A 111,532-nucleotide genomic window follows, 5' to 3' on the forward strand; every position below is an offset into this window, starting at 1 on the left:
AGATAGCCCGGGCGCTGGGGATGGCTCCTTGGCCTCTTGCCCCAGGCGCTAGAGTGGCTCTGGTCGCAACAGAGCGACACCCTGGAGGGGCAGAGCATCGCTCCCTGGTGGGCGTGCCGGGTGGATCCCGGTCGGGCGCATGCGGGAGTCTATCTGACTATCTCTCCCTGTTTCCAGCTTTGGAAAAAAAAGAAAGAAAGAAAGAAAGAAAATTAACAAAGAAAGCAGAATTAAGGGACATACTAGATCAACTGGATTTAATACATATCTTCAGAACCTTTCACCCTAAGGTAGCAGAATATACACTCTTTTCAAGTGCACATGGTACATTCTCTAGGATAGACCACATATTAGGGCACAAAACAAGTCTCCACAAATTTAAGAAGATTGAAACCATATCAAGCATCTTCTCTGACCACAATAGCATGAACCTAGAAATCAACTACAATAGGAAAGCTGAAAAACACTCAAACACTTGAAAACTAAACAGCATGTTATTAAATAATGAACGAATCAATAATGAGATCAAGGAAGAAATAAAAAATTTCCTTGAAACAAATGAAAATGAGCATATAACAACTCAAAATCTGTGGGACACAGCAAAAGCAGTCCTGAGAGGGAAGTTCATAGCATTACAGGCAAACCTTAAGAAGCTAGAAAAAGCTCAGATAAACAAATTAATCCTGCAACTAAGAGAACTAGAAAAAGAACAGCAAGTAAAGCCCAGAGGAAGTAGAAGGAAGGAAATAATAAAGATCAGAGCAGAAATAAATGACGTAGAGAGACTAAAAAAACAATATAGAGGATCAATGAAACCAAGAGCTGGTTCTTTGAAAAAGTAAACAAGATCGATGAACCCTTAGCCAGGCTCACCAAGAAAAAAAAAAGAGAAAGGACTCAAATAAATAAAATTAGAAATGAGGGTGGAGAAGTAACAACGAACACAACAGAAATACAAAGGATTGTAAGAAAATACTATGAAGAACTGTATGCCAAAAAAATTAGACAACCTGGGTGAAATGGACAAATTCCTTGAAAAATGTAATATTTCAAAAATCAGTCTGGAAGAATCAGAAAACCTAAATAGACCGATTACAACAAATGAGATAGAAACAATTATCAAAAAACTCCCAACATACAAAAGCCCTAGGCCAGATGGCTTCACAGGTGAATTCTACCAAACATTCAAAGAAGAACTAACTCCTATCCTTCTCAAACTATTTCAAAAAATTCAAGAGGAGGGAAAACTTCCAAGCTCCTTTTATGAGGCAAACATAATTCTGATTCCAAAACCAGTCAAAGACAACACATAGAAAGAAAACTATATTGCCTGACCTGTGGTGGCGCAGTGGATAAAGCGTCAACCTGGAAATGCTGAGGTTGCCGGTTCAAAACCCTGGGCTTGCCTGGTCAAGGCACATATGGTAGTTGATGCTTCTTGCTCCTCCCCTTTCTCTCTCTCTCTCCCCTCTCTATAATGAATAAATAAAAAAAAAATCTTAAAAGAAAGAAAACTATAGGCCAATATCCCTGATGAATTTAAATGCTAAAATTCTCAACAAAATATTAGCAAACCAAATCCAGCAATACATGAGAAAAAATCATACATCATGATCAAGTGGGATTTATTCTGGGGAGGCAAGGCTGGTACAATATTCATAAATCAATCAATGTGATTCATCACATAAACAAAAGAAAGGACAAAACCACATAAAAATATCAATAGATGCAGAAAAAAGCATTCAATTAAACCCAGCACCCATATATGATCAAAACTCTCAGCAAAGTGGAAATATAGGGAACATACCTCAACATGATAAAGGCTATCTACGACAGGCCCACAGCCAACATCATACTCAATGGGCCAAAGTTAAAAGCAACCCCCTGCCTGACCTGTGGTGGCACAGTGGGATAAAGCGTCGACCTGGAACACTGAGGTTGCCGGTTCGAAACCTTGGGCTTGCCTGGTCAAGGCACATATGGGAGTTGATGCTTCCTGCTCCTCCCCTTTCTCTCTCTCTCTCTCTCTCTCTCTCTCTCTCTCTCTCCCTCTCTCTCTCCCCCTAAGAAAAATCAATAAATAAAATTTAAAAAAAAGCAATCCCCTTAAGATCAGGAACAAAGCAGGGGTGCCTCCTTTCACCACTCTTATTCAATATGGTTCTGGAAGTCCTAGCCACAGCAATCAGACAAAAAGAAGAAATAAAAGGCATCCAAATTGGAAAAGAAGAAGTAAAACTATCATTATTTGCTGATGATATGATACTGTACATAGAAAACCCTAAAGTCGCAGTTAAAAAACTACTGGACCTGATATATAAATTCAGCAAGGTGTCAGGATATAAAATTAATACTCAGAAATTAGAGGCATTTTATACATCAACAATGATCTGTCTGAAAGTGAAATTAAGGAAACAATCCCCATCACTATTGCAACAACAACAACAAAAATACCTAGGAGTAAACTTAACCAAGGAGGTTAAAGACTTGTACTCAGAAAATTATAAAACATTGATAAAAGAAATCAAGGAAGATACAAACAAGTGGAAGCATATACTGTGTTCATGGCTAGGAAGAATAAACATCATTAAAATGTCCATATAACCCAAAGCAATTTATAAATTCAATGCAATTCCTATGAAAATACCAAGGACATACTTCAAAGATATAGAACACATATTCCAAAAATTCATATGGAACCAAAAAAGAACATGAATAGCCTCAGCAATCTTGAAAAAGAATAAAGTGGGTAGTATCACACTTCCTGATATCAAGTTATACTACAAGGCCATTGTACTCAAAACAGCTTGGTACTGGCATAAGAACAGACATATAGATCAATGGAACGAACAGAGAACCCAGAAATAAACCCACAGCTTTATGAACAATTGATATTTGACAAGGGTGGTAACAGCATACAATGGAGTAAAGACAGTCTCTTTAACAAATGGTGTTGGGAAAAATGGTCAGCTACCTGCAAAAAAATGAAACTAGACCACCAACTTACACCATTCACAAAAATAAACTCAAAATGGATAAAAGACTTAAATGTAAGTCATGGAACCATAAGCATCCTAGAGGAAAACATAGGCAGTAAGCTCTCCAATATCACTCGCAGCAATATATTTGCCGATTTATCTCCACGCACAAGGGAAATAAAGGACAGGATAAACAAATGGGACTATATCAAACTAAAAAGCTTTTGCACAGCTAAAGACAATATGAACAAAATAAAAAGGCAAACCACACAATGGGAGAACATATTTGACAATACGTACAATACGTCTGATAAGGGGTTAATAACCAAAATTTATGAAGAACTTGTAAAACTTAACACCAGGAAGATAAACAATCCAATGAAAAAATGGGCAAAAGAAAAAAAAATAGGCAAAAGAAATGAATAGGCACTTCTCCAAAGAGGACATACAGATGGCCAATAGACATATGAAATAATGCTCAACATCACCAATCATTAGAGAAATGCAAATTAAAACCACAATGAGATATCACCTCACACCAGTCAGAATGGTGCTCATCAACAAAACAACACAGAATAAGTGCTGGCGAGGATGTGGAGAAAAGGGAACCCTCCTGCACTGCTGGTGGGAATGCAGACTGGTGCAGCCTCTGTGGAAAACAGTATGGAGATTCCTCAAAAAATTAAAAATCAAAATGCCTTTTGACCCAGCTATCCCACTTTTAGGAATATACCCCAAGAACACCACATCAACAATTCAAAAGGAGAAATGCACCCCCATGTTTATGGCAGCATTGTTTACAATAGTCAAGATCTGGAAACAGCCCAAGTGTCCATCAGTGGACGAGTGGATTAAAAAGCAGTGGTACATATACACAATGGAATACTATGGGGCATGAAAAAGAAGGAAATATTACTTTTTGCGACAACATGGATGGACCTGGAAACTATTATGTTAAGTGAAATAAGCCAGGCAGAGAAAGAAAAATATCATATGACCTCATTGAGGAATCCGACAAACAATATGAACTGAGGAGCGGAATAGAAACAGAGGCCGGATCAAAGGATCCAGAAGGAAAGCGGACAGAGGGAAAGGGATGATAGGGTGGTAGGATGGGATGAGAGCAGAAAAGCAAATCCTGGAGGGAAGGGGGGAGGGCGTTATGGGGAGGGGGACAGGGGGGATGTACTGGGGAACATGGGGGAGGGGAGGATGTATTCGGGGGGGGGGGACACTAGACTCTATGTAAACACAATAAATTATTTTAAAAAATTTTTAAAGATTAAAAAAAGAAAAATAGAATTGGTATTAAAAAACTAAATTAAAAAAAGTTTCAAGGGGAAGTTGGTGAAGGAAAGAAGGAAAGGTGAGAGAATTTTGGATTTCCTAAAGTACGAGGTGTTGAAGCCCACATGTTTATATTAGCTCTTAATCTCTCCTTTGTACCAGTTAGCTACAGCTGCATAATGAACCCTCTTGAAACATAGTGGCTTAAAAAGAACAACCATTTATTTTATCTCACATGTATTTGGGTCATCCTGGACAACTGTTGCTTATCTGGGCCAGGCTCAGCTGGCCTTGGCTGGACTCGAATATGAACCTACCATCCGCTGGTCCATTAGCTGGAGGCTGGCTAGTTTAGAATAACTTCAGCTGGGACGACTCAGTTCTCTACCTTTCTCTCAGCTCCTTCCAGCAAGCTAGCCTAGGCATGTTGCCATGGTGAAGGCAGAGGTGCAAGACGGAGAAGAGAAATAATCAGAGCCTCTCAAGGCTTAGTCTTTATTTTTTGGTCTTAAAATTTTTTCTTTTTTTAATTTTTCAAGGCTTAGTCTTGGAACTTGTACATTGTCATTTCTGCTATGTTCTACTGGCCAAAGCAAGTTCCAGTTTAGGGGTGGGAGAAGAGATTCCATTTCTTAATGGGAGGAGTTACAAAGCCATAAGGCCACGGGTCTGCATACAGGAAGGGGTGGAGAAGGTTGGGTTGAGGCAGGTAAGACTGATGCTCACCATATCTGCTCTCTTTCCTGTGAGCTGGCAAAAGCTGAGCTGATGACCATAGGATCATGCTGATCAGAGGCGGATTTAACAGGCTCACCAGGCACACGCCCTGGGCCCCGATTTGTGAAGGACCCCGCAAAACCCCAACTTTACATTTTTTTCTAATGACGCCAAGTTTGGTTTTATATGTGCAATTTTTAACATTAACAGTATATAATATTTTTTGTTTATTTAAAAATATGGTTAACATGTATTTTTATTTTCCCTGTCTCTCTCTTTTTTTTAAGGGGCCCAATATTTTCTTCAGCACCCGGGGCCTCAACCGACCTTAATCTGCCTCTGATGCTGATGATCCCAAGCTCAAGCTGTCGAGCCTGCGCTCAAGCTGGTAAACTGCGCTCAAGCCGAATGAGCCTGCGCTCAAGCTGGTGACCTCATGGTTTCGAACCTGGGACCTCAGCATCCCAGGTTGATGTACTATCCACTGTTCCACCACAGGTCAAGCTCTCTGTCTCTTTATTCCTTCCATCTCCTGCAAGAAAGTGTTTCTTCTAAAGTGCTAGTGAGGGGTTCCACCTGGACTTCTGCCATTTTCTCATACTAGCTAGTCACCATTCTCTCTCCCTGTGGGTCGTTCCTCTAGTTTCCATCCCCACATGTCCACAGGCTCCAGACCTCACCTGGAGATGATCTCTTGACTAGACTAACAATAAGAATCATAAATAAAGGCAGAGAGATGGGGACCTAGGTTTTAATCCTGGCTCTGCCCTGGACTAGCTAGGTGGCCTCAGGAGAGTGACTTTACCTCTCTGTGCCTCAGTGTCTCCTGCTATAGACTAAATGTTTGTGTCTCCCCCAAATTCATATATTGAAACCTAATTTCCAATGTGATGGTAGGAAGTAGGGCCTTAGGGAGCTGATTAGGTCATTATGGTGGCGTCCTCATGAATGGCATTAGTACCCTTATAAAAGAAAGCCAAACCTGTCCAGGTAACTCAGTTGGTTAGAGCATTGTTCCAAATATGCCAAGGTTGTGGGTTCAATCCCCAGTCAGGGAACATACAAGAATCAACCAATGAATGCATAAATAAGTGGAGCAACAGATCCATGCTTCTTTCTCTCTCTCTCTCTCTCTGAAATCAGTAATTTAAAAAAAAAGAAAAGAGGCTGGCCTGTGGTGGTTCAATGGGTAGAGCATCGATCTGAAATGCTGAGGTCGCCATTTTGAAACCCCGGGCTTGCCCAGCCAAGACATGTAAAAGAAGCAACTACTGCTATGAGTTGATGCTTTCTGCTCTCCCCCTTCTCTCTCTCCCCCCTTTCTCTAAAATCAATAAATAAAATCTTTAAAAAATAATAATAAAAAAAAAGAGAGAAAAGAAATCCCAGGGAGCTCCCTCTCCCCTTCCACCATGTGGAAGACACAGCAAGAACCAGAAATAGTTCTCACTAGACACCGAATCTACTGGCCTCTTGATCTTGGACTTCCAGCCTCCAGAACCATAGGAAGTAAATTTCTGTTGTTTATAAGCACCTGGTCTGTGGTCTCATAACAGCCAGAATGGATTAAGATGCCTCCTCTTATCAGTGGGGATGATAACACCTGCTTATAAGATTGTTTGTTGAAAGAATCAGAAAAACAACCACATCCGAAGACTCAAAGCACTTGGGACTGTTCTGGGTCCTGGCGCTGATAGGAACAATGCCGATGATAGGATGGGGGGAAACTGATGCCACCCGATGTGCCAGGTCTGTGTTCAGCACATCACGAGTCCTCACAGAGACCCTTCGGATTTAGTCCCATTTTTCTTATGAAACAGCTAAGGCTCAGAGAGATTCAGTCACTTGCCCAAGGCCACAGTTACTAAATAAATGGGTCATGATTTGAACCAAGATCCAGCTAATTCCTAAATTCCTTTTTCTGACTGTGAGCACCAGCTTCTCCCTGGTCTCTCCACTTCCCCTCTTCTCCCCCTCCAATTTCTTCTCCCCACGTCTGTCAAAGGGAAGCAAGGAAGGGGTAGAACTGATTCAGTCTTCAGGGACATGACTCAGTACAATGCCTGATCTGGAATTAGACAGTGGTGACGGTTGCAAGGCATTGAGAATATACAAAAAACCAATGAATTATATGCTTTAAAGATTTTATTTATTGCCTGACCAGGCGGTGGCGCAGTGGATAGAGCGTCGGACTGAGATGAAGAGGACCCAGGTTCAAGACCCTGAGGTCGCCAGCATGAGCGCGGGCTCATCTGGCTTGAGCAAAAAGCTCACCAGCTTGGATCCAAGGTCGCTGGCTCGGGCAAGGGGTCACTCGGTTTGCTGAAGGCCCATGGTCAAGGCACATATGAGAAAGCAATCAATGAACAACTAAAGTGTCACAACGAAAAACTGATGATTGATGCTTCTCATCTCTCTTCATTCCTGTCTGTCTGTCCCTATCTATCCCTCTCTCTGACTCTCTCTCTGTCCCTGTAAAAAATAAAAAATATATATAAAAAAATAAAAACAAGGTTACTTTAAAAAAAAGAAATAAAGATTTTATTTATTGATTTTATAGAGAGAGAGGGGTAGGGGAGAGAGAAGTATCAACTCATAGTTGCTTCACTTTAATTGTTCATTGATTGTTTGTCATATGGGCCCTGACCAGGCAAGTCCAGGGCTTTGAACCAGTCACCTCAGCATTCCAGGTAGATGCGTTATCCACTGCACCACCACAGGCCAGGCTGTATTATACACTTCAAATTAATATGATGTGTGTGGTTCGCATAGTAATTAGAAGTAACAACAACGATATCAACAAACTTTCAAATGACAGTGTATCACCTTTGGGATCAACGCTCAAATTCCAGGTGTACTTGTAAGGCCGCCCATACCCTCAGCCTCTCGGGTTCTCTCACCACTCCCAGCCAAGCTCCTGACACTCAGCACCTGACATGCCTTCTTCCCCAAAAGCCACTGCCTCTGGGCCTTTGCACCTGCTCTTCCTCTCCACCCTTGTCTGACTAACTATTCTTCTTGCAAGTCTTAGCTTATAATTGATTTCCATCTGGAACTAGAGTTGAGGGCACATGTTCCCAAAGTAGCACTTGAGATCATTTCCAAGTGACTTTAAAAAATGGTCCAGGCAGGCCTGACCTGTGGTGGCACAGTGGATCAAGCGTCAACCTGGAATGCTGAGGTCCCCGGTTCAAAACCCTGGGCTTGTCCAGTCAAGGCACATATGGGAGTTGATGCTTCCTGCTCCTTCCCCCCTTCTTTCTCTCTCTCTCTCTCTCTCTCTCTCTCTTTCTCTGTCTCTCTTCTCTAAAATGAATAGATAAATAAAAATAATTAAAAAATGATCGGTCATTTATATAAAAAAAATGGTCATGCATTTATTTTCATACGATAAGGGAAAAAACAGTATGTTGTCCAACACACCTGTGATTTCATGACTATTTTTGTTTAGGTGAACCTAAGGGAGTACTCTGGGAACTCATGTAAGGAAAAAAAAATTTTTTTTTTGGTTGTGAGAACTAATTAAAGGTACAGAACAGTAGAGGAGTAAATTTGTCAAATAGTCCCTTAGGAATTAGAGGAGTTAGAAAGCCCCTGGTGGCTGGGTCAACTCTGCCTGACCTCCCACAGGATACCTGTCACACCACGGGAAATGCTTTGCTTTATGTCTGTCTCTTGCACTGTGGTGCGGCATTGCCCCGTGAGGGCAGGGCTGGGTCTGTCTCATCACCCTTGTGACCCCTGCAATATGTGGGGCACAGAGCAGGTGCACAGGGAGTGTGTGTGGACTGAAGTGATGTCAAACTATAGAAAGGGGACTTTATCCCAAGGGCACTAGGGAGTCATAGGAGGGTTTCCACTGGGAAGTGTCAAGGTTGATCTGTGCTATAGAAACTCTAGGCTGTCTCTCTACTCTAGGCCCAGAATATCAACACCTATCAAATGCCTCTTATTTCCTCCTCCTCCTCCTCTTCCTCCTCCTCCTCCTCCTCCAAGAAGCCTTCCTGAACCTCAGGCTGGGTCAGATGCCTGCTCAGGGCTCCCACAATCCCCTGGATCCCCCACTCCAGCCCTGGGAGATGGGCTGGGCATGTATCCCCTATAGATCTCTGAAAACTCAAGGAGATCACCCGGGGCTCTCAGACCCCTCCAGAGCAGGTGCATTGACTAGAACCCACTTGACTGCCATCTCCCCCCACCTCCCCATTCTCTCCCTCCACCAGCCTGCCCCTCCCAGCTATTTTCTGCTCCTCTCCTTGTATATGTTGCCATATGTATTATTTGTAAGTCGTGTGTAATCAACACCTCTGCTTTCTTACAGCCTTTTTAAAATTAAAATTACAGCCTTTTATATCATAAAATTTACCATTTTAACCATTTCAAAGTGTACAATTTAGTGGCATTAGGGTGTTCTAATTCCAGAACTTTTCCATCACCCGGAAAAGAAACCCTGTGCCCAGTCAGCACTCCCATTCCTCCCTCCTCCCCCCCCCCCCCCCGCAACCACTAATCTGCTTCTTTTTATTTTTTAATTTTTTATTTTTTTCCAAATGAGAGGAGAGGAGACAGAGAGACAGACTCCTGCATGTGCCCTGACTAGGATCCACCTGGCAACCCCCATCTGAGGTGATGCTCTGCCCGTCTGGGTCTATGCTCATAACTGAGCTATTGTTAGCACCTGAGGCAGAGGCTCCACTGAGCCATCCTCAGTGCCAATTGAGCCATGGCTGCGGGCGAGGAAGAGAGAGAGAGAGAAAGAGAGAGAGAAAAGGGAGGGGAAGGGGTGGAGAAGTAGATGGTCGCTTCTCCTGTGTGTGCCGACCAGCAATTGAACCTGGGACTTCCACACGCCCAGCCAACCCTTTACCATTGAGCCAACTGGCCAGGGCCACCACTAATCTGCTTTCTGTCTCTGGAATTTGCCTATTGGAGACATTTTATATAAATGGAATCATACAGTATGTGGCCTTATTTAAGTCTGCTTCTTACACTTAGCATGTTTTTTTTTTTTTAATTTTGTTTATTTACTTATTTTTTACAGAGACAGAGAGTGAGTCAGAGAGAGGGATAGACAGGGACGGAGAGAGATGAGAAGCATCAATCATTAGTTTTTCATTGCACATTGCAACATCTTAGTTGTTCATTGATTGCTTTCTCATACATGCCTTGACCACGGGCCTTCAGCAGACTGAGTAACCCCTTGCTGGAGTCTTGAACCTGGATCCTCTGCATCGCAGTCCGACGCTCTATCCACTGCGCCACCACCTGGTCAGGCTACACTTAGCATGTTTTTAAGATTTCTATAGCATGGGGCAATACTGTTCTTTTATGGCTAATATTTCATTGTATGGATCTACCACATTTTGTTTATTCAATCATTCACTAATAGATATTGTGATTGTTTCCACCTTTTGCTTCTCATAAATAGTGCTGCTATGAACATTCGCGTACAAGTTATTGTTTCAATACCTGGTTTCAATTATTTTGGCTATATCACCAAGGGTATTTCTATGTGCAACTTATTGAGGAAACACAACACTGTGTTCCATATCAGCTGCCCCAGTTTACCTGCCAGCGGTGTGGAGTCTGACTTCTCCACATCCTCCCAACACTTGTCATTTCCCCCATTTTTGGATTATGGCCACTACAGTAAGTGGGAAGAAGTCTCTCATTATGGTTTTGATTTGCATTTCCCTAAAGACTGATGAACTGATTTAAGCACTGCCCAACCATTGTCTCACGCTCACCAGCCCAGTGGTTTAGCTTAATTCCCATTCTCTCTCTTTCAACTTTGGACACCTTTCTCCCTCTCCTGCCATGACCTGCCCATTCTTGGTTTTCCTCTTCTTTTTTGCAAAGAGATGTGGGACCTTGGACCAATTATTTAACTTCTGTGTGCTGCAGTTTCTTCATCTGTGACATGGGAATGACCATTTTGACTTCAGAGTTGTTGTAATGATTCAATGACCTCATGTATATGGAAGACTGAGAACGCCTGGCACACAGTTAGCAGCAGACCAGTGTTTCATAGTGAGAGGGGTAGGGGGGCCAAGAGCAAAAACTTTTCCTCTGTGAATAGTACTTCAAAAAATTAAATTTGCCCTGGTATAGAATTTTAGGAGAAACAAGCAGAACTTATTTTATTTTTTTAAAAAAAAGGGCCCTGGCCGGTTAGCTCAGTGCTAGAGCATCAGCCCAGCAATGTGGAAGTCCCGGGTTTCATTCCCAGCCAGGAAACACAGGAGAAGCACCCATCTGCTTTTCCACCCTTCCCCCTCTCCTTCCTCTATCTCTCTCTTCCCCTCCCGCAGCCAAGGCTCCATTGGAGCAAAGTTGGCCGGGGCTGCTGAGGATGGCTCCAAGGCCTCCGCCTCAGGCACTAGAATGGCTCCGGCTACAACGGAGCATTGCTCCCTGGTGGGCATACTGGGTGGATCTTGGTCAGGTGCATGCAGGAGTCTGTCTGACTGCCTCCCCATTTCTAACTTCTGAAAAATACAGAAACTAAACTAAACAAGCAAACAAAAAAAACCTGGCCTTGGCCTAACTGGGCGTTGGCGCAATGGATAGAGCATCGGACTGGGATGCAGAGGACCCAGGTTCGAGACCTTGAGGTCGCCAGCTTGAGTGCGGGCTTATCTGGTTTGAGCAAAAGCTTACCAGCTTGAGGCCCTGGCTGGTTTGCTCAGTGGTAGAGCATTGGCCTGGCGTGCAGGAGTCCTGGGTTCGATTCCTGGCCAGGGCATACAGGAGAAGCGCCGCCCATCTGCTTCTCCACCCCTCCCACTCTCCTTCCTCTCTGTCTCTCTCTTCCCCTCCTGCAGCCAAGGCTCCATTGGAGCAAAGTTTGCCCGGGTGCTGAGGATGGCTCTGTGGCCTCTGCCTCAGGAGCTAGAATGGCTCTGATTGCGGCAGAGCAACGCCCCAAGATGAGCAGAGCATCGCCCCCTGGTGGGCATGCCAGGTGGATCCCGGTCGGGCGCATGCGGGAGTCTGTCTGACTGCCTCCCCGTTTCCAACTTCAGAAAAATACAACAACAACAAAAAAAGCTCACCAGCTTGGACCCAAGGTCACTGGCTTGAGCAAGGGGTTACTTGGTCTGCTGTTGCCCCACGGTCAAGGCACATATGAGAAAGCAATCAAAGACCAACTAAGGTGTCACAACGAAAAACTAATGATTGATGCTTCTCATCTCTCTCCATTCCTGTCTGTCTGTCTCTATCTATCCCTCTCTCTGATTCTCTCTCTGTCTCTGTAAAAACAACAACAACAACAACAAAAACAACAACAACAACAAAAAAACCTGGCCCTGGCTAGGTAGCTCAGTGGGTTGGCCCACCCCAACTGCCAAGGTTACAGGTTTGATCCTCAGTCAGGGCACATGCAGGAATCAACCAGTGATGGCATGAATGGATCAGCAGATCAATGTTTCTGTCTCTTTCTCTATCAATAAACTAGGAATATTAAAAAAAAAAACCTATGGGGTAAAGATAGTCAATTCACTAAATAGTGTTAGGAAAATCGGACAGATATGTACAAAAAAATAAAAATAAACAGGACCATTTCTTACACCATACACAAGAACAAACTCAAAATGGATTAAAGATTTAAATGTTAGACTCAAAACCATAAAAATTCTAGAAGAAAATATAGGCAATAAAATTGCAGACATGTCTTACTGCAATGTTTTTTTTTTTTTGATATATTACCTTAGGCAAGGGAAATAAAGGGAAAAATAAACAAATAGGACTAAATCAAACTAAAAAGTTTTGCACAGCAAAGAAACAATGAACAAAATGAAAAGACAACCCACTGAATGGGAGAATGTATTTGCTGATATATCTGATAAGGGCTTAATATCCAAAATTTACAAGGAACTTAAAAACTCAACACTAAAAAACAAAACAAAACAAAACAAAACAAAAATCCCCCCAAACAATCCAATTAAGATACAGGCAAAGGACCTGAATAGACACATCTCCAAAAAAGACAGAGAGATGGCCAACAGACATATGAAAAGATGTTTAATATCACTAATCATCAGAGAAATGCAAATTAAACCACAAGGAAGCCCTGGCCGGTTGGCTCAATGGATAGAGCATTGGCCTAGTATATGGATTCCCTGGGTTTGATTCCCAGTCAGAGCACACAGGAGAAGCAAACACCTGCTTCTCCACCTCTTCCCCTATCCCTTTTCTCTATCTTTCTCTCCCACAGCCATGACACAGTAGCAGCAAGTTGGCCCCAGGGCACTGAGGATTGCTCTGTGGCCTCATGTCAGGCACTAAAATAGCTCAGTTGCTGAGCAACAGAGCAACGGCCTCAGATGGGCAGAGCATAGCCCCAGTAGAAGGCTTGTCTGGTGGATCCAGGTTGGGCACATACAAGAGTCTCTCTCTCTGCTTCCTCACTTCTCATTTAAGAAAAAAAAATTAAAAAAATTAAAAATGGAGCTGCAATTATGACCCAGCAATTCCACTTCTGGGACTATCGTCAAAGAAAATGGAAACACTAATTCAAAAAAATATATGTTCATTGCAGTTTTTACAATAGTCAAGGATTTGGAAGCAGCTCAAGTGCCCATCAGTAGATGAGTGGATGAAAAAGCTGTGGTTGGCCTGACCTGTGGTGGCGCAGTGGATAAAGCGTCGACCTGGAATGCTGAGGTCGCCAGTTCAAAACCCTGGGCTTGCCTGGTCAAGGCACATATGGGAGTTGATGCTTCCTGCTCCTCCCCCTGTTCTCTCTCTAACTCTCCCTCTCTCTCTCTCCCCTCTCTCTCTAATAAAAATGAATAAATAAAATCTAAAAAAGTAAATAAATAAAAAAATTAAAAAAAAAAAAAAAAGAAAAAGCTGTGGTACATTTATACAATGGAATACTATGCAGTCACAAAAAAAAAACACAAAACAAATAAAGCTTACTTTTTGCAACAGCATGGATGAACCTGGAGGTTATTATGGTAAGTGAAATAAGCCAGAGTAAGACAAGTATCATATGATTTCACTTATATATGAAATCTAATGAACAAAATAAACTTAGAACAAAATAGAAACAGACTCATAGATACAGACTGACAGCTGTCAAAGGGATCTGGGTGAAAAAGGTGAAGGGATTAAGCAAAGAAAAAAAACCCTCATAGACACAGACAACAGCATGGGGATTGCAGGGGGCAAAGGAGGTGGGGTGGTAGAAGGTGGTAGATGGGGGATAAATAGTGATGGAGGGAGACTTGAGATGGTGAACACACAATATACGGATGATATCTGAAACCTGTATCATTTTATTAACCAAGGTCACCTCAAAATATTCAATACAATTTTTTTAAAACCTCTGCTGTAGAAAGTAGAAAATTACTTAACTTCATTAAGAATCTGCATCAAGCCTGACCAGGTGATAGCGCAGTGGATAGAGCGTTGGATTGGGATGTGGAGGACCCAGGTTCGAGACCCCGAGGTTGCCAGCTTGAGCGTGGGCTCATCTGGTTTGAGCAAAGCTCACCAGCTTGAATCCAAGGTTGCTGGCTCGAGTGAGGGGTCATTTGGTCTGCTATAGCCCCCCCCCCCGTCAAGGCATATATGAGAAATCAATCAATGGACAACTATGGAACCACAACAAAGAATTGATGTTTCTCATCTCTCTCCCTTCCTGTCTGTCTGTCCCTCTCTCTGACTCTCTCTGTCTCTGCCAAAAAAAAAAAAAGAAAAAGAAAAAGAATCTGCATCAAGCTTCATATTTATTAATTAATTTTAATTCATTAACTAATTAATGTTCATTTATGTATTTTATTGATCAGAGAGAGAAAGACAGGAAGAGAGAGAGGGGGAGGAGAAATATGGGAAGCATCAACTCATGGGGGTGGCTCCAGCAGAGCCAGTGACTTGCTCAAACCACAGACCTTGGGCTCAAGCTAGTGACTTTTGGGCTCAAGCCAGGGACTCCATGCTTAAGCTGGTGGCCTCGGGGTTTTGAACCTAGGATCTCAGCATCCCAGGTCAAAGCTCTATCCACTGTGCCTCCATTGGTCAGGCTTTATTGAATTTATTGGGGTGACATTAATTAATAAAGCTATATAGGTTTCAGGTGTACAAAGCTTTATGTAGTTTTTAAAACAATGCAACAAAAGTCAGAAACTTTTTAGGGGCAAGTGTAATATGGTGGTTAAAAGGATGAATTTTGGAGCAGGGTTGCCCAAATCCTTATGGCTCCTGATTTTGGCAATTCTGTAACCTCTCTGCGACTTAAATTTCCTCAACAATCCAGGGATGATATTAGAACCTCCTACCTGCTAGGATCTTTGGGGCATTCATTGAGTTTATCCATGCACCTAGGCCAGCAGCGCTAGCTCGGTTAAGCATTACTTATAACTCCATCATCTGGTAGCCTAGAATATTTGTACTCTAAGCATGCGTGGTTTCCACAGCCATCTAAACCATGCTTCACAAACCCTGTGGTGCACTTTGCAGAGAAAGTCTTTACAAGTAATTTCCGCAACAGGTCAAAATTCATTAGCTGCAGGAAGTCTTTCATATCCTCTTCTCCAGATCTCCTTGAACAGGGAGTAATAATAAACTGTTAAAACCGGACAGTGCTCTCCTCTGCCCATCAGTTCCTCCAGCCTGACATTGTTTCCCCCAGGAGGCTGTCTTCCATTCTTAGTGTCCTGTCCTCCTCGTTCTCCCCCTCCCCCAGGCATAGCCCAGGAAGTGTCCCCTCCCGCGCAGCTGGGATGTTAAATCCGCTGATTACCAAATCGCTTAAAGCAACAAATAAAGCCACTCTCTGGATCTGAGTCTGGGTATCTGGTGGTGCATGAATGAATGATGCAGAAATTCATTCCCGTCAAGTCCTCACCGCGCCCCCCCCCCCCATGCCATTGCAGGGTACCGGGAGCGCAAGTCGCTTATCTCCATACCTAAGTCAATACATTTCTTAGAATGTATTGGTTCAAGGTATGGATACAAAGGGAGTTTTCAGAACATATTTTTGTTTACCCCGGTTTGTTTTGCCTTATGCGTTTTTATGAAAACAAAAACAATGCTTCCCACATCTTGGTTAGCGTTTATCAAGTAACGAGAGGAAGCCTCAGCCTGCCAGCTCCCGCTGCTCGCATCTGCCGAGGGTACCCCTTTCTTTAAGGACCCGTCCTAGAGCTTTGGTGGAGCGAGTTGCGGTGGGTGGCACCTGCCTCCCCGAAGCTGTCAAGCGCGGGCCTGGGCTCTCTGGAGTCCCGCCCCGCGACCCGGGCCGATTCAAATCCAACCAATAGCAAAGTGTAAACAAACCCGGGCCCCGCCTTCCGATGAATAATACGTACTTCGGGTGGGCGCGAGGTTTATTTAACCCTGCGGGATTAGGGGCGGGTTGGAGCGGTAGCCCCACCCCTAGGTTTGGGCCAATGGACAGCCAGACCCCGCCCCGCGTACTTGCCGCGCTGAGGACCCGAGGCTGGGCTGGGCTCACAGCTGCCTGATTTGGTCGCCGCGCGGGGTGTAGGTTCTCCCTGCGGGTCTGCAGGGCTGGGAGCCGGGGCTGCGCACACTCGCTGTACCAGCCATGTTTAAAGGGAGCGGTCAAAGGGCAGAGGTCGCCCCGGAATCGATGCCCTCTGAGTCTCCTTTTCTTCCCCGGCCCGGCGCTAAAACCGGGATCCTGGAAAAGTCTGACGAGAACTTTCTCCTCTCATGCCCCGTTGAACGAAACCTGGAAGGGCTGCAGGGGTATTTTAGGATTGGGCAAGGCTTTTTCTTGTTTTGTTCGTCCTTGTTACTGAAATGTTACATACTTGAGGAGTTATACGCCTGAAGCCTATATAGTTGTGTTGATTGTCACTCCAATTAAAAAGAAATGTTACGTACATACAGAAAAATGCAGGGATCATAAGTGTGCTGCTTGACTGAAAACTAAAAACACCCATGGCACCAGCACCCTCCTAGATCAAGAAGAGAGAAACTGGGTTGACCGTTTTCAACTTTCTGCGAGGGAGGACCGCGATGGGCGTGGTTTAGACTTTCAGAGACCCAAACCATTTATTTTAAAAGGAAGGAAGGAAGGGAGGGAGGGAGGACGGAAGGAAAGGAAGGAAGGAAGGAAGGAAAGGAAGGAAGGAAGGAAAGGAAGGAAGGAGAGAAAGAAAAGAGCTCTGGCGGGGTAGTTCAGTTGGTTAGAAGATGGTGCCAACATGCTGAGGTTGCGGGTTCGATTGTGATCAGGGCACATACAGGAATCAACCGGTGATGGCATGAATAAGTGGAACAACAAATTGATGTTTCTCGTCCTTTCTTCCTCTCTAAAAATCAATATAAAGTAAAACGACTGCTCTTTGTAGAGCGAGGGCGATCGGGCTACACATTGACTAGGGTCCTGCAGGGAAGGAGCCGGGCTGCTGGGCAGGAAAGAGGTGCAAGAGGCAGTTAAAAGTAGAGGGAATCCGGTTGAGAGAGCTGGTGGTGGAGTGCAGGGTGCGGAAGGACTAGAAGTGAGAGCGGACAGGATAGAAAATGCTGCGGCACATGGGGGGAGGGTACCGGGGCGCTCCTAGCTGGAGTGTTCGGAGGGTAAGAGGGACTTGCAGCAAGTGCGCTGGATATGGAAAAAGGAATCAGGCCCCAGGGAAACCACACGTTAGTTGTCCAATGTACTGGACCTTTCTACAGTACATAGGGGTTTTTCTGACATTCCTTTTTAGCTGTACAGTTATAGTTAAAACAATCCATTCAGTGATTTTCAACCTTTTTTTTTTTTCATGGCACAAACACACACTAATTACTAAGGTCAGTGCCCCTGACTAAATACAACCATTTTCATCTCATGGCACAAATAAATTAGTTACTAAGGAAGAAGAGGTCAGGGCCCCTTTTTCTTTAGTAATTAGTTTATGAGCGCGTGAGAAACAAAGGTTGAAAATCACTGCAAGGTCATGTAGACATCATGGGGTTTTCATAACCCCAAGGCCAATGTCTAGCTAGGGCTATGCTTGTTGAGTGGCTGCAAAGGCTTATAGAAGAAGCCATTTGCCTCACAGCAAAATGTTTTTTGAGCCCTTTATTGAATCAGCAAACATTTGTGAGATGTCCATTACCTGTCCAGCCTAATGTTAGGGAATATTGTGACTCATATGGGATTAAGTCCCAAACTGGCAGGCAAGGACCCTGTGCCAGAGGCCAGAGGTCACAACATAATTGTTGGTCAAGGAAGGTGGATGGATGCATCTTCTCCGGTCCTAATATATTACCTCCATATGCTGCTTTGTCCCTGTCCCAAAGGAGCTTCCATGTCCATTGTCCCATTTCATCCTTTTCTGTAATCCTCAAAGTCTGAACTTTGAGGACTGACAGAGCTGGGTTTGAATCCCTAGCTGCGTGACTTTGATATGGTTTTTTACCCTCTCTGAACCTGTTTCTCTTTCACAAAAAAGGTGGAATTCAGATTTAAATGAAAGTCAGAACTTTCCCAAGGGGTTGTTATTACAGTTCTCAGAGTTTATCAGAGGAGGGAATTAGTTAGGATTACCTGGTTAATATGTATTAATGGGGAGGTAAACATATGTCTTCCAGTTTTAAGGCATCAAAAAAAAAAAAAATCACCTGCTCTGTGGTGGCACAGTGGATAGAGCATTGACCTAAAACACTGAGGTCGTCGGTTCGAAATTCTGGGCTTTCCTGGTCAAGGCACATATAATCAATTATGAGTTGATGGTTCTTGCTACACCTGCCCCCCCTGTAATATCAATAAAATAAAATAAGATGGTGGACATGCCTGACCTGTGGTGGCGCAGTGGATAAAGCATCGACCTGGAAATGCTGAGGTCGCCGGTTCGAAACCCTGGGCTTGCCTGGTCAAGGCACATATGGGAGTTGATGCTTCCAGCTCCTCCCCCCCTTCTCTCTCTCTGTCTCTCCCTCTCCTCTCTAAAATGAATAAATAAGTAAAAAAAAACTACAGAAAATAAGATGGTGGACAAATATACGGTGGTGGAAAATTATTTGACTTTGGGTAATGGGCACACAATACAATGAACAGTTCAAATGCTATTGAGATGTTTCCTTGAAACCATTGATCAATGTCACCCCATTAAATTTAATTTCTAAATTAAAATATGGATTTGACCAACGGATAGATGCACAGATGTGGTAAAGCAAGCAGTGTAACAGGCAAATCAAGGATGTGGGTATTTAGGTTTCACTGTATTTCTTCCACTATTCCATGTTTAAAATTTTTCATAATAAAATGTTTGGGGACAGATTATGATGTCTGACTATACATTCCCATTGGACAGATGAGAAATTGGAGAAGCTGAAGTGACCTGCCCCAGATTCATTTGGTGACTCAGAGACAAAGTTGTGACACCACCTAGGCATACTGGATTAGTCTCCACCCTGGCTAGGTAGCCCTGTGGTAAGTAGATTAACCTGTCTCACTGCCAACTCAGTTAATGTGAAACTCACAACTTGCATGATTCTCCAAGGGAAGGGGTGTGTCACCCCTAAAGGACAGCAGTCTTTTCCACTTGAACCCCTGCTGATCCTACACTAGCCTTGGACATTTGATCTCCCAGGGCTTTTGACAGCCAAGGTTTGGGGCTATTTGTTGGCTTCCTTCACACCCAACCCGGCCCATTCCAAGTGGTATATGGCTGCACGGGCCATTTCCCCAAGAGATCAGGTGTGCCTCTGGGAGGGTGGGTATTGTTTATGTCATTAGTTAGCAAACCTAAACCTTTCTTGAACACTGAGTATAGGCACCAGGGTGAGGGATACCATAAGGCAACAAGAAACTTGGGACCTGTGGTGGAGGCTGGGGAGAAACCAAGGCTAAGTGACCTATTCTATTTGCTTACTTGCCCCTAATAGACTGTGTGTTGGCTGGGGGGGGGGGGGGGAGGGCAGGAACCAAGGTGCTCTTGGTCACCACTATATCACTGGGGCACACTAGATACTTAAACAATGTTTCCTTTATAAATAAATAAACTTGGACAGTCACACTCCAATGCCTGAAGTTTGCCAACTTTGAGCAAGCCAGTCCCCAAGTTCAGAGTATCCCAGGGGCTGGTAGCTGTGAGGCAGTGCCATCCAGCTTCGATCAGGTCCCACTTCCTGGTTGTGTGCTTTGGGCAAAGCATTTCCCTTGTTTTGTACATTGTAAGGTGGCAGTAACTAAAAGCCTCCAGATGAGGGGTTATCAGAGGTCTCTTCCCAGGAGGCAGTGCTAATGCCTGGAAACATCATTGTACTTGGCACTAGTTAATGAATACTCCAAATGTAGTTCAATCATAGCCAATGGAAGGGCAAGCTACAGAAAAATAAAATTTCAGTGTATCTATTGCTGTTCCCAGAAGGGTCACTTACCTCCAGTGCATGACCACTGCTAGATTTACCCCTCTCTTATGTTTGGGGCAACCCATGTGTCTCCTTTTGAAAGTGAGTTTCTTTTTTATATAATAATAATAATCTGTCAGCACTTATCTGATACTTCCTACTAGGTGCTGCTCTCCTTGACAGCTCATTTCCTCCTAATGACCCTATTATTTAAAGATGAGGAAATGGAGGGACAGAGAGGTGATGTAATTTGCTCAAGGTCACAGAACAAGGAAGTGGCAGAGGCAGGATGTGAACCAGGGGTTCACTGGCTTGAGTGAGGGCCCTTAACCACTGTGGTTTCTTTAACAACAACAACAACAAAAGGTTGTTTTAAGGAAGAAAAATGTTTAAATAACATGAAAGTATCACAAAGATACTATTATACATGCTAAAGCTTAAAAAAAATAGAGATATGTCTGTCACTCATTTATTCAACGCACATTTACTGATCAGTGTCTGTGTGCATAGAGCTTTTTCTAGGCTCTGGGGAGACAGAAGGTACTTAGAAAATATAAGTTCCTTTGGTCTGTGCGTCCCGGGAGGGCTGTCTGAGTCTCAGCTGGGCCCTCAGCCGCGCACAGGGTACACAGTAGGCGCTCACCAGCATTCCCTGAATGAACGCGTTAATCAATGTGCCGCCCGCGAGGCTTTCACCGCCAGGTGGGGCGGAAACGGACCCAGCACAACCCGGCGACTTTGGGGCTTCTGGGAGTCCCACCAGCGCGCCTCGAGAGTCCTCGAGGAGGATCTGCGGCAGGGCAGACCGATGTACCCGGAGCCCTCCGCAAGGCCGGCGCAGCTCGGCAAAGGCTGATTGGGGTGAGTGATCCAGCCAGCCAGGGATATCGGCCAGTCGCCCCGAAGCTCCGGCCGCCTTCCACCCTTATGGCTCGACTCCCGGTTTCTTCGCGGTTCCACCTACGAGACCGTCCCTCCTTCTCCATCAGCGACTCCCGCTACCTTTTCAAACCACTGCACCCTCCTGCCCGGCGACCGTCCCCCGAATCGGCGACCCCTCCCCAGCTGTGCTGCTGGCCGCCCGGGGTCTAGGAGAGCGAATCCCTTTAGATTTCCCCCCAACCCGGAGCGTGATGGCAATTTCAGGAGTTCACCGGAGTCTGGGGAAGTGCGCCCCCAAACACCTGGGACTGGGCTGGGTAGGGGGCGGCGCTGGAGAAAGGAGCCCCCTCCCTGGGCGACCGCAGCCTGCCATTCGCTCGCTTGCCCGCCGCTCCGCGCCGGGAGCCCTGGCAGGTTTGCCGGGCGCGGGGCGGGGCTTCCCCAAGCCCCTCCTCCGACGAGGGCGGAGGGAGGAGGAGGAGAAGGGGGGGCGGGACACAAACCCTGTAAAGGTTTTTTTCTTTTGCATTTAATTAAAAAAATAAATATATATTTTTTGCAAACCCGAGGGGTCCTCCTCGGAGCGAGCGCGGGGCCGGGGCGCCCGGGCCGCGGCGCGGGGCGGCGGCGGGGACCCGGCGGAGGCTGCCGGGCGGCCGCCATGCGATCAGGCAGTGCGCTGACCGGCCCGGCCGGTCGGCCCCTTCTGGGTCCTCCCTGTGCAGCCCGTGCGGGGCCGTCTCGGAGACCCCGCGCCGACGGCTGCTCAAACATCAGGGTGAGTTTCTCACAATGTAGCAATTTCTCTTTAAATCTCTTAACTCTCTCTACCTGCGAGTCGGGGCTGTGACAGGGCGCAAAAGCGAGGGGGGAGTGGGGGTTGGAGGCGAGGGTGTGTGTGGGGGGAGCCGGAGACGGGGCCGAACCCACCCCCCCGACACTCACACACTCAGCCCCCCAACCGGGGCGCAGCGTCCGCTGCCTCTTTTTTGCTCGGCGCCCACCGCCCCCGGCAGCCCCCCACCCCCCGCGTCTCTCCCACCATCACCGTCGCCCCGATCCTGAGGGGACCCCCTCTTCCCGGCTCTCCTGCCCAAACCCGGCTCCCGGTGCCTCCACGGCCCTCCCGCCGGCTGCCGGGGATACAATGGAGCGGCGGAAAAACGAGACCTAACGTTCCACGGGGGGAGGGGCGGGGAGACCCCCTCTCCCAGCCCAAGGGCTCCCTCCCCTCGCCCTGCTCCCCGCCTTTCAGGGAAGAAGAGGGCAACCGGGCAGTGGATGATGATTTCCCGGCTAGAGGCGGAGAGCCTTCATCTCCTCCTCTCGCCCATCTCCTTGCGCCCCCTCCCCAAATACCTCCCGGGGGTGCCGGGGCGAAACGGGGCCTCCAGCAAGCTGGGAGGGATGGACGTGGAAGGAGGCCATCGGGTCTCCCCCTCCCCATCGCCCCTAAACAATGAAAGGAGTTGACTTGGTCTCCCACTCCCCAGCAGTGAAAGAAGTTGACCCCCTCCTCCTGCGGCTGGCTGGCCCTGGAGGGGGGCCGTTACGGGGGGAGTGAGGAGGGAGGTGAGCCTTACCCCTGTCACCTCCCAGGATTTGGGGCGGCCCCCCATCTCCACCCCTTCGGCCCGGGAATGGGAGGCACCAGGCCCAGCCCGGGCACCGCACTCGGGTGGTGACCTTTAGACAAAGGCAACCCTTTCCCTGGGGTGAGCCCGGGCGAGCCGGGCCCCTGCGGAGGGCGGCCAGGCCGCGGGCACCGGGAGGGAGGGATGGAGGAGGGAGGAGGGATGGAGCCATCTGGTTTTCCCATCCCTTGCTGCCCCTCGGCTGCTTCCCCGGCTGCTGTCACGGGCGGCCGCGGGGAGACAAGGGACCAGGGGCTGCCCAGGCCTTGGGCCGCGGCCAGCAGAGAAGCGGGCGAGGAGCCGCGGGAGGGCTCTCGGGCTGGGGCGCGGGCGCCGGCGCCAGCGGTGATTGGAAGGCACTGTGGCTCCTTCCTCTCCGTGCCCCTTTGTTTTGCTTTGTGGTTCTGAGCAGCTGAGCTTCCCGGGAGGTGGGGTCAGAGGCCGCAGTGTCAGCTCTCCCGGGAAGGCGGGGGTGACAGGTCCCAGCCTTCCGCTGTTCCAGGACAGGGGGCTGCAGTCCTGACAAGCAGCCCCCTTTGTCACACAGTCCTCCAGTAGTATCACAAGGATCTGGGCTTGTACGGAGCGTCTGCACTTCCCTCACACCTTTCCGAGGGCGCTTGTCTGGGAAACAGTTGTAGAAACACCCAAGACACCAAGGCCTGAAATTTATGATAAGTTCTGAGAGCTTTCAAATTCTCACCTGGGGTGGGGGTAGAGGTGGGGGCTGAGGCAACTCTGACCTCAGGGGTGATGGTAGAATAGGGGAGGTGACAGCTCAGGTATTACCCCTTACCATGTGTGGGGTCAGGTGGGACTTAAGGGGCTCATCGATTCCTCCACTCTCCCCCAAAACTCCCCCACACCTAGAAGTTGGAAATAACTTCATCTCCCTAACTAGAAAGCATTATGGCTGCTGCTAAGTGCATTATTCACTGGCCACAACTGGGGGAGGAAGTAGGGACTGTTAGTCCATTTTGCAGACAGGCTAATGGAGGCTCAGAGAGGTTAAGTGGCTTGCCCGGGGTCACACAGCCCCAATCTGTAACCCTCTCAGGTTTCTTCAACTCAGCTCAAAGCTCTTGGGTTCTCCTGTACCCTCTTTGGCACTTGGTCCCTTTGATTTGAGTTGAATTGGGTCTCAAATATAATACCTGGACGGAGCTGTCAGAGTGCTGGTTTGGAGAAGGGATAGGAGCACCTGGAAGCTGGGCCAGGGCAACATCATTTCACCTGGGGCTGAGCAGAGCATTTGCCTGTGGGAGCTGAGAGTTGGAGGTGTGTGAGTCAGGCCTGACTGGGGTCACCTGGAGCTGGCCCCATTATCGCCTTCCTCCTCCCCCTGAGCTGGAACTTGCCCTGGCTTGCTGCTACTCAACCCTCCAGGGAGGGAAGCTGAGCTGGTGGGGACCTGGTCGTCACTCTGCCCCGTGACCTTCTGTGGTGTCCTGGTGCAGTTGGCAGGGAACTTTTCTGCCCATTTTTCACTTGGACTGACTGTCACACTTTTGCTACCACTCTTTGTCCTTAGGGAGGTCATGCAACTCCCTAGTCCTCAGTTTCCTCATCTGTAGATGGAAATAATTATACTTTCCTTAGCTGACCCTGAGGGGGGTGAAAGTGTTATCCAAACATGCTGTTTTTATTTCTCATTCAGCAGATGGGATGTGGCATGCCTGTAGGGTAGAGAGGACTGTTGGTTGCTGGGCATTTTAGGGTGTTAGCATAAGGCGTCCACCCCTGAGGATTTCCCTGTGGTGAGTGAGGCCTACCTGTAGATAATTCCACTTAGGTGACATACCCCTTCTGTGTCTTTGACTCGGGAACCTATTCTGTTAACATACACTGTACTGAATCAGTCTTTGGGGGCTTGGGCTGAGGGAGGGGAGCTGGGGAGGGCCCTGCATACTTAATAAGGGAGGTGACTCTTGCCATTATACAGATGAAGAAACTGAGTTCAGGGGAAGCCTGTTCCATGGCTGGGGATGGTGGGAGAGGGGTCCATGTTTGTCAGCAGAGCTGGGGAGACAACATTTTGAGGGAGCACCTGCCTCCCCAACTGCTGTCCTCTCCTTGATGTGCAAGTATCTTTCGGAGATGACCTGCCTAAGCTATCATAATTCTTGGGTGGGCAGGAGAAGGGGGTTGTAGGCCTTTCTATGCTGAATGTTTCCTGAAAGTAGGAGCAGATTTTTTTTGAGGGGGGAAACATGAGTAAGGCCCAAGAGAGACAGGCCTATACCTCACTCCTCTCCCTGCTGACTTCCTTCCCTGGGGATGTGGGGTCGTGGTCCCCTTCTCCCCTCCAAGACGCTGTGAAAGGACCAAGGGTTCAGTGCCAAGCCCTGAGGTCTGGTGGGAGTGCTCCCGGGTATGGGGCGGGTTCTCCAGGTCCAGCCACCAGCAGAGTTCCCGTTAGCCTTCCCTGTAGCTCTCCCCTATAGCTGTCTTGACTCCTGGTCTCAAGAATGCAAAGGGCTGCTGTTGGGGGGAGTTAATTGGAAACAGGAAAACATGGCATTCCTTTCCAGCTGGCCTGGGTTTGGAAAGCAACTGAGGGGCTGCCTTTTTCCCTTTCTTGCCCGGCAGGGGAGAGGGGTTGGGGGGGCATGGTTATCTTGCCCTGGTCTCTTTTGGATCCTCACCCCACCAGGCATCCGTTCCCCGAACTACACATCCGCGATGTAAAGTATTCCCCCCCATCAGAAATGAGTTGCCTCAAACTTATTCACTGTTCACATCCAGTTTGTCCCCTCTCTGAGGGCAGAGGGCCTGCCTGAGAGTTGGCTCTGCAGCATAGGATGTGTCACACCACAGACACATGGGAAATGTTTGGTTGAATTGTCCCCAAGGAGTCTGTCCTCATTCCTTCTCTCGAACTCTCTCCTGCCTGGAGTACCAACCATTATTAGAGTTTTGTCCCCATTGACGGCATGTGTCTTGGTGACATGCAAGTCTCCCCAATGGGGAGAGAGAGAATGTTTTCTAAGACATTTCTAGTTTGGTGACAGTTTGTGTATTTGTGGTGGCGGGATCTGTTGGCAGGAGAAGCAGGAGAGAGTGCCTTTGTTTCGTTAATTGTTCCCAGTGAAACTTCCTGAGGGCCTACTGTGTGCCAGGGCCCTGGGGTTTGGTTAGGATATTGGGACCCCATCCTGGAGGAGGCTGGAAGTAAGTGTTGTATTTAGGTCTAGATTAGCTGTGAATTCTGTCTGGGTGGTCTGTTAAGTCTCCAAGGAGGAAGTTAACTTCTTTTTCTCGCTCTCTTTCTTATTTTCTAAATGATACATGCACATGGGAGACATTCAAAGTAGTAAATCTTCCTCTCCACCCCCACCCCCGCGTCCTTGGGACCCCAGCTTGCCTACTTAGCGGCAGCTCCTCAATTCTGATGTTCTGTACACACATTTACATCTATGTGTGTATCTTTAAAATATACATATCCAGTGTGCAGCTGGTAGCATGCTCTTCCCATTGCTCTGCCTGTGGCTTTTTTCATTTCATCTCCTGGGAGACCATCCGTGTTTTTCTTGACTGCATGGTGTTCTGTGGAGTGGTGAATCTTCCTTGACTTGACATGGATGTGATGTTTCCAAAAGTTTCTGCGTGTAGAGATGGAAGGCATGCATCCACTTGTCTGATTGGGAAATGGGTATGCCTATGGGATAAACTCCTGGAAGTGGATTGCTGAGCCTGACATTTGTCATTTGGTCACTCTTAGGAGGTCCATTTGCAGCCACATCTTTTTTTTTTTTTTCTGTGATACAGAAAGAGGGACAGATAGGGACAGAGAGACAGGAAGGGAGAGAGATGAGAAGCGTCGATTTTTCGTTGCGACACTTAGTTGTTCATTGATTGCTTTCTCATATGCGCCCTGACCAGGGGGCTACAGCAGAGCGAGTGACACCTTTGCTCAAGCCAGCGCCCTTGGGGTTTTGAACCTGGGTCCTCCGTGTCCCAGACCGACGCTCTATCCACTATGCCACTGCCTGGTCAGGCTGCAGCCACATCTTGAAGGAAGTCATTCTCCCTCCTGTTCAGTTCATCCAACCTGTCCAGCCCTAGGGTCTTGTGTTGTGTGAACCCTTTGCGTCTTCCTCCTGTCTGTGGCCTGCATCAAGTGCTTGCCAGTTAGTGTGGAGATCAAGAGCCCAGGATCAGGAAGCCAAACTGTGTGTTGGCAGAAGCAAATCTTGCTTCTGCCTCTTGTGGACCGAATGGCTACAGCCCAAAGGCTTGTTTACCCTGGGCCTTGGTTTTCCCCGCTATTAAATGGGCTCATCTCAGTACCTACTTTGGGAAGGTTGTGAGGATAACTAACATCTATAAAAAGGTCATGGGTAGCTAGTACAGTCAATGGCAGTGTTGTCTGTCCTTCTTTGTCAGATCTTTAGCCTGGGGCTTTTTCAACCCAGTTAGCTGAGCCATGAACTCCCTATATTGGCAGGCATGGGAGGGAATGCTGGCTCCTCCACTCAACTGGAACAGGACCTTGGGCAAGCGATCCCTTTTGTGGATCTCAGTTTCCTTGTCTGTAGAATGGGCCCATGACAGCTCCCTTGTGGGGCCTGCAGGGAGGGCCTAGTGAGGCAGTGTTCTCCCCAAGCTGAGCATGCAATGGGCTTTCAGGAACTAGCAACTGAGGTTGCTGCTGTTTTCACTATGATTACTGTTCTCCTGTGGGAACCAGGCTGACTTCTCCATTCTGAAAGGTCCCCATTATCTTCCCCAAAGGCACATGGGAACAATGTTGGCATTCTAAACTGGATGACCCATAGCAGGCTGCTCTGGCATCAGGCACAGCAATATGACTCTGGAAACAGGCAGGATTTCCCTGCTCTGTGCCTCAGTTTCTTCATCTGGAAGAGTGGGAATGACAGGTGATCCACTGCAGGTGTACTCACAGATATTCAATGCCTGGCATATAGCAAGCACTCAAAAACTTAGTGTCTGGGATGATTACTAATATCAAGAAGTGTAGCAAAGTCTCCCATGAGATCAGACCCAAGTCTTTATTGCCTTCCCCCCAAAACCTTTGGCAATTAATGTTGGCATTTTAAACTGAGGGTAAGGTGCCAGGCAATCAAATACCCTTTTGGTCTCAGTTCCTCATCTGTAACAACTTCCATCCTGGGGTTGTTATGAGGCTTAAATGAGTGAAGATGTGAAAAGCTTTTTTAAGACGGCATACCTTGAAGGAGTGCATAGTAAAGGTTCACTTTGTTTATATGTTAATTATTAATATTCATAAAATTATTATTTTAACTTTTTATCATGGAAATCTTATTTATTTTGTAAAGATTTTATTTATTGATTTTAGAGAGAGAAGGGGGCAGAGGAGCGGGAAGCATCAACTCCTAGTAGTTGTTTCTTGTATGTTCCTTGACCGGGCAAGCCCAGGGTATTGAACCGGTTACCTCAGCGTTCCAGGCCAATGCTTTATACACTGTGCCACCACAGGTCAGGCTTATCATTGACATATTAAAGCACCCACCAAGCAGTGAGAGAACAGCATACTTAAGTTCTCTGTGCCCGTCACCAGCTTCAACAAATTTCTGCTGATTTCCCTGGTCCATTATTCCCTACCTTACTTTTTTTTTTTTTTTTTTTTTTGCTAGAGTACTTTTGAGTAAATTTCAGATATCCTATCATTTCATCTGGATTATTAGTGTTATGAATGATATTATTATTTCTGGGGTCCAGAATCAGTTTTACCTCTTCCAGAATCTGCCCTGTTCAGAGAAGGAGGACATTTATCCCATTTCACAGGTTGGGGAAACTGAGGCAGCAGGGACTGAGATTTGGTGAGGTTGTCCTTTCTCTTCTTTGGTGTTCACTTCCTTGGGGCCTTGGTGAGGTCCCTGTCTTGGCTACTGCAGGCCTCACACCCTGGGTGCTATTTATAATTACATGGGTTTGTAGGTTAGCGCTTGGATATGGACAGTGTGGGCTTAGGTTATGGTGGCCTATACAAAAATCGTTTCTGTAAAGGGCGAGTCTGAAAGATTGGCCAGTGACAAGGGGTGGATGTGATGATCCAGAGGTGTGGGATAGTTGGGTCAGCTGCCCGGGTTTGAGTCCTCTCTCTGCTCCCTCTAAACTTGTGACTCTGGGGCAAGTTCTCTCATCCCAAGTTAGAGAATCAGAAGTACAGGAATAATACTAAATAGCTCTTTCAAGAACCTTTGTACCTGCCTGACCTGTGGTGGCGCAGTGGATTTTAAAGCGTCAACCTGGAAACACTGAGGTTGCTGGTTCAAAACCCTGGCTTGCCTGGTCAAGGCACATATGGGAGTTGATGCTTCCTGCTCCTCCCCCTTCTCTCTGTCTCTTTCTCTTTCTCTCTCTCTCTCCCCCCCCCCCTAAAATGAATAAAAAAAAGAACCTTTGCACCCATTAAGTAAGGCCCTGCATGGAAAAGTGTTTTGAAAGCACCTGGCTTAGCCCTGGCCAGATAGCTCAGTTGGTTGGAGCATTGTCCCAAGGAGCAGACGTTGCTGGTTTGATCCCTGGTCAGGGCACATATAGGAGCAGATGTTCCTGTCTCTCTCCTGTCTCTTCCGTTTCTCCCTTCTCTCTAAAATCAATAGAATGAACATTTTTAAAAAAATAAAGAAACTAAGCAGTCAGTAGAAGGTAGCAGTCATTAGTGTTGTCACCATTATTAGTTATTACTTTTTTTGTGTATTCAGGGGTGTAGCCAAATGCTCTTTCTAGGGCTGAGGGCCACAGCAAGGGTTGATGCCCCTCAAGCATGCAGCCAGGCTTCTCCTGCCTGCTCTGTCCCTCAGTTGTTCCCCTTCCAAGTGCTTCTTGTGTTTAGAGGGTCTGGCGGGGGTTGCTAACTTTAAGTAATCCCCCTCCCAGCCTCCAGTGTTCCCTGTGCCCCAGCCTGGCAGCCTTGGGAGCAGAGTGAGGGGGAGTATCTGTGACTGCAGAACCCTTGTTAATGACCCCTGGGGCCCTGGAGGGAGCCCCTGGTGGCCTCAGCAGCTTGGAGGCTAAGGGCGACCCTTCCCCCCAGGACGCCCCCAGCCCCCAGGAGCCCCCTTTCCTCAGGATGCGTACTGCCTGTTGTCCGTGTGCAGTGCTCCTGCCTCAGGGTGGTGGTGCCAGTTTGTCGGACTGTCACCTCCTTTCTGCCCCTCATGGTGCCTCAGCCGTCCTTGAACATGGAGCCCCCAGGCGAGGTGAGCGAGGACCCTCTGAAAGAGCTCTTAGCTCTTCACCCTCTTGTGCCAGGCTCCCCTTGGCTTAGCAAGCTCTTGCCACACAGTCCCGACTTCTGTCCCCAGTATCTGCCATGACCTCCCGCTCTTGTGTACAACCCCTCATTCACAGGGAGTTTTGTATGTATGTACCATATTTTCCCATGTATAAGACGAACCTTAATTTGGGGGCACGAAATTTGAAAAAAAATGTATTACATAAAGTTATTGAACTCAAGTTTTATTCATCATAAAATTCATACAACTCCTCATCACTGTCAAAACTTCCATCCATTAGCTTGTCCTCATCTGTGTCTGATGATGAGTCACTGTCTTCAACAACGAGCGCAAAAAAGCGGGAAATGCAAGTAAACTGGATGTATAAGATGCACCCAGTTATTAGACCCCAAATTTTTCAGAAAAAGTGTGTCTTATACAAGGGGAAATACACTGTGTATTACTCCCAATTTTCTCATGGAAGTATAATTCACCTACAGTAAAATGCACAGAGTTGAACTGTGCATTTGCATGAGTCTTGACAAACATGGCCACCGGTGTAACCCCTATTGAGGTCTAGAATATTCACATGTAGATTGTATTTATATACAGTGTGTAAAATTCCCTGTATTTGCATTCTCTGCCCTTGCCTTTCCCAGCGGCCTCCTCCTGTGTAAGGTGATTTGTCTTTTTGCTCTCCTCCGCCCTGGCAGTTGTTTGCTTTGTGTGATGGATTTTCCCTGGAGCCTGCTTTATGGCTCCTTCTGTGTATTTTGACCCAGCTCCTTGCTTTTAGGCCCCTATGTTGCTCCCTGTCCATCTTCATGGGGCACAGTCATCAAAGTTTGCTTAAAATGCTCCCCAGGGCCAGACCTCCAGGTTGCTACCATCTCCCTGTTACAGAGGCAGCGAGGAATCAAGTGACTTGTCCAGGGTCATACAGCTAGCTGCTGGCCAAGCAAGGATTTGAATCCAGGCAAATTCTACTGGTTAATTCAGACCCACACAGTGGGCTTTCTGTGTGTCCGGTTTCAGAGCTCTGCCCTCACGGATGCGGGGGGGGGGGGGCGGTAAACCAAGAGCACACCCCTCCTCCCTGCAAGGTGAGATTAGTGTCTCAGCTAGACTGGTGGACGCTGGGAGGAGACATGACTTCTGGAGTATGTTGGACCATCAGGGCAGGCTTCCTGGAGGAGGGAGCTTCTGGGGTCAGGCTTTGGATGCAATGTCATTCCCAGCAGAGAAGCTTGGGATGCTTTGTACAAAGGCCGGTTGAAGCTTCATGGGGAATGAGGGCCTGGGACATTGGGACTGGGATCTCAGGTTCCGAGTTTTTGTTGATGGGAAGAAAGAGAAAGAGGGGGAGTCCAGGGTGATCTAAGGCCATTGGCCTGAACTTCTGGGTGGGTGCAGCTGCCCTGTCTTGAGATGTGGTTGAGTGCTGGTAGTTTGGAGAACACAAACCTGGAGGGTAAAGCTCTATGTAACACCCTCTTGGCTGGTGGAGGAATGAAGAGAAAAGAGATGAGAGAGATGGAGAGTGAATGAATGAATTGTAGGAGTCCCAAGTGAGCGTTAGTGACACTGAGTGATGACTGAAGTCTCAGGGATAGGGCTGATGGCTAATGGAGAAGACAGGAGTGTGTTGAGAATCAACCTGGTGGCCGCCCATGTGAAGAGCAGAAGCATCTTTGACCCAAACAGAGAGAGCGAGGGAGGACGATCAGGGTAAGGCACGGTCCGCATCTCAGGAACACTGAGCTGAGTTTCTTTTTTTTTTTTTTTTTTTAATTTTTCTTTTATTAATTTTTTTTAGAGAGGAGATAGAGTGAGTGAGAAAGAGAGAGAGAAGGGGGAGGGAGGAGCAGGAAGCATCAACTCCCATATGTGCCTTGACCAGGCAAGCCTAGGGTTTTGAACCGGCGACCTCAGCGTTCCAGGTCGACTCTTTATCCACTGCGCCACCACAGTTCAGGCCTGAGCTGAGTTTCTAAATGGACTTGCGGTTGGGCTTCCTGGGTTGGATGCAGCTTTTCTGGAAGCAAAGATGTTCTGGGTTTGATGGATGGGTAGGGGTGGGAGCCAGCCTGGAATATAGTGAGGAGCCATGAGAAGGGGAAGGATGACTTTATGGATGGGTGGATGGGTAGAAGGAAGGAAGGAAGGAAAGAAAGGGAAGAGAGAAAGAAAAAAAGAAAACAATTTGCTGTGGCCGATGGTGCAGTGGGTAGAATGGTGTCCTGGAGCGCTGAGGTTGCTGGCTCTACCGACGGTGCCGGTTTGAGAGCCCTGTTCAGGAAATGTATGAGAAGCAACCAGTGGGTGCACAATTAGGTGGAATGAGTTAATGCTTCTCTCTCTAGCTCTCTCTCCCCCACCCTCTGATCTATCCCTCCTCTCTTTCCCTTCCTCTCTCTCAAATCAATGGTAAAAAAAATGCTACCCTCTGCTTTCAGGTAAACAGCTAACCCTTGCCTTTCTGGACAGAGCCCCTAGTCTGGCCTGGGCTTCTCCTCGCCCTCCTCGCCCCTCACCTTGCCTTCCTCACGCACTGAGCCTGGTCCTCCCTCCTCACTTTGTCCTCTCTGCGCCCTCTGCCTGCAGTGACCCTCCCCCCCAGCTCCTTCCTGTCTTGAAGGCCTCTGCTTACACAGCCCCTCCTCCGGGCAGCCTTCCTTGTTTACCTGCCAAGCTTCCTTCACGTCAGTCACTCCGTTTATTCCCATGATAGGATTCATCCCTGAGACCAGACTGGAATAAACTCGTAATCGGTATTTATTGCATACATGAGGGGCCGAGCGACCTTTACTCAGATTGAGAGGAGAGGAACATGTGGGATTGGTTTTTCAGGCTCTGAGCAGGCTTAGAGGCTCAGGAGAGAAAAGGAAAGGAGTGAAGGAAAGTTCTAGAAGAGGCAGGAGGGTGATACGGGGTTGGCCTTAGGTGTGCTTCCTCACAGGTGAGGAGAGTTACAAAGGCAGAAGAAAGACGTTTGAGCAGTTGGGAAAGAGTTCAGGAGACCAGCATGGGCCTGTGTGAAGACCAGAGGAGAGGGAGGCCCGTGGCGGCTCTGGGGGGCCTGGGCTAGTGCCAGCTGGTGTTGGCCTTCTTTCAGGCCAAGGGCTAGAGCACGCTGTGGTCCACAGTTTGGGGGAAAGAAGTCTTAAGTCCTTTTGGGAATCTGCTCAGAGGGCACATACTTCTCCAGAGAAATACACACTTGGCTCTCCCAGAAGCTGGCAAAGGATTTCAGGCACTTGAGGATCGGGTTAAGAGCTTTGTGCAGGCCCTGGCTGGTTAGCTCAGTCTGTTAGAGCAGAGTTTTTCCGACGCCGGTCTGGGACGGTCTGCCGAACACCCTGATGTTGTATGAAGATTATAGGCCCAATGATCTTAGTTGAATTCGCTTACGCTCAGGGTGATTTCTGCCTTAGTGTTCCCCAAGATAATTCTCCTATTTTCACTGGTCCTCAAGTGTAAAAAGGTTGAAAACCACTGGGTTAGAGCGTCGTCCCAAAACACCAAGGTTACAGGTTTGATCCCTGGTCAGGCCACATATGAGAAGGGACCAGTGAATGCACAACTAAGTGGAACAACAAATGAATGCTTTCTTTTCTTTCTCTCCCTCTCTCTCCCCCTCCCTTCTTCTTCCCTCTCTCTCCCTCTTCCCCTTCTTCTCTCTAAAAGTCAATTAAAAAAAAACTTTATATGGACTGTGACCATAGCAGTAATAATAATAATGACAGCCAGTGCCTCCCTGACACTGGTCCGGCCCTTTAAGCAGTGACTCATTTGCTCACAGAAGGACCCTAGGAGGTATGTGCAGTGATTATCCCCATTTTACAGGTGAAGAAACTGAGATACAAGCTGTTAAGTGACTTCCCCTGAGTCACCCAGCTGCTGTAAGTGGTGGTCTGGTCCCAGAACCCAGGCTTTTAACTATAGCCCCAATGCTTCCTTGTTGCTGGGGCCGAAATGAGAAACCCCACAGTCTGTCCTTGCCCCTCTTCCCCCACTCTTGGTTTGGGATCCAGCTTGGGTCTCAGCTGAGCCATTGGAAGCCCCCGCCCAGCAGGGTACTTCCCTCTCTCCTTTCCCTTTTACCCTTCCTTGTGTCTTCGTTAACATAACTATGGCTGCCCCAGTGTTCTCCAGACAGAGGATTGATTTGTTTGTGAGTTTGTGAGCGAGACTGGGTGGGTGAGCAAGACTGGGTGGGTGACTAGCTGGTATGAGTCAGCCAGACCTAAGGGATGGGGTGGGGGTGGGTGTCAGGACTCTGAAGGCACACCTGGCTTGTAGCCAGTTGTGGGACTTGGAGCAATGACCCCAGCCTCTCTCAGCCTCAGTTTCCCCATCAAATAGAGGGGCCTCATCCCTTCCTCTTGGAGGTCAGCTAGGTGACATTGCATGTCAATATTTAAGTGCTGCATGCATGGTACTATTCAGTACCATAAGTGTTTCAACATTCAGAACGTTTCAGACCAGAGCTCACGCTGGATGGTGGGGAATACCCCCAGCAGGGTGGGCAGCTTCCATCGCCGAATATACTAAGATTTTTGCAACCAAGAGTATTTCTGCTGCTGTTGGCCTGTGGCTACAGACACAGAGGGATACATAAGGAGGGCCATTGCAGGTTGAGTTGGAATGGCGGCTATGGGGTCACCGATTTATCCAGATTATTTACTGCTGGGATTGTGGTGAGTTTCATTTGAGATAATGTGTCGTCAGGTTCCTGGCACATAAGTGTGTTGTAAATGCTAGCTGATCACTCTCACTGCTGTAGCTATTATTATCGCTAACCAGCCCCCAGTCTGTACCCACTGGCTCAGACAGATTGGGCTGGCTTGCCCACTAACGGTTTTTTGAACTTGACCGTGCCTTCGGGTTCCTTGCAGAGCGGTTCTGATTCAGTAGGTCTGTGGCTCTGCGTTTCTGACAAGCTCCCAGGTGAGGCCACTACTGTTCCTGGGACCACACATTTGAATTGCAAATGTGGTAGCGTGTGGAGTGGTTTCCCCATGGTTTCGAGTTGCTTCAGGTGTTCTGCAAATCTAGCTGAGACATGGGATGCCCAGGCTAAAATAAGATTAACTCTGAGCTTTTCAGCTTGCTAAATTAAGGGCAGGTCTGTATTCATTATTATACAGGGAAAAACTCATATACCACCACTATAAGTCTTCACTGTCCTCTGTGTGGGGCGTTTGTGTAGAAACAGAGAAAGTTAATGTAAATATATTTTATGTAACCCAAAATACTTCATTTCATTTCAACTTGTGATCAATATAAAAATTACTGAGATGTTTTACAGTTTTTCTATTGTATTTAAATACATATAACATGAGCCTGCCCAGTGGTGGTGCAATGGATAGAGAGTTGACCTGGAATGCTGAGGTCTCCTTTTCAAAACCCTGAGGTTGCCGGCTTGAGTGCAGGGGTTGCTGGCTAGAGTGTGGGATCATCATCATAATCCCAAATGGTCACTGGCTTGAGCCCCTCCCTCACCCACCCACCCACCCATCGAGGCATTTATGGGAAGCAATCAGTGAACAACTAATTAAAGTGAAGCAACTATGAATTGATGCTTCTCAACTCTCTCCTTCCTCACTCCCTTCCTATCTCTCTCTGTAACAACAACAAAAATATAACATGAAATTAACCAATTTGACTATCTTTCAATGTACAGTTTAGTGACAAGTATATTTGCAATGTTGTGTAATTAGTACCACTCTACATTTCCAGCACTTCTTTGTCATGCCAAACAGAAACTGTACCACTCAACATACCCTCTCCCTCCTCGGCTGGTAACCTCTATTCTACTTTCTGTCTTTATAAATTTGCCTACTCTAAGGACCTCACATAAGTGGTGTCATACAGTATTCATCCTCTGTGTCTGGCTTATTTCACTGAGCAGAATGTCTTCAAGGCTCATCTGGTGGTAAAATGGACCCATGCGTCATTCCTTTTCATGGCCGAGTAGTATTCCATTGTCTATACACACCACATGTCGTTTATTTATTCATCTGTTGACATTTGGGTTGCTTCTACCTTTTGGCTATTGCGAATAGTGCCACTGTGAACATTGGCCTACAAGGAGCTGTCCGAGTCTCTGCTTTCAGTTCTTTGGGATGTAACCTGGGAGTGGAATTACTGGGTCATATGGTAATTCTGTGCTTAAATCTTTGAAGAACTTCTGTTTTTCACGGTGGCTGCACCATTTCACATTCCCATGGAACAGTCCACAGGGTCCCCATTCTCCACATCCTCACCAGCACTTGCTATATGCCCCCACACACACACTAAGTTTTGGAAATTGACTATATTTCACACACAGAGCACATCTCCGTTTGGACCAGCTGTAATTTTCAGAGCTTGGCTGTTAAACTACACAGTGTATAGCACTGGTTTAGACTGTTTTCTGTTCATGGTCATTATTGATGTGGCTGGATTTAAATCTTCTGTCTTGCTATTTGTTTTCTGTTTATCACCCATGTTCTTTGTTCCTTTTTCTCGTTTCCTGCCTCCTTTAGATGAATTGAGTAATTTCGTGTTCCCCTCACTGTTAGCTGATTCACACCACCTCTTCGTTGCTGTAACGATTCCATTCTGCGTCTTGGACTAGAACTTGGGCTTAGCCCGGCCAGTTAGCTCAGTTGGTTAAGAGCTTCGTCCCGAAACAGCAAAGTTGTGGGTTCAATCCCTGGTCAGGGCACACATGGTAAGCAACCAAAAAATGCATGACTGAGTGGAACAACAAATGCTTCCCTTCCCTGTCCCTTCTCTCTCCCTTCTTCTCTCTGTCTTTCTAAAAAAAATTAAGTCCTGGCCAGATACCTAGGTTGGTTGGAGCATCATCCTAGAGCATAGAGGTTGCTGGGTTCAATTCCCGGTCAGGACACATACAGGAACAGCTCGATGTTCCTGTCTCTCATCCTGCCTCTCTCAAAAAACAAACAAACAAAATAAACAAACAAAAAAATTGGGTATCAAGTCTTGGTGAGATGGGAGCCATGGGGGATTTTAAACTGGGGAGTGGCTCGACCTGACTTTCTTGTAGCCACACCTCAGTCACTTGTGCAAGAGTGTTTCTACCAGCCAGATTCCTGGAAGAGGACTTGCTAAGGCAAAGGGAAGCGTGCATGTAGATGTGGGTATGCCCTGCCAAATTGCATTCCACAGAGGCTTCACCGTTCTCACCCCTTGCAAACAGCAGCCAGGATTTATTGAGCAACTGCTCTGTGCCAGGCCTGTGCTGGACCCTAGGGACACTTGTGAAAATCAGCCCAGGTCCTGCTGCTTAAATAACTGTCGGTCTTCGAGGCTCAGGGCAGCCTCTGGAGCTGCGTTTGAGCTCAAAGGAAGGCGATGGTACAGAGGAATCGAAAAAGGAGAGGCAAGAGAATATTCTAGGTGGTGGAAGGAGGTTGGCAGCTCCTGGGGGCATGAGGGCTGGCTGGGTCAGGAGGCAGACAGCATTGGTCTGGAGATCGCATGTGTGGGCTCCCAGCAGTGCCGGGCATGCGCAGTGGAGTAAATAACTACCTCTCTCTGGGGCTGTTTGGGGAGGATTCCACAGGAAGGAAGACAGCACATGGATTGTTTGACTAAATCATCACTGGTGGGAGGGGATCTGTGTGAGGGACGGGTCAGCCTGACCTAGGGGCAGGCTTGACCCAAGTTTTGGACAGTGTGGGATGAACGTCCTAGGCAGGCTGCCCCAGGCCTCTGTGATGGAGGATAAGGAAGAGCAGAGCTGCTTCCCAGGAGTGTGATGGGCATGTGGCGTGATGGCAGCATAGGGCTCAGTGCCCCCATGGACCATGGGAAGGCTCCAGAAAGGTTGGCTACAATTATTGTCATTGCTACTGTTGTCTTAGTCATCATCGTTGTTAACTGAAGTCCTACAGGCATCAGCTAGATCTTTCTTTATCCCGAAGGCCAAGACCCCAGAGAGATGAAATCAGTTGCTCAGGGTCAGAAAATTGCAGAGCCGGGATTTGAAGCCAGGTTTGTCTGATCAGAGCTCACGGGTGTCCCCTTTCCAGACCTTTGGGGAGCCTCCAGGTTTAGCACACAGAGACTGTGCCCCTTGTGGAACAGCCAGCAAGCAAGGCGCACTGTCAAAGTACCACTGCCAACATAAGTAATGGTACCACAGCGACTTGGGCAACAAAACCGGATGGAAGCCAGGCTATTCATAGTCTTTCTTTATCACACTCCAAGTGAATATTCATATGTTTGGCTGCAGAGATATTAGCATTTGATTACAGGGTGCCGCCTCAGAGCCTGTTGTGGGTGTGCCGAAATGGATACATGTACACCACTACCTTGCAAAGTCTGGGGGGGAAATCTGCATTTTGGCATACATTTCCGCTCAAGAAATTTGAGTAAAGGATGGAGGAGGGACCCATATGCACATAGAGTGTCTCCCCCTTTTCCACATGCAGGGTGCATGTTGCACACGCAGATTACCAGCTTCGTGGATTATGTTTACCAGAGTCTTCACTTCCTGCCATACAATTCAGAATTGTCAGCGGCATCAACCCTCAATGGGACCGGACATGAGGAAGCAGAGAGGGCAGTAAGAGCTTCTGGAAACTTGTTCTCCAAAAGCCAGGAGCCTAGAGTCTGTACACTGGACCGTGGCTGGTGGGGGAACGTGAAGATTTCATGCCCCCCTTCTGGATACTGGCACATTGTCTCCAGCCTGTGCCACTGTGCTGAAATCTCCACTGGGTTGTCTGATAGGTGCCTCAAACTTCATGTGTCCCACACTGAGCTCCCCTTGACCCCTCACCCCTAAAAACAAAGCAGAGCACAGTCTGCTGTCTCCAGATTGTTGCCACCTGTCAGTGGCAGCTTTGTCCTCCCAGGACCAGGGCTGGACAGGTACTTTGACATCATCCTTGACTTCTCTCTCTCTCACTCTCTTTTAATTTAAATGAAAAATTTTATTGTGGTAAACAACACAAACATAAAATTTACCTTCTTAACTCTTTTAAAAAATGTATTCATAGCATTTAAAAATACTTAGTTTTAGAGAGAGAGAGAGAGAGAGAGAGAGGAAGGAAGAGAGAGAGAGAAATAGCGGTTTGTTGTTTCACTTATTCATGCATTCCTTGGTTGATTTCTGTATGTGCCCTGACCAGGGATTGAACCTGCAACCTTGGTGTTTTGGGTCTAACTACCCAAACACCAACCTTGGTGTTTTGGCTGAACTACCTGGCGAGGGACTATTTTATTTCTCAATAGTTTTGCTATTTTTGTTAGATGTGCTGTTCTCTATGAGCTACCACAAATCCCTTTGGAATCAGATAGGATAGTAAGTAATTAATAAACAAATAGTGAGAGTAAGGATGGAAAACAGCTGCAATTATATCCTAATGTTAGAAGAAGCATTTATACTGCTGTGAAACCTATCATGTTGGGGTGGGGACAGAGAGCATTTTAAGAATAGAGAGGGAGGCAGCGTGCCCTCACTGAGCTTCTGTTCTAGCCTCCCACCTCCCGTGCTGATGTGTGAATTAAGCAATTACATGCCTAGCAGGCCAGAGGTGAACCACAATTCCTGTTGTCAGGTTAGCTGTAGGCTTCGGTTTTTCCTGTCTGTCAGGGTTGTGGTGAAAGCCTACTACCTCATTTATGATAACAGTGATTTATAAATGGGGTCTCTTGTCATTAGTGTGGTGTTGGGTTGGAGACTGAAGTTGGTCCTGATCGTGAAACTTAAGTTTCTTTTCAAAACATGAACTTAATATGGCTTAGAACATTTTGTGGGCACTAAATCTCTGGCCTTGGACCTGGTCCTGATGCTCTGCTGTGGGCTGTTTTGAGTTGGGCACACCTGTTGTACCCTGAGGCATGTAGAGACTCTGCTCTCTTTTTCTGGAACTTCTGCAAAAGGCTTTTAGTTCAGCATGCTGCTGGTTGAGCAGCCTTCATCTGGTGGGTGTGTGAGTTAGCCAGCTACTGAAACAAATAAGCCCTTTATTCTCAGTGGCTTGACACACACCATAAAAGTATCTTTTTTGCACATGTCATAGACCAGTGACAGTGTTTCTGTTGGACAGCCCCTTGTGAACTCACTTAGGAAACCAGACTCTTTCCCTCTTGTGTCTCTACCCTCCCCTGAGTCTGGAGTTCACTATAGATGAAGAAGAGCGGAGGAATGTTTTATGTGACAGGCCTGGAAAACAAGTCTCACTCCACTTAACATTATTGGCCAGAATTCAGTCAAATGGTGACACTTAGATACAAGGGATGCTGGGAAATGTAGTCCAGCCTAGGAAGAAAAGAAAATGGCTTGGGGGCACACAGAGCAGTCTTTGCCACAGTGAGTGTGTGTTCATAGATACTGGCATGGCCATTAGAGTGGGTGGGAAGGACTCGGTTCTGGGGGACAGGGCATCCAATTAATTGTCTTCCTCACTTGTTACTTGCAATTCCCGATACGACATATTCTACACCGTGACCCAGAATAGACATATACACACACATCTGAAACCAAAGTTTTATGGCACATGTAGCTTGACTACCTTTGAGTCATTTAGTGATACAGTTAAAATCCTTTTGTTTCATTCATTTAAGTGTCTGTTGACCATTACATTGATTTTATTACTGTTCAAATATTGCAATCCACAATTTGAAAAACATTGACAATGAAAATGGAAGTGTGAGAAAATTTGAACTGTAACGGACAACTTCTAGACTTCTAAGAATACTACTTCAGTTCCCCATGTGTCCCAAGCCTAGTTTGTGAAGCATGAAGCAATACTGAGGGTTAGATTACTTAGAACAAAATCAACTCACCTCCCATGCCTCCCACCCCCTTAACTACCCCTCTGACATTCCCAGTGCACTCCACCTACCTTACAATGAGCTAGTTGTTCTTGGAGCCAACCAGACACATTCCTGCCTCAGGGCCTTTGCACGTACTACTCCCACAGCCTGATATGCTTTTCCCTACATATTTGCATGACTTTAGTCTCTGCTTCAATGTTGCCTCTATTGACCACTCTGTTTTAATATTGAAACCTCCCCTTCCCCATTATTCCTTATTCCATATTATGATCACCTCCTAGCGACTTCCACTATTACTATAATCTGGGTGTGCTTCTTCTACAAGAGTTTAGCTCCATGCAGGGTCTCCCATGGCCTGTGGCATAGTAGGTGTTAGGTGCGCACTAAATATTGGTTGATGGAATGAATCAGAGATTTTTGGTTTTGGTTTTCTTCCTCCCCAGATCAAGGGTGGGTGTCATATTGGAGGGCAGAATAAGGGTCAGGTGGGAGGGAGAGAGAGACACTGGAGCCCAGAAAGCCACCCCCAGGAATTCTATGGTATCCGTAGCTTGGTTGCTTGAAGCAAGAACATGTGTCTGTAGAGTATTTTTCATAAACAGTTTGCTTCATACCGTTCAAAATCTCACCTCTTCACCTGAGACACCCCAAAGCATGGCGCAGTCCCCTCTGGTCCTTTCTCTCCAGTCTGGTTTCTTATGTGTGTATGTGTTTTTAATTTTTTTTGAAGTATAAAGATTTTTACATTTTTGTTTTATTAAATGTATAATATTAGGGTGACATTGGTTAATAACATTATATAAATTTTAGGGGTACAACTTGTACATCGTCTGTATACTCCATTGTGTGCTCCCCGCAGGAAGTCTAGTCTCCTTCCTCACTACAGTCACCATATATTTGACCCCCTTCTCACGCTTGCCTCCCATTGAAATGTAGAAAAGAAAGGCTCTTAGCATAAGTAACTTTTAGCAGAACTTACTTTCTCTAAAACAAAGAGACTTTTAGCAGAACTTACTTTTTCTAAAAGACTCCCTACCCCTGGCCTTGAGGCTGGCTTCCCAGGCTGTGGCCTTGGGCTGGTTCTGCAAGGTTGCATGTGTTTCCAAAATGTTTCTCTGAATTAACCCTATAGATAAACATTGTAAGTGAGCTTGTTTCACTGCTTTGTTTTACTACTAGGCTTCTCCTCTCCATTCTCCAATCAATGTGTAATTTTGTCTTTAAAAACTGACTTCAAACTGTGTTCAGGGCCACATGATTTGAATGACTTAGGTCTCCATGTGGTTGCGGCTTTAAAATAAAGACTCCTTAATTTGGCTACTTAATCGTGTGGCAAAACATCTGTTTCTCGCTGTTCCAATACAACACCATCACCCTAAAAGCTTCTATGTTTTGTTTTGTATGAAGTGTGAAGGAATTGAAGCTTCTGAAATCAGCAGTGCGCACACTTAGGAAATTCTATAAACCCAGCACAGTTCACACTCCTCTGTGGTTTCTGTGTCTTCTTGCCTGTATTTGGCTGGGGCTGGGAAGTAAATGGAGGACAGCATGTGAGGCTGAAGCTTTGTGCCCACCATCATGGCACCCCTGCCCCTGGCCAGCAGTGGGGACGGAGGAGCAACCTAGACAACCTGGGGACCGACCCGGAAGTACATGTAGGAACCCTGGAAGTACAGGCAGGAGGAGGTGGTGCCCTGGGGTCTGGCCACTGTGTGTTTGGGGGCACGGGGCCATGCAGAGTGAATGTGCACACTGGGAAGTCAAGTGGGGAAGGTCAGGGTGTGGTGGGGGTGGGCCACTGTGACCAGTTTCTATCTTTTGTTTTTTCTTGCTTAAAAATTTAAACAGCTTTATTGAGATATAATTCCCATCCCATCCCATTCAACCCTTTAAAATGTACAATTCAGTAGATTTTATTATATTCACAGAGTTGTGCAACCATCACCTCCCTCCAGTTTCAGAACATTTTTATGCCCCAAATAGAAAAACCCTGTGCCCGTTAGCTGCCCTTGCCCACCCCTCCCCCAGCCCTTGCTGCCGCTGCTCTGCCGCAGTCCCAATGGGTTTGCCTCTTCTGGACATTTTCATACCAATAGTGTCCTGCACTCGGTGACCTTCTGTGTCTGGCTTCTCTCACACCATGTTCTCAAGGCTCGTCCATGTGATGGTGTTTATACTACTTCATTCTTTTTTTAAAAATCTTTTTCTTTTAAAAAAAAATCACGATAATTTACATACTGCAGCTTTCTTTCTTTGAAAGTGTCCAGTTCAGTGGTTTTTAGTATATCCACAATGTAGGCACCCACCACCTCAGTCCGGTTCTAGAACATTTTCATCGCCCCAGAAGGAAGCCCTGCACTTATTCCATCCTCTGTCCCCAGCCCCTGGCAGTGGTTAATCTGTTTTGTTTTAGGATTTGTCCATTCTGGACAGTTCATATAAATGAGATCACAGACCCTTGGGGAGTGCGTGTCTGGCTTTCACTTTATATAATGTTTTCAAGTGTCACCCATGTTGTAGTGTGTCTGAGCCTCATTCCTGTTTAGGGCTGAGTAGTACTCCTGTGTACAGGCGGGCACATTTGGTTTATCCATTCCTCAGCTGATGGACATCTGGGCTGTTTCTACTTTTTCTCTGTTATGAATCAAGCTACTTAGTGGCCATTTCTTCAGCCAAAGTGGCATTTCTAGTTATTCCCTGTTCAGTCCTGTTCTTTTGTTTTCGTAGCACGCAGGCCTCCTCCTCCCCCCACGTACTTCCCCCCTACCTCCTCTCCCCTTCTTTTCTCTGTGCTCTTCCTCCCCCTGTGTGTTGTATCTCCCTCACCCCCAGCCTCAGCCAAGGGAGCAGGAGTCATTCCCAGGGGGCCCTGGGCAGGCCCATGGGGCCTTTCTGCTCCCCCTGCAGGGCGGCCTCAGCCGGTGCCTGGCGTCCACCCCTGGGGAAGGGACAACCTGATCCTTCTAATCCAGCCCCAGGGACGATGTGTGGGGACAGGGCCTCACTTAGAAAACAGCTTTTCTTTGGGGTTTTAAGAAATGTATATATTTTGCCTGACCAGGCGGTGGCGCAGTGGCTAGAGCGTCAGACTGGGATGGAGGACCCAGGTTCAAGACCCTGAGGTCACCAGCTTGAGCCCAAGGTCGCTGGCTTGAGCAAAGAGTCACTCGGTCTGCTGAAGGCCCATGGTCAAGGCACATATGAGAAATCAATCAATGAACAACTAAGGAACTGCAACGAAAAATTGATGTTTCTCATCTCTCTCCCTTCCTGTCTGTCTGTCCCTATCTGTCCCTCTCTCTGACTCTGTTCTGACACACACACACACACACACACACACAGAGAAATGTATGTATTTTATTTTTTGGAATAGAGAACACATACCCAAAACTCAAATGGGATCAACGATTTCTAGTGAAAAATCTCGCTCCTTCCCCTGCCTCCCAACCAGCCACACTCAGGCCCTCTTCCCAGGGTAACACAGTTACAGTACTTGGTCCTCCTTCCAGAGATTTTCTGTGTACACCTAAGCATCACATGCACATGCACACGCAGTTTATAAGGCACTAATGACAGGGCATCCTAAGGTTGTGTGCCCTTTACCTTTTTCTTTTAATACTATATCCAGAAGTTCTAACTTACCAAGTTCAGTGTCTTTCCCAGCTGCACGTAATGGACTGTGTAGTATTCCGCTGGAGGCCCCTACCTTACTGAACCAGTCCCTCTTCGCTGGACACTTAGGTTAGCTCTAGGCTATCACAAACAAGGCTACAATGAGTAACCACGAACAACTGTTGATTAGTATGAATATGAATAGAGATGTAAGTTAAAATCCTGGCGGTGGAATTTCTGGGACAAAGTGTATGTGCATTAAAAAAAAAAGTTATGAAAAGTCTGACCTGTGGTGGCACAGTGGATAGGGGTTGACCTGGCACGCTGAGGACCCAGGTTTGAAACCCTGAGGTCACCAGCTTGAGTGTGGGATCATAGACATGATTCTGTGTTCGCTGGCTTGAAATCTTAGGTCTCTGGCTTCGCCCCAAGGTCTCTGGCTTGGCTGGAGCCCCCCAGCCAAGGCACGTATGAGAAGCAATCAGTGAACAACTGAAGTGTCACAACTATGACTTGATGCTTCTCATCTCTCTCCCTTCCTCTCTCTCTCTCTCTCTTTCTAAAAAAAAAAAAAAAAAAATTATGAACATTTCTAAATGTACATAAAAGTGGAGAGAGCAACAGAATAACCTGCTAGTTATCCCCAGGTTTCTCATAGATGAAGTTTTGGCTACACTTGCTCTGTTGGTCTGTTTTTTGGTGGTGTTGAAGTACTTGAAAGCAAATCCCAAGTCTCTTGTTATTTTGATTCTACGTATTTAAGTACCATATTTTTTGCTCCATAAGACACACCTAACCATAAGACACACCTAGGGTTTTAAGGAGGAAGAAAAAAAAATATTCTGTACCAAATGGTGTGTTAAAATATTTAATAAAATACCGTATTTTTCACTCCATAAGACAGGCATTTTCCCCTCCACTTTTGGGGGGGGAAATGTACATCTTATGGAGCAAAAAATGTGGTATGTATTTAAAAACAAAAATAGGCATTTTCTTGTGTAACCACAATGACATCAAACCCAATAAAAGTCACAGCTCTTGGTACATCAGGGCTGTGCCTTTTTGTTACCTTTCTGTAAAGAATGTAATTCACATACTGTAAAATTTGCCCTCTTAAAGGGTATAGCTGGGTGGGTTTTTGTTTTGTGGTTTTCTTTATTATAAGAGAAAATGTATCTAGAAAGTCACAGAGGTAGAAAAAATGAGCTGTAGAAGAAGTTGGCCCCAGAAACAAGTTACAGGGGCAAAAGAAGGGTCCTTGGAGCTTAGAGGAGAGAGAGGCCAGGAAAATGCGCCTGAGGGAAGCAGGTGGAAAAAGGTGCAGGCACGCCCCCCAGAGAGAGCGCACAGTTCAGTGGTTAGTATATTCCCAGGTTGTGCTGCTGTCACCACTATTCCGATTCCAGAATCTTGTCACCACCCCACAAAGAAGCCTGGACCCATTAGCAGTTTCCTGGTTTCCCCCAGCCGACCTTCCCCACTGCAAGCCCCTGGTAGCCGCTAATCTACTTTCTGTCTCTGCGGATTTGCCTATCCTGAGCATTTCATAGAAATAAAATCCTACAATATGTACTCCATAAGTGTCTGACTTCTTTCACTTCATAATGCTCTGAAGGTTCACCAACATAACATGGATCAGAACTTCATAACTTTATTTTTAATTTATTGATTTGAGAGAGAGAGAGAGACATAGATTTATTTTTCCACTTATGCATTCATTGGTTGATTCTTGATATATGCCCTGACTGGGGATCAAACCCACAACCTTGGCATATTGGGATCACACTCTAACCAGCTGAACTACCCGACCTGGGACTGTTTCCACCTCTTGACTCTAATGAATGATGCTGCTTTGGACATTGATAACAAGTTTTTGTGTGGACACGTTTTTATTTCTTTTGTGTATGTACTGGGAGTGGACTGGCCTGTCATATGGTAACTTATTGAGGAGCTGCCAGCCTGTTTTCCAGCAGCTGTATGACTTTACATCCTACCAGCAGTGCATGAGAACACCAATTTCTCTTTTTTTTTTTTTTGTATTTTTCTGAAGCTGGAAACGGGGAGAGACAGTCAGACAGACTCCCGCATGTGCCCGACCGGGATCCACCCGGCAGGCCCACCAGGGGCGAAGCTCTGCCCACCAGGGGGCGATGCTCTGCCCCTCCAGGGGGTTGCTCTGCCGCGACCAGAACCATTCTAGCGCCTGGGGCAGAGGCCAAGGAGCCATCCCCAGCGCCCGGGCCATCTTTGCTCCAATGGAGCCTTGGCTGCGGGAGGGGAAGAGAGAGACAGAGAGGAAGGAGGGGGGGCGGTGGAGAAGCAAATGGGCGCTTCTCCTATGTGCCCTGGCCGGGAATCGAACCCGGGTCCCCCGCACACCAGGCCGACGCTCTACCGCTGAGCCAACCGGCCAGGGCCCAATTTCTCTTTTTTATTATAACCTCATCACTAGGTGTACCATGGTCTCTCATGAATGGTCTTCTTTGCATTTCCCTAATGGCTAGTGATGTTAACCATCTTTGTATATTTTATTTTATTTTATTTTATTTTGTATTTTTTTTTCTGAAGCTGGAAACAGGGAGAGACAGTCAGACAGACTCCCGCATGCGCCTGACTGGGATCCACCCAGCACGCCCACCAGGGGCGACGCTCTGCCCACCAGGGGGCGATGCTCTGCCCCTCCAGGGCGTCGCTCTGCCGCGACCAGAGCCACTCTAGCGCCTGGGGCAGAGGCCAAGGAGCCATCCCCAGTGCCCGGGCCATCTTTGCTCCAATGGAGCCTTGACTGCGGGAGGGGAAGAGAGAGACAGAGAGGAAGGAGGGGGTGGGGGTGGAGAAGCAAATGGGTGCTTCTCCTATGTGCCCTGGCCGGGAATCGAACCCGGGTCCCCCACTTGCCAGGCCGATGCTCTACTGCTGAGCCAACCGGCCAGGGCCCATCTTTGTATATTTTAAATTATGATCTGTGTTTCCAGATGAGGGCCAGGACCACTTTTTTTGACAGTCTTATCTCATTTATCCCCCAGACACACTCCTTCCCTGACTTCTCTGGCCCTGGTCACTCAGTCTTGTAGTTCTCAGTCTCGACCACACAGTTCCCTCTACCCTCGCCTGGGGTGGCATAGTTGGCGGTATCAGACTGCCCAGTGGGAACCTCAGCTCTGCTTCTTACTTGCTGTGTGACCTGGGGCCAGTGCCTTCCCATGTCTGAGCTGCAGTTCCTTCACAGGATTGTTGTGAGCCCATTTCATTCCATCCTCCCTTGGGCTTTCTCCTTTATTAGACACTTCTTGAGTATCTTTGCAACTCATCCCCAAATGGCAGTGACCTGTATCCCATGGTTCACTTGTTCAACAATCACTTAGTGTATAGGAGGGGGACTATGGCAAGAATAAGACCAAAATCTCTGCCCTTGGGGAGCTGATTGGGTATGGGGAGACCCAGGATAGGACTGGGTGGGTGCTGGATGCTGTGGAGAAAAGAAGTAGGAAAAGTGGATGGAGAGGGCCAGTGGTACATGTGGTCATTTTGCCCAGCCCTTACTGAAAAGATGCCATTTGAGCAAAGACATGAAGAAGGCAAGGGGCAAGCCCTGTTGCTATCTGAAGAAGTGTGTTCCTGGCAGAGAGACCAACAAGTGCAAAGGCCCTGAGGCAGGAAAACAAAGACACTAGAAATTATAGCTCTATAAGTTATAGCCAGTAAGTGCTGGAGTCAGCCTGGGTCTCTCTTTCTCTCTCTCTCTTTTTTGATAATGAAGTTTCTTGAGCTATAATTTATTCACAATATGATACATCCATTTTAAGAGTGCTCTTGGTTGTGTTTTGACAAATGTGTATTATTGTGTAACCACCACCTTAAGTCCAGGGCACACAATATTTCCATCACCCAAACAAGGGTCCCTTGTGCCCTTTTGTAGTCAGCCCTCCTCACCTCCTGGCCTCAGGCAATGTCATCTGCTTTCTATAATTATAGGTTCGATTTGTCTTTTCTAGACTGATATAAATAGAATCACACAGCATGTTCTGGTTTTGAGTCTGGCTTCTGCCACTCACCATAGGATTTTGAGATTCTTCTACATCATGTATGTTAGTGGTTTGTTTCTTGTTGTCATTGATCTGTGTTCCGCTGATCTGTGTATATATGACAATTTGCTTGTCCATTCGCCTGCTGGTGGACCTTTGGGTTGTTTCAGTGTCTGGCCATTACAATGAAGCTGCTGTGAGTATTCACGTACGACCCTTGGCATAGACTCATGCTGTGGTTTCTCTTGGGTAAATATCTAGTAGTGGAATGGCTGGGTCTTACAAGAACATGTTTAATGTTATTAGAAACTTCCAAACCATTTTTCAAAGTGGCTGTGACGGTTTAGGTAACCCCCAGTAATGTTCCTGTTGCTCCACATCCTCACCGCCACCTGCTATGGTCAGTCTTTTTAATTTTAGACCTTTGAATGGGTATATACTGATATCTCTTTTCTGGTCTTTTTATTTCCCTGATGATGAAAGGTGTTGAACATCTCATTGGCTTGAGGGCTTTTATTCATTTTTAAATTGGGTTGTTTGTCTTCTTATGTCCGAGTTGTGGAATTTTTTTATAGATTCTGGACCCACAACCTTTGTCTGATGTTTGTGAACATTTTATTCCAATCGGTGCTTGGCCAACTTATAATTGATTCTTATTATTTACAGAAGGCATGTTCTAGAAAGTTGACAAAGGCACCATGACACTGGGACTTTTCAGAGATCCTGCTGGTTTTCCCAAGTGTCAGGCAGTGACCGAGGCTCCAGCTAAAGGGACACTGTGGCGATACCCCTGCCAGCCTGCACCCCAAACCGACATCTCTTAATGTCTCCCTGTCTCTTCTGCAAGCACCCCAGCTTCCTGTTCTTACTTTATTCCTCCAACAATATTTTTCTTGAAATGGCTTTCTGAGGTATAGTTCACATTCCGTACAACTCACTCATTTAAAATGTGTAATTCGGTGGTTCCTTAGTATCTTCACGGCGTTGAAAGACATCACCGCAGCCTATTTTAGAATATGTCCACCACCCCAAAAAGAAACCCCGTGTCATCACCCCCCATCTTCACCTCTAACCCCCCCCCCCCGGGTCAGTTGCTGACAACCTCCAGTCTACTTTCAGTCTCCATGGGTTTGCCTGTTCTGGGTATTTTGTATACGTGGGATCACCCCCTGTGTGTCTTCTGTGTCTGGCTTCTCCCACTCAGCCTCGTGGTTTCAGGGTTCATCCATATGGTGGCGTGTGTCAGTGCTCCGTTTCATTTACTGTGCTGCTGAATAATATTCCATTGTGTGGATGCACCACGTTTTATTTGTTCACTTGGTTGCCCAGGGACCCTGTGCTCTGAATTTTTTTTTTTAAATAGGTGAGAGGAGGGGAGATTGTGAAGCAGACTCCCGAATGTGCCCTGATCTGGATCTACATAGCAACAGCATCTGGGGCCGATGCTAGATATTCGAGTACCTATGGTACCTAGCTATTTTTAGCCTTTGAGGCTAATGTGCTCCAAATGGAGCTATCCTCAGTGCCTGGGGCCATGCTTGAACCAGTCTGGCCACTGGCTGCGGTAGGGGAAGAGGGAGAGAAGGGGCAGAGGGAGTGGGGGATAAGCAGATGGTTGCTTCTCCTCTGTGCCCTGACCAGGAATTGAACCTGGGACATCCATACACCAGGCTGATGCTCTATCCACTGAACTGCTGGCCAGGGCCCTTGGGATCTGATCTTAAAGTGACAGGAGAGCCTTGTTCCCTTTTCTCTTTCTAGAAATAACACCTGACAGGGGCCACTTGTGTATCAGCTCCTTCCTGTGATTGTCTGGTTTTATCCTCACATCAACTCTGCAAGGGTTCAGGTGCAACTGGCCCATTTCCCAGATGAGGAAACTGAGGCTCTCAGATGTAAAACCATTGGCTCAAGGTCCCACAACTGAGCTGAAAGTCAGGGCTGCTGACCCAGATGTCCCCAGGGGCCTGGACAGGAATGCTGGGTATAGTGTGAGCAGTTGGGTGTCTAGAGAGGGAGGATGCACCCAGGGCAGCCGAAAAGCGCCCTCCTCATCAAAAAGGGTCAGTTGCTATTCAGTTCTTGTTGTGGGTCAGATATTCCAGTTTTTCAAGAAAAACCAGAAACCGGATTCTTTTTAGAAAACATTTTCCCTGGATTCTAAAATTTGGTCCACAAAAGTAATTATGTAAACCAACCCCAAAATGTCTGGAGTGTCTGGTTTATTGCCTCTGACTGTCAAAAGGGCAGATTTGAATGTGGCTCTTGCTGTTCCACAGGGGCTCAGTCCAGGCCCTGAAGGGACACCCACTTCCTAGGACTTAGGGCCCAGTCTCAGTGTCCCTGGGGCCACTCATGGTGAGGTTGCCAAGGTCCTTGGTACCAGACAGGCTGTGACAAGGTACTGGGGACCAGCCCCCCTGCTGGGTAGCTCTGGACAGATAGGCAAAGAGAAGCCATGTTCTTTGGCTTTGCTTAGCCTGTATATTAGCTGGGAGATTGAGGCATAAATCTTCATGCGTTTGGTGTCCTCACGGTGGTAGTAACAGTTAACCTTGATTGAGCATTTAATGTGTTAGACGCGTGGACTCATTAAATCCTGAAACAGCCCCATAAGCAGGGGTGATGTGGAGAATATATAAGCCCCCTCAGAACCGGTCCACTGTGAAACACTGGCACGCGTGTTCAGCGGAACACCACTGTCCTGTGAAGCACTTATTCTGATGTCTGTTTTGTAGACTAAGAAACTGAAGCACGGAGAGGGGAAGTACTGTAACTCACTCCAGGTTGCATAGCCAGGTGGGACAGAGCTGTGGCAAATCCAGGCAGTATGGTCCCAGAACTGGCCAAACTTTATATTTTGAAAATTTTTCAAATTTCTAGAAAAGTGGCAAAAATTATATAGAAAACCCTTTGGCCATGGCCGGTTGGCTCAGTGGTAGAGCGTCAGCCTAGCGTGTGGAGGACCCGGGTTCGATTCCCGGCCAGGGCACACAGGAGAAGCGTCCATTTGCTTCTCCACCCCTCCGCCGCGCTTTCCTCTCTGTCTCTCTCTTCCCCTCCCGCAGCCAAGGCTCCATTGGAGCAAAGATGGCCCGGGCGCTGGGGATGGCTCTGTGGCCTCTGCCCCAGGCGCTAGAGTGGCTTCTGGTCACAACAAGGCGACGCCCAGGATGGGCAGAGCATCGCCCCCTGGTGGGCGTGCTGGGTGGATCCCGGTCGGGCGCATGCGGGAGTCTGTCTGACTGTCTCTCCCTGTTTCCAGCTTCAGAAAAAAGAAAAAAAAAAAAAAGAAGGGCACCCTTTATCCAGCTCACCAACTTTTAACATTTTACTGTGCCTCCTTTTTTTGTTCTCTTCTCTTTTTATGGTCTGGCAGAGCAAACAGTTTTCTTGTGTGGTAGTTTCAGTTTCCTTCTCTGGAAGATAGGCCAGTTACAGAAATGGTCCAGTCCCACCCAAACTCTTTACCACTTATTTTTCCTAAACCATTTGAGAGTAGGAACCATATGCCACTCAAGTTTTTGGCCTTTGACACTTTGTTGGGCATTTTAGAAGAACAAGGGTGATGTTAACCCCAGGGTAGTTAATCGAAGGCATCTTGTTCAACATTGATGCCTTAACTGTTGTCTAGTGTATTCTTTGTGTCCCAACTTTGTCAGTGGTTCCAATAAATTTCTTTATAGCTACATCTCCCTGCCCCCAGTATAGGATTGGGTTCCGGATCATGTGCTGCATTTAGTTATCCTGTCTCTTTCGCTTCCTTCGGTCTGGAGTGTTTTCTCAGCCTTTCTTTGTGTTTTGTGACGTTGGCCTTTCGGAAGGGTCCCCACCAGTCATTCTCTGGAAAGTCTCTCTGTGTGGGTCTGCCTGTCATTTCCTCTCAGTGACAGTCGGGTATTCAGGTGACGCACGCATCCCGGCTGGAATTTTCACACCCCTCACTCTTGACCTTGCTGAGATTCATCCTTTCAAAGGCGCTCTGGGGCAGGCTGGTCATTGTTTTGTTCCCATACCGGCAGCTGGCGTGTTGTTTGTGACAATCCGTTGCCCTTAGAATAAGTCCATGTGGGGGGAGGCATGTGATTGCAACAAAAAGTTAAAAACTCTCAACATGAAATACGTAAGACAATCATTATTAGAAGGAACACAAGAAGGAACGGGCAGGGGATGAGGTCAGGATATACAGAGTTCCGGAACTGCTGAGGACACGCAGGTGACGCGAAGTCCTGCCAGACATTCTGCCAGCCGGGTAGCACAGCCTTATTAGCATCTTGGCACGTGTCCTCCCAGTCCTCCCAATCGGTGCTTTTCCCCTTGCCCTCCAGACATTCAGTCTCACTGTTGACAAGACTGATGTATTTTGAGAGCTGACGACAAGAGGAAAATCCATGAGGTCAAGCCCAGTCCAGGGGCGTTTGGGCACCTGGCCAGGCAAATGCATTATGTGTGGGGAATGCCCACTGCAGGCTTGTGCACTGGGGCTGGGTTTTCTACCCCACTGTGTGGACAGCAGTGTCCCCCACTGGCCCCAGGAAGGACTCAGAGCCCATGTCCTTGAAGGGAGCAGGGCTGGGTCTTTCCCTAGATCTCCAGAGCTCTGAACCCAAAGCCAAGGGGCCTGCTCAGCATAACACATAGCAAGCTGAAGCACTTTGTGCTTAAAAACAGTTTTCCTTGGTGTTTTATTTTTTTGAAGCCTGAGCCTGGGGATTTGGGAGCAAAAGCCACTTCTGATAATAGTGCACGCTTCTCTGGGCCATCCTGTGAACCCTGGGTCATCTAGTTCACGCACACTAGCTCATTTAACCCTCGTTCCCACACCACGGGGGTGTCGTAGCTCCCGTCAGAAGTGGAAACTAAGGCACAGAGAGGAGTAGCTTGTTCAAGGTCAGACAGGCGCTCAATGTCAGAGCAGGACCTGAACCCCAGCTGTCGGGGTGTGTGTGGCAGTCTTTCTGGCTGCATCTGAAGAAACAGTTTGCCTATATATTTAACCATCACCTCCATGCATAAACAAGTGTGGCATTTTTATGGAACTAAAAACAGATGTCCCTTTCTCATGACCCTTTAATGCCATCTGCCAGAAAATTGTGGTCATATAAATACCCAAGTCTACAGTATCATAAATAGGAATGGCGTCTCCCCTAGGGCTGTGCAGTGTACAACCTACATGGCTGTCCACGGTTGCCCAATGTTTAGTAAATATTTCTCAAGCGGTTACTTCAGAGACAGACAATAAACAAGATAAGTCAGTAAAATATTTACTATGTCAGATAATGGTTAATGTTCCTAACAAAATAAAGCAGGATAAAAAGGGATCAGGGTGCTGGAGGTTGGTTCTACACTTATTTTTAAAGTATTTTATTAAAAATTTTTTATTGATTGATTGATTTTAGAGAGAAGGGGTGAGGGGAGAAAGAGAAAGAGCAACATTAATCTATTTCTGCATGTTTCCTGACTGGGGATTGAAGCAGTAACCTCAGTGCATCAGGACGATGCCTTACCAAATGAGCCATCTGGCCAGGGCAGATCTGTACTTTTGAAGATGACATTTGAATAGAGACCTGAAGTGAATGAGGTGTTAGGTCATCTGGGTGTTTGGGGAAGTGTGGTCTACAGAGAAAGCAGCCAGTGCAAAGGCCCTGGGGCAGGACCATGCCTTGTGTGTTTGAAAACTGTTGAAGAGGCTTGTGTAAGCTGGAGCTGAGTGAACAAAGCGGAGTGGGTGGGAGGTGAGGGCAGAAGGAACAGTGGCAGATCTTGTGGGGCCTTGAGGGCCACAGTGAGGACTTGGCTTTTACTGTGAGATAGGGACCTGGGTAGGGTGCTGAGTAGAGAGGAACATGAGTTGACTTAGGATCTAACCAGGTCCCTGTGAAGACTAGGCTGAGGTGAGACCTGGGAGACCAGTGAGGAGGCGGCTGAAGAGATTCAGACATAATGTAGGTTTAGGAAATATTTATTGATTTTGAATGAATAAACGAATGATTTTAGCGAAGAAGTAGTAGGCGTGTCCTGAAGTGGAGGCGCAGGGAAGGGGCTGGCAGGTCTGTCTCTTCTGCTCCTGACTCCCAGAATGAAACAGGGTCTTGGGGGACCCAGCCAAGGAACCATTGAGAGCCGGGCTTCTGGGCATACTGTTCCGTGAGCTGGGGCAAGCTCTGGTCAGGGGCAGGTGTTGCCTCAGTTTTCACTCTGTAAAATGGGCATGGTCAAGTGTCTTGGTCTGGTCAGCACATATTTGTTACTTTTTAATTAATTAATTGTTAAATTAATTTTTCTATTGATTTGGTGGGAATGGGGTTGAGAGAGAGAAGGCATCAACTCATTCTTCCACTTAGTTGCTCCATTTAGCTGTACACTCACTGATTGCTCCTTGTTCGTGCCCTGACTGGGACTGAATCCTTGACCTCAGCACACTAGGACAACGCCCTATCCATTGGACCATCCGGCCAGGGCCATATTTGCTACTTTCCAAAATAATGATGAAATAAAAGATTCATACAGAAAAGTGTAAAATGTGTATATTCCATCTGGCAATTCTAAAACAACATTCTCCTACATAGTCATTCTTTTTAAAAAGCTTTATTGAGATATAATTCATGTACCATACAGTCCAGCCATCTAAAGTGTACTGGTCCGTGGTTTGTAGCACTGGTTGATAGGACATTCGTAAACCTGTAACCATCAGCAGCATCAATTTCAGCATTTAACCACCCCAAAAAGAAACTGCCCTTTAGCCTTCGGGCCCCCCCCCCCCCCACTCCTCCCATTCCCCGCAGCCCCTGGCAACCACCGCTCTGCTTCTGTCTATATAGATCTGTCTGCCGTGGACATTTCATATAAACAGAATCATCTAGTACGTGGCCTTGTGTGCCTGACTCCTCCCACTCAGCGTCGTGGTGTCAGGCTGTCTGCACTGTGGCACGTGTCTGCACTGCATTCTTTTCTATGGCTGGGTGATACTCCATTGTAGTAGAGCACATTTCATTTACACATTCATTGGTTGATGGGCATTTGGATTGTCTGCACCTTTGGGCTGTTGTGAACAGTGCTGCTGTGAGTGATTGTGCACAGGTGTCTGTGTGGGCATGCATGCTCATTTTTCTTGGGTATCACAGGGTGGCTCTGTGTTTAGCTTTTGAGATACAGCCAGCCTGCTTCTTGCATGGTCACACCATTTTACATCCTAGCAGCAGTAGATGAGGGTGACAGTTATTCTTTTTCATTGTTTTCTTCCTCTTTCGATAGCTTTTGGTTGAATTACAACACCCAACAAAGTGCACACATCATAGGCCTCCAGCCTGATGTTTTTCACACATTGGGCACACCCATGTAACCAGCTCTTTGATAAAAAAAAACCCAGAACATGACCACACTCTTGAAAGATGTCTTGTGCCCTTTCTTTTTTAAAAAATTATTTATTTATTCATTTTTTTAGAGGGAAGAGACAGAAAAAGAAAGAGAGAGAGAGAGAAGGGCGGAGGGGCAGGAAGCATCAACTCCCATATGTGCCTTGCCCAGGCAAGCCCAGGGTTTCGAACTGCCAACCTTGGCATTCCAGATTGACACTTTATCCCCTGTGCCACCACAGGTCAGGCAGCCTTGTGCCCTTTCTGTTACCCATAGCCCCCCTCCCATTCCCACCCTCACTCCCACCCAGGGAGCCACCATCCCGATTCTAACTCCATCGATTAGCACCTAGGTTGGTGCTTTATATGTGAAACCCTACAGCAGCATTTTCTTTCACTCAACATTATCTATTTGAGGTTCTTTCACATTGCATGTATCAGTATCTGGTTTGTTCCTTTTTCGTTGCTGAGTAGTATTGTGCAGATGTACCGCAACATGTTCATGCATTCTCCTATTGATGGGCATCTGGGTTGCTCCCAGTTCAGGGGTGCTTTGAACATTCTAGAACATGCCCTTTGATCCATATCTGCCTTATTTTTGCATAAGGGTGGAATTACAGAGAGTAGCCCCAGGCTGTGTATGATGCCAGTTAGAAATTGATAGAGGTATGACCTACATCGCATGTTCTAGAATCTTTCTTCCTGGATGAGAATTGAAAGCCATTATCTCAGTACCTGCTGCTGGTTGCAGCTCTGTAACTCTTGCTTTGTGGCCTTGAGCAATGTTCTCCTGCCGGGCGCCCATGAACCAGACATCTGCATGGCCTGTGCAGATGTACAGGTGGCTGTCTGGGGGTCCTTTCCTTTGTGCGGGGGTGTCCTGTTGGGATTGATGGGGCTCACAGGAGTGATGTCACCCCCCCAGAGGGTGTTCTGCACTTTTACCCGGAGTTTTGGTTGTCTTATATTTGAGGTAGCTCCTGGCATGGAGTGGGCAGGGACCACTGGTGTAGACTGACGATTAATTTGCCTCTTGGGTTGGTGTGCCAGGCGGAGGAGGAAGGATAAGTTCTGTAGAGGTGCACCACCTTCTCTCTGGCCCTATTCCCCTGCTGTCCCTCTGTCTTTCTCTGAACTTCTCTTTCCCACACGCGTCTGCCCAGTCAGCACTTCTACTCAGTTCTCCCTTCTGGCCAGCTTTCTGTGTGAGGCCCAACTTCCCCCCACCCCCGTGGCCTTTCATCTCCTCCCCCATGGCCAGGCTTTCTCGGGGTCCCTGGGCCTCACTGCCATCCAAGTGTCTGGTTCCCAGTTTTGAGCCCAGCACCATGGGTCCCTGGTCAACCTGTGTAATAGGTTAAAACCATCATCTCTATATTTTCTGCTTACATTAACATTTTTAAAACAAAATTTACGTAATGTAAAAGTGATCTTTTTTTTTTCCTTTTTGAGAGGCAGGTAGATAGTGAGACAGACTCCTGCATGTGCCCCAGTCGGACTCCACCTGGCAACCCCCATCTGGAGCCCATGTTCTTATCAACCGAGCTATCCTCAGCACCTGGGAGCCGCTGCTCAAACCAATCAAGCCACCGGCAGCGGAAGGGGTAGAGTGAGGAGGAGAAAAGCAGATGGTCACTTCTCTTGTGTGCCCTGACTGGGGATTGAACCTGGGACATCCGTATGCAGGGCCGGTGCCCTATCCATTCAGCCAACTGACCAGACCCCAAAATAACCATTTCAAAAATGTGCATTTCAGCATCTTTTAGTACAGCTCCAATGTTCTGTCTAGTTTTCTGTCTGCCTATATATCTAGCCATTTTTATTGCCCAAAAGGAGTCTCCACACCCATAAGCAGTCACTCCCCATTTCTCCTTCCCACAGCCCCTGGCAACCTCTAATCTGCTTTGTAAATTTACCTTTTCTAGACATTTCATATAAATGGAATCCTATGATAGATATGTCACCTTTTGTTGTGTGCAACTATCTTTAATCATTTTGGTGTCTTTGTGAGCACTTTTTTATGACCTGTCTCATTTATGAGGATTAATTTATTTAAAAGTTGATGGTATAATATATAGATCAACTTACTGAGATACTGAAAAAATATGGGACTTCATTAAGTCAATCAAAGGTACATCACGGTTCCTAACTTATGCCTTGTGAAGACAGCTCGCTTCCTTGACCATCTGTCACCTTCTGCAACTTCAGTGTGTATATTACCTGTCTAGCTTAATCTGTTTTATTTTTAAAATTAGAAAATAAATAGAAATCAATGTTCTACTCATGGAATAAAACAGAACCCAAGACAGAAGCTAAACACATATGGACCTCTGGCACATATGAGGCCCCAGTGGCCACTGGTCAGGTTGATGGTGAAAGGAGGCACTCTTAATAAGCAAAGCTGGTGCCCCCCACCCCAAATGTCATTCCTATGGAAAGAGATGAAATTGGATCTCTACCTCACACCATATACTTGAGATGCTTTAAGGATTCTAAATGAAATACACACTTGGAAACTGTTTATACTTTGGGATCTGAGAGATTCTGAAACAAGATACAAAAAGTGTTGCTGGCCCTGGCCGGTTGGCTCAGCGGTAGAGCGTCGGCCTAGCGTGCGGAGGACCCGGGTTCGATTCCCGGCCAGGGCACACAGGAGAAGCGCCCATTTGCTTCTCCACCCCTCTGCCGCGCTTTCCTCTCTGTCTCTCTCTTCCCCTCCCGCAGCCAAGGCTCCATTGGAGCAAAGATGGCCCGGGCGCTGGGGATGGCTCTGTGGCCTCTGCCTCAGGCGCTAGAGTGGCTCTGGTCGCAATATGGCGACGCCCAGGATGGGCAGAGCATCGCCCCCTGGTGGGCAGAGCATCACCCCTGGTGGGCGTGCCGGGTGGATCCCGGTCGGGCGCATGCGGGAGTCTGTCTGACTGTCTCTCCCTGTTTCCAGCTTCAGAAAAAGGAAAAAAAAAAAAAAAAAGTGTTGCTATGAGGGGAAGACTTGGAGGTCTTAAGCATTTCTTAGGTGATGGCCCCATGCAACTATTTATCTCTCTGAGCAGCCCCTCCCCCTGCTCTGCCCTGGGTGGGGAGTCATCCCTTTTAATAAGGTCATCAGAGGCTTTGGGACCTTCAGAGTACTTTAATGAAAAATGACTTTCACTAGAGAAGGTGCTAGATCAAACAAGAGAGCTTATTTAAAGGTGCGCCTGCCCTTTACATCTTGCCTGGCTTCCCAGTGTGGCTGCTCTCTCCTCCCAACCATCTCAAATTCTGGAGGGCCCTTGGCTCTGCTCTTTCCTTACACCCCTGGCCAAAAGATCTGCAGACCCTGTTGCTCTGCCATCGTATTTGGAATACAGCCACTTTTCACCTCTTCTCTTGTTACCATCGCCTCTTCTCTGGGCTCCTTGCTCCTGTTCTCACCTCCTGCAGTGTGTTCTCCACTCAGCATCCAGAGGGATCCTGTGAAAACCCAAGTTAGACTGTCCCTTCTCTGCTCAGAGCCGTCCCATGGCTGTGGACTCAGCTCTCCAGGCCTCATTGTCTGTGTGACCTTACCTCCTGACTCCTCTTTACCTCCTTTGCTCTTGCTCAGGCAACCCCAGCATGTTTCTGCCCCAGGGCCTTTGCATCTGATGTTCCTTTTGCTTGGAATGCCCTTCTCTCATATTGTTCACATGCTCTTTCCCGCCCCCTGACCCCCCCCCCCCCCCCGCATATCTGTTCAGACTTGACCTCCATGAGGGTGGTCCTGACCACTTCAGCTAAAAAACATGCCCTATTTGTTCCTGTTCCCTCCTGGTCCACCTTTCTCTGTCATCCTTGCTGTCATCTGCTCTGCAGTGTGTTGTATGTCAGCGTGGGACTCCTGTCCATAGACACGACCTCCAGGAGAGCAGGGTTGTCTGTTTTTCTCTCCCCTGTCTCCCCAGCACCTCTGGGTAGCATTTGTCTTTCACTGTAGGGCAGTTAAAGGTCCATGAAGGGTCCTAAGAAGGGAAATTGACATGACTTTATTATTATTTTTTTATAGGGACAGAGAGATAGAGAGAGGGATAGACAGGGACAGACAGGAATGGAGAGAGATGAGAAGCATCAATCATCAGTTTTTCGTTGCAAGACCTTAGTTGTTCATTGATTGCTCTCTCATATGTGCCTTGACCGCGGGCCTTCAGCAGACCAAGTAACCCCTTGCTTAAGCCAGCGACCTTGGTCCAAGCTGGTGAGCTTTGCTCAAACTAGATGAGCCCGCGCTCAAGCTGGCAACCTCGGGGTCTCGAACCTGGGTCCTCCGCATCCCAGTCCAGCACTCTATCCACTACGCCACCGCTTGGTCAGGCTGACATGACTTTAAATAAAATAGATTGCTTTGGCTGCCTAGTGGGACTAGTTCAGAAAGAACTGGAGAGGAAGCAGGAGGCCAGTTGGCGACTCCCCTGCAGCCCTCCACGCACAGAGAGGGGTGGCCAGACAGTGCTGGTTGCAATGCCTAGAGAAGATGGAGACAATTAAGAAAAGGGAAGAGGCTGAATGACTAGGCAGTGGTGCAGCGGATAGAGTGTTGGACGTGGACGACCCAAGTTTGAATCCCCGAGGTTGCCAGCTTGAGCCCAAGGTCACTGGCTTGAGCAAGGAAGGGGTCACTCGCTCTGCTGTAGCCCCCAGTCAAGGCACATATGAGAAAGCAATCAATGAACAACTAAGGTGCCGCAACGAAGAATTGATGCTTTTCATCTCTCTCCCTTCCTGTCTGTCTGTCGTCTCTCTGTTTCTCTCTGTCTCTGTCACCAAAAATAAAAATTAAAAAAAGGAAGAGGGCCCTGTCCAGTTGGCTTAGTGGAAGCGCATGGACCTGGCATATGGACGTCCCAGTCAGGGCACACAGGAGGAATGACCGTCTGCTTCTCCACTCCACCCCCTCTACCTTCTCTCTATCTATCTCTCTCTTTCCCTCCTGCAGCAGCCATGGCTCAGTTGGAGCAGTTTCACCCCAGGCACTGAGGATGGCTCTATGGCCTCACCTCAGGCACTAAAATGGCTTGGTTGCTGAGCAATGGAGCAATGGGCCAGATGGGCAGGGCATCGCCCCATAGGGGGCTTGTCAGGTGGATCCCAGTTGGGGTGCATGCAGGAGTCTTTCTCTCTTGCCTCCCCGACTCTCACTTAAGAAAAAAAAAGGAAGAGGTGGCTTGTTGTGGGGCCATCAAGAGAGAGATAATTCTAGAAGATGGCCCTGCTCTACGATATGGCAAACTAGCTGGCTCAGGGAGGCCTGGTGACAGAAATGTTGAGCAACACCAGACCCCCAACCTAGGTGAATTGGACAGTAATTAGAAAGACTTGTGGAATCTAGGAAGTAAAGTGTTTCCAACACAGAAGGATGGAGGGAAGGAAGGTTGTCTGGGGCCAGCAGATGCTCAGTTTTCCAAGGTTCTTGTCGGCGTTAGAAAGGAGGCAGTGGGGCCCTGGGTGGGTAGCTCAGTTGGTTAGACCATTGTCCCCATACACCAATGTTGAGGGTTTGATTCCCGGTCGGTCAGGGCACATACATGAATCAACCAATGAATGCATAAATAACTGGTACAACAAATTGATGTTTCTCTCTTTTTCTTTCTGTCCCTTCCTCTCTCACTGTAAAATTAATAAGTAAAATTTAAAAAGAAGAAAGAAAGACGATAGTGGGATATCTTGGGAAGCAGCCCAGGCTTCAACGTGCAGGCAATTGGTTTAAATCCCAGCGTTTCCTTTTACCCCTGAGTAGCTTTTTACTTTGTGTGCATTTGGCTGCAAGTAAAAGTTTGCCTGACTAGTGATGGCTTAAGTAATACTAATTTTTTCCCAACAGATTAAATTTTATTTATTGATTTCAGAGAGAGAGAGGAAAGGGAGAGGAGAGAGAGAAAGTGAGAGCTCTATTTGTTCTTTCATTTATTTCATTCATTGGTTGATTCTTGCTCTGACTAGGGAGTGAACCCATAACCTTGACATATTGGGATGACACTCTAACCAACTGATCTACCTGGCCAGGGCCCTCCAGCACATATTTTTAAATTTTACTTTTTGGAATGGTTGGTACATTCCCACGGCTGAAAAGCCAAAAATTATTTTGAAAAATATGCAGCGAAATGTTTCCCTCCCACCTTTGTTCCCATCTGTGAGGTCCACATCCTAGTATTCAGTGTTGAATGCTGTATAGATTCTTCTTAGCTTCTTTAGACATATAAAGGCATTTAGAATATATATTCCTGTATCTTTTTCACGCTCCTTTGAAGCAGATGGTAACATTTTATACACACTATTTACTTTTTCACAAAGCAAATAGTCTTGGAGAGCTTCCCCTATCAGTAGATAGAGAACATCCTTATTTAAAACAAAACCAAAAAATGAATATCTACATTGACATATACAGTCATCGTGCCGCTTAGCAACGGGAATGTGCTTGGAGAAATGTCATTAGTCAATTTCATCATTTCATTGTGATGTTGCACAAACATCACAGAGTGTACAGTAAGTCCTCAGTTAACGTCATAGGTAGATTATGGGACTTTAAGCAAAATTATGTACAATGAAACGAGTTTTACTGTAGACTAACTGATATAAACAAGGCTCAATTTCCTATGGCATCTCATCAGTGTAGTACCAGAACGTTATCTGAGGACCGGCTGCACTTACACAAACCTAAATGGTGCAGCCTACTATTACTGTGATTGTGTGTGGTATACTCCTATAGGTGTGGCAGCACACTAGGTTTGTTTACACCAGCATCCCCACAAACACATGAGTAATGTGTTGCCCTACAACAGTACCATGGTTATGACATCACTCGCTACTTCTGATTCCCCCTCCCCTAGCCTCTGGTGACCACTAATCTACCTTCAGTCTCTAGGGATCTGTCTATTCTGGACATTTCATAGAAACGGAATCCTCCAATACGTGGTCCTTTGTGTCTGCCCTCCTTCACTCAGCATAATGTTTCCAGGGTTCGTCCGTGTTGTGCCGCAATGCCTCAGTACGGCATTCCTGTTTGTGGCTGAATATGATCCCACTATGTGAGGATACCACATATGTGTATCTACTCATCCACTTTTGGATTTTTTCAGCCTTTTGGCTATTATGAATGTGCTGCAGGGGATACTTGTGGGCAAGGTTTTGTGTGAGTGAATGTTTTCATTTCTCATAGGTGTATATGTAGGAGTGAAATTGCTGGGTCATGGCTCTGGCCGATTGGCTCAGTGCATAGAGTGTTGGCCCGGCATGTGGACATCCTGAGTTCGATCTCCGGTCAGGGCACACAGAAGTAACCATCTGCTTCTTTCCCTGTTCTCTCTCTCTTCCCCTCTTGCAGCCAGTGGTTCGACTGGTTGGAGCGTTGGCCTGGGCACTGAGGATAGGTTGGTTGTTTTGAGCATCTGCCCCAGATGGGGGTTGCCTGATGGATCCTGGTCAGGGCTCATGCGAGAGTCTTTCTCTATCTCCCCTCCTCTCACTTTAAAAAAAAATATATATATATATATAAAGAAAAAGAAATTGCTGGGTCATATAGTAACTGTTTTTAACTATTTGAGGAACTGCCCAGACATTTACACAGCAGCCACCCATTTTACGTTTACATTCCCACCAACAGTGAATGAGGTTCTGAATTGCCTGCATCCTTGTCTGGTTTGTTCGTTCGTTTATTTATTTATGGTGAGAGACAGGAAGGGAGAGAGATGAGAAGCATCAACTCATAGCTGCGGCACCTTAGTTCATTGATTACTTTCTCATATGTGCCTTGACTGGGCGGGGGGGTGGGGGCAGGGCTCCAGCTGAGCCAGTGACCCCTTGCTCCAGCCAGCGACCTTTGGGCTCAAGCCAGCAACCCTGGGGTTTATATCTATGATCCCCTGTTCAAGCAGCGACCCCATGCTCAAGCTGGTGAGCTGGCGCTCAAGCCAGTAACCTTGGAGTTTTGAACCTGTGTTCTCAGTGTCCCAGGCTGAGGCTCTATCCACTGCGCCACTGCCTGGTCAGGCTGTCTGCCTTTTTTATTAATAGCCATCCTACTGGGTGTAAAATGGTATCCCTCATAGTTTTGATGCATTTCCCTGATGGCTGACAACGTTGAGCATCTCTCCACACGATTATTGGCTGTTTGTATACCACAACCCTTTTCACAGCTGCATAGTATTCCACTTTAGATGGGCCATAGCTTATTTAACTTGTTTTCTACTGATGGCCAGTGGATGTTTCCACTATCTTGCTGTTAAATATATTTCCATAAAACCTTCCAAGTGTCTAATTTGGGGCGTGTCAGGTTGTACCTGTAGGATATATCCCCATAAGTGAAATCACTGAGTAAAGGATAAATGCATTGTCATCTTGATAGATATTGCCCTAGACATTTGATTCTCATTACTGGCACATTTGTGAACTCACCCACTTGCTAAAATTTCTTTGTAATCCCAAAATGCACACTTGCTTGTAATCTCCAAATCACAGCGGGTCGGGTCATTTGCAGTTATGGCCCTGTGCCTGTTCCCTGCCGCAGTAAGAGGCATGGCTAGCCCTTCTCATTCCAGCTCTTCCTCTGTAAACAAATGTCTTTTTCTTGGTTTATTTAGTGCCACATTGTTCACATTTTTTGTTGGTGATTTAGCCGTTTGAAATGCCCCCCAAGCACAATGCTGAAGGCTGGCTAGCCTTTCTAAGCTCAAGAAGGCTGTGATGTACCCTACAGAGAAAACATGTGTGTGAGAAGCTCCCTTTAGGTGTGAGTGATCGCGCTGCTGGCCGCGTGTTCATTGTGAACAACTCAGCAATATCTATATACATTAAACAAGGCGTCTTATACAGAAACACACATAAAACATGGTGATGTATCGATCGGTTGATGAAAATGTGACCAGAGGCTCACAGGAATCTGTATTGCCCACACGATCAATATAATTCACTGGTCCTAATTCAGTGCTTGTGGGACTTTAGAGAATACAATTGCCACGAATAACAAGAATTGATCGTGTAGGCTGGGTGTTTTGCACACTAGCTGTCCTTTACTGAGATAAGATTATGGGGATAAAATGCACAGGTCTCGAGTACACAGCTTCATGAATGTGATGCGTGTAGTTTTCGCCCAGGTCTAGATATAGAACATTCCCGTCAGCCCATTAGATTCTTTCGTGGACCTTCCTAGTCGGTACTAATACTCCCCTCGTCCCCACCCCCACCCCTCCCCTCCTCCTACCCTCTTAGCGACACACCTCTGATTTTTCCCTTCAGTTTCACTAGAACTTGACATAAAGGGGACCTCACAGTGGGTAGTCTTTTATGTCTGGCTTCCTTTGCCCAGCATGATTCATTTCAGATTTCATCTGTCTGTTACATGTACCAATAATTTGTTCCCTTTTAATGGAATACAACTTTTAAGGTATATTCCATTGTGTGGATAGAGCACAGTTTGTTTATCCACTTACCTGTACCTATCGATGGACACCTGTGCTCTTTCCAGTTTGGGACTTTTGTGAATAAAGCTGCCATGGACATTTTTGTAGAAATGTTTTTGTGGACATTTCTGTTCAGTAAACACCTTTGAGTGGAATAGCTAGGTCACAGTTAGGTGTATGTTTAACCTTAGTTAATCCAGGCTCTCAGCTCTATTCTGGAATGAGACTTTCTAGTAGAAGGCAGCTCCAAGTTGCTGGCCACTGGCTCTGTCTCCTATCGTCTTGACCGTCCCCTCAGAAGTGCAAAATGACCACTGGAGAACCAGCCATTGTCATCAGGCTTCACAGCAGTCTTGGAGTAGGCACAAATAATCTTATTGAATTAAGGCTCTGTCTTTTTGTCCAAATGGCAAAATCTTTCCCATTCCCACACTTGGTTACAAAGGAGGCTGAGAAAAGATGTTTCTGGCAAAGAAAGGGGCAAAGCCTGCACTCGAGAGTTATGCTCTCGGAAGGCTGTGTTGCTGAACGAACTGGATCCAAGTTCTGTTTACCAAGATGTGAGTTTGGGAATGACTGTCGGACCCTCCTGAGCCTGGGAGATGACCCTCTGAGGCCACTTAGTCAGGGGCTTGGACGCTGACTAGGAACTGGTGGTTTGTGTTCGATATGGCAGCAAGAGCCCTGGAAAGAAGACTAAGGAGACAGAAGCTTCTGGAGTAGTGGTTTGGGCCAGTAGCATCAGCACCCCCTGGGTGCTTGTTAGAAATGCGTGTTCTCTGCCCTACCCGGACCTACTCATTCTGAAACCCAGTCTTTTTTATTTTACTTTATTTTATTTTAATTTAATTTTATTTTCCCCCTCCAGTCTTTATTTTAAAAGGCTTGCTGGTGATTCTGGCTCAAGGTCAGGAACGAGTGGGCTGAGACACATGTGGGGGCTGCCAGGGCACTTGTTTCTCTCTGCTTCTCTTTGCTCCATTTCCCCTTGAACTCGAAGCTTTCTCTGTTGCCTAATGCCTGAAAGGTCCTGTGTCCAGTCAACTACTCCTTTTGTTTCCCTCACCCCATCCCCTTGCCTTTGTCAGTCCTTTTCAGAGTTTCCCTGGTTTTTATAAACTAGTAGTAAGAAAAAAAAGAAAATCTAAGCCCTGGCTGGGTAGCTCAGTTGGTTAGGATGTCATCCCGAGGCATCAAGGTTGCGGGTTTGATCCCCGGTCAGGTCACATCCAAGACTCAACCAATGAATACATAAATAAGTTGAACAACAAATTGATGTTTTTCTCTCTCTCTAAAAGAAAAAAAAATCAATAAAGGAAAATAATCTAAAATCTTTGAGGTAGCTGGTTTTCTTGGCAGGCCTGCAGCTTTATAGCGGTAGTTAGATCATTCATGAATGGCAAAAAGAGGAAAGAAGGGGCCCAGCGAACATTGCTGGTGTGTGAGTACCTGTATCAACAGGCCCTTTAGGAGCCGTCCAGGTTTTATAGGTGTATGGCCAGTAGCCACGGCCACCATCACAGCCGCCTGGCCTGTGCAGGTTCGCATTTGATTCGGACAGACGGTAATGAAATAATGGAGCCAAGAACTGGTGGGCCATTATCTTTAATTCTAGCTTGCACCCGACGGGTGAGAAATACACACAGTGGGAAACACTTCCCTTTCCATTTAGGGCTCCCAAAGCCACTGACTTATCCAAGTTTCTTAGAATCAAAGATTTCTACCTCACCAGCCTTATTCACCTCTGTTCCCCATCTCCTCCTCCCTGTACAAACTGGTTTCTCATTCAGCAGTCCACCATCTTGGCTGCCTCTCTTCTGCAATGCTGATGACAGGATCTGAGAGAGAGAGCCCCTCTCCCCCATCTGCCTTATCTTATAGTGTAGAAATTAAAGCCTTATCTGAGGCATAAATGGGATTCCTCATAAGAGTGCACCAGCCCACATCATGTAACAGTCGAAGGTGTGGGGAAAAGTTTAGTTTTGAGAAGATCTTAGTATTAGAAGGATGTTGAAAAGATCTTAGTATTAAAAGGGTGGCAGCCTGACCAGGCAGTGGCGCAGTGGATAGAGCGTTGGACTGGGATGCCGAGGACCCAGGTTCGAGACCCCAAGGTCACTGGCTCGAGCAAAGGGTTACTTGGTCTGCTGAAGGCCCGCGGTCAAGGCACATATGAGAAAGCAATCAATGAACAACTAAGGTGTCGCGAAGTGCAACGAAAAACTAATGATTGATGCTTCTCATCTCTCCATTCCTGTCTGTCTGTCCCTATCTATCCCTCTCTCTCTGTCTCTGTAAAAAATAAATAAATAAATAAATAAATAAAAGGGTGGCAAGGCTTAGTCTTAAAACTAAGCCTTAGGCCAGTGGTAGTCAACCTGGTACCTTCCGCCCACTAGTGGGCATACCGGCTTTCATGGTGGGCGGTAGCAGAGCAACCAAAGTATAAATAAAAAGATAGATTTAACTATAGAAAGTTGTTTTATAAAGATTTATTCTGCCAAACTTAGCGAAAATCTGACATAAAATACTTGGTAAGTAATTATTATTATATGCTTTAACTTGCTGTAACTCTGCTTTATAAATTTTATAAAGTAAAGTTACTTCCCTACTTTATAAATCACCATTGCTGTGGAACCGGTGGATGGTTAGAAAATTTTACTACTGAGATACAAAAGTGGGTGGTAGGTATAAAAAGGTTGACTACCCTTGCCTTAGGCTATAAGGACCTTGCCAGCTTACAGCCTCGCCTCCCACACCCAATGCAAACTATAAGTGAGCAAACATATACATCTTATTTACAAACTTATTTGACCAATAGGGCATGCTTTTTTGTTGTTACACTAACTCAGTGACTTTAGAACTCTTCAGGTCACTCAGAATAAAGATGGTGCAGATCTTTCTTTTTTTTTTCAGAGACAGAGAGAGAGAGTCAGAGAGAGGGATAGATAGGGACAGACAGGAACGGAGAGAGATGAGAAGCATCAATCATTAGTTTTTTGTTGCGACACCTTAGTTGTTCATTGATTGCTTTCTCATATGTGCCTTGACCGTGGGCCTTCAGCAGACCGAGTAACCCCTTGATCGAGCCAGCGACCTTGGGTCCAAGCTGGTGAGCTTTTGCTCAAGCCAGATGAGCCTGCGCTCAAGCTGGCAACCTCGGGGTCTCGAACCTGGGTCTTCTGCATCCCAGTCCAACGCTCTATCCACTGCGCCACTTCCTGGTCAGGCAATGGTGCAGATCTTAATTGCTCCTTACATTGCTCTTTCTCTTCTTTCCCGTAAAGGGGTTGGCATAGGCAAGGAGTTAGCATTTTTTCCGTTTTCCTTTACTGGCTTTCAAATCGACACAGTGCGCCAGTGGTTGCCTGTCCTGGGCAGCCCACTCTCACTGGGACAGCAGCAGGCGCCTCTGTGTGAGGACAGTGCCAGAGGGTGTGAGTGAGGAGAAGGGTTCCTTGCCCCAGTGGGGTGTTGCCCTTATCTAGGTCTCACTGGTTCCAGCAGAACGTCAACTGGATTGGAGGCCCTGTTGTCCCATGTCTGGGTCCCCGTGTGCAGTGAACAGCCTAGACAGCTGTAGATGGTGGTCTGGATATGTACTGTGTACCCAGTACTGATCACACACATCGGTCTTAGAAATTGACATCCTGCATTACTTAGTTTCTTGGGGCTGCCAAACCAAGTACAACAAATGTGGTGGCTTAAAGTAATAGAAGTTTATTCTTTCACAGTTCTGGAGGCCAGAAGTCCAAAACCAAGGTGTGGGCTGGCCTCAAGGCAGTCACAGACTCTGGCTGGCTAGGGGAGGATCCTTCCCCGCCTTTTCCAGCTTCTAGGGGCTCTTGGTTTTGTCACTGTGTCCTTCTAATGTCTGCCTCTGTCCTCACGGCTTTCTCCTCTGTGTGTCTTCTCTTTTAAAAGGTCCCACCCTGTTGGATTTAGGGCTCACCCAAATCATTTAGTATAATCTCATCTTGAGATCCTTAACTTAATTACACCTGCAAAGGCTTTTTCCTCCCAAATAAGGAAGGCCATATTCAGCTACCAGGTCGGTGACATACCTTTCTGGGAGGCCACCAGTCTATGCACTAGAGGCCTTAGAAATAAATACGTCAGCCTGACCAGGCAGTGGCGCAGTGGATAGAGCATTGGACTGGAATGCAGAGGACCCAGGTTCGAGACCCTGAGGTCGCCAGCTTGAGCGCGGGCTCATCTGGCTTGAGCAAAGCTCACCAGCTTGGACCCAAGGTCGCTGACTTGAGCAAGAGGTTACTTGGTCTGCTGTAGCCCCACGCTCAAGGCACATATGAGAAAGCAATCAATGAACAACTAAGGTATCCTAACAAAGAACTAATGATTGATGCTTCTCATCTCTCTCCGTTCCTGTCTGTCTGTCCCTATCTATCCCTCTCTCTGATTCTCTCTCTGTTTCTGTAAAAAAAAAAAAAAGAAAAAGAAATAAGTCATAAGAGCATAAGTTGTGGGCGTTGTGGTACGTTGAGTCTGCTCCACAGTGCCTTGCCCGGTTGGCCCGTCTGGCTGAGCCGTGTGGGAAATGAACTGACTTCTCTGTGGCATTTCAGGCCACGGTAGGGGGCAGAGGGCCTGAGTGGGTTATTGAAGGACTGTGGGGACCTGTACGGAAGGGCACTGCAGAAAGTCGCTGGTTGGGGTTTGGCTGGGAAGCCGGCCAGGCTGTGTAGTTTCCATGAGTTTGGGAGCCTATTGACCTGGGTTGAAATCCTGGCTTTGCCATTCTGCTACCTGGTGACCTTGGAAAATGTAATTAACCCTTTTCTCTGCCTCAGTTTTCTCATCTGTGAAATGGATGTGAGGGTAATGGTATCTGCCACCTAGGACTATTGTGAGAATGAAATGAAACGGAAGAAGCACTTAGAACTGCATCTGGCCCTGTGGGTCTGGCAAAACTTGGCTGTGATGACGAAGAAGGGGATGGAGCAGGAAATGGTGGCAGCCAAGGGTGGAGGGCACAGACCGGGACCACCACAAATGCCTGGCCTCCCAAACTCTAGCCAATCCGGGGGTGGGGGGCTCCTAAGCAGGGGTTGGCCTGGTGGTTGGGCAGGTGAGCTGGTGGCCAGTGAGGAGGCGGGTTGGCACGGAGACACCGAGGCCAAAGGGAGCCTGGCGCACTTTACCCGGTTGTTTGTGCAGGGGATGATTGATGTTCTCACCGGTGGACTTGAGCTCCGGGAAGGTGTGGTGTGTTTGCTCACCATGGGCCTTGGTGCCCAGCACGGGGGCAGGAACGAAGAAGGTGCTGAGTGACTTGTGAATCGGCAGTATTTAAAATGCATAACAGGCAGCAGCTTGTGGGCACCAATCTGGAGTGTCTGGCATGCTGCGGAGGGAGGTCCGTGGGCTCCCTGCTCTGCCTCGTGGTTCCCTTCAGTTGCTGAGTCACAAGGGGTCTCACGTGATTCTGAGCGGGCAGGTGGGGTGCTGGGGGCTGGGAGCAACATTTACTTAACCAATAAGTAAGGAAGTACTTGAGTATTTTAACAATGGGTGCGGCCAGTTATGAGCAATAGTAACACAGACTGGGTGGATGGATAGGAGGAGATGAGAGAAATGGTGAGGCCTAGACCTGGGCAGGAATAGTGGTCGTGGGGAGGAGGAGAGAGACTGAAGAGATGAGGGGGCAGAGTGGGTGAGACTTGGGTGGGTCAGGGGTGTGCGGTCTAGAGGCCCTTGGTCTCTAGAGTGCTGTATCAGCTGCTACGTAACAGCCCCAGATTTAGAGGCTGTTCTGGTTAATATTGCTGTTTAACCAATTACCCCTAATAGAGTAGCTTAAAGCAACAACTGAATTGTCCTCATGGGTTTAATGGGTCAAGAATTTCACATGGAATTTGGCACAGTCGGTCTCTGCTCCACAATGTCTGAGGTGTTGGCCCGGAAGACTTGAAGGCCGGGGCGGGGGCGGTGGCGGGCAGGAGGCTTATCCACACACGTGCTTGGCCCCAGGCTGGGGTGATTCAGTGCCTGCTCATGGTCTCTTCACATAATTGGCTTTGGTGTCCCCCTAGCATGGTGGCCTCAGAGTAGTCAGACTTCTCTCTGATATCTTTCAGGGTAAGTGTCCCAGTGGACAAGGCACAAACTGAATTGCCCTTTGCAACCCAGCCTCAGAAGTCAGAGTGGCGCTTCTGTTGCTCTGTCCTGGTTGATGTGGTCACAGACTCTCCTCCATTCAGAGGGAGTGGCAAGATCGCGCTGGTGAAGATCGCAGGGGATTGGAGACATTGGTGCAGCTGTGTTTGGAAAATGAGATATGCACAGTGGCTGAAAACAAAACCTTGATCCTAATAGTTGGAATCTGTGCTGGGCACTGCTGGGTACTTCTGGTCTTACCTGGGCATCTGTAGTCAGCTGTAGGTCAGCTCTGTAGCTCTGTTTCTACGGCTTGGCTAGCAGTGAGCTCTAGTGACACAGGTGATGGGTGTGTGTCTCTTGTCCTCTAGCAGGCTAACCCGGCTTGTTTACGTGGTAGCTGGACAAAGAGTAAACGTGTGCCAGGGTCTCGAGGCACAGTCACAGTCACAGAAATGCACAGGTCACTTTTGCCACATTGTTGGCCAGAACAAGTCAAAAGGCCAGCCTGAGTTCAAGGGTTGGGTAACAGACCCCGTCTCTTGATCAGAAAAGCTGCAAAGGGTAGTGGGGGACTAGGGAGGTTAAGAGTTCTGACGATCACCACGGTGGTCTTTTCTCCAGATCTCCTCACCATCAGCCCTCCCATTTGGCTGGGCCTCTCTTCTCAATGGATTCACATAGTATAGTCTTTGATCTATAGAAGGCCATCAGAATCCTTGTGACAGGTTGCAAAGTTATAAAAAGTACAAGCTCATCTGACCAGGTGGTGTTGCCTGGGATAGTGTGTCAGCCTGGGATGCTGAGGACCCAGGTTCAAACCCTGAGGTCACTGGCTTGAGCAGAGGTTTATCCTGCTTGAGCGTGGGCTCATCTGGCTTGAGTGTAGAATCATAGACATGACCCCATGATCACTGGCTTGAGCAAGGGGTCACTAGCTTGGCTGGAGCCCCCTGGTCAAGGCACATATAAGAAAGCAATCAATAAATAACTAAAGTGTCGCAAGTATGACTTGATGCTTCTCGTCTTTCTCCCTGTGTGTCCTTGTCTGTTACTCTCTCACTTTCCCCCTCTTACTTAAAATATATATATAAGCTCCTTTATGTCAGATTGTGTCTGACTGCAAATGAAAAAAAACCTCATAGGAGCTTAAACTGTAAGGATTAAGAAGTAAGTCTGCAGGCATGTAGTAATGAGTTGTTAAGAACCCAGTCTTTTTCCCTTTTCCCAACAGTTGTCCTCTGCAGGGGGCCTTATCAGCCTCAGGTTTGTTGCTTCATGGTTGCAATATAGCTGCCACAGCTCCAGTTGTCTCAACTGTATTCAAGGTTGGAAGTGAGGAGCAAAAGACTTTCTCCTTAGAGAAGCTCTGTCTTTACATTGTAGAACAAAAACTTTCTCAAAGTCTGCCACAGTTTTCCCCAAAAGTCACTGAGCAAGAACCCAACCCTATACACTTTGGCTTTTACTATTTGCAGAAAAATATGGCTAACCTAGCTGCAAGTAAGCCTGGGAAAGTGAATGACTGATAAAGGGCATAGCCCTACCACTCACTGGCTCAGTCCAATTATTTTAAAGCTATTTTGACCACAACCCACAGTAGGAAGTACATACCCATACAGACACACATAACTGAAACCAGTGTCACGGGCTAATACTCAAACGCTTAGCACAGCGGTTCTCAACCTGTGGGTCGCGACCCACAGGTTGAGAACCGCTGGCTTAGCACGTTGGTGCCTTTTAATATTTTGTTTTATCCCATTCCATTTAATTAAAAAACAAAACAAAAAAACAACACCCTGGTCACAACGTACTCATTTGATTTCACAACCCTCAATGCCATGCCCCATTGTTTGAAAAAGACTGACTCAGAACAGCCTTTGTTTACATCTTGGGGTTGGCAAGTGTTAGCCTGCGCGGCATCAGGCTTCTGGGAGGAAGACGGGGAGCGGGGGAGGCGGTGTTTGGAAAAGCAGCAGCCAGACTGTCACTTGTCTTCTCATCCTGCTGTTTCCCATCAGCCAGTGACAGTTTTGTCAACTTTCATTTGTACGACTTGCAAACAACTCAAGGGTTACTAAAATTTGTATTGGGGAATTAAAATTTGCCTGTTTCTGGAGCTAATAGGCCTTTTCATTCCTATCCTGCTAAGCCGTCTGGCTTCTGCACAACTCCCAGTGACAACGCAGAACTCCGATCGCATTACAAGTGCGGGAGGAATTCACATGAGTTGCTGGAAGGACACTTTGTCATTGTTGCGTCATGGCTGTTCCTTTGAGCAGCTTGTGGTTTTCAGGCCTGGCTTTTCCTACTTTTTGTAGCAGGTGGTAAGGAATGAGTTTCTTCTGAATCACAGCGTCTGAGTTCAGATTCTGATCCGTAGTGTGGTTTGAGGCAAGTGTCCTGACCCCTCTGAGTCTCTGTTTTCTGGGCTCTGAAACGTGAGTCAACGTTCTTCTCTCCTCACTGGGGCTTGGGAGGAATCTGTGGGTATGGAGTTAGCACAAGCACTGGGGCCATCCAGCTTTTCCAGGTGCATCAGTCAGCTTTGGCCAAGTGATATGCGTTAACAAATGAGCCCCAGGGCTCAGTGGCTTTCAATAGCAAAATCTTGTTCTTGCTATTGTGTGTGCCCTTTGTAGATTGGTGCGACTCTGTCCATGTGTCCACTCCATTCTGGCACTCAGGTGGGAACTATGCAGTGGCTCTTAGAGCTTCTGCTCCCATGTGAACAATTTTAGGTTGGCAACTTTACACAGTAATTGTGTCCCCTGGGAGTCACTTTTTCAGAAGCTTTTTAGTATGTATGTGTTGAGGTGAAGGGCATTTATTGCCTTCCTTGGTGCAGAACCACTGGGCATGCTCCCCAAGGTCAAGGACTGCATCTGCTTTTGCTCATGACAGTATCCTTAGCTCTCCCCATCCTGGACACATAGTAGGCATTGCATAAATGCCCTTTCCACCAGGCCACTCTGTAAGTGAATGAATGGGTTTGTTTTACTTCCTCTTCAGATTCATTTCACAAATATTTGCTGAGTTCCTACTGTGCTGACACTGGGTGTCCCACAAGGCATGAAGCTGGTAAACGTCCCTGCCCTTGGTGTGTGTGGGGGATACAGTAAACAACCAGACAATCAGACATGTGATATTTGGTAGTAAAGTATTTTGGTAGTTACTAGTTTCCCATTATGGAAAATTTCAAATGTGCACAAAGTAGAGAGAATAGTAAAACATGGACGCCCCCCCCCCCCCAAATCAACCAACCCCACCAGTTTTTACTTTTCTAACATTCTTACCGACCAATGTGGTCCAGTGGCACTTTCTATGACGGAATTGCTCTATGTGTGCTGTCCCGTCCGGTGGCCACTGGCCACATGGAGCTGTTATCAAGCACTTGAAAAGTGGCTTATCCTGGCCAGTTGGCTCAGTAGTAGAGCATCAGCCAGCGTGTGGAAGTCCCAGGTTTGATTCCCAGTCAGGGCACACAGAAGTGCCCATCTGCTTCTCTACTCCTTCCCCTCTCTCTTATCTCTCTGTCTGTCTGTCCTCCCCTCCTTCAGCCATGGCTCAAATGATTTGAGCAGGTTGGCCTTGGGCACTGAGAATGGCTCCATGGGCTCACCTCAGGCACTAAAATAGTTCAGTTGCCAAGCAACAGAGTAGCCCCAGATGGCAGACCACCCTGATGGATGGCTTGCCATGTGGATCCTGGTCGGGCTCATGTGTGGAGTCTGTGTCTCTGCCTCCCTGCCTCTCACCTTCTCACTTAAAAAATAAATAAAGGAAGGAAGAAAGAAAAAAAAGAAAAGTGGCTTACATGACTGAGAACTAAATGTTTAATTTCATTTAATTAATTAATTTTTATATAAGTATTTTTATTTAAAACTGATATATCTAATTGTTCTTACTTTTCCATTTTTAAATTGTGTCAAAATACATGTTACATAAAATTTACCATCTTAGCCAATTTTAAGTGTACAGTTCAGTGGTGTTAAGTACGGTCACTTTGTTGTGCAATTATCACCACCGCCCATCTCCAGGGCTCTTCATCTTGCAGAACCAAAACTGTGCACCCATTAAAATCATTCCCCAGTCCTTCCCCTCCCCCAAGCCCCTGGCAGCCACTGTTCTGCTTTCTCTGTCTGTTTGTACCTCAAAAATGAGATCAGGTAACATTTGTCTTTTCATAACTGGCTCATTTTACTTAGCGTAATGTCCTCCTGGGTCCCCCGTGTTGTAACCTGTGTCAGAACTGCCTTCTTCAATCGTATTTCATGGTCTGTACACACCACGTGTTGTCGATCCATTCATCTGTTGATGGACAGTCAGAGCTGTTTCTGCGTCTTGACTGTTGTGCATAATGCTGCTGTGAACATCAGCGTAAATATCTCTTCAAGACCCTGCTTTCAATTCCTTTGGATGTACACCCAGAAGTGGAATTGCTGGATCATGTGGTAATTCTATTTTTAAGTGTTTGAGGAACCGCCAAACTGGTCCCCACAGCAGCTGCGCCGCACAGCGCTCCCCCCGGCATGCACAGGGTTCCAATTTCTCCTTGTCCCCACCAGCACTCGTGATTTTCTCTGTGGCTGTGTTTCCCTGACGATTAGGGACATCAGTCATATTTTCATGTGCTAATGACCGTTTGTGTATCTTCTTTAGAGAAATGTGTATTCAAGCCCTTTGCCCTAATTTCACTTTAACTTGAACTGAAATGTACAAAGCCGCATGTGGCTGCTGGCTGCCATCTTGGACAGCGTGGTCTATATGCCCCCCTCATACCCACAGCTGGGTTATTTTGCAGGAAGTCACAGACATTCTATCAGTTTTCCCCTAAATATTTCAGGATTTATTTCTAAAGGGTAAGGATTCTAAAGAAAAAAAAAATAACAGTGTCATTATTGCACCTAGAATCTTAATAACAATTCCTTAGTCTCATCAAAGATCCAGGCAGTGTTCAAATTCACCCTGCTCACCAATACATCATCACAATGTGGATCAGTTCCCTCCCTCCATCCATTGCTCTGATGTTACCACCAGAATAAAAACACATGGATAAAAAGTTCTCGAGAAGTCTGGAGTGTCGTAGAGACATTCACCTACGGACAGGTTTGGAGAAGCCTGCTCAGGAAGCATCCCCTCCTGGCTGATTGAGCTGGTGGGAGGCTCACAGAGCTTGGCCATGCCCGCCACTCCCTTGAAACACCCTTGGGTGCTTGTGAATGCCTCCAGGCCAGGGCAGCATCCCTGGAATCTAGGTGGGACACTGGGTTTTGTGACAACTGCTTTCTAGATCTTTCTGGGGTGAGGACGAGGGGAAGTGGGTCCATGCTCAGTTCCTCCCCCCCAAACACCTTGATCACTTCGAATCTGTCCCTCCACACTGCATTCCTCAAATGATAACAGAAGCCTAGAGACCATGTCACCTAGTCTTATCTTGATATTTTTGTCATATTTGCTTCATATCTTAAAAGAAACAATGCAATGAGCATCCTCTGTGGGATAGCGGTTAAACAGAGGGCAGGGCCCTGGAGTGAGCCTGCCTTGGCTCTGATCCCAGCCTGGCCACTGCTGGCTCAGGGATTTCAGGCGTACTGCTGACCATCCTGAGCCTCAGTTTTCTCATCTACAGAATGGGGCTAATCAAAGCCCCACCTCATAGGGATTAGGGAAAATGAAATGGGTTAATATGTGCAGAATGCTTAAAACTGGTTCCAGCACACAGGGGGCCCGCAATCAGAGTGACTCTTCGTCGTCAAAGCGGAACCTCATGATTCACAGATTCTGTATTTGTGAATTTGCCCACTCGCTAACATTTGTTACCCCCAACTCTCAATACTCATGCTGCTTTCCCGGTCACTTGCAGACATGTGCAGAGCCATGCAAAACCCAAATCACACATGTGTCCACCTGAAGTCACTGTTGTGGCCACCCAGCCTGGTTTTGAAGCCCTGTCTAGTGTTCCCAAGGTCAGGATGGCTGGGGTGTGCCCGGCAGAGATAAGACCTGCATTAGAGAAGCTTCGTTCAGGCACAAGTTAGTGACGGTGCTGAGAGCAGCTGTCAGCTGTGTGTTGTGTTAATGAACCAGCAATTATATTGTATACAGTGTCCTAAAACAGGGTCCCACAGGATCGATCGATGGAAATGTGACAGGAGACTTGTAGGAATGCAGTCCTTTGTAGGTGATGCATCATTTGCTAATTCGGTGTTCATGGCAACCCCTAGAGCAGGGGTTGGGAACCTTTTTGGCTGAGAGAGCCATGAACGCCACATATTTTAAAATGTAATTCCATGAGAGCCATACAACGACCCATGTACGTTAGGCATTATCCAATAAAAATTTGGTGTTGTCCAGGAGGACAGCTGTGATTGGCCACCCGCAACCATGAACATGAGCGGTAGGAAATGAATGGATTGTAATACATGAGAATGTTTTATATTTTTAACATTATTATTTTTATTAAAGATTTGTCTGCGAGCCAGATGCAGCCATCAAAAGAGCCACATCTGGCTCGTGAGCCATAGGTTCCTGACCCCTGTTCTAGAGCATGAGTACCACAGATTACTAGAATTGACTGTATTTTGTCAAATTGATATCCCAGTAAAGGGTACTGTACAATGTTATATACTATTGTGTCGTTATGTGAATATACTATACTATATATATGTACGTATGGTATAGTATCTGTCTACATATTATATGTATAGTGTTGTTTTATGTGATTTTAAACTTGTGTTTGACCTCTTCTTTTAACATCGTGTCTTTAGCCCTTCCTGTCTCTCTTCTGTCTTTCCCTCCCCTGACTCACTATCCGCCCCCTGGGCTACATCTTTCTCCTTTCACTGACTTTTGTCACTCACAGCCTCTCTCTCATTCTCTCTCCACAGCTGGCCCCCAAAAGGACACTCCTCAAGTCCCCGGCTGGGGGCCCTGTGTAGACCTGGAGCGGACACCCCCTCCTTCCCTTCATGATTCGTTTGTAGCGCAGGTAACCAATGGAGGGTCCCCGTGCCTCCCTGCAGGGGCTGCTGGCCCTCTGTCCACCCCCCCTGGGCCCGTCTAGGCCCCAGACTGGGAAGTAACATTCCTTCGTGGCAGAGCCTGGCGTAGTAACAGCTGCAGCCCCTCCCCTCCAGCCCAAGACCCTGGCTCACTTGGGCCGCCCCTTGCCCCATGCCAGCCACAGGCAGGCTCTTCTTCCCTGTCCTCCGTGTTCCCTGGCTGGGTCTGTTCCTCACCCCTCCCCATGGCAGGTTGAGAAGGGCGGGGGCATGGAGGCTAGGACCTGGTGACAGTATGGGTGGGGCAGGAGTGTGGAGTCACAGGTACTTCACCACTGTGAAGGGAGGCCAAAGCCCAGGAAGGGCCACTTTGGGGATAGAACCGTGGCCAGCTCCGGGAGGGTGATTGGCACGCAAGGGTCTGGGAATGGGTGTGTCTCTATGAGGCTGCCCTGTTGGAGACCTGGCCTTGTTCGCTGGGCCCCAAGAGGTATATGTGTGTACGTGCTGTGAGCCCTGAGAAGCACATGTACCGTTTCAGGCCACATGCTTGCTTCTGGCAAGAGTGTCTGCCTTCACCGGCTTCTCCCAGACACTGTTCGGAAAAGACCCTCGCCCAGTATGGGAGGTCCCCACTGGCTCCCTGATATCACAGACTGCTGAGCCTATAGGAGCTGGGGTGGCGACTGGGAGGTCTCAGTGTCGTTCAGAGAATGCTGTCAGGGTGAGGGGTTGTGAAGCAGCTGGGGGCGTAAGTGAGGTTTTGCATGTGTGGGGTGCTGTGGTGGGAAGAGGAGTCCACAGTCACGGCATCCTCAGAGAGGTTCAGGAGCCCGTCCAAAAAGGGGGGACAAGAGCCCCATGGCTCCGGGCTCCTGCACTGAGGTGTGACTTCTCTTTGTGTCCTCTAAGCATCACTGGAAGGAAGGATGGGGCAGTCTTTTGTGTGCTGGAGGAAGAGAAAGATGGATGTTTGAATGGCATTTCGCCAGGATGTGCGGGTGGAAGCTTGGAGGAATGGAGGGGTGTTTGGGAAGGTGGAAGGTCAGGTGGGTTGGGGTCGATGGGCAGATGTGGAGGGCTTCAGTTCCCTCATTTGTAGGATGGGGCTAATGGCATCTCTCCCCATCCCTGGGGTTCTTGGGTCAGGGCCTGGGGCAAGTGCTAGACACTCTTAGCTGTCCCCATCCTCATCCTCATGCCACGGGGCTCAGCGGGCTGCAGGCGTCCCCCTCCGCCATCTGCCCTTTTTAGGAACCACTCTGCATATGTCTTCAAGGGGGCCGAGAACCTAGGCCGAGAAGCCCTTCTTGCAGCCTGCACCCTCCTCCTTCACCCGTTCACTTGCAGGACGAACCCCTAGCCTACTCTGGGCCGGGCCCGTGCTCAGGCAGGGCAGCGTGGCAGAGAAAGGCATGTGCTCCAGGGCCAGACTTCCTGGATTCGAGACCTAGCTCTGCCTCCTGCTAGCTGGGAGGTGGAGAGTGGGGGTCTCTGCGCCTCCATTCACTCTGCAAAGTGGGGATGGCAGGACCCACCTCGAGGGATACTTTGAGGCTGCGTTAGGAGTGTGTGAAATACTTGGCATGGGGCTACATATGATCGGGGCTCGCTTAGTCTTAGGTGGTGTCAGATTCCGGGGACAGAGTGACAGGGGAGGAAAAGGCAGCTGTGCCTGCTCCGGAGGCTCTGCAGGGAGGGTACCCAGGGGTGCTCCCCACCCCACCCCCGTCCAGAGACTCAATGGAACAGAATCCCTGACCTTCCAGCCTTGACCCTGGGGAATGGTCCTTGAAGGGGGGTCCTGGCATGCTGCTGACATCTAACCTCGTCTCCCTTGCCCTCTCCGCCCCACCCCGCCCCGTCCAGTGGCGATGGATGATGAGGATGGGAGATGCTTACTAGACGTGATTTGGTGAGTAACGGGCTCTCCCCCACCCTCCCTCTCCCTCCCGTCCCCACCCACCCCTCACCTCCTCAGTGTCTCTTCCCTTCTCTCTTTCAGTGACCCTCAGGCCCTCAATGACTTCTTACATGGATCCGAGAAGGTGAGTGTTGAGCAGGGAGGCGTTTCCAGGGCAGGGACTGTGGGATTGGGAGCTGACATGTTCCCTGATTCAGTGGACATCTGCCCTGACTTCTGTGAGCGGGGCAGTAGGGCTGTGGTGAAGGGCAAAAGAGACGGCAATTCCGTCTTCATTCTGTACCCATGTCCTTGGTCACCAAAGTGACTGGTAACCCATAAAGGTGATAGTGGAAAGCACCATGCAGAGTAGGATGCAAAACAGTAGTGTCGCTTGCACAACAAAAGAGGTTTAAAAGGAAATGAATGGGGTGGGGCAGGGGCTTTAGCGAGTGTGGTCAGAGAACGTCACTCTAAGGAGGTGACATTGAAGGTGAACCTGAAGGGTCAGGGGAGGTGCTATGGTGTTCAGGGCAGGCCAAGTGCAGGCACAGAGGCAGGAAAAGGTGGCATGTTTGAAGAACTGAAAGAAGGCCAGGTGGGGGGTAGACTAAAGGTGAGATGAGTAGAAGGTGAGACTGGAAGTGAGGAAAGTCACCAGGTCGTGCAGGGCCTGGCAGACTTGGATCGAGGAGTTTAGATTTTATTTTGAACGTGACAGGCAGCTCTGATGGGTTAATAAGTGGGAGAATGCATATTCTATTATCACCGCAGAGAATGGGGCAGAGTAGGGGAGAGCCGGAGTCAGTTGAGCTATGAGGAGTTGTATTAGTCAGCTAGGGCTGCATAACAAATTGCCCCAACACTTAGTGACTTAAAACAACATTTGTTAGCACTCTCACAGTTTGTGAGGGTCAGGAATCAGGAATCAGGGGCAGCTTCACTGGGTGGTCTGGCTCAGGGTGCCTCCTGGGTTTGCAGTCAGGTGTTGGTTGGGGCCGCTTACATCTGAAGGCTTGGCTGGGGCCGGAAGATGTGCTTCCACAACAACTCATTCTGATGGCTGTTGGTTGAAGGCCTCTGCTTCTCACCACGAGGATATCTTCTTGGGATGGCAACCCCCAGAGCAAGTGACCCAAGTGAGAGAGCCGGGAGGAAGCTCAGTGCCTTTTATAACCTAGTCTCCCAAAGTCACACTCTGTCACTTCCCTCAGTTTGTATTCACTAGAAGCAAGTCACTGAGCCAGTCCGCACTCGCAGGGAGGGCAGAGGAGCTCCATTCGAGAATTGGTTGATAGCATGGAGGCAAGTGCAGTGGGAGGCCAGTGGCCTGGGCACAGGGACAGGCAGTGAGGAGGGCCAGGAGCTGGCTTTGGGGTTTATCTGGGAGGCAGAGTGAATGAAACTGGTTGTCAAGGAAGAAAGTGTTCTAGATTTTGGTCTGAACAACTGAGTGGGAGTCTGGGGTGGATTCCAGAAGTCCACGGGGGACTGTTGGATATACCAGTCTGGGGCTCTGGAGAGACGTCAGCTTCAGGGAGGAATTGGCAAGGGCTCCTTGGTTGGGGACATTCACTGGGCGCATATGGATGCCAGGCTCTGTCCTAGGCACTGAGCATGCCCCTAGAAATCAGCCACATTCCTGCCCCCCGCCCCCTGGGGACAGTGCTGCACAATGAGTTAGGTGCCTGGGTGGTGGGCCATGCCAGGCAGTGGAAGGGACAGAGAGTTGGTGGGAGGCTCTGTTGGGGATACCTTGCCCCCCTCCTCATCTTATATTTTTGTCTTGTATCACCCTAAATTGGGTTTTGTTCTAGAGCAGGGACTGGCTCACTGCCCAGCTGAACTTTGACCTTGGGTGGGGCGGGTCTTGTTGCAGCTCGACAGTGATGACCTCCTGGATAATCCTGGGGAGGCCCAAAGTGCCTTCTATGAAGGTCCTGGGGTGAGTGGACCTGGGTTTGGGGAGGACCGTGGGCTCCTGGTCACCCCCCAGCTGCCCACAGCAGCAGCCAGCGGGAGAGGGAGGCCCTGAAGGCAAGACGGAAGAAGTCACGCTCATCTCCGTGATGCACTTTGCTGGGGGGAGGCAGGGGTGGTCACTGAGAGCAGTGTGGGTGGAGGTGGACCCTCTGCTGCCTGACCACTCTGACTGTGCCCACACGGTTCTTGGAGAAGGAGGTGAGGCTCCGGGCCCTGGCCATGGGGCCTTGGCAGTCAGCTGGTACAGCGCTGTTCTGGGAAGTTGAGGGAGATGCCGGCCCTGGGGTCCACTAGGGGCACTTCCCTGGGGGGGAAGAGCATGTGGGGGTCTGGGGGCCTGTCTTTGCTCAGCTGTTGAGGGGTGACCTGGGTGAGGGAAGGGATCAACTGATAACAGACCTCAGTCTTCATCTGGAAAATGAAGGCAGGTGATGGACAAAGCCCAGGGTGGGGGCCTCAGGGGACATTTATTGAGCACCTGCTGTGTGCCTGGCTGTGCCCATTACGGAATGCCAGTGTCCTTCCCTCTTCTCTCTCTCCTGATGCTTCTGCCTCCCTTCTCCTCTTTTTCCTCCTCTCCCCTCTTCTCTCCCCCTTCCCGTCCTCCCTTCTGTCCTCCCGTCTCCCTCTTCTCCATCCTCATAGCTACACCTATATATTCTGAAGAATTTATCTTTCGTAATATAAATGATCAAATCTAAATCTAAGACCCAACAAATAAACATCATTTTATGTTACTACCCTTATGGACCCATTAATGTTGACAAGTCTCTATTCTTACTCTGAGGCCATTTTCTCATCACTGCTGTCTTTTTTTTTTTTTTTAAGTGAGAGAGGAGGGGGGTGGAAGGGAGAGGGGAACATTGATCTGTTCCTGTATGTGCCCTGACCAGGGATCAAACCGTAAACCTCTGTGTTTTGGGATGACACTCTAACCAACCAAGCTATTTGGCCAGGGCTCTGCTGTCATTTTTTAATACTTACCTGGTCCCTGGTTGGGCTTTAAGCACCTCCTGTACATGATGTCAGTGAATGTCACGACCGTCCTAGGAGGCTGTCTGGTTAAATATCAGTGGGGATTCCATACTGTGAGCATAATTATTGCCTATAGAGTATTCTTTTTTTACAGATTTTATTTATTCATTTTAGAGAGAGGAGACAGAGAGAGATAAGGGGGGGAGGAGCAGGAAGCATCAACTCCCATATGTGCCTTGACCAGGCAAGCCCAGGGTTTTGAACTGGCGACCTCAGCATTCCAGACCTATGCTTTATCCACTGCGCCATCACAGGTTAGGCGCCTGTGGAGTATTTACTCAAATATGCACACGCACATTTATGCCCCCATATCATGAATTGTGCATGGAAAGCATTTACGAAATGTCAGACTCTTAGTTCACTTGGCCCAGAGTAAGTTCACGTGCAGTAGCAGCTGCTGCTGTTATGGGTAATAGAACTACAATCTTTTATCTGAAACCTGTGGGGCCCAGGTATGTTTCAGAATTCGGGATTTTTCGGATTCTGGTGCAGGGTGTGTGACGCTCATTCACTTTTCTGTGGTCAGACTTAAGAAGGGCCGTGTTAACTGGGTAAGTCGTACCTTTCCCCTAAAGCACCACATCGAGTCTGATCAAATTTTGCTTCCAAAGCCTTAGGAAAACACTCATGGTTTTCAGAGCCTTTAGGGTTCTGGAATTGCAGATGAGTGTTAAGGGCCTGACCAGTGGTGGCACAGTGGATAGAGCATCGACCTGGGATGCTGAGGACTCAGGTTCACAACCTCGAGGTCACCAGCTTTGACACAGGATCACCAACATGATCCTAAGGTCGCTGACTTGAGCAAGGGGTCACTGTCTTGGCATTAGCACCCCAGTGAAAGCACATATGAGAAACAATCAGTGAACAACTAAGGTGCTGCAGCTACGAGTTGATGCTTCTCATCTCTCTCCCTTCCTGTCTTTCTGTCTCTGTCTCTCTGAGCCAAAAAAAAAAAAAAAGAATGAAGAGACTGTACGACTATTTATTAAATGGTTTATAGTACATTCTCCTGAAGTGTACAAATAGGGAGAGAGGGCTGGTGAAGCAGGCTCTGCAGCTAAGCCCTGTTGGAGCTGGGATTTGGCCCCAGGTCCAGCCACTTCCATATGGAATGTTCTTTCTGATTGTGCCGCCCTGACACAGTGTATCCCCTATTTCAGCCGTGCCCTGAGCCCGACCCTTTGCTAATCTCAGATCTGTCCTTCCCACCTCATTTGGCCTATAGCTCCACGTGCAAGAAGCTCCTGGCAACCACTTGAACCCGGAGCCCAGCCAGCCAGCCCCCAGCGTGGACCTAGACTTCCTGGAAGATGACATCCTGGGCTCGCCCGCGGCAGCCGGCGGGGGCGGCGGGGGTGGTGGGGGCTCTGACCAGCCCTGTGACATCCTTCAGCAGAGCCTCCAAGAGGCCAACATCACTGAGCAGACGCTCGAAGCCGAGGCCGAGCTGGACCTGGGCCCCTTCCAGCTGCCTACCCTGCAGCCCACAGACGGTGGGGCAGGCCCGGCGGTCACTGGAGGGGCTGCCACCGTGGCCTCAGGGCCCCAGGCCCTCTTCCCAGGTGGCACAGACCTGCTGGGACTTCAGGCCCCACCCACCGTGCTGACCCACCAGGCCCTGGTGCCACCCCAGGATGTGGTCAACAAAGCCCTGAGTGTCCAGCCCTTTCTGCAGCCTGTGGGCCTGGGCAACGTGACCCTGCAGCCCATCCCAGGCCTCCAGGGTCTGCCCAATGGCAGCCCTGGAGGTGCCACGGCGGCCACACTTGGCCTGGCACCCATCCAGGTGGTCGGCCAGCCGGTCATGGCACTCAACCCGCCCACTTCCCAGCTTCTGGCCAAGCAGGTGCCTGTCAGTGGCTATCTGGCCTCGGCAGCTGGCCCCTCGGAGCCAGTGACCTTGGCATCGGCTGGTGTCTCACCCCAGGGGGCCGGCCTGGTCATCCAGAAGAACCTCCCAGCCGCCGTGGCCACCACACTCAATGGGAACTCTGTGTTTGGAGGAGCAGGAGCTGCCTCTGCCTCCGCCACCGGGGCGCCCTCAGGGCAGCAGCTGGCGGTGGCCCCAGGCCTCGGCACATCCCCGCTGGTTCCTGCACCCAACGTGATCCTGCACCGTACCCCCACGCCCATCCAGCCCAAACCTGCCGGCGTGCTGCCCCCCAAACTCTACCAGCTGACACCCAAGCCTTTCGCCCCTGCAGGCGCTACACTCACCATCCAGGGTGAAGCGGGGGGCCTCCCGCAACAGCCCAAGGCCCCCCAGAACCTGACTTTCATGGCTGCAGGCAAGGCTGGCCAGAACGTGGTGCTGTCAGGCTTCCCCGCCCCCGCCCTGCAGGCGAATGTCTTCAAGCAGCCTCCTGCCACCAGCACGGGGGCAGCCCCGCCCCCACCCCCTGGGGCCCTGAGCAAGCCCATGAGCGTCCACCTCTTGAACCAGGGCAGCAGCATCGTCATCCCTGCGCAGCACATGCTGCCTGGCCAGAACCAGTTCCTGCTTCCTGGTGCGTCCGCGGTCCAGCTCCCCCAGTCGCTCTCGGCCCTGCCAGCCAATGTGGGTGGGCAGATCCTGGCAGCTGCGGCCCCCCACGCTGGTGGACAGCTCATCGCCAACCCCATCCTCACCAACCAGAACCTGGCGGGCCCACTGAGCCTGGGTCCCGTGCTGGCCCCCCACTCCGGGGCCCACAGTGCTGCCCACATCCTCTCCGCCCCCATCCAGGTGGGCCAGCCGGCCCTCTTCCAGATGCCCGTATCCCTGGCTGCGGGCAGCCTGCCCACGCAGAGCCAGCCGGCCCCCACCGGCCCCACTGCCACCACCGTCCTCCAGGGGGTCACTCTGCCTCCCAGTGCTGTGGCCATGCTCAACACCCCTGACGGTCTGGTGCAGCCGGCCACCCCTGCCGCCACCGGGGAGGCTGCACCTGTCCTCACGGTGCAGACAGCCCCGCCAGTGCCCCCCACGGTCAGCACCCCGCTGCCTTTGGGCCACCAGCAGCCACAGGCACAGCCTCAGGCCCCCACACAGGCCCCCACACCCCAGGCCACCAACCCGCCTCAGGCCACCACCCCCCAGCCCAGCCCGGTCCTGGCACCCAGCCCAGAAAAGATCGTGCTGCCTTCCTCAGCTGCTGCCACGGCCATCCTCACTCAGGACTCCCTGCAGATGTTCCTGCCCCAGGTAACAGGGCTGGGCGGGGCAGGGCCAGGGGCTGCTTATAGGGCTGTGGGGGTGAGGGGCAGAGGGGAGGGCAGGCAGCAGGTTCTGCTACGGAGAGGGGCTTGCAGTGAGGCTGAGACTGGGGGGATCTTGTGGGCCAGGACAGTGTCTCCGAGATGGCACCCTGCTCTGGATACCACTGTCCCCTAGGAGGAGGTGCGAGGGTGACAGGGTCTGACTGACAGATGATGGACAGGAAAGGAATTGACTTGACATGGGAGAGGGCATGGTTGACACATAGACACGGAGAGTGAAAGGCTGGACAGCTGACAGACAGACTGCCCTCCCGCTAGAGTCCTGGGAGTATTGCAGGAACGTTGGGCAAGATGTGGACGGACTGACAGGGCAGGTGGGAGGAGCTGGAAGACCACTGACCTCCAGGGACTTGGGAGGGAGCTACCCAGCTGTGGCCTCCCTGGCGCCTGGACCGCCAGGGCTGCCAGCCTCGTGGTGCCCCTTGTACCCAATTCTATCACACCCTTCTCTGTTGCATCAGTGGGGAGGGGGTCTTGGGTGGAAAGGCTGCAGGTCCGTGGGGGCGGCCGGGTGACCCTCTGTGGGCTGTTTCAGGAGAGGAGCCAGCAGCCCCTCTCCGCCGAGGGCCCCCACCTCTCCGTGCCTGCCTCGGTCATAGTCAGCGCCCCGGCTCCCGCCCAAGACCCAGCCCTGACCACCCCTGCCGCCAAAGGAGCTGGCCTGGGCCCTCAGGCCCCCGACGGCCAGGCTTCCCCGGCGCCAGCCCCCCAGGTAGATGAACCCCAGCAGCGTGTGTCCTAGCCCAGACTGGCCTTGCACCACGCCTTCTTCCGCTCTCCTTCCTCCTGTGGCTGCCCTGCCTGCCTGTCTGTCTCGCTGGCCTGGGAAACGGTGCTCTCCTCCACTCCCCAGACATTTCCTGAGGGGCTCCTGACAGTCATGGGCGCTTGAGACCAGGGCCTGTCTCCAAGGCCAGTCCCAGGGGAGCCCACACTTCAGGCAGGAAGTTGATGTACATAACAGGAAATTGATGATTTCCTAAATTATACTTTTCATATCTAGATAAAACATTCAGGTAGTTCACATTTTGAAGGATACAAATGAGAAACTCCCCCTCCTGAACCTCAGCCTCCTGCGGTCCCTCCTTTTCTCTGCACAAACAATGACATCTGGATTTTTTTCCTTCCATTTTTACAAAAACAGTAGCATACTCTACATGCAGCTTTGCAGCTCGCTTTTATCATTTAAAAATTCATCTTGGAGACTACTGTGTTTTGTTTTGTTTTGTTTTTTATTGATTGATTTTAGGAAGACAGAGAGAGGAAAGGAGAGAGAGGGGAGGTGGAAGGGAAGCATCTGTTCCACTCAGTCGTGCTTTCACTGGTTGCTTCCCCTGTGTGCCCTGACCGGGTATCAAACCTACAACCTTGTTTCAGGAAGACGCTCTAAGCGACTAAGCTGACCGCTGAGGCCAACTACTTTGTTCTTTTATACAACGACATTGTGTATACTATTATAGTACTCCGTTGTGTGGACATGCTGTTATTTAACCGTTAGTCTTTGTGTGGCATCTTGGTCACTTCCGGTTTCAACCTGTTATAAGCCAGGCTACAAAGAAAAACTCTGTCCACCCATCACTTTGTAGGATACATTTTTAAAAAGGAAACTGCTGTCTCTAAGAGCATATGTGTTTGTAGTTTTGACTAGTATTGCCAAAGTCTCTCTCCATGGAGTAAAATTGGTTTCTCCTTTATCACCAATATAAGATCTATGCCTGTTTTCCCATAACCTCAGCAGTGCATTGAACTTGACCAGTCTAGTCTAGTAGGCAAGAAACTGTAGCTTGTTTTAATTTGCATTTCTTTTACTGTGAATGAGGCTGGGCAGATTTTCGCAGGTTTAGAACTATTTGTGTTTTCTTTTCTATGGAATTGTCTGTTCATACACTTTGCCATTTTAACATTTCGCTTCTTGATCTTTTTTCTTGTTGATTTGTAGAAATTATGTATAAGGAAGTTTAGCATTTGTCTAATATGGGTTATAAACACATGAGAGGTTAGGAGAGCCCACCACCTTTTATTCTGGAGGAGTGGACATCGTGCTCATTCAGAAAGGACCTGTGGGTAGGTAGACTGGGATAGGAAGGCAGAGGAGGGAACCGCATCAGCGAGGCCCAGGACAGCAGGCATTAGCTGGGCTTTGGCCTCAAACAGCCATGGTTTCCCTCTTGCATGTTCACTGCCGTGCGACTTGACCACCAATGCCTTCATTCCATCAACAGATGTTTTGGGGGAAGGGGCTTGGCTTTAGCATGTGCCAGGCCTTGTGCTGACCCTGAGCAAGTCCGTGGAACTGCTGGACTTTGATTTCCTCATCTGGAAAATAGGAATAATAGTTTCTTCTAGATCAGGGGTCCCCAAACTACGGCCCGCGGGCCACATGCGGCCCCCTGAGGCCATTTATCCGGCCCCCGCCGCACTTCCAGAAGGGGCACCTCTTTCATTGGTGGTCAGTGAGAGGAGCATAGTTCCCATTGAAATACTGGTCAGTTTGTTGATTTAAATTTACTTGTTCTTTATTTTAAATATTGTATTTGTTCCTGTTTTGTTTTTTTACTTTAAAATAAGATATGTGCAGTGTGCATAGAGATTTGTTCATAGTTTTTTTTTTATAGTCCGGCCCTCCAACGGTCTGAGGGACAGTGAACTGGCCCTCTGTGTAAAAAGTTTGGGGATCCCTGTTCTATATCTATTAGGAATATACAAGCTCACAGGTACTTTGCACAGAGCAAGCACTCGATATATATTTGCACTTAAGTGTTGTTGTTATGGGGTAGAGCATGGGCCCTGTGCAGAGGGACATGGGGCCATGGTAGCATCATCTCTACACAGAGAAGAGAAACAGGCTGGGAGGAGAAGGTGAGGGCCAGGCCTGAGAGAGACCCAGACTGGAAGCACTGTTTCTAGAGTAGGTCACACATAGGCCTGGGTCCCTCTGGCGTGTGTCTTCCCGTTTTCAAGTCTCCATCCTCAGCTGTGACTTGGGGCTGGTAGAGTCCCTTCTTCTGATCACTGGTGGAGAGCCAGACCAGGGCACATTTGTCCTGTGCCATTTCAGAGTGTCACTCTGCAGGCAGTGCTGAGCTCCTGCTGGGCAATGGGTACATGTCTGGACTCCACCCTCAGCCGTCCAGCTGTCCCAGTTGACCCAGCACTAAAGAGGTTCTTGGATAAAGGACTCTCAGTGGCAGAGTTTTGTCTCTCTTCTCCCAGCTGTGTCCCCAGTGCCCAGAACAGTGCGTGGCACACAGCAGATACTTGGTGAGCATTTATTACCGGGAGCCCAGCCACCCATACTGCACCTGTTCTGTGCTGAGTAGGCTGCTGTGAGATCAGAGGGAGCCATGACTAATGAGCACTAGGTGTGGTTGGAAAACCACCGTTCGGGATAGTTGTGGGTAGTCGTTAGGAGCAAGGACTCTGGAACCCTGACTCTGCCACTATAGTCTCTGTGACCTTATCTCTCTGTGCCTCAGCTTTTCCCATAAAGTGAGAGCAGAGATAATACGTACTTCATGGGTTGTGAGGGACAAATAAAGCATGTCAAGTGCTTAAACATTGTTGGCATGTTGAAAGTCCTACAAAATGAAAGAAGCCAAGCAAACTTTCTCCAAAGGTCCAATAGTAAACATTTCAGGCTTGACAGGTCTCTGTCATTACAGTCGATCCCCCTTATCTTTTTTTTTTTAATTTTATTTTTTTGTATTTTTCTGAAGTTGGAAACTGGGAGGCAAACAGACTCCCGCATGCGCCTGACCGGGATCCACCCGGCACGCCCACCAGGGGGCGATGCTCTGCCCATCTGGGACGTCGCTCTGTTGCAACCAGAGCCATTCTATCGCCTGAGGCAGAGGCCACAGAGCCATCCTCAGCGCCCGGTCAAACTTTGCTCCAATGGAGCCTTGGCTGCGGGAAGGATAGAGAGAGACAGGAAGGAGAGGGGGAGGGGTGGAGAAGCAGATGGGTGCTTCTCCTGTGTGCCCTGGCCGGGAATCGAACCCAGGACTCCCGCACGCCAGGCCGACGCTCTACCACTGAGCTAACTGGCCAGAGCCTTTTTTTTTTTTAAGTGAGAGGAGGGCAGACAGAGAGACAGACTCCCACATGTATCCTGTCCAGGATCTGTAGATTTCTTCTCCTGTGTGCCCTGATCAGGAATCAAATCTGGGACATCCACATACTGGGTGGATGCTCTTACCACTGAGCAAACCAGCCAGGGCTTATGTCTGATCCTATCTGCAGGTCACACTTTCCAAGACCCCCAGTAGATGCCTGAAACTGCGGATAGTATTGAACCCTATATATACTATGTTTTCTTTTTACATATACATACCTTTGATCAAGTTTAATTTATAAATTAAGCACAGTAAATGATTAACAACAATAATCAAATAGAATAATTATAGCAACATAAAAGGTATGTGAATGTGGCATTATTAAATAAAATAAGGGTGACTTGAACATAAGCATTGTGATACCAGGACAGTCACTCTGATAACCAACAGCCCCTCACCGACTACTAGGCAAGGAGCGTTAACAGTTTGGGCAAGCTGAACAAGGGGCAGTCTACATCCCCAGCAGTGGGGATGGAATGAGATTTCATCACATTCTTCAATTTAAAACTTAAAAATTGTTTATTTTTGGAATTTTCCATTTAATAGTTTTGGGCCATGGTTGACCCCAGGTAACTGCCACTGCAGAAAGCAAAACCGCAGATAAGAGAGACTGTGGTGGCACAGTGGATAGAGCATTGGACTGGGACGCGGAGGACCCAGGTTCGAAGCCCTGAGGTCTCAGGCTTGAGTGTGGGCTCATCTGGTTTGAGCAACGCTCACCAGCTTGAGCCCGGGGTCACTGGCTTAAGCAAGGGGTCACTCACTCTGTTGTAGCCCCCCAGTCAAGGCACATGTGAGAGAGCAATCAGTGAACAACTAAGGTGCCACAATGAAGAATTGATGTTTCTCATCTCTCTCCCTTTCTGTCTGTCCCTCTCACAAAAAAAAAAAAAAAAAAAAAAATGAGAGTCTTTTGTGTATAACAAAAGTAGCTCTAGACCCCACCTAAATGAACGAGCATGGGTGTGTTCCAATAAAACTTTATTGATAGACATTGAAACTTGAACTTCATGTCATTTTCACGAGTCACAAAATATTTTGATTTTTTTTTTCAATCATTTAAAAATGTAAAACTATTCTTAGCTTGAGGGCCATACAAAATGATAAGCAAGGCACGCAGGCCAGATTTGACCTGGGGCTGTGGTTTGCTGACACTTTTCAGGCCTTTGTCTTATTAGATGGCACACCATGATTTATTCATTCAGTCCCCTATCATGAGGACTTAAAGTGGCTTCTTTTGTAATTGTTAATACACAACACTTGCCTGACCAGGCGGTGGCGCAGTGGACAGAGCGTCGGACTGGGATGCGGAAGACCCAGGTTCGAGACCCCGAGGTAGCCAGCTTGAGCGCAGGCTCATCTGGCTTGAGCAATAAGCTCACCAGCTTGGACCCAAGGTCACTGGCTCAAGCAAGAGGTTACTCGGTCTGCTGAAGGCCCACGGTCAAGGCACGTATGAGAGAGCAATCAATGAACAACTAAGGTGTCGCAATGAAAAACTGATGATTGATGCCTCTAATCTCCCTCCGTTCCTGTCTGTCTATCCCTCTCTCTGACTCTGTCCCTGTAAAAACAAACAAACAAAAAAACAAACAAACAAACACACAACACTCACATTCTTTACCCATGCTTTGCAGACATGTTTGAAAATACCAGTAGAGTAAATTTCTAGAAACAGGATGGCTGGATGAGAGGGTAGGTGCATTTTTCAGATATTTTATAGAAAGCACTAACCTGGTTGCTCCTCCAAGAGGTTTGTGCCTGAGTTTCATCCAGCCTAGAGCCGCAGCCCAGAGCTGCAGGGGCCGGGCCGGGCCACGCCAGGCGGGAACCACCCTCTCCTGCACCCCGCTCTGATTCTGCGTGAGGCTGCGTGTCTTGCCATCAGCACACGGGCAGTTAGAATTTCTTGGTAAACAGTTTACTTGTGTGGTTGTGTAAAAAAAATATTATAGGCCCTGGCTGGTCAGCTCAGTCGGTTAAAAGTGTCATCCCAAAACAACAAGGTTGCTAGTTCCATACCTGGTCAGGGTTCACGCGGGAAGCAACCAATGAATGCACAACTCTGAGTAGAACAATAAATGAAAGATTCCCTTCCCCCTCCCCTCTCTCTCCCTTCTTCTCTCTGTCTCTATCAATAAATATTAAGCCCTGACCAGATAGCTTGGTTGGTTGGAGCATCCTCTCAGAAGGTGGAGGTTGCCTGTTTGGTTCCCCAATCAGGGCTGCTCAGCAATGGAGCCATTTTTTTTAGCACCTGAGGCAGAGGCCACCTCATTGGAACCACATGGCTGCAGGAGGAGAAGAGAGAGAGAAGGGGGGAGGAGCAGGAATCATCAATTCCTATATGTGCTTTTTTTTTTTCTTTTTTGAGAGTCAGAGAGAGGGACAGACAGGAAGGGAGAGATGAGAAGCATCAATTCTTTGTTGCAGATCCTTAGTCCATTGATTGCTTTCTCATATGTACCTTGACTGGGGGATGGGGGGGGGACTGCAGCAGATTGAGTGACCCCTTGCTCAAGCTAGTGACCTTGTACTCAAGCCAGCGACCATGGGGTCATATCTATGATCCCACGCTCAAGCCAGTGACCCCGCGCTCAAGCTGGCAACCTTGGGGTTTCGAACCTGGGTCCTCCGCATCCCCGTCCGATGCTCTATCAGCTGCGCCACCACCTGGTCAGGCCGTATATGTGCCTTGACCAGGCAAGCCCAGGGTTTCAAATTGGCGACCTCAGCGTTTGAGGTCGACTCGTTATCCACTGTGCCCCCACAGGTCAGGCACACAGTAACTTATTTTTGTGTATCCTTATAGTTCTTTTTGCCGGTATGGTCTAGTGCACTATAGGTTTACATTTTCCTCCCATTTCTCTCTGACAGAAGCTAGCACACTGCAGTTGGCCCTCCATATCTGCCAGTTGTGCATCCACAAATTCAACCAACTGCAAATCAAAGAGATTGGGGAGGGATTTCCAAAAAGTTGATCCCTGAATGAAACATGATGACAACTGTCTACATAGTGTTTGCATTGCATTAGGTATTATAAGTAATCTAGAGATTATTTAAAGTATACTAGAGGATGTGTGTAGGTTATATACAAATACTACGACATTTTATATAAGGGACTTGAGTGTCCGTAGGTGTTGGTGTCCACAGGGGGTTCTGTAACTCATCACCATATCCCAGTAAGTGCTATATTGATTCACATTAGACTATGTCCAGGCTTTGGCACCCCACACAGGCCTGCAGTAAACAACTTGTTCATGTGTTCTTTCCCACACAAGCAGGTGTATCCATCTAGTCACTTCCCAGAAGACTATGTGCTGGATCAAAGTGAATGCGCACTTATATTTGGGTAGCTACTGCCAAGTTGCGTTCCTCTGGAGTTGCAGCATGTTGTGCTAGTTTAGACCTGATGAGCAATATGAGTGTCTATACGAAACATACGGCTTATTCCTAATGTAATGAGTGAAAGGGGTTCCATAGGATGCTTTCAATTTGCATTTCTCTTGTTTTGATTTGCATTTCTTGAAATACTCGAGCTTTTTGTGTTTTCTTTCTTGTGCACTGCTGGTCATATCTTTTGCTCCACTTTCTCACTGGTTGTTATTCTTAGTGATTTCTAGAGACTCTTTACAAATTAGAGAGATGAACTTTGTGCTGTAAATTATAGATACCTCCCCCAGTATATCATTTGGTTTTTGACTTTGTGGTTTATGTGTGTGTATTTTTCTGCATTTTTAATGAGAATAGATTTAATTTTTTAAATTTGGGTATTTTAAACTTAGCTTTAAAATCCTCTCAAATATATGCAGTTTCAGGAATAATACAAAGAATTTATGGGAGTTCTTAAAACAGTCAACATTACCTTATCTGAGGCGGTTTCTAAGGAGCAGGAATCTGGAGGTAGCAGCTGAAGGGTTCTGGCTCACTAACTCTCATGAGGGCAGACGTGAACCAGAGCCACAGTCATCAGGATGCTTGACAGGTCTGGAGAATTGACTTCCAAGATGTCACACTCATGTCGCTGTTGGCAGGAGGCTTCAGCTCCTTTCTACAGGAGCCTTTCTGAGGGGACTCTCATAACATACTGCACAGTGGCTCCCACCAAAGTGAATGATGCATCCGAAAAAGAAAGAGACTGTGCTCAGAATGGAAGCCTCAGTCTTTTTTATAACCTAACCTTGTAAGTAGCAGGTGATCACTTTGGCCAAATTCTATTGGTCACAGAGACCAACCTGTGTACAGTGTCAGAGGAGACAATATAAGAAGGTGTGATTTGCCTGACCTGTGGTGGCGCAGTGGATAAAGCGTCGACCTGGAAATGCTGAGGTCGCCGGTTCGAAACCCTGGGCTTGCCTGGTCAAGGCACATATGGGAGTTGATGCTTCCTGCTCCTCCCCCTTCTCTCTCTCTCCCTCTCTGTCTCCTCTCTAAAAATGAATAAATTAAATTAAATTAAAAAAAAAAAAAAGAAGAAGGTGTGATTTGCCTGACCAGGTGGTGGCGTAGTGGCTAGAGCGTCAGACTAGGACACGGAGCACCCAGGTTCAAGACCCCGAGGTCGCCAGCTTGAGCGTGGACTCATCTGGTTTGAGCAAGGCTCACCAGCTTGAGCCCAGGGTCACTGGCTTGAGCAAGGGGTTACTCGCTCTACTGTAGCCCCCTGGTCAAGGCACATATGAAAAAGCAATCAGTGAACAACTAGGGTGCCACAATGAAGAATTGATGCTCTCCCTTTCTGTCTGTATGTCTCTATCTGTCCCTCTCTCTGTCTTTGTCACAAAAAAATAAAATATATAAAAAAAATAAATTAAAAAAACAAAGAAGGTGTGATTGCTGGGTCTCAGATGCTGGCTGCCACACCAGACTTACCCAGTATAAATACTTTGCTACATTTCCTTTATCTTTAGCTCTCTTAATAGCATTATTTTTTTTCAAGTCATTTGAGAATCAATTGCAGACATCACGCTCCTTTACGCTACAATATTTTAGTAGAGTTTTTCTGCCCTTAAGAACAAGAGAACATTCTCTTACTTGACTATAGCAGATAGATTCAAATGCAGAAAATTGAGCATGGAGACGATCCCGTTATCTAGTCCACTGTTCAGAATGCGGGTTAGCCAGTCGTCCAGCCGTATGCAATGTATTACTCTCCTGACTTCACTCAGCATTCTGGCGCTCAGGACTGGCCCTGGGTTAGGGAGGTATGGCATGGGCCGGCTCTTTTTCTCTCGACTCACTTAGCTACTCACCTGTTTGGGGCCATTTGCACTGGTTTCCTATTTTCTCTCTTGTAAATACTCCCACAATGGGTAGCTCTGTGAGCAAGGGCCCAAATGCTCCTTATGACAGATTTCTGGAGGGGGACGCGATGTCAAAGGTTGGGGCCTTTTCGAAGTCACCGTACCAAACTGCTTTCCAGAGGGCTATTCCAGGTGACACTCTCACCAGCCTCTTGTGAGAGCCAAGGGCTGCCCTCTGGTCTCTCATTAGAAGTGGCAAGCCTTTCCAGGTTTGTGGATTAAGTGATTGATTGATTGGATTCTGTTTGGAATTGCCGAGGTCATTCAGGGCCAAACTTGGAAGGAATGCTGGACGGGTCCAGAGGCCTGGAGACTTACTGCAAGTCCTGACCCTGATCCTAAAGCGGCCACTCTGGGGGCTGGAAACAGAGCCCTAGCTTGGAAGCATGGCAGCGCTCAGTGGCCTTGGAAAGCCCCCTGAGTCCCCCTCACTCAGCTCTGAAGTCTGGGGTGGTGGTGAGACAGGGAGGCTCTAGACTGGTCACTCCGCTCCTGGTGTCTGTGCCTCATCTGTGAAATCGGCCCAGTGTGATCATAGCTCTCGGGGCTGGAAGACCACATTAGTGGGCATGGGCGGCCAGCCCAGCTCGCTGGATCGGTGTGGACTGTCACTAGGGTGAGGATTCTGTGACAGTGCCAGTATCACTTACATCACTGCCCTCCCTGGCTTGGCGGCCACTGATGAGGCGATGATTCTTGGGGAGGTGACTTCTGGGAGTGGAGGGGGTGAGGCTCTGTGGCCAAGGTGTGTCCCAGGCAGGGTCGCTGTGTCCGTGTAACAGGACTATGCCCAGATCTCACGTGCAAGTCTGGCTCATGCACCCACCCACACTCGCGTGTGCACACACAGGCCCATGTCTGCAGGCTCATGTGGCTCCTAGGTCAGCCTGCAGCCCTGACCACATAGGCACACTGAGGCAGAGGCCCTGGACACTTAGAATGGGGCCCAGGGTTCACAGGCCGGCATCCAGAGGGGCCTGGCCCTTTCTCTCAGTGGCCATCCTTATTATCCTCAGCTCCCTGGTCCCCCAGTCCCCCCTGTGCCCTCCGTGGCCATCAGCCCCCACTCTGTTATTCAGCCGAAGGTATCTACACTAGTGTCTGTTTTTTCTTGGTTAGCTAGACAGTCAGGCCCGGGTGGCTTCTGGGACGCTACCCTCGCCTGGCTGCCTCCTTCTCCCTTGCTGCTTGTGCTTCTGCTCCTCGGCCCTGCCTCCCTGCTGGACAGCCGGTGTGGTGTCGCCTGCTGCTTCCTCCACTGCTGCCCCCAAATGCTGCAGAGCTTGCCTTAGTCTGGGGCGATTGGGAAGGCGGAGCATATGTGAAGGGGGTGGAGATCCAGAGGGCTTGAGGTGGGGGATGGGTGCAGGGGTGAGGTGGGGAGGTGAGAAACAGGCCGGAAGGATAGCACTGTTGCTGTCACGATGGGGTTCTTCCCAGATGGAGTTACTAAGGAGGGTGGTTCCTTATGGGAGTGGCTAGTGTCCCCAGTATCTTGGGGCAGTGGGGGCCGAGGTTGGTTCTGACCCTTGCCCCCTCCCCTCTGCCTCCTTCCCCTGCCCAGATCCCAGCAGCAGCTCCATTGAAGGGCCCGGGCCCCTCCTCGTCCCCATCACTACCTCACCAGGCCCCTTTGGGGGACAGCCCCCACATGCCCTCTCCGCACCCCACCCGGCCCCCTTCTCGCCCGCCCTCCCAGCCCCAGAGCTTGTCCCGCCCGCCCTCAGAGCCTGCTCTGCACCCCTGCCCCCCACCCCAGGCCCCGCCCACTCTGCCTGGCATCTTTGTCATCCAGAACCAGTTGGGCGTCCCCCCACCTGCCAGCACCCCTGCCCCCACGGCCCCAGGCCCACCACAACCCCCTCTGCGCCCCGCCTCCCAGCCCCCGGAGGGGCCACTGCCCCCAGCCCCCCACCTCCCTCCTGTCTCCACCTCCTCCGTCGTGGCCTCCGAGACGTCCACCAGACTGCCGGCCCCCACGCCGCCTGAATTCCAGATGCAGTTCCCGCCTGGCCAGGGACCCCACAAGTCCCCCACGCCCCCTCCAGCCCTTCATCTGATCCCAGAGCCTGCAGCACCCCCACCACCACCTCCTCGGACCTTCCAGATGGTGACCACCCCTTTCCCAGCGCTACCCCAGTCGAAGGCTCTTCTGGAGAGACTTCACCAGGTAATCAAGGCAGGGACCAACCCCACCGCACGCGCCACAAGCCCCCAGCCCTCCCCCTGTAGTCTGATCGAAGCTACCCCCATCCCTGGTGCTTGGCCGTCCAACTCCTAGTGTGTGCCCCTCACCCCTCAACCACCTGTTCCCTCCTTAGGTACCGTCCGGAATCATTCTCCAGAGCAAGGCCGGGGGACCTTCCACTGCCCCACAGACCTCCACCAGCCTAGGACCCCTCGCCAGCCCCGCTGCCTCAGTGCTGGTCAGCGGGCAGGCCCCATCCGGGACCCCCACCGCCCCCAGCCACCCCCCTGCCCCAGCACCCATGGCCACTGCAGGTAGGGTTGAGGTAGTCCATGAAGGAGAGATGGGGGCCTGAAGGTGGGTGGGGGCTGAGCTGTGGCTGTGTGAACCCAAGGGGTCATTCAGACCTCACAGGCTAGGGAAGGTGGAGGAGGAAGGGCTGTCCCCCAGATCTGAGGGCTGGTGGGGCCTCCAAGGCCAAAAAAACACAAGCACAGCGGGGTGCAGGCTTGAGGATCACGTGTGAGGAGGGGACCAGTGACCACTGAGCCCTGTTTGTCCCCACCTCTGCTCCCAGGTCTCCCTCCTCTGCTTCCTGCAGAGAGCAAAGCTTTTGCCAGCAACCTCCCGACCCTGAGTGTGGCCAAGGCCGCTGCATCTGGGCCAGGGAAGTCCTCCGGGATGCAGGTAAGAGGCCAACAGGGTGGAGGGCTGGGGCTCGGGCCGTGTCACCAGGGAACCTGGGAAGGGGCCGACGTGACAAGGGAGGCTGACGGATCGGCACTTAAGACATCCAGCTGATGGGTGAAACAGCAGGACAGTGCGGGCAGGGGCGTGTGAGGGACCGAGACAGCTGGACAGACCCACAGACACCAAGACAACAGGGTGACAATAGGAGAGTTGACGTGAGTGAGACCTTGATACAGTCACTGGAGGGGATGGGACAAGCAGGCAAGAGGTCGATACCCTAGGAGGAGAGGTGAGTGAGACTGTCCAATGTCAGCTCAGGACAGGTGGAAGAGAAAGGAGGGACCTGGTGATGGAAGGGCAGGGTGCGTGTAGGGGACTGAAACAGAGACCACCTGTCAGAAATGGGGGCACAGAAAAGAGGGCAGGTGGAGGGACCCGGACCCAGGAAGTTGGAGAGACCGGGAGATTTAGCAGAGGCCAGGCGGGAAGACAGCCTGGGAGAGGGGAGGAGTCCAGTGGAAGGACCCCGGCAGGATGAGAGGGCCGGGGGGCGGGGCAAGTCTGCACATGAGAGCGCATACGGAGGCCACGTGGTGAGCAGGAAGGGAACCCCAGGAGTGTTCCTGGCGTCCAGACAAGGCAGGCTGAGGCCGAGAGACCCACGCATGAGGAGGGGTGGAGGGGAACCCGGCTGACAGTACCGGGGCTCACGCCTGCGTGTCACCCTCTCCTCACTGTGTGCCACGCCAGGGCCCAGCCCCGGTCTTCCCCGCAGGTTGAGTGTGAAGGGCCAGGACCCCAGGCCGGGGGAGGCAGGCTTCCTCCTGTCTGTCCCAGGCTTGGGGGGAAAAGGGATGAGGGTACCAAGGTGGCAGTTTCTCCGTGCGGTCTCCTCACTCCTCTTCCTCCCCCCACAGTATGAGAGCAAGTTGAGTAGCCTAAAGAAGGCACCCCAACTTCAGCCCAGCAAAGAAGCGTGGTGAGTGGCAGCGCCCTATGCCTTTCGAGAGGCCTGGGAGGGTGGGTGAGGACCACCCTACAGAAGAGGGCTTGGGCAGGCTCAAGTATAAACCCTCGCTCCACCTCCTGTTGGCTCTGTGGTTTCCCAGTGCTCTGTCCCTCACTTGCCTCAGTTTCCCCCTCTGGGTAGTCTTAATAATAGACTGGCAGGTGAGGGTTCGATGGGAGTGTGCCTCAGCACCTCACACAGGCCTGGGGGGGATCGGTGTTTGTGTGGGTGGGTGAGTAGATGTTGGATGCTTGCCTGCATTCTCTCTCTCTTCTGCCTGCCTTCCACCAAGAGCATTGCTCAAGTGCTCGCTCATTGCCGGGTCCTGTGCTGGGTTCTGGAAGCACAAAGCAGACCACCAAGTCCTGCCCTGTGGTGGGGGGTGGGGGGGTGGCAGCATGTCTGGTCACACCAGAAAGAGACATAACTCCCTGTAACATGTGTGGTAGTAAAAAGCCTGTGAGTATTAGGTACCAATCAGCCGGCGGACTTCCCTCCACTCCTGGAGGTTGCCATTGGGCCACTGCAATGTGGGGCCATGCTGCCCCCCGGTGGCGGCAGACAGGATAGCATGGAGGCTGAGCAACAGGCCTGATTCCCAGCTAGCTCTGCCTCTGCCTCACTGTATGTTTTGAGTCCAGGCTCTTCACCTCTCTGGGCCTCAGTTTCCTCCTCTGTGAAATGGGGGTCATGATAGCACCAGAGGTTCAGTGAGGCAGACGGAGCATAGTCTGAACGTGCTAGCATCTGCTTCCCAAATGTTCTCTTGCTCCTGTTTGCTTTGGGGCCAGGGGCTCGGGGTCCTGTTTTCTCCCGGCCTCACCACCAGCTCTGCGTGTGTGGTCTCTCCCTACCCCCACCCCCAGTTTCCTGGAGCATTTGCACAAACATCAGGGCTCTGTCCTGCACCCAGACTACAAGACAGCCTTCCCTTCCTTTGAGGACGCCCTGTATCGCCTCCTGCCCTACCATGTCTACCAGGGTGCCCTCCCCTCCCCCAATGACTACCACAGAGGTAAGGCCTCCCAGGACTATACCCCCTCCCTGACCCTGCTGTGCACCCTGCTCCATCCGCCCGCCTGCCATGTCTGTGCCTCTGGACCTCTGCTCTTCCTCTGCAGTGGACGAGGAGTTTGAGACCGTCTCCACGCAGCTGCTGAAACGCACCCAGGCCATGCTCAACAAGTACCGCCTCCTGCTCCTGGAGGAGTCCCGGGTAGGGTGGCTGTCACCTTCCTCCCCGGGGGACCCTGCCCTTCCCCCTGGTGAGGAGGGAGGGAGGCAGAGTGGCTAGCGGGCAGATCACAAGGACAGTTGTGAATCGACTTCCTTCCACCGCCGCTACTCACATCACCTCCCTCCATCCCTCCTGGCTTTTTCACTTGCCCATTTCCTGCCCCTCAGAGGGTGAGCCCCTCAGCAGAGATGGTGATGATCGACAGAATGTTCATTCAGGAAGAGAAGACCACCCTCGCCTTGGACAAACAGCTGGCCAAGGAGAAGCCTGGTGAGGGAGGGGAGAGGTGTCCCCCACCCAGGCCCTTGGGGCAGAATTAGACTTGGGGTGGGGAGAGGGTGTGGTCTCACTCCGCCACTAGGCTGCGCCTGAGCCCCGCCTTCGTGGTCTGTCTCCCTGGGAACTAAGTCCTTCCTCCATCACCTTGTCCCTTTCACCCCCTCGGTCCTGGCACGGGGAAAACACTCTCCCACCTTCAGGGGGACAGAAAAGCAAGGGGGCAGAGCCAGAACTGGCGTGAAGCAAGCAAGGTACCCAGGTTGCCAAATGTAAGGTGGCATCCAATCTCTGGTGCTGCATGCATACCTCCGTCGTCCGGCCTTATGACACCCCCACACACACATGCACACATGGCGGGGATTTGGGGATTGCCGAGAAGGGTCACAATGAGTCAGGGGTTTAGCCCAGGGGCTGGTGGGTAGTAGGTGCTCAGTGCACACCAGTTCCTCTTAGCTCGTTCTGCACAGGCGCCCCCTGCAGTCCCTAACCCTGTCGGTGTTCTTGGCCCCCTGCTTCTCCAGATGAGTACGTGTCTTCTTCGCGCTCCCTCAGCCTCCCTGTCGCAGCCTCTTCGGAGGGACATCGGCTTCCCGGCCATGGCCCACCACCATCCTCAGCGTCTGGGGTGCCCACCCAGCCCCCTCTGCACCTGCCCACCAAGCTGGTGATCCGACATGGTGGGGCAGGCGGCTCCCCCTCCGTGACCTGGGCCCGTGCATCATCCTCCCTGTCCTCCTCGTCCTCCGCCGCCTCCTCCCTGGATGCTGATGAGGATGGCCCGATGCCTTCGCGCAATCGCCCGCCCATAAAGACCTATGAGGCTCGAAGCCGCATCGGCCTCAAGCTCAAGATCAAGCAGGAGGCTGGGCTCAGCAAGGTCGTCCACAACACAGCCCTGGATCCAGTGCACCAGCCCCCGCCGCCTCCGCCCCACACTGCGCTCAAGGCGGCTGAGCCCCCGCCGCGGCCCCCGCCACCACCCCAGACCACTGGCCAGATGAACGGCACCGTGGATCACCCGCCGCCGGCTACTACGGACCACAAGCTGCCAACCCCAGCCCCGCACTGCCCCCGCCTGCCCCTACGGAAGACATACCGTGAGAACGTGGAGGCGCTGGGCAGCGGGGCGGCCGAGGGGGTGGGGCCGGGCAGGGCCCGGGGCAGCAGTCCAGCGCCACTGCCCACCAAAGTGGACGAAGCCACCAGCGGGCTGATCCGCGAGCTGGCCGCGGTAGAGGATGAGCTGTACCAGCGCATGCTGAAGGGAGCCCCACCGGAGGCCACGGCCAGTGCTGGCCAGGGCAGTGGCAGCAGGGACCCTGGCTGGGAGGTTCCCCCACTGCCCCCTGCCAAGCGGCGCAAGTCTGAGTCACCCGATGTGGACCAGGCCAGTTTCTCCAGCGATAGCCCGCAGGACGACACACTCACCGAGCACCTCCAGAGCGCCATCGACAGCATCCTGAACCTCCAGCAGGCCCCCGGCCGGACATCCGCAGCCCCGTACCCCCACGCCCCCCCGGTGGCCGTCACGCCAGCCTCCCCGTCACCCCTCCACAGGCCAGAGGCCTACCCACCCTCCAGTCACAACGGTGGCCTTGGTGCCAGGACGTTGAACAGATAACACCGGGCTGGTCTTCCCTTCCCTGTCGCCTCGCTCCGTGCAGACACCAGGGGCAGCTGGGCATCTGTCCTCAGCCTCCTGGGGGACACAAGCCGGGAATCCCAAGTTTTTCTTGCCTAAGTTATTTGAGTCACAAAGGCCTCCTCCCTCACCACCTGCTTTAGCTGGGTTGTTGGGCGGGGGTCGTGGATTTAGGGGAGGGGACTGTAAATGTAAAATGTCCCCTGCCAAAGGAGGGTTAAACCTGGTTGTGTCACTTCCCATTTCTTCCCACCTCCTGCTATACTCCACCCCTCCATCTGGGGGACATGCGTGTTTGCCAGGGATGGGGGCACCCTGTGTGCACTGCTCACGTGTGTCTGGGTATCAGGCTTGTCTGTGTGGCTCAACATCTATGCCTGGAAGGCGCTCAGAGCTGGGAGGATCCTTGGAGGCCACGCTCAGCCTCTTAACACTGCCCCCAGCAGGCCATAAGCGGAAGCGCAGGGAAGGGACCTTGTGAGCCAGCATCGCAGGACCCCCATAGGGCACCTGCCACATCCCTGTGTGTGCGTCCAGCTCCTTGTCCTGTGTCCTTGTGTGTGTGCCTGAGTGAGCAAGAGAGAGAGAATGAGAGAGAGAGATTACGAACCCTCCCGTCCCTCGACTGAAATCCGGGCACCTGCAAAACAGGAAACCGGGGTCTTCCTCGCACACCCCTCAACCAGTCTTCCCTCTGTTCTTCCTGCCGCCAGCCACCCACGCCAGATTTTGAAATCGGAGACAAAACTAGTACTGTAAGATAAATTTTTTTGTACTGTATTTATTGTGTATAACGATTTTTTTAAAGGAGAATTCTGTACATTTAGAACTCTTGTAAATTAAAAACCAATTCTTTTTTTTTTTTAAACTACTGATGCCCCCTCGGTCCCTTTGCTTTTGGGTCTTTAGGGGGGTTGGAGTCCGAGGGTTGGGGCGAGACCTAGGTGGGAAGGGTGTATTCCACATGTATTTGTTGAGTACCTACTAGGTGCCAGGCCCTGTTCCTGGCCCAGGAGTGCTGCAGGAACCAGGCAGGCAGGAGTCCCTGCCCCGGGTGGGGTGGGGCGGACGGACTTACTGGAGAAAGAAAACAGCTCAACAGATCAGGAGAGTTTTTCTGTGGGTTTTGTTTTTTTTAACTCCCATCTCCCTACCCCCTCACCTTTGGCAACCATAGCTTGCTATTTTTGTCTATGGGTCTATTTCTGTTTTGTTTTGGTTATTCATTTATTTTCTTTCTCTGCTGTTCTTATTCACATTAATGTTCTGTGGTCTCCGGAAACATGAGATCAGCATATACTTTGAGCCTCAGGTCACAACATTTTTGTCAAATGATCTATCCATTACCTTGTTTTATGTGTGTTTCTGTTTATAGATGCTTTTTAATATATATTGTTGATTCATTACATTGAGCTCATGGCCAACAACACTATAACTCACCTGAATTCTCCATAAGGCACATCACAGCCTTATTGTGCTTAGGAACACTAGCCAGCATTAAGCACCACACCTGGGGTTGGGGGTGAATTGAAAAGCAAGATCAGAGGGAACGAAGGGGGCCTATCATGTAGGATCTCGGATTCCAAGGTACCAACTTTGCTCTTGCCACGGGAGGGTTCTGAGCAGGTGGCTGGGAGCTAACAGCGTTCCTAGGCACCCTCTGGTGGCCGCATGGGGAACAGATGCAAAGGCGGAATCAGAGCCCCAGCAAGAAACCTGCCATCCACAGTCCAGGTGGGCTATGGCAGCTGGACTTGTGATATGCACGTTCTCTGCAAGGCCCTGGGGGGTTTTGTGGTAGGGAAGCTGATACATGGGGTACCCTAAATGAACCCCTGCTTAGCTGTACACCTGCTTCCCCCACATGCACAATAAGATGCTGAAGGAGAGCGGCAGTTCTTATCTTTGGATTCCTGCATGCTCTGGGAAGACCCCATGTGGCTATGCAAAAAAGTTTTCCAGCAGCCCTGGCTGGTTGGCTCAGCAGTAGAGCAGTAGAGCATCGGCCCAGCGTGTGGGAGTCCCAGGTTTGATTCCTGGCCAGGGCACACAAGAGAAGCGCCCATTTTCTTCTCCACCTCTTCTCCTCTCCTTTCTCTGTCTCTCTCTTCCCCTCCCGTGGCCAGGGCTCTGTTGGAGCAAAGTTGGCCCAGGCACTGAGGATGGCTCCTTGGCCTCCACCTCAGGTGCTAGAATGGCTCCAGTTGCAACACAACTCCCCAGATGGAATCCTGTCTCTCTGCCTCCCCTCTTCTCACCTCAGAAAAATACAAAAAAAAAAAAAAAAATGAAAAAGAAAAAGTTTGCCTGTGATTTCCATGGACTCTGGCCTCATTTCTGGGACACTGGCTGAACACAGCCTGAGCAGAAGAACATGATGACTGACTTTGTGGAGCACTCCCTGTGAGCATGGCTCCAGGCTGTTCACCTGTATTTTACTTGGTCCTCGTGTGTGGAAATCCATAGCCCCATCTTGTAGGTGAGAAAACCGAGGCCCCAAGGAACCCAGCTGGCAGACAGCACTCAGGGGTCTCAAACTCGCGGCCCACGGGCCGCATGCGGCCCGCCGAACAATTTTGTACTGATTTTTTTGTTTGTTTTCAACTGCAGTGAGAAAAGTGTTGCGTAACAGTTGCCTTTTGTAGACCTAGTGTGGCCCGCCGAACAGCTGTGATCTTGCTCTGCGGCCCACATGCTGAGTTGAGTTTGAGACCCCTGTGGGTGGTCTGGCTGTCAGCCCACCATCTCCACTTCTGCATACTCAGCTTTCAGGGAGTGGGGGGTGGGGAGCAACAATCAGGTCTTTGCAAGAAGGGGCAGCACAGGAGAGAGATCCCCCCCTTTTCCCTTAACCCTGGGGAGGGGACCCAAGCTGATCAAACTTGTTAGATACCTGTTTCCAGATCCTGGAAGCAGCTCTGTGGAGTCCCCTTTTCCACAGCTGAGCCAACTGGAAAAAGAGGTCCAGAAGGTTACCTCCGGGCCCAAGTGACCTGGGCAGGAAGCAGGACTGGAACCCTAGCCTACAAGAAGAGTCTGACATTCATTGAGTAGCTCTGAGACTGGCTGCCTTCTCTGTGGGTTTGTTGTTGTTTTTTTCTTTTGTAATTGTAGTAATGTATACATCACAAAATTTATTATTTTAGTCGTTTTTAACTATAGAGTTCAGTGGCATTAAGTACATTCACACTATGGAACCATCGCCACCATCCATCCTCAGAACGTGTTTCATCTTGCAAAGCTGAAACTCTGGCCCATTAAACAATACTGCCTATTGCACCGCCCCCAGCCCCTGGCTGCTGCCATTTTATTTTCTCTTATTGTTATGACTTAGACTGCTCTAGGCAAGTCATGTGTGTGAAATATAGTATTTGTTCTTTGGGGACTGGCTTAATTTACTCAGCATAATGTCTCCAAGGTCCACCTCTGTTGCAGTATGTGCCAAAGTTTATCTCCTCTGTTTTAACAGATGAGGAAAGAGGGAGCTATAAAATAATCCAAGCTTGCGCTTTCGGGAGGGGGCTCCAGAGGCTGCAAGGGTGGCAGGGTAGCTAGATGACCTCAGCATAGACCTCAGAGAGTCCCTGATTCAGAGAGCAAGGAGACAGTGAGATGTGACGGGAGCCCCAGTCATTAAGGGCTCAAAGAATGTTGTGAGGGGCTTCTCACTCCACTGAACCCTTCCTGGAATAATGTCTTTAAATGCATGAAATAAAACCCCCAGGACTACGAGAGAAGCAATTATACTGCAGTACAGTTATTCTTTTATTAAGAAACCCACAGCCCTGGACAGGTAGCTCAGTTAGTGAGCATAATTCTGATACGCCAAGGTTGAAGGTTTGATCCCTGGTCAGGGCACATACAAGAAGCATTCAATGAATACATGAATATATAACTGAGTGGAACAACAAATCAATGTTTCTCTCTCTCTTTCTCTTTCAAATCAATAAATAGCCCACACACACAAATCTGTTATACCCTAATAGGGAATACTATTAATTATATATTAATTAGATAGAACTAGCAGTGGGTCTGGGTGGTGGTGAGGAAATAGTTAGTGGACATCTTTGATACAACTGAAATGTGCCTGACTTGTGCTGGTGCAGTGGATAAAGTGTCGACTTAAAACACTGAGGTTGCGACGGGGATGGAGCGAAAGCCCAGAACAGGCGGAGTCCTGCAACTGAGCGTGGGCACACAGCCTCGCCCAGCCCATGGAGCCAAGGCTTGCAGCTGTCCTGTGAGTAGGTTCCTCCTGCAGGGGCAGGGCAAAAGCTGGGAATCAGGCGAAGACCCGCAGCTGAGCAAAGGTGCTCACCCCTGCCCTCAGGGCTGAACATAACCCCACCCGCAGGGGTGGGGCGAAGGCTGAGGCCACCGAGGCTTGTACACCTGAGCATGTGATCACAGCCCCTCCCATGAAAGAGAGGCAGAAACCACAGCAGTAGCCCCAGTGGGCTGGCACCGGCAACGCCCATACCCAAATGCTGTAGGCCAGTGGTTCTCAACCTGTGGGTTGTGACCCCGGCGGGGGTCGAACGACCAAAACACAGGGGTCGCCTAAAGCCATCGGAAATACATATTTTATTTTAAAATGTATTGTACAATAAATATGTATTTTCCAATGGCTTTAGGCGACCCCTGTGTTTTGGTCGTTCGACCCCCGCCGGGGTCGCGACCCACAGGTTGAGAACCGCTGCCCTAGGCAGCAACAGCAGAGGGGGTGGCAAGCCTGCAGACAGACCACACCTAGGGAACACAGAGGCCACACTCAGTGGACTACAGTGGCCAAAACCTTATTTCACACAGACAAAATGAGAAGGCAGAGAAATGCAACACAAATGAATCAAGAGAAATCCCCAGAAAAGGACCTGAATGAGTCAGATATAACCAAATTACCAGATGCAGAGTTTAAAATAACAATTGTTAGGATGCTCAAAGATTTTAGAACAACAATAGATGGTCATTATGAATACCTAAATAAAGAGATAGCAAATATTAAAAAGGACATGAAATAATATAAAATAATCAGAAATGACAATATCAGAAATGAAGAACACAATGAAAGGAATTAAAAGCAGGATGGATGAAGCTGAGATTCGAATCAGCAAGTTAGAGAACAAGATAAATGATGGCATGGAAGCAGAGCAGAAAAAAGAAAAGAAACTCAAAAAGTCTGAGGAAACTCTAAGAGAGCTCTGTGACAACATGAAGAGAAATAACATCTGCATCATAGGGGTTCCTGAAGAATAAGAGAAAGAACAAGGGATAGAGACTTTGTTCAAACATATCATAGCTGAAAACTTTCCTAAATTAAGGCAGGAAAACGTCTCACAAGTTCAAGAAGCACAGAGAACTCCATTAAAGAGAAACCCAAAGAAATCTACACCAAGACACATCATAATTAAAATACCAAAGCTAAGTGATAAAGAAAAAATATTAAAAGCTGCTAGAGAAAAAAAGGCTGTCACCTATAAAGGAGCCCCCATAAGGATGACTTCTGACTTCTCAAAAGAAACACTTGAGGCCAGAAGGGAATGGCAAGAAATATTCAAAGTAATGCAGAACAAGAGCCTACAACCAAGACTACTTTATCCAGCAAGGCTATCGTTTAAAATTGAAGGAGAAATAAAAAGCTTTCCAGACAAAAAAAAAACTCAGTGAATTCACTACAACCAAACCAATGCTGCAAGAAATGCTAAGGGGCCTGTTGTAAACAGATCAAAGGGGGAAAAGAATATAGCAAAAGAAGAATACAGTTTTAAAGAATAAAATGGCAATAAACAACTACATATCAATAATAACCTTAAATGTAAATGGGTTAAATGATCCAATTAAAAGACATAGGGTAGCTGCGTGGATAAGAAAACAGGACCTATACATATGCTGTCTACAAGAGACACACCTTAAAACAAAAGATGCGGCCCTGGCCGGTTGGCTCAGCGGTAGAGCGTCGGCCTGGTGTGCGGGGGACCTGGGTTCGATTCCCGGCCAGGGCACATAGGAGAAGCGCCCATCTGCTTCTCCACCCCCACCCCCTCCTTCCTCTCTGTCTCTCTCTTCCCCTCCCGCAACCAAGGCTCCATTGGAGCAAAGATGGCCTGGGCGCTGGGGATGGCTCCTTGGCCTCTGCCCCGGGCGCTAGAGTGGCTCTGGTCATGGCAGAGCGACACCCCGGAGGGGCAGAGCATCACCCCCTGGTGGGCAGAGCTTTGCCCCTGGTGGGCGTGCCGGGTGGATCCCGGTCGGGCGCATGCGGGAGTCTGTCTGACTGTCTCTCCCCGTTTCCAGCTTCAGAAAAATACAAAATAAATAAATAAATAAATAAATAAATAAATAATAAAACAAAAGATGCATATAGACTGAAGATAAAAGGATGAAAAAAACCATTTCATACAAATGGAAATGAAAAAAAAAAGCTGGGGTAGCAATACTTATATCAGACAAAATGGACTTTAAAACAAAGGCTATAGTAAGAGATAAAGAAGGTCACTACATAATGATAAAGGGAGCAATCCAATAGGAAGATATAACTGTTATAAATATCTACGCACCTAATATAGGAGCACCTAAATATATAAAGCAGACTTTGATGGATTTAAAGGGTGAGATCAACAGCAATACTATAATAGTAGGGGATTTCAATGCCCCACTAACATCACTAGATAGATCCTCAAGAAAGGAAATTAACAAAGAAACAGTAGACTTAAAGGACACACTAGATCAACTCGATTTAATAGATATCTTCAGAACCTTTCATCCTAAAGCAGCAGAATATATATTCTTTTCAAGTGCTCATGGTATATTCTCTAGGATAGACCACATGTTAGAGCACAAAAGCGGTCTCAACAAATTTAAGAAGATTGAAATCATATCGAGCACTTTCTCTGATCACAAAGGCATGAAACTAGAAATCAACTACAACAGAAAACCTAAAAAATACGCAAACACTTGGAAACTAAATAGCGTGTTCTTAAATAATGAATGGGTTAACAATGAGATCAAAGAAGAAATTAAAAAATTCCTAGAAATGAACGATAATGAGCATACATCAACTCAAAATTTATGAGACACAGCAAAAGCAGTCTTGAGAGGAAAGTTCATAGCATTATAGGCATACCTTAAAAAGCTAGAAAAAGGCCCTGGCCAGTTGGCTCAGTGGTAGAGCGTCGGCCTAGCGTGCGGAGGACCCAGGTTCGATTCCCGGCCAGGGCACACAGGAGAAGCGCCCATTTGCTTCTCCACCCCTCCGCCGCTCTTTCCTCTCTGTCTCTCTCTTCCCCTCCCGCAGCTGAGGCTCCATTGGAGCAAAGATGGCCCGGGCGCTGGGGATGGCTCTGTGGCCTCTGCCTCAGGCGCTAGAGTGGCTCTGGTCGCAACATGGCGATGCCCAGGATGGGCAGAGCATCGCCCCCTGGTGGGCAGAGCGTCGCCCCATGGTGGGCGTGCCGGGTGGATCCTGGTCAGGCACATGCGGGAGTCTGTCTGACTGTCTCTCCCTGTTTCCAGCTTCAGAAAAATGAAAAAAAAAAAAAAAAAAAGCTAGAAAAAGCTCAAATAAACAACTTGACCCTGCATCTAAAAGAACTGGAAAAAAAAACAGCAAGTAAAGCCCAGAACTAGTAGAAGGAAGGAAAGAATAAAGATCAGAGCAGAAATAAATGACATAGAGGCTAAAGAAACAATACAGAGGATCAATAAAACCAGGAGCTTGTTCTTTGAAAAGGTAAACAAGATCGATGAACCTTTAACCACTCACCAAGAAAAAAAGAGAGAGGACTCAAATAAATAAAATTAGAAATGAGAGTGGAGAAATAACAACTGACACAACAGAAATACAAAATATTGTAAGAAAATACTATGAAGAACTGTATGCCAAAAAACTAGACAACCTAGATGAAATGGACAAATTCCTTGAAATATATAATCTTCCAAAAATTAATCTGGAAGAATCAGAAAACCTAAACAGACCGATTACAACAAATGAGATCAAAACAGTTATCAAAAAACTCCCAACAAAGAAAAGTCCTGGCCCTGATGGCTTCACGAGTGAATTCTACCAAATATTCAAAGGAGAACTAACTCCTATCCTTCTCAAGCTATTTCAAAAAATTCAAGAGGAAGGAAGACTTCCAAGCTCCTTTTATGAGGCGAGCATAATTCTGATTCCAAAACCAGGCAAAGACAACACAAAGAAAGAAAATTATAGGCCAATATCCCTGATGAATTTAGATGCTAAAATCCTCAACAAAATATTAGCAAACCGGATCCAGCAATATATGAAAAAAATCATACATCATGATCAAGTGGGATTTATTCTTGGGAGGCAAGGCTGATACAATATTCGCAAATCAATCAATGTGATTCATCACATAAACAAAAGGAAGGAGAAAAACCACATGATAATTTCAATAGATGCAAAAAAAGCATTTGATAAAATCCAGCACCCATAAAAAAAAAATCCAGCACCCATTCATAATCAAAATTCTCATCAAAGTGGGAATACAGGGAACATACCTCAACATGATAAAGGCCATCTATGA

At 48.7% G+C, this 111,532-nt stretch overlaps 1 protein-coding gene across 1 annotated transcript; it reads left to right on the forward strand.

Annotated features, from left to right (window-relative positions):
• The first annotated feature begins 21,924 nt into the window (after positions 1-21,924).
• On the forward strand, positions 21,925-103,834 carry BICRA (BRD4 interacting chromatin remodeling complex associated protein). Its single transcript, XM_066373866.1, has 15 exons — positions 21,925-21,960; positions 78,234-78,334; positions 80,217-80,262; positions 80,353-80,395; positions 82,130-82,195; positions 84,494-86,452; positions 87,062-87,238; positions 97,509-98,114; positions 98,266-98,446; positions 98,710-98,819; positions 99,740-99,801; positions 100,698-100,846; positions 100,953-101,047; positions 101,236-101,338; positions 101,869-103,834. Exons 3-15 carry the CDS (start codon positions 80,222-80,224, stop codon positions 102,966-102,968), a joined length of 4,692 nt encoding a protein of 1,563 aa, XP_066229963.1. The 5' UTR covers positions 21,925-21,960; positions 78,234-78,334; positions 80,217-80,221; the 3' UTR covers positions 102,969-103,834.
• Positions 103,835-111,532: the final 7,698 nt, after the last annotated feature.

The sequence above is a fragment of the Saccopteryx leptura genome, chromosome 3, assembly GCF_036850995.1.
Source record: "Saccopteryx leptura isolate mSacLep1 chromosome 3, mSacLep1_pri_phased_curated, whole genome shotgun sequence".
In the NCBI taxonomy this organism is placed as follows: domain Eukaryota; kingdom Metazoa; phylum Chordata; class Mammalia; order Chiroptera; family Emballonuridae; genus Saccopteryx; species Saccopteryx leptura.

Bases quoted from the DNA above. Each gene is read 5' to 3' on its own strand.
- BICRA (XM_066373866.1), top strand. From the start codon at position 80,222: ATGGATGATGAGGATGGGAGATGCTTACTAGACGTGATTTG. The intron at 101,048-101,235 runs GTAGGGTGGCTG...CCTGCCCCTCAG, and splicing joins TGCTCCTGGAGGAGTCCCGG to AGGGTGAGCCCCTCAGCAGA. The intron at 101,339-101,868 runs GTGAGGGAGGGG...CTGCTTCTCCAG, and splicing joins GCTGGCCAAGGAGAAGCCTG to ATGAGTACGTGTCTTCTTCG.